Source organism: Mauremys reevesii, linkage group 26 (genome assembly GCF_016161935.1).
Source record: "Mauremys reevesii isolate NIE-2019 linkage group 26, ASM1616193v1, whole genome shotgun sequence".
Lineage (NCBI taxonomy): Eukaryota > Metazoa > Chordata > Testudines > Geoemydidae > Mauremys > Mauremys reevesii.
Genome location: NC_052648.1, coordinates 12,987,679 through 13,121,090, shown reverse-complemented (window position 1 = coordinate 13,121,090; position 133,412 = coordinate 12,987,679). Strand labels below are relative to the sequence as shown.

Genomic DNA, 133,412 nt, shown 5'->3' with positions numbered 1-133,412 from the left:
TCCTGGAGCTCCCACTGAGTACTGCAGCGCCCCACTGTCCCGGCGCCAGGAAGGTGGAGCAGTTTCAGACCGCCGTTCCCTAGACCGACCGCAGGGGAATCTACAAGGGGTGTTTCCACCCCCGGATGGAATCAGGTAATGCCCCTTGCCTCACCCTTGCCCACTCATGTTAGTCATTTCCCTGAGCTGGCGCTGCTTCTCCGCCGGGCGGGGCGTGCTAGGTGCTGCACAGCCACTGACAGTCCAGAGCCTGCTCCGTCCCTCGGGGCAGAAGTGGCAGTTGTGCACGTCTGACTGGCCCTGGGCTGTGCGGGGAGTAGATAGAATCATAGAATATCAGGGTTGGAAGAGCAGGTATCTAGTCCAACCCGCTGCTCAAAGCAGGACCAACCCCCAACTAAATCAAGATGCACAAGCTGGAGCCGGTGTGGAGTGGGGAAAACTCTGTCAGTCGTTGCCAGCCGGTGGGGTTTCCCATCGTGCTCCTGGACCCGGGAAGAGGAGAGGAGAAGGGATGAGAAGGGCGGGGGGAGGAGAAGGAAAAACAAAAACGAAAAAGATCCTGTTAAAAACGAAACCCCCACCCCAAGGGCTGTTTGCCTTCAGGGCCGCAGGGGGCAGCTGGTAGAGTGACCTCGGGCGGCCTGTGTCTTGGCAAGGCTCTGGAGCGGCACCGGCACAGGGAAATGCCTGGCAGCATCGATCCTGAGAGGAGGAGCTCAGGAGATGCCATGAGCCCTGGCGGAAGAGCGACTGCCATCCGCTTACCCTGACACTGATCGGACACGGCCAGGCCCAGGCTACCAGCGCAGGGATCTAAGCCTCAGGGGCTTCCCAAGCCCAATCAGCGACCCCAAGGCTTGGAAGGGTCTCCCCAATCAACCCAGGCCCCCCTCCCAGGGGCTGGGGAAACAAGCTCTGCTCAAGCAGGTCTGGCCTGTGGGGTCGGGGTCAGGCCCTAATGGCCCAGGGGACAACGGGGCTGGAATGGGACTTGCCCCAATGAAACCGTCTTCCCTTCCTCTTGTTCCTGACCCGTTGGGAGCTCCTGATGCTGGACCACTTCGTTAATAACAATTAAACCTTTAACGACCAATTAAATGAATAATGGACTCTCTCCTGGCGTCTTGGCCCGGCTAATGGGACTGGGCTTAGATTAACAGGCCCCAGCGAGAGGCGCACTTCCAAGCAGAGATAATGAAGCAATGGCCGCGGAACTAATGGGGTTTGATCTCGGGGAAGGGACACGCTGAATGGGGGCTGATTTTTTCACATGACATAATTGGAGCAGCCGATCCTGGCTGGCGCCAGCTCCGCCGCCCTCTTAGGGTGGCCAGTGGAACCAGGGACCCCCTCTGCCGGCCTGGTCTGCCTCAGCCTTTCAAGTCCCAACAAAGGATGGCTGGCTGTGGAGAAGTGGAAGCGGGGGAGGGGGTAATATCTCCCCCTTTCCGCCCATCCAGCCGGCTCCTCCCCGCTTCCCGGGTTAATTGTAGTTGAATTGGGTCAGGGTTCCCTTGACCAAAATCACTAGCTCAGACAAGCCAATTCATCACTCGCTCCTGCAAAGGACTGTGGGAAGAGGATATGCAAATTCTCCCCTCCTTGCTCAATCCCATTGGTGGGGGAGAGGCTGAGTGGTAAGCCAGGGCTGGGACACGCCCACTCAGTAGCTTTGGGACTGCAATGACCAGCCAGTCTACGGCCAGCGGTGGGTGCGCCAGACAATGGGTGCAGGTGGCTGCATGTTGGTGTCCTTAGGTGCAGCTCCATCTGTGCCCCGCATTTGAATACCAATTATTTAAATTAGCTAATTTGCATTCAAGCAGTATAAAAGCAAAATGGCGTGTGGATTTAGTGCTGTTGAAAGGGGCTGCTCTGTTTGACTTTTTTTGGCAGGGTGGACCCCTGAAAGGCTCTGCCCACAAGGACCACACTTGCCACCCCCAAAAAGGGGTGCTGGGCTCGCTTATCGAAAAAGTGGGGCTCAAAGTTGCAATCAAAGGGGGACACAGAGGAGAGATGCCCCCCTCCCCCCCGACAGCTCCCACTGCTCCAAGGATCTAGGTGGGAGTTGTCCAGTGGAACTCTGCCTGCGTATGGCACCTGGGATATGGAGAACGGCCCCTCGGCTTCAGTGTCCCCATGCCCAGGGCTGAATTGCCACCTCTGGGATTTATAAAGGGCGATCTTGGCCCATGCCTGGAGCAGGTTCATGACAAGGTCTCTGGACTTGGTCAGGCCAGGGATGGTGGGACCAAAACTAAGCAGCAGAGGGGCAACGCGCAGCCAAAACCAGAGCTGGTTGAAACTGGGAATTTCCAGTCCACGAGAAATGCCAACGTTTGGACATTTGTTTTTGTTCCAAACTGGACCAAAAACATCCCAAAGTGCCGGTGAAATGACACTTTTTTGGAAAAGTCTGGCTTGACTAGCGTCTTTCAGCTCAAAATGCTTTGTTCTGATTTTGACTTTAAAAAAAAAATGAATAATTTAAAAAACATTTCTAAGTTTAAAAAGGCACCATTTCGTGCCGATAACGCCGGAATGGGACAGACGTCACCAAAATGCTCCGTTTTGGGGGGTTTCCTAGATGACATGTTGTGGACACCAACTCACTGCCACCAGCTGTTTCGCTGCTGATGAGAGTGAGGCAGCATTTTCCTGTGGAGTCTGTGGCAAGGCTTCTGACCAGCTGCAAACCAACCTAACGGCCCAGCTTGGTGCTCCAGAGATAGGCACGTGCTTCGGGCTCCAGCATGCTGCAGGAGGGGCCAGTGTCACAGGGGGTTTGAATGGCACCAGCAACATGTCCTTGTGCTGTGCGCCGTGGAGGAGCTGCCACAGAGGGGACCGGGGCTCAGTCAGGGCACGGGGTGGAGAGTGCTCAGCAAAGGGGCTGTTCCGTATTTGCAAACTGCAAATGGTGATTTTCCTCTTCTTATAACTTGGCCAAATCTAAACAGATTTTCCCAGAGGCCATAGTGACACTTCCCAGCCTCCAGCACGAACCCCCCTGCCCAATGTCTGAGTCCTGGCAACCAGCAAATGCCAGAAGTAGGACAATCTACCTGGCCACCCTTAATTCTGACCCCTTTGCTAGTGGGGGTCACAGCTATTTGTGAGCCAGCTGTGGGGCGTTGGGTAATGGGGTTCCTGGGCTCTGCTGCTGGCTCTGGGCAGGGTGTTGGCCCCCTGGTTACAGATAGTCTAGCCAAGCCTACGGATTCACCGGACACATTTTGAAAGGCTGTGTGGCAAAGCGGCCGAGGCACGGGTTCTGTTCCCAGTGCTGCCAGAAGTGACCTCATATATCTTCTCTGTTGCATTGGGTGAATTTTAGCTGTGTGCCCTGGAGGAGGTGTCTGGGGCCTTGGTACATATTGAGGGTTGTAAACTTCACAGAAATGCAACCACCAGTCGGCAGCCTGGCTCCCAGTCCAAAAGCCCTAAACATTTTTCCTTTGGTCAACATTTTTCATAAAATATTTTCATTTTTTCACTAATATAAGACCATAAGAACGGCCGGACTGGGTCAAACCAAAGGTCCATCCAGCCCAGTGTCCTGTCTTCCAACAGTGGCCAGTGCCAGTTGCCCCAGAGGGAATGAACAGAACAGGGAATCATCAAGTGATCCATCCCCTGTCGCCCAGTCCCAGCTTTTGGCAAACAGAGACTAGAGACACCATCCCTGCCCATCCTGGCTAAGAGCCATTGATGGATCTATCCTCCATGAATTTATCTAGTTATTTTTTGAACCCTGTTATGGTCTTGGCCTTCACAACCTCCTCCGGCAAAGAGTTCCACAGGTTGACTGTGCGTTGTGTGAAGAAGAACTTCCTTTTATTTGTTTTAAGCCTGCTGCCTATTAATTTCATTTGGTGACCCCTAGTTCTTGTGTTATGAGAAGTAGTAAACAACACGTCCTTATCTACTTTCCCCACATCAGTCATGATTTTATAGACCTCGATCATATCCCCCTTAGTCATCTCTTTTCCAAGCTTTTCATTTTGTTGGGAAAATTCCACTTTCTCTCTTTTTTTTTTTTAATTTTCCCCCCTTTTTCTCCACTTGAAAAAGGTGGAAGGACAGTAAAAAAAGTGAAAGAGGAGAAATCTTTTCCAGTGGAAAAAAAGGCAGGTGAGTGGGAAAAGAATGTGGGAATTCCCCCTCCCCCCACAATTTCAGAATGAAAATTTTTGAAAAATTAAAAAATATTTTTGACAAAATTTTTGTTTACAAATTTCTTTGAAAAATTAAAATTTTCCACCAGAGGAAATTTTTCTGTGAAAGCAATTGTTCTCTTCACACACCCATTATTTTTGAGAAAGACAAAAAAGAATGCAACCAGCTTTAGTATTTTGTGGGGGAATCTGTGTCTCCCCTCGCTGTGGGCAGGCCTGGGTGACTTGCCAGCATGTGCATTGTACTTGTGTGTTTACTGGAGCAGGGAAGTGGTGGTGGCTTCTAACTAATATTAGTACCTGCCTAATCTGACAATATCTGAACACCTCGAAGCCTTAATGTAGTTATCCCCCCAACTCCCTAGGAGGTAGGGCAGGGGTGTTGTCCGGGGGGAACAGTGACCCAGAGAAAGTACGGTTACAATTTCAAAAATTCCAGTGACTTTGAAGCCTAAATTCCACTTTCAGAAATGACTTAGGTGCCTAAGTCCCATTGGCTTTCAATGAGGTTTAGGCTCCTAAGGGCAGAGCACATTTTTTTAATTTTGGTTGAAATTTTTCTATTTTTGATGAAAAATTCTGAAACTATTTAGGAAAAAACCAAAACAAAAAGCAGCAAGATTTTGTTCTGATGGAACACCCCCCCCCCGCCACACCCACCCACACTTTTTCCTCAGTGTTTTACTTTCTCCCAGTTGGAGAAAAAAATAACTAAACCATTTCAGGTAATCAGGTAATGCCCCTTGCCTCACCCTTGCCCACTCATGTTAGTCATTTCCCTGAGCTGGCGCTGCTTCTCCGCCGGGCGGGGCGTGCTAGGTGCTGCACAGCCACTGACAGTCCGGAACCTGCTCCGTCCCTCGGGGCAGAAGTGGCAGTTGTGCACGTCTGACTGGCCCTTTCTCCTAAATTTTTGGTGCAACACATTTCCGTGTTCCTGGCCATTTCTACTATTAACATTAAACCCAACAGCGACTAGACGCGAGGTAGTGGGCGGGACAGTCCCCACCCCCAAGAACCAGGGATTCCCACTGAACAGCTGTAATCTGCTTGGGCAGTGCAGGGGCAGAACATATTTTCCAGTTCTGCACGCTCCCCTCTCCCCACCCATTCAGGATGCCTAAGGGCGAGGGGAAAGCGTTCAGCGTGACATGAAGTTACAGCTCTGCCAGACCTGGCCTCTCCTTTGCTAGGGCCACAGCTCTGGATAATGCAGGAGCACTGGCTGTGGGGGCGCTCCCAACTACTCCTGTCTCAGCAGGGGGTGCTGCGGGGTACGGAGCAGGAGCGCTGTCTGGGGGGAGCACCCAGCTCCCCCAGTCCCAGCCGCTGTCAGCAGGGGGTGCTGCGGGGTACGGAGCAGGAGCGCTGTCTGGGGGGAGCACCCAGCTCCCCCAGTCCCAGCCGCTCTCAGCAGGGGGTGCTGCGGGGTTCGGAGCAGGAGCGCTGTCGGGGGGGCACCCAGCTCCCCCAGTCCCAGCCGCTCTCAGCAGGGGGTGCTGCGGGGTTCGGAGCAGGAGCGCTGTCGGGGGGGCACCCAGCTCCCCCAGTCCCAGCCGCTGTCAGCAGGGGGCGCTGTGGGGTATGGAGCAGGAGCGCTGTCGGGGGGGGAGCACCCAGCTCCCCCAGTCCCAGCCGCTCTCAGCAGGGGGTGCTGCGGGGTACGGAGCAGGAGCGCTGTCGGGGGAGCACCCAGCTCCCCCAGTCCCAGCCGCTGTCAGCAGCGGGTGCTGCGGGGTACGGAGCAGGAGCGCTGTCCAGGGGGAGCACCCAGCTCCCCCAGTCCCAGCCGCTCTCAGCAGGGGGCGCTGTGGGGTATGGAGCAGGAGCGCTGTCCGGGGGGAGCACCCAGCTCCCCCAGTCCCAGCCGCTGTCAGCAGGGGGCGCTGTGGGGTATGGAGCAGGAGCGCTGTCTTGAGGGGGGAGCACCCAGCTCCCCCAGTCCCAGCCGCTGTTAGCAGGGGGCGCTGTGGAGAATGGGGCAGGTGTGCTGGGGACACAGTTCCCAGTTACTCTTGTCTCTGTGGAGCTGAGGGCTAAGCCAGCCCATTAGCTGGGGGGTGCAAGGGGGGGCGCTCTGCTGCTCTGAGCCCAACCCCCCCAGGAGGCGAGAAAACGCTGGGGTAGCGCTGCTGGCTCCAGGAGAGCGTGTGGCTATGGAGGGTGGTGCTGCAGGAGAGCCCGGGGCAGGAAGCTCTGGTGTTCGCTCCAGGCTTTGAAAAGCAAACACAAGTGACTCCATCCAGCCCCAAGAGCAGCCTCCTGTCTTCCCCAATCCCTCTAATCCACTCCCCTTGGGCGCCCTGTAATCTGTTTATTTCTCTCTATTTCTCCTGCGCCTGAACTAACCCGATTGCAACAAATGCGGCACCTTGTGAGTGGCCTGATCTCTGGGACAGACAGACCCACAGACACGCCTGCCGGGGGCCCGGGGGCTGCTTCATGCCATATCCACTGGCTGCTGGGAAGAAAGAGACGCTGCAGGGCCCTGCGGCCTCACAGGGATTTACAGGATGCCCTCGGCCCGTTGTAATGGCTGGGCAAGGGGGCAGGGCCCCTTGCATGGATGCCCTGGGGTGGAGGTTGCATAGCACTAGCTGGGCTGCAGACACTGGAGCTGGACAGTTTCTGTGTGCTGCCTGGCTGGCAGCGTGCCATGCGGGCAGGAGGGGAGAGGGCTGGACACAGCGGGCAGTGCCGAGCGGAGGTGGGGCTGGCTGGCAGTGGGCAGAGCTGGCAGGAGGGGAGAGGGCAGTGCCCAGCGGAGGTGCCGAGCGGAGGTGGGGCTGGCTGGCAGTGTGCCGTGCGGGCAGGAGGGGAGAGGGCTGGACACAGCGGGCAGTGCCAAGCGGAGGTGGGGCTGGCTGGCAGTGGGCAGAGCTGGCAGGAGGGGAGAGAGCTGGACACAGCGGGAAGTGCCCAGCGGAGGTGGGGCTGGCTGGCAGGGGACAGAGCTGGCAGGAGGGGAGAGGGCTGGACACAGCGGGCAGTGCCCAGTGGAGGTGGGGCTGGCTGGCAGTGGGCAGAGCTGGCCGGAGGGGAGAGGGCTGGACACAGCGGGCAGGTCTGAGCGGAGGTGGGGCTGGCTGGCAGTGGGCAGAGCTGGCAGGAGGGGAGAGAGCTGGACACAGCGGGCAGTGCCCAGCGGAGGTGGGGCTGGCTGGCAGTGGGCAGAGCTGGCAGGAGGGGAGAGAGCTGGACACAGCGGGCAGTGCCCAGCGGAGGTGGGGCTGGCTGGCAGTGGGCAGAGCTGGCAGGAGGGGAGAGGGCAGGGCCGAGCAGAGGTGGGGCTGGCTGGCAGGGGCAGAGCTGGCAGGAGGGGAGAGGGCAGTGCCCAGCGGAGGGGGGGCTGGCTGGCAGTGGGCAGAGCTGGCAGGAGGGGAGAGGGCAGGGCCGAGCAGAGGTGGGGCTGGCTGGCAGTGGGCAGAGCTGGCAGGAGGGGAGAGGGCAGGGCTGAGCAGAGGTGGGGCTGGCTGGCAGGGGCAGAGCTGGCAGGAGGGGAGAGGGCTGGACACAGCGGAGGTGGGGTTGGCTGGCAGTGGGCAGAGCTGGCAGGAGGGGAGAGGGCTGGACACAGCGGGCAGTGCCCAGCGGAGGTGGGGCTGGCTGGCAGTGGGCAGAGCTGGCAGGAGGGGAGACCCGCTGGCCGCCCGGAGCCCAGTGCAATTCACCCTGCAGGGGAGGTGGAGCCTTAAGAGGTGCTGCTTTGTCCCCGGGCTCCCTCCGAGGATTTGGTGCAGGCCCTGATTTTTGTGACTGTAACTGACTCAGATTGTACCCAGCTCCCCCTGCCCAGCTGCTGAGGACACTGCAGCCTCCTTAATGCTCCTTCCTAAGCCCCGTCTGTCTGGCAGTAGATTTACGTCCTTAGCTGCAGTGACGGCTCTGACACCAGCCCCAGCCTGTGGCTGTCAGGGCATCCCAGGATATGGCAGGCCCCAGGCCCCTATTAAACCCGTCGCTCTGCACGGAGCTTCTCCCTCCGCCGGCTCCAGCAGGCCCCGTCGTGTGGGGAAAGCAGGGCCCTGGCCCGGCACGGCCACGACGGGCCATTGTGCAGACGGGCAGGCTGGGGTGGCTCTTACAGACACAGTGGTGTCTCGTTCCCTTTGGAGGCAGGGGCCCAGAGGGCAGCAACTTTCTGTACCCAGAGAGGGCACAGAATGGGCCACCCGCCCCGTCCCAGCCCTCGCAGGAAGGGCTCCTACCTCCTGCTGAATGGAGAGGCCAGGCCTCAGCCCGGACAGGAGAGTCCCTGGGCTCTCACTGCAGCGGTTCTCAAAGCTGTGACCCCTTTCACATAACGAGCTTCTGAGTGCGACCCCCTTATCAATTCAAAACACTTTTTATCTCTTTAACGCCATTCTAAATGCTGGAGGCAAAGCGCGGTCAGGGGTGGAGGCTGGCAGCTCGTGACCCCCCCATGTAATAACCTCACGGCCCCCTGAGGGGTCCCGACCCCCAGTTTGAGAACCCCTGCTCTGCTGAGTCTGCCAGTGAGAGATGGGGACTCCCCATCACGAACGGGGGGTTGCACTGGCTGAGCAGCCACCAGCCGGGCCATCGTAGTGGTCACTACCCTGGCTGCGGGGATCTGAGCTGAAGCTTCAAGAGCAAGTGATTCCTCTCCTACCCCCAACCCCCCCACCAGCCATGCCCCCCATCAGTGCAGGGTCTCGTCTTTTACATTAAGGTCGATGTTTATTTTCTCAGTACAACTCCCCAGCAGCTGCCCGGGTTTCCCTGCGATCCTGTGCAGAGGGGCCAGCTGGGGCTGGCTGGGAGGCCGATGGACCCTGGGCCGGTGCAGCCCCTGCTGGGTGAGGTGTGCGCTGCAGAAGCCTGGACTAGGTGCGCCCAGAGGGCCCTTCTGCCTTGGGATCTGGGACTCTCGTTCCTGTCACTAGCTCTGTGTTATCTGGTGCTCAGTGATCCATTTGCAGACTGGTTCCCAGTCTCTGCTAACTGTGTGTCGGGCGGAGGCCAGGGCAGAATCTGACCCTAGCGGTTTCCCTCAGTCCGCGCTGGGAAGAGAAGTGGATGGAGACGTTTATGCCGGACCCCGGGCGCTACATGGAGCGAGAGCCTGGGAACTCAGGGCTCAGGTTCTCCTCGGGGGTGTTTGCCCACTGGCCATCCTCAGCACCCCAGCTGCCAAGGTGCGAGTCACAAGGCAGACTCCGGTAGGCCTCTGAGGCAGCGGGGGACTCAGAGGTCTCCATGCTCCCGGTGCTTTGGAATGAGCCGGCCAAGGCGTCTGCACACGAGTCTGCATGGGCCAGTGGGGTGTTTGCCCCGGGCCCGTCGCTGACACACAGGTTGAGCTTTGCAATCAGTGGTTTCCCGATATTTACTGACTGGCTCTCCTCAATGAAGTCGTCGAGTCCTTTGTATTGGTACTGAAGGCAGATGGTGAAGGCCAGTTCCTTCTGCAATAACACCACGAGCCGGGGTTACCATAGGTGGGCATGTGCCAAGACATCTACATCACGCTCCCCACTGCCCTCTCCTTAACCACCAGCCACAAGGTCAATGCTGGTCCTGTGACTCCTGACGGTGCCAACTCCTCGCAGCTGGGACTCAGCACCATTCAGGAGTCCTTGTGGGGAAGGCACTGGCCTGGGCCCCCAGAGACCTGGCTCAAATTAGCTCTGCCACAGACTCCGTGTGCAGCCCTTGGCAAATCACTTCACCTCTCTCCCCCTTGGTTCCCCAGCTGTGCAATGTGGATGCTACTGCCTTTGTCTGGCTCCTGTTAGCGTGTGTCTGTGAGCAGGGACTGTCCCTGCAGTGCCCAGGAAATGGGGCCCTGCTGCCAGCTGGCGACTCTAGGTGCCACTAGATAATAGCTTGGACGTTACCCGAGGGATGCATTGGATCCATTCACTATAACAGGCATAATAACATGGGGAGCTCCTGCCCGCTGAGGCTGCTATTCATTATGTGCCTTGCCAGGGTGCCTAGGCGCCCGACCGGGACCCAGCTGCGCTAGGTGCTGTACAAACAGTCTCTGCCCCAAAGGTTAGTCACTCATTCCAGCAAAGCCCAGCAATCCTCCCCCTGGGGGCCCAGCACTGGAGTGCCCTGGTGAGGAGGATCCGAATCCCGGTGTCAGGGCCCCTGAAGGCAGCGGCGTGAGCCAGTGCATGTACACTAGGGCTTCACCTGGCCTCCTTCTGCATGATCACAGTCATTGCTTTTCCCTGCCCTGGGCCCTGCGGGAGCTGGAGTCCATTCCACCTTGGCTGTGGTTACACTGCCAGCAGTCTCACCAGGCACAGCGCCGACGGGGCGGGGCAGCACTTACCCTCAGCTTCTGCAGGCCACAGAGGCGGCTGTAGAGGCAGCAGCCGGGGAAACTGAGGCTCCAGGCCAGGGAGAGGCTGCTCCCCATTTCCTCTGGGCTCTCCTTGTTGGTGAATTTCAAATCCACATCCAGCTCCTGCCAGGGACAGCACTGTCATCAAAGGCAGCCAAGGCATGAGGGCACCAGGCTGCAGTGCCACCCACCCCATGCGGTCTGAAATCATGAATCGGCGCCCTCCAAAATCATGAGATTGGATTGAAAATCATGAGATTTTAAAAATAATAATGGTGGGGGGTTAGTTCTTTACTTTCCAGGCTCAAAGCCTTTAGGTGTCACGTTTTCACTGCGGCCAGGAGGGACAGACACGTCCTCGCTTGCCAAATGAAAGGTGAGCTTCCTGCATCTTCACGTGACTCCAGGAGCTGGGGCTCAAGGAATACACCCAATGCCACCGACTTGCAATGAAATCATGAGAGTTGGCAACACTGGCACCAATGTCATGCCTGTAACAGGCAGCTGCCTCGAAGGGAGGCTGCGAGCACAGCGCAGCCTCTTTCGGAGTTCAGTCCAGAAGCGAGGCTCAGCAAGGACTGCTGGGAAAGGTGAGACTATATAAGGCAAGCTTCTCGTTCCCTCTGGGGAGACCAGGGCGGGGGGGTAATGAGCTGAGGGCTGTCAGCCGTCCTCGGCCCTCTCTCCTAGTAAGGCGTCAGGAGCAAAGGCAGAATCCAAAGGCCAATTAGCCGCTAAGTGGGAGCCGGGCCAGGGACTGCAAACTGTGGCTGGTTCCTGCCATAGGGGCAGTTTCTTTGTACTGTCCCCTTGTTTGCCATCCCTGCATGATCGTCTGGCATCTCACCAGTGTCCTGTAGAGAGGGAGCAGGAGCCGGGACCTCTCGAACTGGCCTGAACTCAGCCTGGGATTTTGCTGCTTGAGCCGCTCTCTGCTCTCACGCCCCAGTGGGAACGGGCCTGGCCTAGCGCTTGCTCTCCCTTGGGGCCTGGGCATCCCCGTTGTTCACAGCGCCGAGCCCCCAACCCCACGGTTAACCCGAGCCAGGGCTCTGGCCTCTCACCTCCGGGACATCCGTGAGTTTTGCTTCACACCGTGTGATCTCCTGCGGCATCTCGACGATGCGGGTGTAAATGATCAAGATGTTGGAGAACTCGGCAGCGAAGCCCAGCTGTACCCGAGCGCCGCAGTCGAACTGGAGGTATCGGCTCTCAGGAAGCACTGCAACCAAAGAAATGGGCCATGAGACGCGTGTGTGTCTCACTGCCACCTACTGGTCAGAATGAGAACTGCTCAGCCAGGTGTCCTAGGCCCTATTCATGGAGATTCTCCTTCAGCTCACATGGCAGGGGCCTGCGCTTTGGGAGCGGAGGAGGCTCTGGGTCCTGTCCCCGGGGTCAGTGTGGAGCTCCCCGATGGCAGCTGCTTTGTGACACTAACTCACCATCCCAGCAGTGCTTGTCCTGATCAGAGCTGGTCCAATAGCAGCAAAGCCATTTGCAGAAGTTGGACAAGCTCTAGGCTTCCTGCTGGGCCCAGCTGTGCGCCCCTCACGCTCTGGCTCTCCATGGTTGTCTGCACTGGCGGCACTCTGCCCACTCCCGTGCTCTCCGGGTAACTGCATTGCAATGCTTGCTCCGTGGGCTGAGACCTCCCCGAGTCACTGCAATCCCTGGGGGCTCCCTGAGTAACCCCCTTCCCCCCGACTCCAGGACAGGCCTCTCACCACTGCTCTCTCAGCAGGGATAACGGGGCCCCGGTGCTCACCATGGGCCTTGGCCCATTGCAGGTTCCTGACAGAGAACTCCTCTGGGCCCTCGGACGGTTTAATTGGATCAGTGAGGGCTCGTCGCTCGGACAGGTTACTCCGCAGCTCCAGCGCCTGCCTGCCCTTGGTGATCTCCAGGGTTCCCATGTCTGGAAGACACAACCAGGGCTGAGCAGATGACTTCAGCGCAGCGCTGAGTCGACGGCTCGCAGACAGTCCTGAGCTGTAACGGGCTGGCCTGGAAGAGCCATTCTAGTCCCACCCCAGGACAACCCACCTTCCGCCACCTTGTCCAGCAGCACCGTGATCTTCTCCTCCTCCAGCAGCCATCGCTTCAGGAAGCTGACGAAGATGCCGTTGAACAGCTCCCCTTGGCTCAGCTCATAGGCCTCTGCGTCCGCACATCTGAGAGGGGCACGGAAGAGACCTAAGGCCTGGAACTCCTTCATAGGAGGGGCAAAGACTCTTCTACGGCCAACTGCTCCCTTTCTCCCGCTCAGCACAGAATGTCCTGGGACTTTGCTCCCGGGAATCAGCTGGCTTGATTCGGACTCCTGAGGAAGCTTCGGGTTCAGGCAGGACGGCTCACCAGAGATGGGCTGGAACCAAGACCCTGGCTCCAGACCCCCTTACAACCTGGGGAAGTTCAGGTTTGGGTCTGGGCCTAGGGCAGGGGTGGGCAAACTCCGGCCTGCGGGATCGTCCTGCCCGGCCCTTGAACTCCTGGCCGGGGAGGCTCGCCCCAGCCCCTCCCGCGCTGTCCCCACCTCCCCCGCAGCCTCAGCTCACTGAGCCGCCAGCGTGGGAGGGGGCTGCACTGGGGGGCAGGGGAGAGCAGGGAGGGAAGCTCACCTGCAGCCTCAGGGGAGCAGGTGGGCGGTGCGGGTGGCGGGAGCGCGGCAAACGACTCAGGAGGAGCACAGGGCGGCCGAGCAGCCGGCCGGAGAGATGCGGCGCTTTGAAGGGGAAACCGCCACTTCTCTCCAGCTGCGCGGCTGCTCCTGCGCCTCCTGAGCCCTCCGCCAAGGTTCACAGGGCTGCATTCTGAAAGGGGCTGGGATGAGAGGGGGTTCCAGGGGGGCCTGTCAGGGGGTGGGGGTGTGGATAGGGGTTGGGGCAGTCGGGGAGCAGGGGGGGTTGGATCGGGGTGGGGTCCGGGGGCAGGGGGTCCCGGGAGGGGGTGGTCAGGGGACAAGAAGCAGGGGGGGTGGATGGGTCGGGGGCTCTGAGGGGGGCAGTCAGGGGGCAGAAAGTGGGAGGGGGCGGTTAGGGTTTGGGGAGGCACAGCCTTCCCTACCCGACCCTCCATACACTTTCAGAACCCCGACGTGGCCCGCAGGCCAAAAAGTTTGCGCACCCCTGGCCTAGGGCCTATCAAGGCAGCCCAATAGCCACGGTAAGGGGGGAAGAGAGGCTGGATCCTCTTGTGTTCTAACGCTGGGTTTTTCACAGGGCCGCAGGGACTTTGCTGCCCTTGTGTTTCAACGGGAACTGGAGCCTCGCTTCTCATGGAGCCCCCGGCCCCGGAGCTGTGCCCCTGGCTTCGCTCTCCAAGGCCAGTCAGAGGGGGGGATCCCCCTGCTCTCCACTCCTGCAGAGCCTGCTCATGACGCAGCTCCCCACCACCCTGAGAGGCAGACGTACCTACCCACCAAAGCACCGGGGTCTCAGCAGCGCCACTGCCTGGGAGAGACGCAGGCACCAGCCCCAGAAAGTCGCCCCCTCCCCTCAGGTTACATAGGGGAGAAGTTCTGGCTTGGGACAGAGACATGGAGCTGTACAAAATACACAGCACATGCAGCGGGGGGGAAGTGCTGTCTGGAGAACAAAGCCCAGGACTGGGAGGCAGGACCAGCTCGGCACGGATCAGCCATGTGGGTGGTGGAATGGCTTGCCGTGCCTCAGTTTCCCCACCTCTAAATGGGGGCTGATAACTCTACCTTCTTCCAGGAGGACTGTGATGTGTAATGAATTAAAAGGGCTCTGCCACAGTCCCTTGCAGTTACACAGCACCTTCCAGCCAAGGAGCTCACAGCAGTGGCCAAGAATTGTTACGGCACATTACGGACAGGGGAAGGAGCCTGAGGCACAGAGCAGGGACCTGACATGCCCAAGGTACTGCAGAATGGGGTACCGCACCCAGCTCTTTTGACACTGACTCCCTGTGCACTAACCTCTAGACCAGGCTGCCTCTCGGAGAGCTTGGGGTGAGAGGCAATATGGAGGTGTGCTGCATTATTGCCCTTTCTCCTAAGGATTGTCACCCCAGGAGGCCCAAGCAGAACACATCCCTGCTAGCAGCTCTCCAAATACTGACTGACTGGTGGGTTCAGTCCCCTGAAATGGACCCCGCGCCCGTCCCCCCACTCAAGCCCCAGGAGGACACAAGTGAGGAGTGACTGTCGCCAGCGGGAGGCGCCAGGGAGCACCTACGTGGCGTAGCCGAAGACGATGTTGGCTGTGACCTGCAGCGCCCCCACCTGCGGGATGATGTCATCGTTCAGGTTCCTGAAAAGAAATGGAAGCACCTCATGAGGGGCATGAACCCTACGCAGCCCGTGGTCGCTCGGGAACCTCCGGGCTGGGGCCAGACCAATGGGCTCTGAGCAGACGAGCAGAGGAAAGGTTTCATGCTATTCACTTGCCTATCGGTGAGCTCTGGAAGGTAGCGGACTAGTCCCCGCAGAACATGCTGTAAGGAACAACCTGGACTGGGCTGGAAACAGTGCAAGCCCAATGGATTGTTTAGCATGAGGCCAGTGCGCCAACACAATGAGACACCAGCTGGCAGCCCAGCGTCGTCGGCACTGCGGGACTCCTATCCGGGGAAGACCTGTTAGATCGGCCAACGAGCCGGATACTAACAGCGGGCGCCTAGATCACAATATGTCTGCACCTGGAGGCTACTGTGTCTTTACTTGGTGGAACGGCGTCATTTGCCAGCGACGGCACAACATGGCACTTGCCAGCTTAGCAGCAGTCAGGCTGCGCTGCTGGTTCAATGGCCAAGAGTATGTAGCTGCTCGATGCCCTACAGCAGGCGCCTGGCGTGCCCTCGCAGAACACGTGTGTGGGTTGGGAACCCAGGCAACCGCCAACAGGACACTGAGCTAGACGAGAGAGTCTCTGGAGAAGAGCTCCGGCCCCTGGCTGTGGATTTATTGCTGTTCTCCTTTCCACAGGGGTTACCCCGGGGATAGCTGCTCTCCGGGGAAGCACTGGAGTTAATTCTGACAAGGGACCTCTCTCTCTCTGTCAGGTGTCCCGTTCCATGAGTAATCATGGCTGGTTTTACTGGGCAGTGGGGCGATGCGCCTGTGGGTGGGACTGCACGGTGGCTGCCTCTGCGTGCGTGTTCTTGCGTGCGTCTGGGTAGGAATCGCTGGGTATACGCATGCCCACAGGCAGCTATATGTGCACATGGACACACATGGTGTGCATGAGCTCAGTGTGTGTGGGGCTATAATATTTCACACCTGATAGCATGCTCACACGTGCGCTTGCACCAGCGTCTGTACATGTGTTTCGGAAAGTGAAAGGACCTGCTTTCACACACCCTTGCACTGACATAGCACCTTCCAGCCAAGCCCTCTGCCCCCATCTCCGTCCGCGGTACAGCTGTGCCGAGGGACGCTCCTGGCCCTGCCGCGCCCGGGCGGCTGGCTCTGGTGTGCTCACCTCTTCCGGCACATGTCCAGCAGGAAGATGTTGAGGCCGGTTTGCCGCTGCTGCATGCTCTGCAGCACGCTCTGCACGCACAGGCAGTGCTCCGAGGTGTAGGATCTCGGCGCGTCAATAGGAACCATAAAGCTGTTTCCGAAGTTCTCGTAGCCGTGGCCAGCGTAGTAGAGCAGGCCTGGGGGAGGGAGAGCAGGAGCAGAGTGCATCAGACTGCACCGGCCTGTGCTGCTCTCACACCTTCTCCATCTCTGCCTCCCTCCTAATTCTGGCCTAGCAGCCCACTGCGTCCAGGGCTGCAAAGTCCATTCCGGGGGGGCTCAGAAATCCAGTTTGGGTTCTCCTCCTGCTTCCCACTCATGTCTCCGTCTGACCTATACACAACCCTCCTCTGCTTGCCCCGTTCCCCCCTCCCGTCCCTGGGGTCATACTGCCTGGAGTGCCCTTTCCTGCTTGCGGCAGTGGATCGTGGGATCCTCTATTGGCCAGGCTGTCGGAGGAGAAGCCCAGTAATGTCCTGCGTTAGGCCTTCAGCAGGATCGTGGGTCTGGCTTCAGGCTCTGGCGGTGCCACCCCGCTGACGCCTGCTAATCCAAACCCTGTCCTGAAGGACAGAGCCTTCCACAGCTCGGGCGCTGGGCTGATCTCAGGTCAGCTCCCACTGAGCTGCTAACGCTCCATCCTCCAGGGCCCCATGCTTGGCTTCTCTCACAAGCATCTGTGAGCTCTCTCCTGTCCCGAGTGGGAGGCTCCCAGACAGAATCCTCCAGCCACCCCCTGGTGCCTCCAAGTCCCTCCTGCCCCCGGGTCTGCTGGGGCACGCTCCTGTGGGCATCTCCTAGGTGGCTGCTAGCCGGCCTGTGGCCACTGTACCTGCCGAGCGAGGGCATACACAGCTCCTGTTGTGTTTGTCCGCCTGTCGCCCCATCCCTCCCCCCCCCGCTCACTCATTTCTCCTTATGGCCCCATTACCTTCCTGTCATTCAGACGGTAAGCGCCTCACCCTCTGTACCTCTGTACAGCACCCAGCACAACAGGGCCCGACCTGGCTGGCCCAGCCGCTCCCTCCATTGCCATGTTTAATAATAACACTGAGTTATCGTGACTCCGGTCCCCGGGCTGGGTGGCGCAGTGTCCCAGGTGGTGCTGAGCAGTAGTGAGAGCAAGGAAGGGCCCCTTGCCAGCCCACGGCACGTCTGTGACCCCCACGGGCTGCTACCGATCCCACACCTCCCAGAGCGTCTCAAGTTGGTGACAGTCACTCAGTGCCAGCTCCCTTCTGGCACTTGGGCAAGCGAATGAGGGCGATGAGGAGAAATGATAGAGCTTCTAATTACACATGCTCCATCCTCTGCTTTTACTGCCTGCAGGGCCGATGAGGGGGGGGAAGCCGGTACAAATTACCGGGGCCCGGTGATCCGGAAGGGGGCCCGGTGATCCGGAAGGGGGCCCGGGGCCTGGCTTTGTCAGCCCTATTTAGCCAGTCCGCCCTTGCTGGGGGGGGGCTGAAAAAAAAATTTCACCAGGGCCCGAACCCGCTCTCGGTGGCCCTGAGTGCCTGAGCCCCTGAGATGCTGCCCGACCTCCCAGCCACAGGAGGGGCAGGAAACGGGCGCCTCCACCAAGGGGGCAACATTTTTTAAGTTTAAAATGTGACTCCATTTAAAACTTGGCACTTGAAGGAAAAAAACTGGGGAAAAGCTTTGAAATGTTCATGAAAATCTTCCCGTGTATTTACTGGTGAAGAAGCCCCTCCGCCCCCCGGGGCCCCAGCAGGAAATGGCCATTCCAGCGTAGACCAGTGTACACCATGTAGCCAGCCCCTCGGCTCTCCCAGCGCTGCCTCTGTACCGTACACTCCTTTGTCCAAGAGGAGGAGGAATTCGTTGACGGCCATCTGCATCTCGTCCTTGCTCAGGTCCAGCAGGGAGACCACCTTGAAATCCAGCTGGCGCAGCAGGTTGGTCAGCTCGTGTACGTCCACCATGGGGGCTTTCAGGTGCTTGTGGTGCAGGTAGTTCATGTTGCCCATCAGCAGGGCCACTTTGTCTGTGGCTGCCCCAGGAGAGGGACCAGAGGAACACGTCAGGGGGATGGGGAGGGAGCGAGGGGAACCCTCCTGGGCCGTCTTCTATCTCCCCTTTACGCTCAGCGCCACCCCAGACAGCCTCTTGCCCCACCTGCAGGGGACGGGTTCTCTACAGCAGGGATGGGACTAGTCGGCCCCCGGTTCTAGCCCTGGGCCCAGACCTCTCTTCCAACCCAAGGCCGAGTCCTCCCTCCAGCTGGCTCATCCCTCCAGCCAAGACTTTGGCTCTTCCTTGAAGGCCACGCTTTAGCCAGCACGCTGCCCTCGCTGCCTGCCAGTGGGTGCCAGGTCTGCGGCGGGGCTGGTGCCTCTTTGGGGCAGGAGGGCATGTGGCAAAGGCTTTTCCATCTCTCACGTCCACAGGCAGGGCTGGATCCACCCAATCCACGGGGAGGAGCCCACGTGAGGATGGATCAGCTGACCTGGCTGTGGGAGACATGTTTCTCCCCGGGCCAGCTGAGACGGGCTGGCTGGGAGAACAGTCTGGAGTGGGTCCCTGCATTGGCACCAGGGAGGAGGATGCATGTATAGAGGGGGGAAGGCCGAGAGCTGTATCTCTCGATCCATTTCTAAGTGGAGGCCTGGCCTGGGGACTTGGATGCAGCCTCTTACCGTACAGCTGGTGGGGGCCGTTGTGCTCTGGGGCACTCCCTGGAAAGAAAGAGACACCTGATCATCTCTCTGAACGCCACACAGGCACCGTGGCTGGTGGACCCTGCCCCCGCGGTGGGGAGGGAACCTCGGCAACACAACACAAGTCCCAGGAGCTCCCTTGCCCATGGAGAGAGCAGCACCCCCTGGGCCGCAGGGCAGGCACTCGGCCCCCAGCAGCCAGCTAAGAAGTCCAGGCCACTAACTAACACATGTAAAGGCCACGGCTGCCGTGACAACGCCTGACCTGCCCCATGGCGGGCACAGCCAGAGCCTCCAGCCCAGGGGAGTTGTGTTCAGATAGGAGCTCCTAGGTCCGGATGGGACCCACCTGGGCCTCACCTACCTGCGTCCTCCTCCCGCCAAGAGCCTCCGGAGGCAAACAGCTGTGGGCCTGGAACAAAACAAAGGGTGAAGCCGTGAGGCTGGCGACATGAGCAGGGCTGCCTGGGAGCGCCAGCTCCGGCTATTGATTGGGGCCACAGATCATTCGTGCCACAGTCCCTGCCCAAAACCCCGTCCTCCCTGCAGGGCTTGCAGACAGGCACGGGAGGCACCGTAAGGAGGCGCTGGGGTCTCTTCCCCCACCCCCAGGCCTCGGCGAGGCTGGGTGGGACCGCTCCCCGCACAACGCCTCTGGAAAGGTATTACAGAGGCAGGAATGCCCAGGGTGGGCAGGGGGTATGTACCCTCTGTCCCTGGCCGTGCCCGGGTGGGAACTCCAGGCCTACATGAGAGAGGATTATTTTAATACGGGCCCTCAACTCCTCCCCACACCTTGCAGTCTAGCCGGACACAGCTGGGGCCCCATCCATTTAACATTATGAGCAAGCCAGGGTGGCCGTGACCCCCAATACCTGTTCATGAGACCCGCTGAGACCCCTGGGTTTAAAAGGCAGCCCTAGGCCCCTCGCCAGGATATCAAGCACCTTCCCCCACTGCACCAAGCCACGTGACTAGCATGTGTCCCACATGATTATCCGGTTTTCACATAGGACTGACCACATCACTTCACAGCCTGCCCGGCAGCCTCAGAGCCCTCCCGCAGGGACTGCTGAGGCCTTGTTGAATGGGCAGCAAACCTGGAGTGCAAAGGGCAGGGCTGGTGGGGTGGGGGCTGCCTGCGGGCTTGGTGAGCCAAGGTCCAACACACGAGCAAAATGTGGCTTCTGTTCTCTAGTGGCTGGTCAACAGAGGGTAACAGTCTACTACTGCTACCCGTGCACAGAGTTGCTCCTTTAGCTCGAGTGATGGAGGATGGAGCTTTGGTTCTGAAGGCCCCATTCCAAGCCTGCCAATGGCCTGTGGTGGGGGTGGCTACAGATCCCGAGTCCCGACACCAGATCCCGAGTCCTCACCAATCTCCACCACCGTGTCCTGGCTCCACAGCTCCTGGAAGAGGTTAAACACCTTGCAGGCATAGCGGCCTCTCTCCGCAGTCGTCACCAGCTTCACCTGCAGCGAGGGGAAAGGAAGAGGCGAGCTCCAGCGGGCGGACCTGGCACTCTGGGCACCATACGCTGTGACTGGAGCCCCCAGGAAGCTGCCTTTGGGGAGCCGGGGGCTGCGGGCACTGAATGCAGCAGAACGTGCCCGGGTGGGCTCGGCTTGGCGCGCTGAACCGGGGATTACCCCTCGCTCGCTGTCCTGCACTGCAGATCCCCCCACCTTGGGCTGCTGAGCCCACAGCGCCTTACCGAGAGTCTGCACCCCATTACGGCCCCCTGCCCAGCCAGCAGCCCTTGCCCAGACCCCAAGGGAGGGTACCTGGAGGTGGGAGTTCCGCGCCCCCTCAATCGGACTCCCGTTTCGGAACCACTGGTACTGGGGTGGTGGGTTCCCGATGGCCACGCACCGCAGCTGGAGGGAGTCCCCTTCGTCCAAGGTGCAGGGCTGGGGCTGACAGAGGATCTGCAGTCCCACCATTGTCGGGCAATAGCCGCTCGCTGGAGGGGGGTGGAGAACAGAGTGCTAGCCTGGGGCAGGACACCGCAGGCACAGGAGTCCTCATGTGGGACCAGGCCCCAGGGCAGGCTCATGCAAGGGCAGCCAAGGGTGCAGTCCTGCAGCAGGTGGGCAATACGGAGGCACAGCCAGTGGAGACTACATATCCCAGCAGGCACTGCTCCATCTCAGTCTGAGCAGCAGGGCACTGTGTCACCCCAGAGCCCAGATCACCCTCTGCTCATAGCACCACTTGGGGCATTGACCAGACTGGCCAGGCCCCTTTGGTTAATCATCATAACAGCAATCCTGAGCCCTTATCTAGCACTTTATATCCACAGAGCTCACGGCGCTTTACGAAGGAGGGCAGGAGCCTTGTCTCCATTTTACAGATGGGGACACTGAGGCACAGGGGCAAAGTCATCCAGCAGGCCACTGGTAGAGCCAGGAATAGCATCCAGGACTCCTAAGTCCCAGTCCAGTGCACTACCCACTAGACCACACTGCCTTCCCCAGCTGTAAGACACTCGCAGGAAGGCCCTGGTGACCCCAGCCTGTTAGGCAGGCTGTTTAAGGGCTGGGATCAATGGGAGTCCGGCATGCAAAAGGACGGCAGGACAGGACACAGCTGGTACCACTGGGCAGCAGGCCCATCCCAGGCACAAGCATGAAACCCACATCGATGGTACACGGCCCTCCCGGTTCGGCCAGGCCCAGGGGGCAGAATCTGCAAGTCAACACGGTGCCAAGACTGGAGCTGCCCCCAGACAGCTCAACTGCCTGGCTGGCCCTGCCGGCTGCTTTCCCTGCCGCTGCTGCAAACAGGCCTGTGACTTGCCCTCCTACCTGAGACAGGGCTGCTGCTTTGCTTGACCTGGAGCCGGGCCCACCTGGAGAACGCGAAGCTGGCCCTGTAGTTAACGCGGCAGATGTACCAGTCCGGGGTCTGCAGAGTAGCTGGGTCAATCACCAGCTCTGGGGAGGTGGCACCAGGCACCTAACAGGCACGAAATAAAACATGCCAGGTCTAAGGGGGCAGAAACCATGCAGCCTCTTGGCACTGCGCCCTCCATCCAGCCCCAAGTGTTCCCCCCACCCCCAGGGGGCTGTGCCGGGAGGCTGCATGGTCTAATGATACCTCCTAGCATTGACACAGAGCTCTGAGCATTGCCTGCGCTGTCCAGGCACGAATGACTCCATTGGCTTCAGCTGGAGCTGGGGGTGCTTTGCTCGGCCCGTCATGTCTCAAGCTGGGTCCCCCAAATTTGACTCGCCCAAGGCCACTCAGTGTGTCAGTGGCACAGCTGTTCTCCTCCCACTAGACCCTGCTGCTGCTGTGGATGTATTGATTGATTAATTTATTAAGCCTGGAGATTTTCCCTTTTCCCTCCTCCCTCCCCCAGCCTCACCTCCTGCTTCCCACAGAACCACTGGTAGCTGAGTCCCGGGGGCCCCGTCGCCCAGCAGGTGAAAGAGGCTCGGGTCCCTTCTGTAACCACCTGAGATTCGGGCTGCACCACGATCCTGATGGACTCTTGGACTGCAAGAGAGGAAAGAACAAACCCCTGGGCTCCCTGGGAAATCAGGCCCCTCCAGGAACATGTCACGGGCCCGGTCTACACTCAAACGTTAACCCAGCTCCGTTACTCAGGGGTGTGACAAATCCACACCCTGAGCAACGCAGTGAAGCCGGCAAACCCCCAGCACAGTCAGCGCTAAGCCAAGGGAAGAATTCTGCCAGCGACGCAGCCACTGCCGCTGGGGGAGGGGGCTTAGGCACCCCATGGGAGATCCCCACCCGCTGCGGTGAGGGTGTCTATGCTGAAGCGCTAGAGGCGCTCAGCTGCAGCGTTTCCAGTGTAGACGTAGCCTCGGGCAAGAATCCGGCTTGTGTGTCAGTTGCCGTAGTTTTAGATCGTTCCCATTACACTCCCCTCGCAGAATTTCCCTTCACCGGTAAATTCCTGGGGCCCCCACTCCAACCACCATCAGGAAGCCTGGTTCCCAACTCCAGCCATCAGCTCACACCCTGGAATCCCGACATTCTGCCTTGCTGCTCCCTGCTCCAACAGAGCCCTCTCCCAGCTTCCCACCGCGGGCCTTAGAACCCAGGAGTCCTGACCCCCAGACCCAGCCGCCAGGTGCCACTCCCACCCCAGAGCGGGGAGCAGAACCCAGGAGTCCTGACCCCCGTCCCAGCCACCAGGCCCCACTCCCACCCTAGAGCGGGGAGCAGAACCCCGGCGTCCTGACCCCCCGTCCCAGCCGCCAGGCCCCACTCCCACCCTAGAGCGGGGAGCAGAACCCCGGCGTCCTGACCCCCAGACCCAGCCGCCAGGCCCCACTCCCACCCTAGAGCGGGGAGCAGAACCCCGGTGTCCTGACCCCCCGTCCCAGCCGCCAGGCCCCACTCCCACCCTAGAGCAGGAGCAGAACCCCGGCGTCCTGACCCCCAGACCCAGCCGCCAGGCCCCACTCCCACCCTAGAGTGGGGAGCAGAACCCCGGCGTCCTGACCCCCAGACCCAGCCGCCAGGCCCCACTCCCACCCTAGAGCGGGGAGCAGAACCCCGGCGTCCTGACCCCCAGACCCAGCCGCCAGGCCCCACTCCCACCCTAGAGCGGGGAGCAGAACCCCGGTGTCCTGACCCCCTGTCCCAGCAGCCAGGCCCCACTCCCACCCTAGAGCGGGGAGCAGAACCCCGGCGTCCTGACCCCCAGACCCAGCCGCCAGGCCCCACTCCCACCCTAGAGCAGGGAGCAGAACCCAGGTGCCCTGACCCCCAGACCCAGCCACCAGGCCCCACTCCCACCCCAGAGCGGGGAGCAGAACCCAGGTGCCCTGACCCCCAGACCCAGCCGCCAGGCCCCACTCCCACCCCAGAGCGGGGAGCAGAACCCCGGCGTCCTGACCCCCTGTCCCAGCAGCCAGGCCCCACTCCCACCTTAGAGCGGGGAGCAGAACCCCGGCGTCCTGACCCCCCGTCCCAGCAGCCAGGCCCCACTCCCACCCTGGAGCAGGGAGCAGAACCCTGGCGTCCTGACCCCCAGACCCTGCTCCGACCACCAGCCCTACCGACACTGGAGAGAAACTGGAAGGCCTCGGTGTGTCCCATCTTATCCAAGCAGCAGAGCAGGTACTTGAGGGTGCAGTCCCGCTCCGACAGCAGCTGCAGGAGGCACTGGCTGGGGCTCCCGCAGGGCTCCAGGACCTTCAGGGAGCACATCTCCAGCTCCTCCTCGCTGGGAACCCACAGCAAACACAGAACAACATTAACCCTTTCAATCCTGTGACAGCCTCAGCTTCTGGGGGCGAGGCCGCGTGGTCTGGTGGAGAGGGCGGGAAACGGGGACACAGGAGACCCAGCTGCTCATCTCAGCCCGGCTCTGCCCTGCGGGACAGCCTGTGTCTCAGGGATAATGATCCTAACCCGCCTTGAGATCTACGCAGGAGCCGTGCTACAGCCGGGGTAACGTTCCTGGGTAGGGGATCCAGGCTGAGACACCCACCGTCCTTAGAGCACCCGGGGGCCCCACACTTACATTCACTGGCACAACCATCACCCATCAGATCCTGCCCTTCCCCCTGCCCAGGCTGCTCTTCACAGCCCGCACTTGGTGAGCTGTGTACAGACGGGACTTTTCATGGGTTAGGAGCAGGGACGGGACTGGAACGAAAACCCAGCATCTGAGCATCACTGGGCGTTGGGGGCTTGGTGGTGTGGGTTCTGGAGCACCGAGGACTGTGCCCTCCAGGGCTGAGCTTCCCGGAGAGAGCTGCTGGGCAGGACGCTGTGAACGCTTGTCACGGCCCCTCTGTCACTCAGCCAGAGCCAGGGGCAGCTCTAGCAATTTGGCCGCCCCAAGCAGTCATGCGTGCGGGAGGTGCACCGGAGCCGGGGGACCAGCGGACCTCCCGCAGGCATGACTGCGGAGGATCCGCTGGTCCCGCGGCTCCAGTGGACCTCCCGCAGCTGCGGAGGGTTCGCTGCTCCGGCGGCTCCGGTGGAGTATCCGCAGGCATGTCTGCGGGAGGTCCACCCGAGCCGCGGGACCAGCGCACCCTCCGCAGGCATGACTGCGGAAGGTCCGCCGGACCCGCCTGCCGCCCTCCAGGGAAAATGCCGCCCCACGCGCGTGCTTGGCGCGCTGGGGTCTGGAGCCGGCCCTGGCCAGAGCTGTGATCTCCGGGCCAGCCTGTTATTAAAGCCCAAACACAAAGGGAGGGGTTTGCTGGCCTGAGCGTGCCTGGCACTTCTTTGGCAGGATCTCAATGAATCCCGAGCCTTGACGCTATCCGGTGAAACCCACCTATGGGACAAAGAATGGCAATCACAGACAGAAAGGAGGGTTCAAGCATCGTTTCGAAGCGGATGAGAGGGGAGGGCTAGCTCAGTGGTTTGAGCATTGGCCTGCCAAACCCAGGGTTGGAGTTCAATGCTTGAGGGGGCCACTTAGAGATCTGGAGCAAAAAATGTTGGGGGATTGGTCCTGCTTGGAGCAGGGGGTTGGACTAGATCCCTCCTGAGGTCCCTTCCAACCCTGAGATTCTGTGATTCTATGAGATGGGGCTGAGATCTGTCCTCCAAGAGCCTGCTAGTGCTGGGCACAGCAGCCTGCCTGGGAGCAACACGACTTCGCCCCGTGTGTGCCCAAGGGCACAGAATGCAGCCAGCTTGATGCTGAATGTGGGAAGGCAGCTCACAGAGACTACAGGTCCCATCATTCTCTGCAGCACCAGGAGCCAGAGCATCGAGTGGGGTCTTGGAGACAGTACCCATAGCTCAGGGGAAAGGAGCCAAGCACCACAGAGAACCTCACCTCAAAGGGCTCCCAGGAGCCCGGACCCAGCGCAGGTGAGTTGGTGCAGTCAACCCAGATACAGACACAGCCTGCACTGGGTCAGCACACCCCCTACACCCCCCCACAGCCTGCACTGGGTCAGCACACCCCCTACACCCCTGCTACAGCCTGCACTGGGACAGCACACCCCCTACACCCCCCACAGCCTGCACTGGGTCAGCACACCCCCTACACCCCCCCACAGCCTGCATTGGGTCAGCACCCCCCCTACACCCCCCACATCCTGCAATTGGTCATCAAACACCCTACACCCCCCACCACACCGTGCACTGTGTCAGCACACCCCCTATACACCCCCACAGCCTGCACTGGGTCAGCACACCCCCTACACCCCCCCACAGCCTGCATTGGGTCAGCACCCCCCCTACACCCCTACAGCCTGCACTGGGACAGCACACCCACTACACCCCCACAGCCTGCACTGGGTCAGCAAACACCCTACAGCCTGCACTGGGACAGCACACCCACTACACCCCTACTACAGCCTGCACTGGGACAGCAAACACCCTACACCCCCCACAGCCTGCACTGGGTCAGCAAACACCCTACACCCCCCACAGCCTGCACTGGGTCAGCAAACACCCTACTCCCTCTACAGCCTGCACTAGGTCAGCACACCCCCTATACCTCCTAGGCTACAGCCTGTCCTGTAACATCTACACACATGCAAACACACAGGGCCTACACTGGACAGCTCTTGCTATCACACACACACACACATACACACACTGAGGTAGGTAGGTACCAAAGGCCTACACTGCCATGACACCCTCACCCCTAGCACACACAGAGTGTGACCCACTCATATCCAGGAGCATCACCTGCATCACCCCCCTGCATGTGCACATACACACACACACACTGGGGCGGGCAGGCTGGCGAGGCCGCTGCACTGACGTGTTGCCCATGGCCGCGCTGCCCATATCGGTGCCCGAAGCCCGTTGTGGCCCCGCGCTCCCTCCACCTGCATTTGAAGCGTTTCTCGGCGCCGGCGATTTCAGCCAGTTTCCTCCAGCCCCGGCTGCAGTTGTCCAGGAGCTCGCAGAGCCTGGCCAAAGCAGCTTCTCCCAGGGTGCTGATGGGCACGTTCCCGTCAGCCATTGGCCCGTCTGGCCCCTTCCTTCCGCCTCAAGCCCTAGGAGGTGTCAGGTGGCCTGTTCCCCGCCGATCCCGAACCAGCATCCACCTGGGCACAGAAAGCACAGCCAGCGTCGATGGAGCGTCATTTTGAGGAGGGCAACACAGCTCCTGTTTGAACTGAGAGCCAGGGGCAAAATAGCCAGGCCTCTCCCATGGGCAGCCGCCCTCCCTGGCCCCACACCCGCCCCTCTCCCACAAATCGCCCATCGGGAGGGCAGGCTGTTTGGAGCAGCAGCTCCCTATCCCAGGGCCCAGGGGCCAGCAACGGGGGGAGAGTCAGGGAAGCTTACACCCAGGGGAAGTGCCAGGGGAAGGAGGCTAAACCCACAGCCCCTTCTGCTGGGGTGCAGACCCCCACTCCTTTGTCCCCCACCCCCAAAGGAAAGATCAAAAGGCAACACGATAAGCCGAAGCCCAAGGAGTTTCAAGCCCTCTGGTGGGGCCGTCAGGCGCAGGCCGGCAGGCAGAGTACGTCCACACGGCAACGAGCGCAGAGCCTGGGTCTGCAGACTTGGGCACGTGGGGCTCACCCTATGGTACCAGACAGAGACCACCCGTAGGGTTGGAGGGGTGTGTGACTGCTCCAAGTGTCGCATCTGGTCCCTTTCCCACTCTCCCTGGGCCCCCCAGACCCCTCCAAGCTGGCACCGCCTTGTCGTCCCCCCCCCCAGCTCCTTCCCCACTTACTTGTCCCGGGCTGGAGCAGGCTCCGGACACCTACTGCCGAGCCGGTAACTGCGGCTGCGGGCGAGGGAGGGATGGGACTCAGCGGGGTTCCCCACGCCCCTGCTTCGGGGCCTCGTAGTGGGGCTGGGTGCCGGTGCCTTTCCCAGACACGTCCGCCTCAGTCGTGCTCAGTCCGACTCCCACCCTCGCCAAAATCTCATCCCCCCTATGCCCCCCCCATTCAGGCTCCAGCTGGAGCTCAGCCCAAGGCCAAACAGCTGATCTGAGCGCCACAGAAAAGGCAGTGTAGATGTTCCCTTGGGCTGGTGCTCTGCTCCCTACTGGGGGAAGGGGAACAGCCCTCTCTAGTTAGCCTCCTGGACACATCTTGCTTACCCATAATTCCCTACTGCCCTTGGACTCTGGCTTCTGTTCTGTGTCAATGACAATAGGTTAGTATTGAATCCCCCAAAGTGCCGATGATTTGGCCAGACTATGCCCGGGGGGGGGTCACCCGGCCCGAGGGGCGAGGGGACCGTGGTTTGGAATGAAATCCTCCTCAGAGTAGAGGGCAGCGAGCTCTGGGCTCCCCACTCGGCGGTTTGGCGCTGTGTGGAGTGAATCTGTGGGGCTGGAGCAGTGGAGGAGGTAATCGTGCAGAGCTGGCGTTGTTGCCATTAGCAGCAGTGGAACGTGGCTGAGATCTCCGTCGGCACATGGCACCGTTAGTCATGCCAGCCAGAGCTGACTTCCCAGCGTCCTGGGCCAGCAGGACCGGAGCGGATATTGCAGAGCTGGGCCAGGTAGGTGCACGGTTCTCTTTGGGCGGGAGGAGAACGACAAGAGGGCTTTAGAGGGGTGGGGCTTGTGGACAGCCTGGGATCTGTCTTCACTGCACAGTTAACTCGAGTTATCTGCACTCAAGTTAGCCTTGCTGGCGTGAGAGCGGCTACATTGCAGAATCCCACCTGCTGTGTCCACACTGGGCGCAGCCCTCCCTCGTGTGTGGCACCAGGCCTTGGCTCTGCAGTAAGTGGAAACTCGTTTGTCCTTTCTGGACATGGGGGGCGCGGGGGAGAATTGTGGAAAGGCGTTGGAGGATGAGCAGCAGTCCAGTGGCGCAAGCCTGCCACCACACTGCTCAGCTCGTCAGCCTGTGCTCTGCGGGGGCGGGGCAGTCAGCTGGTGTAAAAAGCACCATCACAGGAGTGAAGGGTTTTGTGGGACTCCAGTGAGGGGTGATGCTGGAAGTGTAACTCGAGTTAACTCTGCTGGAAGACAAGCCTGTGGAGTCCTGGATCTCTGCTCAGGTCGCCTGCCCGTGAGGCCATCCAAACTCCTGACACACAGTTTTAGGTGGCTCAGGTTCTTACAGGTAAATCTGTACCTGGGCTGTCATGCTTCGTTTGACTCTTTTCCCCCAGATAAAAAGCTCTTCATGTTCCAAGGGGACCCAGGAGCAGTTATTTTAATTTCCTAGAGCCAGAAGTAGGAGCCCAGACCTGGGTGAAGGCTTGAGCGAGAGTCTGATTTGTTTTAGGCCAGGGCAGAGTGATCCTGCCCCTGGGACCTGGTACATGGGTTTCAGGGGGATTTAGGGCAGGGGGATACAGTAATGTCCTAATAGCCTCTCAGGCCCTGGGTGGGAGAGCACGTGGGGAAGACACACGGGCACTGGCCTTAGTGTTGGCATCAGGATTAGAATTCGGCTCCGTGACAGAATGACGTGCCCCTGTACTCACACCTGACACGCTATTGTAATAAACTTTGTACAAAGTACACCTTGTGAGATATCATTTGAAAACTCATAATTTGCTGATCAGTAACGTCCTGATAAAACCTGTGTGGTAACCTTGTAGGTGAAGTTATAAGAGTCCACTGCGTGGCGTTATTAAAACATATTCCAAACTGAGGGTGGCAAACAGGCTTGTCCTAAACAAAGGAATGTGTCCTCTGCTTAATTTGCATTTAATCAGTAAACAGAGTCATCAAGATGGAAGGGAAACAAAGGAAGCTTAAATAGATGAGGGAAAAGAAGCAGGGAACATCCTTCCACACAGACTCTTTGACTTCTAGTGCCCACCTGGAAATGTTTTTCAAGAGGAGTACTGAAACTATAAAAAGGAAGGACAAAAACCCCACAGGTCCCCTCTTTCTCTCTCCCTGCCCATCACATTCACTGCACCTGAAGCAACAAAAGAAGCCTTCATTGGATTCTGGGAGAAGGGTCCTAACCTCCAGGGTTTGGTCGGTAAGGCTGCTGAAAGTATATGGTAAGAAACTTTGCTTGAATCTGATAGAGTTTGTTAAGTTCGGCATTAGGAAATGTCTTAATTTTATTTTTCTTGTAACCATTTCTGATTTTTATGTCTCATTACTTGTACTCATTGAAAATGGCTCTCTTTGTAATTAATCAACTTGTTTGACTCTTTTATCTAACCCACTGTGTTTAAATTAAAGTGTCTGACAAACTCCATTTGGGGTGGCAAGTTGTGTGCATATTATTTCTATTAAAGAAATAGACTTAATGTAGCTTGTATTGTCCAGGAGAGGACAGACATTACTGAGGGACCGTCTAAGACTGGGGGTGTTTTGGTGTCACCCTGCAATATAACCCAGGCTGGTGAGAGCAGAGCGTGTAACCCCAGTGCGGCTGGCAGGCTGCAGTTACACACAGACACGCAGGGTGTGGCACATGCTGGAAGCTGTTTGTGAGTGGCCCAGGTGGAAGCCACTTCAGCAAGGCATCATAAGGCACCCAAGGTTGCAGGGCCAGGATGACTGAGCTGCTCATTAGTCTGGATTGTACCCTGGTATGTCACAGGCTCCCTGTCCCGTGCTCTGACCCCTAGGCTGCACAGCCTCAGCCTCTGAGTCTCTTGTTATGACTGAATAGGGAGGGGCTGGGATTTTTCAGACTCCTCCTAGAGGTGTTGTATGCCTGGCTGACCCCTAAGGGCCAGAGAGTTATTGCCAGGAACCCGCCCCCCCTTTCCAGTTTTCCTCCAGCCCTGGAGCTCCTCTCTGTTATTTTCCTCCATTCCAATGTTACTGTAGCGCCCCCAGGGGGGGAGCTGCCCTGCCTTGGTCCTGTTTGGGGGCAGCTGAGCAATCTCGTATTGGCTCCATCTCATGCAGCTCCAGCAGCAGCAGGACCCGCAGTGCCTGAGACCCTTGGCATCAGGAGCGCGGCAGACGGAGGCCACAATTCAGACACTTCCCCAGGGCTTAAGAGTGACTCGCCCAAGGTCACACAGGAACTCTCTGGCAGGGCTGGGAATAGACCCCAGGAGTCCTGCCCCCCCCCATTGCCTTAAGCACAAGCATGTCCTTTCTCTCCTGCGACCAGCCTGCTGGCACTGCCAGGGAGGCTGCGCCCCTCCCTGTCGGATTTACCAGCCTAGGGCCTGATCCTCAAAGAGGCTGATGGCAATAGAGCTGAGGGTGCTGGATGCTTGGCAGGGTGCAATTCAGGCTTTGCAGGCATGGCCTGCTCAGGGTGGGCACAGGGGAGATCGCTGGGGCCGAGCGGTGAATGGGAGGAGGCACACAGGGAGGGGAGCATGGGAGGAAGTGGAGGGGAGGGCAGAAGTCTGGGCAGCAAGGAGTTAGCAACAGTGAACTCAGCCCCGGCCGAGCGGACTCACCTTTGGAGACAGCCTGGGTGCTGGGGAAGCCCACCTGCTCCTGCCAGCGCTGCTCCGAGCCTGGGGACGGCAGCCCTCCGCACGCCCGTCCAAGGAGCCTGCCTGTGCCCCAGCTGTGCAGAGCCGTGTCACCGAGCTCTGAAGCCCACGCACAGGAAATGAGGGTTAAAAACAAAAGTCCCCCCCCCCACACAGCAGTACACGGCACTTCTGCTTTTGTGAGCAGCTTCCTGAGCCCTGACTGCAGCAGCACCGGGGCCCAGCAGAACCCCCTCTGCTCCCACGGCGCTGCCCCCGACTCCGAGGTGGGGCTGGCCTGCATGGCCATCGCTCAGCCCAGCGCACACAGCTGAGCCCTGGGAACAAGACACTGGCCTTCAAATGGAACCAGCTAAAACAGGAACCTGACACCCAGGCAGCTCCATCATGCATGTGCGCACACACAGCCCTCCACATGCCAGCGGGAAGGGGGGGTCGCTCTTGGCCTACACCAGCGTCTCTGAGAATCCATGGCCGGGCAGTGCCAGCTTTGGTTGGTTAGGTGAATTCCAGCTTTGGAGATGGAGCTCTCTGTTGAGCCCCAGGTGCAACGTGAGCAGCACCAGGACAAAATCCCTCTGTCCCGCACCGGGAGCGCTGCTCTGGGGGAACCTGCTCAGTCTCCATGGCCCAGTTCAAACCTTAGCTTCTCCCGAGTCCCGTCCGTGCCATGGGGCTGCCCTGCGACTCACCGACACAGCCAGGAGATGCCAAGGCCCAGACAGGAGTTAGGTACAGAAATACCCGTGGGGATCCAGCCCCAGGAGCTTCTGGTGACTCCCAGCCTGAATGGGAACCTGGGACTTAGCAGTGAACAGTTCCCTCTGCTCCCAGATTTGCCCATTACTTGGGGTGTGCTCATTTGTGAGGGTTACTCTTCAGGGGGTGGGGGGTTCTGTAATTCTATCAATCTACTGCTTGTGTCACTTCTGTTCTCATACAGAGCTCTGCTTCTCCCTGCGGCAAGTTCCCTCCCAGTGGAGCTCTCCTGCAGGACCTGGGTTCCCCAGGGCTGGGTTCTTCCAGCCCCAGAATCAGACGCACACACACACATTAACAGAGTGCGTCTGAGCGGACCGGGTTAATCAGAACTCCCAAGCTGACCCCTTATATGTCCCTGGACTCAGCAGGCTGGGTCGAGCAGCACCTCCAGGCTGCCACCCTCATATGCCATGGGCACCGCACCGGAACAGAGTACGCCTGAGCAGGCTGGGTCGAGCAGCATTTTCAATCTGCCACTCTCATATGTCCCAGGTTCAGCACGTCTCTGGCCCCACTTTCTCCTTGCAATTGTTCTGGTAGAACCCACTTGATGAGCAAACCCCACAGGATCTTTGGGCGCTGCCGGGATCTTTAGTTTAGGTACCAGGAGCGTTGCTGAAGAGCAAATAGGGAAGCCAAAAAGTAACCACCCACGAGGGGTGGAGGAAGAGAGAGAGAGAAGCAACCAGCTTAGCCATGAAAGTTATTTATTGCTGGGTAATAACCATAGGGGAGCCAAACAAACAGAACAGTGATAATAGTCAATCAAACTTAAATTTGATTATAAAAGTCAGGTTTAGAAAATTCACTGATCACACAAGTCAGGGTCAGAAGGCTACACCTAGAGAGGGAGAGAGCTGGGTTCTCCCCACTCCGTGAAGCCTGAATCCTTCGGGGGTCCCAGGTGGTGGTAGCTGGGGGGCCGGAGTGCTGGAGTCAGGCAGAGCCCCCAACACAATCAGGCAGGAGAAGATGAAGTCCCAATGGAACTGATGCAGATTTTGGATCCAGGCATCAGAGCACTTACTTGAGCGTGGGTCGGGGGGGTTTGTAGGGAAACAACAATGGTTCAAGGAGAACACTAGATTTGTTTGTGTGTCGGGGGGAATGCATCTGAAGAAGTGGGGTTTTTTACCCACGAAAGCTTATGCCCAAATAAATCTGTTAGTCTTGAAGGTGCCACCGGACTCCTTGTTGTTTTTGTAGATTTGTTTATGTGTAAACTGATGGCTCAAGGGAGTAAACCAAAGGTGTTTTGTTCAGGCTAGACAACAGGAACTGCTCAGTCCTGGCTACGAGCAGCGTTCCTTGGAGGGAGCTCACAATGCAGTTAGGGAGCTTCACTGTTTTGGATCCCAATAAAGGATTTATTACTAGAATTGGTCTGATAACTGCTGAGCTGGGTGTGGGCAGGCGGGTTCATTAACATCTGGAGCAGAGAGCCCCATGATGCACTGTTTCCCTGCTTTTCTGGACCCAGAGTTCTGTGCGGTTCTTGCCTTGGAATCTCTGGTCTCCATTCTGTCGCTAATGGAGATGCCTCCCTGTCCCATCTTCGATGCAAATGAGGCTACGGGAGTTTCTTTAATCCTGTCACCCTTATCCCAGGGCTTTAGGTGTCTCCGGGCGTGTCTACACTACGAAATTAGGTCAATTTTATAGAAGTCGATCTTTAGAAAGCGATTTATACAGTCGATCGTGTATGTCCCCACGAAGCACAGTAGGTCGGCGGAGTGCGTCCTCACTACCGTGGCTAGCATCGACTCACAGAGCGGTGCACTGTGGGTAGCTATCCCACAGTCATAGAATCATAGAATCTCAGGGTTGGAAGGGACCTCAGGAGGTATCTAGTCCAACCCCCTGCTCAAAGCAGAACCAAACCCAACTAAATCATCCCAGCCAGAGCTTTGTCAAGCCTGACCTTAAAAACCTCTAAGGAAGGAGATTCCACCACCTCCCCAGGGAACCCATTCCAGTTCTTCACCACCCTACTAGTGAAAAAGTTTTTCCTAATGTCCAACCTAAACCTCCCCCTCTGCAACTTGAGACCATTACTCCTTGTTCTGTCATCTTCTACCACTGAGAACAGTCTAGATCCATCCTCTTTGGAACCCCCTTTCAGGTAGTTGAAAGCAGCTATCAAATCCCCCCTCATTCTTCTCTTCTGCAGACTAAACAATCCCAGTTCCCTCAGCCTCTCCTCATAAGTCATGTGCTCCAGCCCCCTAATCATTTTTGTTGCCCTCCGCTGGACTCTCTCCAATTTATCCACATCCTTCTTGTAGTGTGGGGCCCAAAACTGGCAGTCCCCGCCACCCATTGGAATTCTGGGTTAAGCTCCCAATGCCTGATGGGGCAAAAACATTGTCGCAGGTGGTTTTGGGTACATGTCGTCAGTCTCCCCTCCCCTCCCTCCTTGAAAGCAACAGCAAACAATCGTTTCGCGCCTTTTTTCCTGGGTTATCCGTGCACACGCCATAGCACGGCAAGCATGGAGCCCGCTCAGCTGCGCACGGCTGTTGTGAGCATTGTAAACACCAAGCGCATTATCAAGCAGTCTGTGCAGAGGCTAGCTGGGAGCTGCCAGCATGAGGAAGATTGTGAGGAGGACATGGACACAGACGTTCCTGAAAGCACGAGATGTAGCAATTGGGACATCATGGCGGCTGTGGGGCTGGTTGATCCAGTGGAACGCTGATTCTGGGCCCAGCAAACAAGCCCAGACTGGTGGGACCGCATAGTGTTGCAGGTCTGGGATGATTCCCAGTGGCTGTGAAACTTTCGCATGCGTAAGGCCACTTTCCTGGAACTTTGTGAGTTCCTCTCCCCCGCCCTGAAGCGCAGGAATACCAAGATGAGACCTGCCCTGACAGTTGAGAAGCGAGAGGTGACAGCCCTGTGGAAGCTTGCAATGCCTGACTGCTACTGGTCAGTCAGGAATCAATTCAGAGTGGGCAAATCTACCCTGGGGGCTGCTGTGATCCAAGTAGCCAAGGCAATCAATAACCTTCTGCTAACAAGGGTAGTGACTCTGGGAAATGTGCAGGTCATAGTGGATGGCTTTACTGCAATGGGGTTCCCTAACTGTGGTGGGGTGACAGACGGAACGCATATCCCTATCTTGGCACTGGAGCACCTTGCCAAACTGTACATACACCGCAAGGGGTACTTTTCATAGACTCTCAGACTCAAGGTCAGAAGGGACCATTATGATCATTTAGTCTGACCTCCTGCACAATGCAGGCCACAGAATCTCACCCACCCACTCCTGTAACAAACCCCTAACCTATGTCTGAGTTATTGAAGTCCTCAAATCGTGGTTTAAAGACCTCAAGATGCAGAGAATCCTCCAGCAAGTGACCCGTGCCCCATGCTGCAGAGGAAGGCGAAAAACCTCCAGGGCCTCTGCCAATCTGCCCTGGAGGAAAATTCCTTCCCGACCCCAAATATGGCGATCAGTTAAACCCTGAGCATGTGGGCAAGACTAACCAGCCAGCACCCAGGAAAGAATTCTCTGTAGTAACTCAGATCCCACCCCATCTAACATCCCATCACAGACCACTGGGCATATTTACCTGCTAATAATCAAAGATCAATTAATTGCCAAAATTAGGCTATCCCATCATACCACCCCCTCCATAAACTTATCAAGCTTAGTCTTAAAGCCAGATATGTCTTTTGCCACCACTACTCCCCTTGGAAGGCTGTTCCAGAACTTCACTCCTCTAATGGTTAGAAACCTTCGTCTAATTTCAAGTCTAAACTTACTAGTGTCCAGTTTATATCCATTTGTTTTTGTGCTTCTCAATGGTGCTGCAAGCACTGGTGGATCACAAGGGACATTTTACCGACATCAACGTGGGATGGTCAAGAAAGGTGCATGACGCTTGCATCTGTGGTGGGAAGAACATCTCAACTGCCCAACACTGTGGCCTTTAATTTCAAAAGGGGGAACTATACAAAAATGAGGGGGTTAGTTAGACAAAAGTTAAAAGGTACAGTGACTAAAGTGAAATCCCTGCAAGTTGCGTGGGCCCTTTTTAAAGACACCATCATAGAGGCCCAACTTCAATGTATACCCCAAATTAAGAAAAACAGTAAAAGAACTAAAAAAGAGCCACCGTGGCTTAACAACCATGTAAAAGAAGCAGTGAGAGATAAAAAGACTTCCTTTAAAAGGTGGAAATCAAATCCCAGTGAGGCAAATAGAAAGGAGCACAAACACTGCCAACTTAAGTGCAAGAGTGTAATAAGAAAAGCCAAAGAGGAGTTTGAAGAACGGCTAGCCAAAAACTCCAAAGGTAATAACAAAATGTTTTTAAGTACATCAGAAGCAGGAAGCCTGCTAAACAACCAGTGGGGCCCTTGACAAAGGAGCGCTTAAAGATGATAAAGTCATTGCGGAGAAACTAAATGGATTCTTTGCTTCAGTCTTCACGGCTGAGGATGTTAGGGAGATTCCCAAACCTGAGCTGGCTTTTGTAGGTGACAAATCTGAGGAACTGTCACAGATTGAAGTGTCACTAGAGGAGGTTTTGGAATTAATTGATAAACTCAACATTACAAGTCACTGACCAGATGGCATTCACCCAAGAGTTCTGAAAGAACTCAAATGTGAAGTTGCGGAACTATTAACTAAGGTTTGTAACCTGTCCTTTAAATCGGCTTCGGTACCCAATGACTGGAAGTTAGCTAATGTAACGCCAATATTTAAAAAGGGCTCTAGGGGTGATCCTGGCAATTACAGACCGGTAAGTCTAACGTTGGTACCGGGCAAATTAGTTGAAACAATAGTAAAGAATAAAATTGTCAGACACATAGAAAAACATAAACTCTTGAGCAATAGTCAACATGGTTTCTGTAAAGGGAAATCGTGTCTTACTAATCTATTAGAGTTCTCTGAAGGGGTCAACAAACATGTGGACAAGGGGGATCCGGTGGACATAGTGTACTTAGATTTCCAGAAAGCCTTTGACAAGGTCCCTCACCAAAGGCTCTTATGTAAATTAAGCTGTCATGGGATAAAAGGAAAGGTCCTTTCATGGATTGAGAACTGGTTAAAGGACAGGGAACAAAGGGTAGGAATTAATGGTAAATTCTCCGAATGGAGAGGGGTAACTAGTGGTGTTCCCCAAGGGTCAGTCCTAGGACCAATCCTATTCAATTTATTCATAAATGATCTGGAGAAAGGGGTAAACAGTGAGGTGGCAAAGTTTGCAGATGATACTAAACTACTCAAGATAGCTAAGACCAAAGCAGATTGTGAAGAACTTCAAAAAGATCTCACAAAACTAAGTGATTGGGCAACAAAATGGCAAATGAAATTTAATGTGGATAAATGTAAAGTAATGCACATTGGAAAAAATAACCCCAACTATACATACAACATGATGGGGCTAATTTAGCTACAACGAGTCAGGAAAAGATCTTGGAGTCATTGTGGATAGTTCTCTGAAGATGTCACGCAGTGTGCAGAGGCGGTCAAAAGCAAACAGGATGTTAGGAATCATTAAAAAGGGGATAGAGAATAAGACTGAGAATATATTATTTCCTTATATAAAGCCATGGTACGCCCACATCTCGAATACTGTGTACAGATGTGGTCTCCTCACCTCAAAAAAGATATTCTAGCACTAGAAAAGGTTCAGAAAAGAGCAACTAAAATGATTAGGGGTTTAGAGAGGGTCCCATACGAGGAAAGATTAAAGAGGCTAGGACTCTTCAGTTTGGAAAAGAGGAGACTAAGGGGGGACATGATAGAGGTATATAAAATCATGAGTGATGTTGAGAAAGCGGATAAGGAAAAGTTATTTACTTATTCCCATAATACAAGAACTAGGGGTCACCAAATGAAATTAATAGGCAGCAGGTTTAAAACAAATAAAAGGAAGTTCTTCTTCACGCAGCGCACAGTCAACTTGTGGAACTCCTTACCTGAGGAGGTTGTGAAGGCTAGGACTATAACAATGTTTAAAAGGTGACTGGATAAATTCATGGTGGCTAAGTCCATAAATGGCTATTAGCCAGGATGGGTAAGAATGGTGTCCCTAGCCTCTGTTCGTCAGAGGATGGAGATGGATGGCAGGAGAGAGATCACTTGATCATTGCCTGTTAGGTTCACTCCCTCAGGGGCACCTGGCATTGGCCACTGTCGGTAGACAGATACTGGGCTAGATGGACCTTTGGTCTGACCCGGTACGGCCTTTCTTATGTTCTTATCTTTTGGAACTCTGGGCTGTTCGAAAATTTGCAAGGGACTTTCTTCCCAGACCAGAAAATTACCATTGGGGATGTTGAAATGCCAATAGTTATCCTGGGGGACCCAGCCTACCCCTTGCTCCCATGGCTCATGAAGGAGTACACAGGCAGCCTGGACAATAGCAAGGAGCAGTTCAACTATAGGCTGAGCAAGTGCAGAATGGTGGTAGAATGTGCCTTTGGATGTTTAAAAGCACGCTGGCGCTGTTTGCTGAATAGATTAGACCTCAGCGCAACCAATATTCCCATTGTTATTGCTGCTTGCTGTGTGCTCCATAATATCTGTGAGAGTAAGGGGAGATGTTTATGGCGGGGTGGGAGGTTGAGGCAAATTGCCTAGCGGCCAATTTTGATCAGCCAGACACCAGGGCAATTAGAAGAGTGCACCGAGGCGCGCGGCACATCAGAGAGGCTTTAAAAACAGTTTAATGACTCACCAGGCTACAGTGTGACAGCTGTGTGTGTTTCTCCTTGATGCAAAACCGCCCCCTTTGGTGAATGTACTTGGGCGTCTGGGTGAGGAGGCTATGGAACCTGGCGAGGAGGTTCAGATGGTTATACAGTGGATGCAGCGCGGGTCTGTGCTCTAGCTGCCTTTCCTGCAACTCCACCAGACGCCTGATCATGTCCGTTTGCTCCCCCATTAGCCTCAGCATCTTCTCCTGCGTGCTTTGATCATGCTCACTATATGCTTTCCTGGCCTCTGCCACCGAATGCCTCCATGCATTCAGCTGTGCCCTATCAGTGCGGGAGGACGGCATGAGCTCGGAAAACATGTCATCGCGAGTGCGTTTTTTTCCGCCTTCTAATCTGCGATAACTTCAGGGATGGAGATGATAGGGGGGGCATAGAAACATTTGCACCTGCGGGGGGATGAAAAGGGAGAGTACAATTTAAGAAGATACATTTCTGAGAACAAAAGGGAGATTCTTTCAGAGTGAATCAAGCAATTCACAGCAGACAGCACATGTGCTTTAGGTACAAGGTCGCATTTTGCCTTTTATATTGAGCGCCCGCTGCCGGTACGGTGACACATCACACACAGCTGGGCAACAGAATTCGGTTTCCAGGCAGCCATGGTAAGCCAAAGGGTAGGCGGGGGTGGCTTCTTCCGCCTTCATAACATGTGGGAATGGTTTCAAACTGCAGCACCCTCCTTTCCCATAGCAACCAATGCCAGCTGGGCTTGCCGTTTAAAAGGAGGGGCTGCGAGTTTGGGGTGGATGTGCAGCACGCCCCTCCCCCCACCGCATGGCTGTTCTCCGGGATGATCCCTTTTAGCCAAGCACAAACAGCCCAGCATGAATGGAGTCCTTTTTTTCTGTTCCCTTACAAAACTTCCCCTATTTCAACCAGGTGACCATGAACGATATCACTCTCCTGAGGCTGACACAGAAAGATAGAGACCGAATGTTGCATGAATGCGACCAAAACCCAGGATCATTTGCTGCCATGCTTTGTGCTGCAATGATTCCAGACTACTTGCTACTGGCTTGGCGTGGTAAAGTGTCCTACCGTGGCAGATGAAATAAGGCAGCCCTCCCCAGAAACCTTCTGCAAAGGCTTTCAGAGTACCTCCAGGAGAGCTTCATGGAGATGTCCCTGGAGGATTTCCACTCCATCCCCAGACACGTTAACAGACTTTTCCAGTAGCTGTACTGGCCGCGAATGCATCCTGATTCTTCAGTGCAAATCAAACATTAAACACAATTGCTTTTAACCCCTGTAGTGTAGTTACAAATGTGCATTCACCAGAGGTGCCTTCTCTGCGTTCAGGGTCCAGGAACCCGCTTTGGGAGGGTATTGGCTCCAGGGTGATGAAAAGGTCCTGGCTGCCAGGGAGAACAGATTCACTGCTTGCCTGCTGCACATTCTCCTCCTTCTCCTCCTCTTCCTCATCCACAAAATCCTCCTCTGTGCTGCGTGAGACTCCCCCCTTGCAGGTGTCCACAGACAGTGGTGGGGTAGTGGTAGGATACCCCCTACAATGCCATGCAGCTGATCATAGAAGCGGCATGTATGGGGCTCTGACCCAGAGCAACCATTTGCCTCCTTTGTCTTTTGATAGGCTTGTCTGAGCTCCTTAATTCTTATGCAGCACTGCTGTGTCCCCCTGGTGTAGCCTCTCTCCACCGTGTGCGATTTTTGCAAATATATCAGCATTTCTTCTGCTGGTTCGGAGTTCTGCCTGCACAGATTCTTCTCCCCATACAGCAATCAGATCCAGTGTCTCCCGTTTGCTCCATGCTGGAGCTCGTTTGCGATTCTGGGACTGCATGGTCACCTGCTTTGCTGAGCTTGCTATGCTGACCTACAGGAAATGAAATTCAAAAGTTCCCGGGGCTTTTCCTGGGTACCTGGCTAGTGCATTGGAGTTGAAAGTGCTGTCCAGAGCGGTCACATTGGAGCACTCTGGGATAGCTCCCGGAGGCCAATACCATTGAATTGCTGCCTCTGCACTACCCCAAATTCAACCCAGGAAGGCTGATTTTAGCGCTACTCCCCTCGTCAGGGAGGAGTACAGCAGTCGATTTTAAGAGCCCTTTAGGTCGGTGGAACAGGGTTGGTTGTGTAGCCACATTACTTATAAAATCAACCTAACGTGGCTAAATTCGACCTAACCTTGCCGTGTAGACCAGACCACCCACTGCCTTTTCATTGCTTTTTGTACGTCTTTCTTCTGATCGGTTTTGGTTCAAGCAGAGGCTGGGCGGGGGGAGGTCTTTCGTGAGTCAGACAGGCTGGGTACTGTGTCCTGGTTCCCCAAGAACACAGAGCTGCTAGGTAACATCTCCACCTGTGCAGGTACCAGCTGGCTCTTTGCCCTTCTACGCCCCGGGAATCTTGCATGATCCATTGCGGCTGCAGCTTGCCCCAAACCCCAGGGCAACCCCCCCCTAAACTTCTGGAGCAGTTTCTAGCGTAACAGCTGATGAAGGGAGGAAGAGCTGCTGCGGGGGGTTAGCTCAGTGGTTTGAGCATTGGCCTGCTAAACCCAGGGTTGTGCATTCAATCCTTCAGGGGGACATTTAGGGATCTGGGGCAAAAATCTGTCTGGGGACTGGTCCTGCTTTGAGCAGGGGGTTGGACTAGATACCTCCTGAGGTCCCTTCCAACCCTGATAGTCTATGACTCTCTGAGATAGGACTTTTCTGTGCAGAGCTGAAGGCAGGGGTACGAGGGGACCCTGGGCTGGAAGTGCAGGGCTGGGAAGGATCAAGGTGCCTTGGCAGAGCAGGGAGGGAGGCCCAGGATGGGCACAGCCAGGTGGACTCTGCTCCATGATTCAGGCACGTGGGTCTGGATCTTGAGCTCCTTGCACCAGGCTTTTGAGAGAAGCATGAACAGGTCTTGCCTAGTATCCCGCAGCAGATCCTGGCACGGAACCGTGGCCAGCCTATGGCTCCAGAGCTGCATGCGGCTCTTCACAGGTTAACAGGGCTGGAACTATAGATGCTAACTTTCCCGTGTGATGTGGGGTGCTCCCTGCTCTGCCCCCAATCCATCCCTTCCCCTGAGCCTGCCATGCCCTCGCTCCTCCCCACCACGGCCTCCTACGCACATGAAACAGCTGATTGCTGTGGGAGAGGGAAGTAGGCACTGAGCAGGGCCGCCCAGAGGATTCAGGGGGCCTGGGGTCTTCGGCAGTGGGGGGCCCCTGCTTCGGTGGTAATTCGGCAGTGGGGGACCCCCACTTTGGCGGTAATTCAGCAGCGGGGGGTCCTTCCACTCCAGGACCCGCCACCAAAGTGCCCCGAAGACCTGCGGCGGGGCCGCCCCGCCGCCGAATTATCACAGAAGACCTGACACTTCCTGTCGCTGAAGACCCGGAGCGGAAGAAGCTCTGGGGGCCCGGGACCCACGACAGTTTTCCGGGGCCCCCGCAGCGAGTGAAGGACCCCACTCCAGGGGCCCCAAAAAACCCTCATCGGGGCCCTGCGCAAATTGCCCCACTTGCGGCCCCCCCCCCTCTGGGCAGCCCTGCCACTGTGTCATGGGGCTGCCAGCAGGCGGGAGGCACTGGGGAGCTGATGGGGGGCTGCTGACATATTACTGTGGCTCTCTGGCAATGTACATTGGTAAATTCTGGCTCCTGCTCAGGCTGGCCACCCCTGACCTAGGCATCCTGGCTGCCACTCCCACCCCCAATCACTAGCCCAGGGGCAGGCAACCTATGGCGCGGGTGCCAAAGGCAGCGCACGAGCTGCTTTTCAGGGGCACTCACAGTGCCCGGGGCCTGGCCACCGCTCCGGGGGGGCTCTGCATTTTAATTTAGTTTTAAATGAAGCTTCTTAAACATTTTAAAAACCTTATTTACTTTACAGACAACAATAGTTTAGTTATTTATGATACTTATAGAAAGAGACCTTCTAAAAACGTTAAAATCAAATTAAATGAATGGAGATATACCTATCTCCTAAACTGGAAGGGACCCCAAAGGGTCATCGAGTCCAGCCCCTGCCTTCACTAGCAGGACCAAGCACTGATTTTGCCCCAGATCCCTAAGTGGCCCCCTCAAGGATTGAACTCACAACCTTGGGTTTAGCAGGCCAATGCGCAAAATGTCTGACTGGCGCGCAAAACCTTGAATTAGCGTGAATAAATGGAGACTCGGCCCAGCACTTCTGAAAGGCTGCTGGCCCCTGCACTTCTCCCTTTTAGAAAACCTAAAGGCAGAATGGGTGAAGACACTTCTCCCCCCCCGGGGTCAGGTGAGTGGAAGAGCCTCCTCTGACTGCACAGCCTGAGAACCGGGGGGGCAAAGGGGAAGTGAGAGCGTGTGGAGGCTGAGGGTGCTTTGTAAATCCCCGAGGGAGGGGCAAACGTTACCTTGCAGAGCGCGGTGGGGCACATCCCCCTCCCTCCTCCCATTTCTAACCTCTGTGGCATCCTTGAGACAAGTAAGCCCCAGCCAGGGGGAGGCTGCAGCTTAGGACCGTCCCTCACGCTCCCAGCAAGGTGGGCTCAGAGCACAGGGGAATTCACACTAAATCCAATTCTTTTACATTTAAATTAAGTGCATCAATAGCGTAAAGGCTATTTTAATGGCAAGCCAACCTGTTTTAATGGTTACCAACCAATGAGAATCAACCTTGCTTTAGGAAAATAACTAAAAAGTGCAAATGCAAAACAAGACTCAATTTGATTATTTAAAATCAAGGTTTCCTGTTTGCTGATTTAAATTCCAATTCAAATCTGCGACTGAAATCAATCCTCCATGACAGGGCATGGGCTGCCCTAGGGCCTGGACACGGAGCCATTCCCCTTGGCCCACACTGGCACCTGCTGACGATACTAACAAATTTCATCCACTGCTCCTTGCAGGCTCTTTCAGAAAAGTTCCAAACCATCACCTAGGCGCACGGCTTGTTGTCAAAAAGGGTAAGGGACTGGTAGGGAAGGGATAACATAAGACAGGAAATATCATAATGCCACAATATAAACCATTGGGCACCCGCCCCTGGAATACTGACCAGCTCTGGTTGCCCCCATCTCAAAGGACAGAGTGGAACTAGAAAAGGTCCCGAGAAGGGCAATGAAGACGATCGAGGGATGGAACGGCTTCCATACGAGGGGAGACTAAGATGAGGGCTGTTCATCTTAGAAAAGAGACGAACAAGGGTCGAATGATATGAAGTCCATAAAGTCATGACTGGCGTGGACAAAGGGTTAGCTCCCCATTCCCAAAATAAACACCCGATTCAATTAATCGCCAGCAGGCTTAATACAAGGAAGAGCAAGTACTTTTCGCATAATGCACAACTCATGTGTGGAACTCATTGCCATGGGATGCTGTGATGGGCCAAAAGTATAACTGGGTTCAAAACAAAGCTGGGTAAATTCATGGAAGATGAAGTCCATCAGTGGCTGTTAGCCAAGACAGTCAGGGATGCAACCCCACACATGGAGTACCCTAAACCTCGGACTACTGGGGGGGGGGGGGAATCACTCCATAGTTGCGCTGTTCTAAATGCTCCCCCAAAGCTTTGGGACAGGCCACTGTCAGAGCCAGGCTACTGGGGAAGATGGACCATTGGTCTGACGCAGGGCAGCAGATCGTCTAACAGCGACGGGGTGCACCGATGCTGGCTCACAGCGGATCAGCAAAGCAGAGCCCTTTCTGGACACTGAGCCCCAAATTCTAAGCTTTCATTAGGGGGGAAATAATTTAAAAAATGAAGCCTCGAGCCTCACGGCTGTGAAATAAAATTTAAAAATCTCAGAGCCACGTGTAACTGCTGCCTGCCCGAGGTGATGTCTGCACTTACAGCAGTGTGCTGAGTCCAGGCACTGCACACACAGCGACACGCCGCAGTGAAAGGCTCTGGCCAGGGGGAGGCAGAGGGACACTACTCTGCTAAAAGAAGCAGTGGGGGGCACTGCTTGGGCTTGTATACAGCCATGGAGAGGACAAACCTGGGGGTTCAGGCGGGTCTGGCACTCACTCTACTGGACTCTACTCACCTAAACCACGTCGCACCCTCTTCGTACCCGGCTCGCTGGGCATGCAGCACCTGCTACTCCACAGCCTGAGTCGGCCGGCCGCATGCCACTGTCTTTAACAGCTCTGCAAAACCCCGGGCCATTTTTTTCATAGATCTATAGATTCTAAGGCCAGAAGGGACCGTTGTGATCATCTAGCCTGGCCTCCTGCACAGCACAGGCCAGAGACGTGCCCCAGAATAATTCCTAGAGCAGAGCTTTTAGAGAAACGTCCTATCTTGGTTTAAAAATTGGCAGGGATGGAAAACCCACCCCGACCCTTGCTAAATTGTTCCCATGGTTAATTACCCTAAATGTATGCCTTACTGCCCATCTGAATTTGTCTAGCTTCAACTTCCAGCCATTGGATCATGTTAGACCTTCTCTGCTAAATGGAAGAGCCCATTATTAAATATTTGTTGCCATGTAGATACTTACAGACTGCAATCAAGTCACCCCTTAACCTCTGTTAAGCTAATGGGCTGTTCACTAAATCATTGAAGACTAATGACAAACAATTTATCAAAGCAAGAAAGAGGAGGACCCACTATATTATGAAGATCCACCATGGGTGGACTCACACTGGTGTCAAATGGCTGGAGCTCGGTTTGTGGGCGGAGCTTGGGAGGGTACCACTACTTACATCCCCTCCCCAACCCTGATTCAGCCCTCAAAGGGAGCCACCGGCCCGGCGATGCCCCAGATGCCATGGAGAGAGGGAGGCATGAAGATTTGAGCCTTGGGTTTGCAAGTGCTCCGGTCCCACACCCCAGGCAACGCACAGCATAGATAACAGGACAGACACACCAACGCTGTCCAGTCATGGCCAGTGATTTATTGTCGTCAGTATTCAAAGTAAAAATAAGAGACCCTGTCCGGGCGGAGGTGCCAGCTGATCCCAGCTCAGGGGACCTGCCCAGCTGCATCTGTTTCCCGTCTCACAGGACATGTCCAAACCCCACCTCGAGCCCCAGTGCAGCATCCTTCCCCGGCCCAGGGGCACAGGAGGTGCAGGGGTGTCGCCATAGGACCTCATCCTAAAACTTCTTGCCCTTGCTCAGTTTGTTGCGGCGCCAGGTGTTGTGTTTCCGCAGGAGCCTCCAGTACTGGGGCGTCTCGGGGTCCAGCTCCTCCAGTGTCTTGGGGGGGCCGAGGTGCATCTGGAAAAGCCTGAGGACCAATGCACAGGAGAGTGAGTTCCCAGGCGAGGCGGAATCCCTGAAACCTGACCCAGGCAATGGGACGCAGCAGCCCCTCAGGTTCCGGCTGGCTCCTGGCTCGTGCAGTCACTTGCCAGCTAGCACGTCTCGTCATTTAAAGTGCCCCAAGGCTAGCCAGGGTCACCAGAGCTGGGCCAGATTTTTTGCACAAAGCTTTTTTTTTTTTCAAGTGAAAAATGCAGATTCAGCTACACTGAAAAGTTTCACAAATTCACACCAAATTGCTTTGGTTGGGAAAAATGATCCCATTTCATTTCCACCTTTTGATTTTTTTGGTTCAAAGCGAGGTGGCATTCCAGCTTTCCTTTCATTAAATAATAAAAAGTGTTGAGAAACAGACAAGATCAAATCAAATTGTTTTGTTCCATCTGAAATGAATATTTTTCCTGCTTTTCAGAATTACCAGCAAACCAGAAACTCCCCTTACTTGCCCAGCCCTGCTGATCACCTCCCCAGCAGATGGGGGAGGAAGGACCCTGCTCAGGGCCTAATCCCTCAAACACATGGAACTAAGCATGGGCAGGGTTGGGCCCTCTGAGGACACAGGGGGGACGCTGCCCGGTTCTGCAGGGAGCCGGGATATAGCACTAGCATTGCAGGTAGCTACAGTCAGACACGGACTCAAGTGCAGGGGTGCCAGCATGGGGGTGACAGCTCTGCGTGTTTAGTATTTCTATTCTGGTAGCGCTTAGGAGCCGCCGTCGCGACCCAGGACCCACAGTGCTAGGGCTGTACATTATCTATTAGGTGTATTACGGTAGCGCTGAGGCACCCCAGACATGGCCCGAGCCCCCACTGTGCTAGGGCTGCACAAACACACAACAAAGCCCCTGCCCCAGGGAGCTCACAGCGTGAGTTACTCAGCTCCTTGCTCTCCCCGTGGCACCTTTCAGCTTGGGGGGACAATATATCGCATCAGCCTGATTTAAACCCATGATAGGGGCTGGGACAGTCAGGTCCAAGGTCTCGCAGGGAGTCAGTGATGGAGCCAGAAATGGAACCCAGCAGTCCTGGCTCCCGGGACCCTGCTCTAACCACTAGTCCCATGTGCCTTGCGTGGCTGGGAGAGGGCAGATCAGGCATCACCCACCAATCAGGATACTCAGAGTCGTCCTTCAGAGCCACCTCCGGGCCCTGTCTGTGGAAGTTCACTCCCATGGCGTGTGTGGTGAGCAGCACGGGGTCCTTGCACACCTCTGGGCCTTTCATCTCCTCCTTACTGAAGCCTTTCCCTTTGGCCTTCACCACTGCAGAGACAAGCACAGACGTCAGCACGGAGTCCCGGACTATTGCGGGGAGCTGCCAAATTCCTCGGCCTGCGTTTTCCGCTTCCCGGGGGGGGGCAGAGACCAAACACTCTCGCTACACAAGGGATCAGCTTTGGCGGCACATCCACTGACTGGGAAAACCCCAAATGCTCCACAACTGCCCCACTGGACTCTCGCTTTGACTCCCCAGAAGCCCAGCCTGCAGCAACGCAAGGAGCTGAATCCTATGAATTTCTGACGTGCCCGTCACCGTGATATTTGGGGATTGGTCCTGCTTTGAGCAGGGGGTTGGACTAGATGCCTCCTGAGGTCCCTTCCAACCCTGAGATTCTATGATTCTAGGATATCAAGGCAGCTCTCAGTCCAGTTCGGGTCACATTCTCTCCCTGAGATTCCAGGCCAAACCAATGAGCCTCTCTTGTGGGGGCAGTTGGGGTGGGCATATTAACCCCCCCCCACCACCATGCTGATGCCCAAACACGCTTGGGAAGAGCTCAGCGCAGAGCAAAACGGGCATCAATCTACGTGCCCATAGGACGCCATCAGTACAGTACGTGACCCCTGACACTCTGCAGTGTATTTATCGCCCCAATGCCCCGTGAGTAGGACAGGCCTATGCCCCCCCCTTTTCCAGGTGAGGCCCTGGGGCTGGCCGACTGGCCCAGGGTCACACAGGAGGCCTCTGGCGCCCAGGTCTCCTGACTCCATGGAGAGCCCCCCCCCAGCCGCTGGGCCAATCCTACCTCCCCGCCCAATGAGGTTGGGATTATGGATCTGCAACATGGGGAAACTGAGGCAGAGAAAGGAAAAGAGAAACAGGCCCGCGAGGCTGCAGGGGCCGCCAGCAGGACCGGAACCCAGGAGTCCTGCCCCCCGGCCGGCACCCAGGGCAGACGTCCCGTCCCCCCCGCACGGGCACGGGACTGCCAGGGAATAAAATCCGGCCCAGGCTGCGCCCGGGGGCCAGGACACCGGCACACCCTGGGAACGCTGCCAGCGCCGGGGGCTCCGGGGGCTGCCGGGAGCCGGCCCCCCCCCGAGCCCGGGATCCCGGGAAGGGCAGCGGCCCGCGCCCCCCAGCAGCACGGGGGGGGGCTCAGCCCCGCGCTCACCCGCTTTCTTGGCGTAGCCGTGAGCCCGCAGCCTGCAGAGCGGGGCGGGGCGGCGCCCAGCCCGCGCCCAGCCCCGAGAGCCCGCGCCAGCGCCCGGGCGGCCATGGGCGCCGCTCGCAGCTGCACACGCGGGGCCCGCTGCAGCCTCCTGCCCCGCTCGCTGCCGGGCAGGCCCGGGGCAGGCCGGGATCTGTAGTCCGGGAGTGAGCAGAGAGCATGCTGGGAGGTGTAGTTTATTTACCCCCCTCCCCTCTGCTGCGCAGCCTGGAGCTGGGGGGAGTATCTGTCATGGACCAAACTTTATCTCGTGTAAATCTGCTCCTGTGGATTAATTGCAGCTTGAATTCTGATCCCGCCCAGTGTCACTGCACTAATACTGGGGGAGGGGCAGAGCATTACTGCTACAATTACATTATCCTCATTAAAAGCAGCAAAGAATCCTGTGGCACCTTATAGACTAACAGATGTTTTGCAGCATGAGCTTTTGTGGGTGAATACCCACTTCGTCGGATGCAAGGGACTAATTATCCTCATTAGTCATCGCTAATACTTCATATTGTCACTGCGCTCAGGGGTGATTTTCTAAAAGATCAGCTCTAGGAATTATTTCAGGGCAGTTTTCTGGGCTGTGTGATACAGGTCAGATGAAGATGATCACAATGGTCCCTTCTGGCCTTGGAATCTGTAACAATGTGTTGACACCATCAGCTCAGGCTTAAACAAAGACTGTGAATGGCTCACCAACTACACAAGCAGTTTCTCCTCCCTTGGTTTTCACACCTCAACTGCTAGAAGAGGGCCTCATCCTCCCTGATTGAACTAACCTCGTTATCTCTAGCCTGACTCACTCCTGCTTTCATATTTATACCTGCCTCTGGAAATTTCCACTACATGCATCCCACGAAGTGGGTACGCACCCACGAAAGCTCATGCTCCAATATGTCTTAGTCTATAAGGTGCCACAGGACTCTTTAATGTGTTACAGTGATTATTAAAACAATTAAAGGATTTTAGTTCTGCTTCAACTGCAAAATGCAATGCAACTATGGAGTGGCATGAACACCTTCATTTGTCATTATTATTTATGCTATTTATTATCATTATTATACTCAAGTGGAATGTCATAATAGTAGCTTGCACTCATTAATCATTATTATGATCCATGCATGTGAAGAAGTAGATTTTTTACCCATGAAAGCTTATGCCCAAATAAATGTTAGTCTTTAAGGTGCTACCCGACTCCTCATTGTTTTTGCGGATACAACTAACATGGCTACCACCTGATACTTGACATTATTATTGAATTTATTGCATCTAGTGCTGCAAACTCTCAGTGCAGGGGACTGGACTAAGTGACTTATTGAGGTCCCTTCTAGTCCTACACTTCTACGATTTTATCAGGAGTTTTATGATATTTGGGGGTTTTCTTAAAGCCCCAGCTCCCAGAGTCATGTGATTACATGAGACGCTCAACTTATGTTAACTGAAAAAAAAGGATGTTTCTGGCCCTCGTGGTCGCAGAGGAGAGCTTGAAAATGGACCCTAAAGGTGCAAAAACCAGAAAGCAAATACAGAGAAGCTACAATTTATTATTTTTGAAAATCTCATTATTTTTAAGCCACCCGCACCATTTGTCATTGCTCAGCAATACAAGCACCCAAAGCCTGATCCTGCAAACACTGGCACTTGTGCGTGATTTTACTGGTAAGAATATAGTCCTGTTGGATCAATGGGCCTACTCACGCATCCAAGCACTTGCACAATTAGAACAAGAGTGCAGATCAGATTCTAGTTAGCAATAATCCTGGCCCCTTGCCCGCTCCAAGTACTTATGCAAGTAAATTCACGCTCCTGAGCAGACCTCTGGAGTAGCATTTCAGTCCTGTAGCGACTAAACTGTAGCATGCTGCAGGCAGAAAACAGGAGAGACCATGTTGCCACCAAAGCCCAAGGTCCATGTGATGGCAGGAAATTGTTTAGGTGAGACGCGCACAGATGATTCCAGCAGGCGAACATGCCCCATGCTGCAGAGGAAAGTGAAAAACCACAAGGTCCCTCCCAGTCTCAGCTGGGAGAAAATGCCTAAATGGTGCTATGGGAGTAATATAAATAACCATTCATAATAAATCCATTCACAGAGTCAGAGTCTCCAAGGCCAGAAGGGACCATTGTGATCATCTAGTCTGATCCCCTTATAACACAGGCCAGAGAATGTCCCCAGATGAATTCTTAGAGCAGAGCTTTCAGGAAAACATCCAGTCTTGATCTGGCCTCCTAGGCAAAACTCTGCACCCATAAGGAACCCCACTGAGGTCAACGCCGCACAGACACAAGGACCCATCTGCACTGATCAGGTTGCAGGACTTTACTAGTGCAATTAACTCAGTCCTGCTATTTGACCCTATAAAGCAAGATACTAACTGAAGAGCCAAACCTGCAATGAGTCTTCATGAGATTTAGGCCCCCAGTGGCAACATTTCAGATTCGGGTTGCGGGGAGGGGGAGGCAACTTTAACAGTAATTCCAGGAGTTACTTAGGCACCTATAAACTCTAGCTTTTTTGCAAATAACTTAGAAATTATCTGACAGAAACACTGCATCTAATTCCTATATAAAGAAAGAAAAAAATAATTACAAACACCAGTTAAAGTCATATTGTAAGTTTATATGTAAAATTAGAACAATAAGGAGATAATACACCAAGATATTCCCAATTTCAAAACTTGAGGTATCATAAGAACATAAGATCAGCCATACTGGGTCAGACCAATGGTCCATCTAGCCCAGTATCCTGTCTCCTGACAGTGGCCAATGCCAGGTGCTTCAGAGAGAATGAACAGGTCAGGGAATCACCTAGTGATCCATTCCCTGTCATCCACCCCCAGGCTTCTGGCTAACAGAGGCTAGGGACAGTGTCACACTCAGAGCATGGGGCTGCATCCCTGCCCATCCTGGCTAATAGCCATTGATGGACCTGTCCTCCAGGAACTTATCTAGTTCTTTTTTTAACCCTGTTATAATTTTGGCCTTCACAACATCCCCTGGCAATGAGTTCCACAAGTTGACTGTGCGCTGTGTGAAGAAATACTTCCTTCTGTTTTAAATCTGCTGCGTTATGAATTGGGTGACCCCTAGTTCTTGTGTTATGAGAAGGGTTAAATAACACTTCTCTATTCACTTTCTTCACATCAGTCAAGTTTTTATAGCTCTCTATCATATCCCGCCTTAGTCATCTCTTTTCCAGGCTGAGAAGTCCCAGACTTTTAAATCTCGCCTCATACAGAAGCTGTTCTAGAACTCTAATCCAGCAGTTCTCACACTGTGGGTCAGGACCCCAATGTGAGTCACGACCCCCTTTTAATGGGGTTACCAGGGCTGGCGTTAGACTTGCTAGGGCCTGGGGCCGAAGCCGGAGCCCAACAGCTTCAGCCCTGGGTGTCAAGGCTCAGGTTACAGGCCCCCTGCCTTGGGCTGAAGCCCTTGGGATTCAGCCTTCCCGCCTGGGGCAGTGGGACTCAGATTTTGCCCCCCTCCTGGGGTTGTATAGTAATTTTTGTTGTCAGAAGGGGGGGGTCATGATGCAATGAAATTTGAGAACCCTGGTGAATCATTTTTGTTGCTCTTTTCTGAACCTTTTCCCATATACCTTTTTTGAGATGGGGCAACCACATCTGCACACAGTATTCAAGTTGTGAGCGTATCATGGATTTATATAGAGCCAAGACGATATGTTCTGTCTTATCTATTCCTTTCCTAATGGTTCCTAACACTGTTAGCTTTTTTAACTGCAGCTGCACATTGAGCAGTTGTTTTCAGAGAATTATCCATGATGACTCCAAGATTTTTTTCTTGAGTGGTAACAGCTAATTTAGATCCCATCATTTGTACAGCTGGGATTTTGTTTTCCAATGTGCATTACTTTGCATTTGCTTTCCTGTGTCAGTTTTGGAACCTTAGTACAAGAATTCATAACTTTAATTGGTAAATACTGTGACAAAGTTCCTCCTCTACTTTGGTGGGTCCTGTGCTTATTGGCAGATTCACTCACCTCAGTGATCTTCCCCTCTGGTGGAACCCACAGTCTGGGTCAACTCCTCCTGCATCTGATCAGGAGTTGGGAGATTTGGGGGGAACCCAGGCCCTCCCTCTACTCCGGGTTCCAGCCCAGGGCCCTGTGGATTGCAGCTGTCTATAGTACCTCCTGTAACAGCTGCATGACAGCTACAACTCCCATGGCCTCCTCCAAACACCTTTATCCTCACTACAGAACCTTCCTCCTGGTGTCTGATAATGCTTGTACTCCTTAGTCCACCAGCAGCACAGCCTCTTGCACCTCTCACTCTCAGCTCCTCACATGCACACCACAAACTGAAGTGAGCTCCTTTTTAAACCCAGGTGCTCTGATTAGCCTGCCTTGATTGGCTGCAGGGGATCTAATCAGCCTGTCGGCCTTAAACGGTTCTAGCAGGTTCCTGATTACTCTAGTGCAGCCCCTGCTCTGGTCACTCAGGGAACTGAAAACTACTCATCCAGTGACCAGTAGATTTGCCCTCTACCCAGGGCCAGCTCTAGGTTTTTTGCCGCCCCAAGCAAAATAAAATTTGGCTGCCCCCCACCCCAGCCCTGGGCTGGGCTCCCCTGCACACACACCTCATGCTGCACCAGCTCTGGGCTCCCCCATTCCCCTCCACCAGTGCCCCCCACACACCCTGCTGCCCCAGCCCGGGGATCTCCCCCCCCCCCCACCTGCACCCTCCTTCCGCCGCAGCCCTGGGTCACTGGTAACTCGCTCCCAGGGCGGGTCATTCAGCAGGAATTTTGGATGTGCACAGAACACAAACAGGATTGGTTCCCATATGGTTATAGAACTGCAGTAAAACGGAACAATTTTCAGCTTGTGTGATTGGAGGATATCTGGATGCATATTATAAGACTGTCCTACATAAATGAGGAAAAGTTGAGGTGCCTTTATTATTCTTTTGTTCCACTCTTTCTTTCTATGGGGAATTTGCCAGTGCAATATCACTGTCTTCCTTTTAAACAAACAAACAAACAAGGCAATGGCTGTTGAAAATAGCAGTTCCAGTCCTAAAAACCACTGGGAAGCATTTCTTGCTCAATTTTATCCTACTTTTTCTACAGCAAATTATAGTGGATCAGTATATTTGATTTGGGAGAAATGAAGTAACAGCTGCCCAAACTGAGCTTGAGCACTCCTGAATTGTGAGGTGCTCAAATCTGGAAGGCAGGTGCTAGATTCCCTTTCTGAATATTAGCTATATCTGGAATGGAAGTCAATTTCTGCTTCCATGGCTCAGAAGTGGAAATCCTCCTACGTGCCTGGTACTGTATCTAAAGCTGCCCAGCTCCAGTAGAGCCTCCCCTCCCTTACTTTTCATTTTAAATTCTAGTGGGCTCCACATACCACCCTTGCTAGGCTTCAGGTAGAGAGGGGCATTTAGTCCACCCAATTCCTTCTTTGGGGGCTGCAAGGTGAGGTCACACCAGGATCCCTAATCCAGTCTGGGGAAGTCTTCTGCAGGGGATATCTGGGCCAAAGCCTTCTACCCCTTGGGCACACTTGTTCCCCATTCACAGCGCCACCCTGCTCTAGCAGTGAGCTCAAGCTGCAGCATGAGGTTTAAGCTACCATACTCCCTCCCCCCCAGTGCTGTTGGTAGTGGCCAAGGGAATGCTGGGAAATGTAGTTCTTTCCCTGCTCCAGGGCTGGCTCTATTGGCAGGGAGCTAACCAATGAACTACAGCTCCCAGGGCCCCCTGTTGGTTCTCAGCTCCCAGGCTGGATCCCTGCCAGCTGCCGCCCCTGCAAATGGGCTGCCCCAAGCAGCTGCTTGCTTTGCTGGTGCCTAGAGCCGCCCCTGCCTCTACCAGACTCCTGTACCCCACTGGTCTGGGTCTGTCACAATACAGAATATTTACTAAACGTAATTGTTCTTACAACCTCACACCAATCATCCTCAAACACCCACATACTTTTTATTTTCACGTATATTATTGTCTGGAAAAATATAAGCAAGCACATACATGTACTCTTAATTTGTATACTCAAGGGGGGAGAGGAGAGATAGCTCAGTGGTTTGAGCATTGGCCTGCTAAACCCAGGGTTGTAAGTTCAATCCTTATGGGGCCCATCTAGGGAACTGGGGTAAAAATCTGTCTAGGGATTGGTCCCCTCTTGAGCAGGGGGTTGGACTAGATGACCTCCTGAAGTCCCTTCCAAACCTAATATTCTATTTCTCACTAAAAAGTTATGAAGTCTAAAGTAGTTGAGTTTCCTCTCAAACATTCTTCTAAAACATGGAATAACTAACAAATTAGAAAACAAATTTGTTTTGGCACTAGCTTAAAAAAAGAAAGACAAAAAGGTTTTTAAGTGATAATTGGAAAGAAAATATTACAATAGATTTGACAACATGGATTTCCTATCAACTCTGACACACCTGAAGGTATATTTCCAGTAGATAAAAGTTAGCACCTTTTTCCAGTGGCCAGGTGTTTTCTTTTCCTAGTAAGTCAGTAATTAGAAATAAAGTCTTAACCATTGTAATCAGTTTATCCAATGCATTTTATTATTTCTCCAGCACAAACAAAAACACACTTCAGTTCAAGGTGTATTGATTAAAAACATAAAAAATTAATTTAAAAATTGAACTTGCATTTACAAATTACTGATCTAAAAGCCTGTTTTAGCTTCTGGAAACTGTTCAGTTCCATACAGTGACCCAGCTGGATGATTCTTAACCATGTCTTAAAATATAATGTGATACTATAGGTCTTAAATTTGAGTTAGAAAATTTGCCCTCTAAACAACATCATTTTCAAGGGCTTACTCAAATATTAAGGAAGTTAATAAAGAGACCTGTTCCAAGGCTATAGCCAGGATGGGCAGGGATGGTGTCTCTAGCCTCTGTTTGTCAGAAGCTGGGAATGGGCGACAGGATGGATCACTTGAGGATTCCCTGTTCTGTTCATTCCCTCGGGGGCACCTGGCATTGGCCACTGTCAAAAGACAGGATAGATGGACCTTTGGTCTGACCCAGTATGGCCATTCTTATGTTCCAAGGATGTAACAACCTTGTAGGATTAAGAGCCCTCCAGGAATTGTAAAAAGTCTCAAGAGTCCACAGAATCATAGGACTGGAAGGGACCTCGAGAGGTCATCTAGTCCAGTCCCCTGCACTCCTGGCAGGACTAACTATCTAGACCATTCCTGACAAGTGTTTTTCTAACCTGCTCTTAAAAATGTCCAATGATGGAGATTCCACAACCTCCCTAGGCAATTTATTCCAGTGCTTAACCATTCTGACAGGAAGTTTTTCCTAATGTCCAACCTAAACCGCCCTCAATGCAATTTAATGCAATGCAATTGCTTCTTGTCCTATCCTCAGAGGTTAAGAAAAACAAATTTTCTTCTTCCTCCTTGTAACAACCTTTTACATACTTGAAAACTGTTATGTCTCCTCTCAGTTTTCTCTTTTCCAGTCTAAACAAACCCAATTTTTCCAATCTCCCCTCACAGGTCATGTTTTCTAGACCTTTCATCATTTTTGTTGCTCTTCTCTGGACTCCCTCCAATTTGTCCACATCCTTCCTGAAATGTGGCGCCCAGAACTGGACACAATACTCCAGTTGAGGCCTAACCAGCGCAGAGTAGAGCAGAAGAATGACTTCTCATGTCTTGCTTACAACACTCCTGCTAATACATCCCAGAATGATGTTCACTTTTTTTGCAACAGCGTAACACTGTTGACTCTCATTTAGCTTGTGGTCCACTCTGATCCCCAGATCCCTTTCTGCAGTGCTCCTTCCTAGGCAGTCATTTAGGGTGACCAGACAGCAAGTGTGAAAAGTCGGGACGGGGGGGGGGGGGGAGTGTAATAGGAGCCTATATAAGAAAAAGACCCAAAAATCGAGACTGTCCCTATAAAATTGGGACATCTGGTCACCCTACAATCATTGCCCATAGACTAAATCACGACAGAAAACATGTTTTATTTTCTGGTTGAGAAGCAGAGCCATGTACAATAACTGCCTTTGATTTCCATCAGGAGCAACTGAAATCTCTAAAGGCGGCACTGATTGTAGGGTGACCAGATCACATGAACAAAATATCGGGACACATGGGGGGCAGGTCCAGAGCGCCACCAAAGAAAAAAAAAAAAGCCCCAAGCCAGAATATCGGGACAAATGGCGTCCTGACCATACATCCGTCGGGATGCGGGACAAACGACTGATGAATATCGGGACAGTCCCGGTTTTATGGGGACGTCTGGTCACCCTAACTGACTGTAACACTGAAAATAAAACGGATCAGCTTTGTGGGAGAGACTTAAGGAGCTCAGCACTCGTTGGGTCTCTTCTCCCAGCCAAGGCTAGGCGGAAACTGCTCCCTCCTGGCTCTCAGCCCATCAGCTGGGTGATGGGGAGCAATTTACCCACACGGAGGGCTTCGAGTGCAGGGGCTGCTAGCGCTGCTGCTGGCTGTGGGCTGGCAGGTGCTCGCTAATGGGTGTCAGGCTCTCAGCTGCCCAGCCGGAGGGAGCATTGGGCACCTCATTGGACCAGCTCTGGGCAGGGTGGGGGTGGACAGGACCATGCAGACAGCACAGCTCCCCAGGGCACGGAGCCGGCAGCCCACCCAGCCGGGAAATGTCCATTTCCCATCACCCAGTGCCGGGGGTCCAGCCAACAGCGCTTCTCGGCCCCCAGCTCAGGGCTGTGGGCTCCTCTGCAGGGCACGAAACAGCAGCTCGCTTGCCTGGTTGCATCCTGCTGCGGTAGGAACCTGGGGGGCGGGGGACATCCCCCCCCCCCGGCTCCCCGCCTTAGCCACATGGGCACAGGGAGGCCCCGGCTCTCAGCGTTGCAGGGCTGGGGTCTATGGGCGAATATCTCCCCTCGCTGAGCTCCCTGGTTCCCCCGCCCGGACTGACACCGCTGCGGAAGGACGTGAGCCCGGCCCCGGACCCTGCGGCGCGGCGCCTCCAAACTACATCCCCCAGCAGCGCCCCACGGGCTCGGAGCGCCGCTGCGCAGCCCAAAACTACATCCCCCAGCAGCCTCCGGGGCCTGCGCATGCTCGGGGGGGGGGCAGAGCAACAGGAAAATGGAAGGGGGGACAGAGGCTCAGGAGTAAGTGAAATTTAACTCAGCAGCCACATCAAGGGCAGCTGCCTGCAAGGAGAGCGCCGCGGCCTGCGGAGATTCCAGCACACAAAGGGTTAACTAACCCCAGTTTCCTGCATTGCTGCTTCTGTAGGAGTTGGTGAAACTTTCTTGGAAGTAAGTTTTCTGCGCAAGGCAGATGTGTGCAGAGGCAGGGAGGTTTGCGACTAAAACACCTCTTGCTCCTGGGTCATTTCCTATCCTGAAAGGTGCAAGGAGCTGGGGGGGTTCCCTTCCTGGCTTTCCGCCCTGTCTGATGCAGCGAGGAAAGAGGGGTTCAAAGCAAGTGTTTTGGAAATAAGTTTGATGCCTAAGTTGGGGCTGGGGAGAAGGACTGAAGGGCTTGGCCCGAACGAGGGGATCCGGTCTGTTTGTTAAGTGGTGACTCCTGTGAGATGTGGGGCACTAGTCATGGTGCTCCAGGCATCTTCAAAAAAGTGGGCAGTGTTGCTTGTAACACTTACTAGCCCAGGCACAAGAGTTAGTTGCCCACCTTTTATCACCTTTGTGACTCCGATCCTGCAATCGGCCCCCCTTGTCCCAGTGGAGCTGCACTGAAGTCAGTGCCCGGCAGCCCCTGGGGGTGGAAGCCTGGAGGGGTATTATTGCAAAATCAGGGCCTAGCTAATTGGTTTTACTCACCAGTCTAATGAAACCACCTTGTTTTGGGGCAGTATAATTCGGTAAGGCTAAATTGTGGTTATGGGGCCAGATTCTGCTCTCAGTGATGCAGGTGTAAATCAGGAGTCGCTCCACGGACTTCAGTGGATTCGCTCTTGATGTACACCGGTGAACGCAGAACGAGGCCTCCCTGTTTGCATGTCGGATGTTAACGTGCAATGTAAGCAGTGTGAGGGGGCGTGTGGGGTGCCAGGGGGCTGCCTGTGACATTTCTACCAGCTGCTGGGAGAGACACCTGAAGCAGCCACTGATCTGTGCGTGGTGACCTCCAGCCTTGTCCTGCTGGGATCTGAGGGCGCTTCTCAGCATCTCAGTGTACGTCTGTGGATCCTGCCCTCCAGGGCAAAGCAGCTGATTCTGGATAATCCAGCAGAGGTGGACACAATAACTCCTCAGAAGAGTTTTTTATGAGTCTCTCCTAGTGTCAGTGGCCATCAGCAGCGCATCAGAGAGACCGATGTGGGTTTGCAGACTTGCCCAGCGTAGTCTGGGCGCTGGCCAGCACCTTACTCCCACTGATTTCAATTCCTCTCTGCCGCGGAGGACCTGGGCCTGAGGTCCGTGGCATGCGAGACTCCACACAGCTGCTTCTTACGTGTTTCAATGGCAGGAACAGCTTAGCAGCTGCCTTTGGTAATTCAGCCCTGCCCAGCCTCTGCTGCTTATTTCCATCCAGAAGATCTGGGGCTGGATCCTCCACAGGCCTGACTCAGGGCAGCTCTGCTGAGGATCTGGTCTGCCCATTTCTAACCTGGAATACCTCTCTCCTTCTGTTCTCAGTGTAGGGGGAGTTTCTTCTTCCCCACCTGGGCAGGAGCGACCGTGATGGACAACGGCATGGAATTCCAAACCGACGCGCGCCCGGAGCCTGGCTTTGGCAGCCACCGCCTTCCCGAGGAGCTCCTGGAGCCTCCAGCCATGGACCTGGAGGAAGGGGCCTCACCAAGACTGGCCATGCCAACAGCCTGTGAGCAAAGCCTGCCCGGCCTGCAGCAGCCTGGATCCCCCTTCCGTGCCCTGCGCTCCGACCTTAACCTCTCTGCTGCTGAGGCTGAACTGTCTCTCGGTGCAGCCATCGCAGAGCCGACTGTCCCCAAAAGCGCCCTGGGGGGCCTGCAGACCCCCAGCTCCCCAGCTGCTCTGGACTCAGCCCTCCGAGCCGCCGGGGAAGCATGTGCTGAAGCTTGCAGGGACCTGGGAGGGGGGATGGAAGGCTGTGAGGACGCTGCAGTACCTGGGAGCGATGCTGACTGGAAAGGGAACCCAGAGGGAGCCCACCGGGGGGTGGGTTGTCCCAGAGTCCCGGCTAGCACGGAGCAGAGTGACCTGGTTTGCATGGACCTGGATGAGGAGCCTGAGGCCCACCTGAGAGGGGAGGAGTGGGCCGAGAGCTTGGAGGAGGACGACCAGTCGGAGATCCAGGGCCTCCTCGCCCAGCTCCAGACCCTTAGCCCCAGCTTCCGCGACGACTCGCCTGCCTCGGAGGACGACCCGCTGCTGGCGTCGGACTGTGGCGCAGGCCCTTTTGGGGGAGACGCGGCGCTTCCCCACAAACGGGCCTTTGGCTGCTGCCGGGGCCTGCCGGGCGAGTGCCCTCCCTGCCTGCTGCACGTCGCCATGGGGAGAGGCCTGGCAATGCCGTCCTGCCACGCTCAGCCCTCTGCCTGCTCCCAGAGGAGCCGGGAGAGCCACGGCCTGCTCTTTGCGGAGGCTGACCGGGAGGACTTGCTAAGCCTCCTGCACCACGAGGGGGGGCTCCCAGCGGAGGCCAGTGAGGAGACCCCCCTCGCCAGGTCAGATGTCCTGGCCGGGAGCGATGGGGACATCCTGCAGAGCCAGGAGAGCCTGGCGGCCCAGCGGGCGGAGGAGGCCGCTTCGCAGCCAGGCACCTCGCAGGCAGGAGGCTCTGGCCGGTGGTATCGGAGAGGGGGAGCCCAGGAGGGAGACTCTGCCTGCATGTCCCCGGGCAGTCGGGACAGCTCCCCAGAGCCCGTGTGGGTGGCCAGGTCCCCTCCCCGCAGCCAGGGTCTGGAGCAGCCCACCCCCAGGAGCACGGCTGTGAGTGCTTTGCATGCTGGCCCTGGGCACCCTGGGTGGGGTTGGGCTCTGGGCCAGCTTGCCATGGGGGGCCCTGAGCTACCTCTGGATGCCAGGCCTGGAGCTGCGGCTCTGACAGATCCCATGACAACGGCTACGCGGGGCGGTTGGGGGTCAGCCCTTGGCACAAGTCGTGCTGCCGGCTGCCCCCAGGCTGGCGGGGGCAGGAAGTGGAGAGCGGCTGCCCCTGGCTTCCTGCCATGCGTGGGGTATGGGGGAGGCATTCCAGAGGGCAGCCGGCAGGTCGAGGGGCTGCTGACACCCGCTGTTACCCTGCAGCCAAGCGAGGGGCCCAGCATCATGTGGTGACCGCAGAAGCCCAGAGCCCTGGTAGGGGCAGGTCTGGACCCCCTCCCCCCCGCCGGGGCTCACATGGCTATGGCCCATCCCCAGGCCGCTGAGCTAACCCAGGGGCCTCCACCCCGGCAGTAGCTGCCCACCGACCTCAGCATCCCTGGCCTGCTCCGTTGCCCCCTCGCGCAGCCCGCCCAGAGCACTGAGCCCTCTGGCGTTGTCCTGCTGCTGCTCTCGGTTCCCCTTTGGCGGCTGCCAGGGGGTTAGTTCGCTCTTGTGCCCATGGAGGTGGCCGGCAGGTATCCCGGCTTCTGCGTCCCCTCTGGCTGCTGACACTCGCTGATCTCGTGGTTGCTTTGTAGGTTAAAGAATCCCGGGCGGCCTATCCGGCCTTCAAAGAGGGTGAGTGACTCGTCCACTTGTAACAGGGCTAGAACCCAGGCGTCCTGCCTCCCCATCACCCGCTCTGAGCACCAGCTTGTGGGCCTTGGTGTGGGTGGCAGCCTCTCCTGGGTGCTGTGTGGTTAGTGCCTGAGCCGGCCCAGCCCGGCAGGGGAGGGGATTTATGAAGCGGGGGGGGGGCTGTCTTTCGCTGCCCTGGCTCATGGGAGGAAGGCTTTCTGGCTGCCAAGTCCTGGGCGAGGGGCCAGCATGAGGACCCTGGTTCGAATCCTGCTCTAGTCACAAGTGGCCTGTGTGAAACGAGTTTGGGGGGTCTCAGTCGGGCCCCCACGCTGCGTAAACCTTCTCGTGGGTGTCTGTGATGGGTGCCCCAGGGCAGCCGCAGCAGGGAGGTCGAGGAGGCTGCACTCCCTTTTTGCACAAGGAAAGGGTCACTCCAGCTCAGGGCTCGGGGTGGGGGGGGGAAGGGGGGCCGCTTGCCCAGCCACCGTCGGTGCCCTCAGCCTCCGGGGCTGCCAACGTGGCGCCTCCCAACAGCACATGTAGGACAAGGAGATGCCATGGGGGCTTGGCATTCCCAGCCCTAAGGAGGAGGCAGCAGTTGATGCAGGATACCCAGCTGGGGACGCATCCATCTCCCCTGCAGCTACCCCAAGAGATCTGGGCCCCTCGGAATGGGGCAGTGCCTGCAGGCGGCTCAAAGGTGGGGGGTAATGGAGAGCTGCCTTGGGAGGGGGGTGGAAACCGGGATTGAAACGCCAGCTCTGGTGGTGCCTGCTGCTGCTCAGGCCCAGCCACCCGCCAGGCCTGGCCAGGTGCCGTGCCTGGCTGGATGCACGTCTCTGTGTGACGGGGGGGGAGCTTCTCCCTGCTCCGCAGAGGCTGCCGCCCAAGCAGAGGGGCACGCCTTGGGCTTTTTCCCACGGGGGGGGTCAGGTCCGTGAAGCAGGGGGCTCCGTGCCTGGGCTGATCTCACTCACGCTGAGGGGCATTGCAGGAACGCTGGGGCTCCAGGGGGGGCTCCGGTTTTAAACGGGGAATCACGCCCTGCTGAGGCATGGGGTAACCTGGCCCCCAGGATAAAGGGCTGCTAAGAGAGGCTGTGCCCCCACCTCCCCCCCAACCAGCAGTCAGCAGCAGCTGGGCCTGGCTCCAGCCCAGTGTCTCAGGCCATGGGCATTGCAGGGAGGGGAGGAGTGGGGGGGCCCTGCCTGTGCTGACACCTTCCCCTGGCTTCTCAGTGGCAGGCCCCTGTGAGCCGGAGGATCTCCTGGACGGAGTGATCTTCGGAGCAAAGTATCTGGGCTCCACACAGCTGGTCTCCGAGAGGAACCCCCCCACCAGCGTCCGCATGGCGCAGGCCCAGGAGGCCGTGGACAGGATAAAGGTGGGTGAGGGCACCGGGGGAGCTGGGCGGTCACTAGTCGGTGTGAGCCGCTCCCGTCGAGATGAGCTCCTGGCACTAGTTGATTTTCACTGGCCAGGAGCCAAAGCCCAGTTGTCTGGGACTGCCCAGCCAATGTGCCCCCATGAGTGCAGCCGAGGAGGTGCCCTCTCCTGCCCAGAGCACAGAGCGCATCTTCCTCTGCCCTCCTCGCCTGCGCCTGTCGCAGGCCGCTCCTGGGCTCACTGGGCCGACCTGGCATGGCAACAGGTTGAGGGAAGTGTGGGCCCTGAGGTCAGGATCCTTGTCCGTTCCCTCGGCTGCTCTGGACCGGGCGCAGCGGGACAAAGCTGAGCTTGTCACGAGTGGATGCCTGCGTATGCATCAGGTTCTCACCCATTCCTGCCATTGCAGCCAGCAGTTGGGCTTTGACCAGGGGGTGAAAGAGTAGGATGCCCCCCATTCCCGGGGCCCCACTCCAGGAGTGGGTGCTGCTGACTTCCCCAAGGTGTGTAGCTCTGTTTATTCTCGGACCTGTAGGCTGCAGGGAGCAGGTGTGAAGAGCAGCGAAAGCAGGTCACTCCTGGGTCCGGCTGCAGCAGGAAGCTGAGCTCCCGCTCACTAGGCTGGGTGGAAGGGTGTGGGGGGAGGGTTCATTCGAACAGGGTTCCAGCAGTGGGATGCACAGACGAGAGGGAGGAAGCCATGGTCAAAGCACAGGCCAGGGAGTCAGGAGACCTGAGTTCCAGTCCCACCCCTTCCACTGGGTGACACTAGGCCAGGCATGGCTTCTCTGTGCCTCAGTTTCTCCACCTGTAAAAAGAGGCTGATCCACTCCTCCTGCGTGGGCTGTCTGTAAAGTGCTCACTGCGGGTTGCTCTGGACGGTAGTTGCTCAGAGATCAGGTAGAGGAAGGCAGGGCAAACTCAATCCGTTGAGTTAGCTGCTGCTAGCCAGCTCTGGCATTCCAATGGGCTGTGAACTAGTAACCATCGCCCATCCCAGCACCCCAGACTGTATGTTCATGGGGACCCATTGCTCCTTGAGGGGAAACAGAGGCACAGAGAGGGGCGGTGACTCACCCCTGGTCACAGAGAAAATCAGGGCAGAGCCGAGACTAGAACCCAGGAGTCCTGGCTCCAAGTCCCTCTGTTTGCCAGAGGGTGGAGATAGATGGATGGCAGGAGAGAGATCACTTATGTTGATCTCTATGATGTTGGGGAGGGAGGGATAGCTCAGTGGTTTGAGCATTGACCTGCTAAACCCAGGGTTGTGAGTTCAATCCTTGAGGGGGCCATTTAGGGAACTGGGGTAAAAATCTGTCTGGGGATTGGTCCTGCTTTGAGCAGGGGGTTGGACTAGATACTGCCTGAGGTCCCTTCCAACCCTGATATTCTATGATTCTTCTATGTTGGACCCTCTGCCCTGGGGCTACCGGTGACCACACACGGGTGCTTTGTCCTTACCATGCTACAGGCACCGGACGGGGAGTCCCAGCCCATGACCGAGGTGGATCTGTTTGTCTCCACGCAGAGGATCAAGGTCCTGACGGCCGACTCGCAGGTATGTCGGAAATGGGATGTCATTACGGGGGGTGGGTCACCTGTGCTAGGAGAACCAGGCTTGTTGCTGTTAGAATTCTCCCCCGCCCTTGGGACGTCGCCTTCTCTGCACCCCGCCCTCTCCAACACAGATCAGGGCACTTGGCCTGTGCAGGAAACAGGCCTTAGGCTGCATGTGAATCCCTGTTGATTGCACGTGGTGCAGGTGTCCTGGGGTTGTGACCCTATGCGGATAAAGAGGGCTTTCCTCCTGGAGGATCCACTGGCATCAGTGGGGATCACACAGCTGCTGCCAAAATGCAGCCACCTCTGGGGTGGACCCAGCAGCAATTAAAAGTTTACACGTAAAGGGAAAACCAATTGGTTTTGTGTCCCCCTTAGGCCAGAGGTGCCAACTTTCTAATGTGCCAGGGGGTGCCTGACCCCCAGCTCTGCCCCAGGCCCCTCCCCCACTGCACCCCTTCCCCCAAGCCCCTGCCTCTTCCCCAACGCCTCCTGCACGTGGTGGAACAGCTGATTGCGGCAGGCGGGAGGTGCTGGGAGGGAGGGGGAGGCGCTGGGTGTGGGGAGCACCCACAGGGTTGGTGCCTATGCCTTAGGCCTCCTCTAGGTTCAGAGCTGTGCTGGGACACAGCCGAGCCCTGCGTGCACACTCCTAAATTAATCTAAACCTGGTTTCTATTGATTGATTACCGAGCTAAACGACGTCAATATACGCCAGGTGTCAATCTCAGCCCGAGTGTCCAGGCAGAGTTCTGCAGCAGTTTCACTGAAAGCCGAGATGGATTCGTGTTCTCCTTCATAACCATCGGGCCTGTGCAGTCAGGTCTCCGCTGGCTTTGCTGGAGGTCTCCTTGCAGGACCCACAGGAGTGGCTCAGGAGTCCTTGGTTGAAGGCATGGCCAACCTGTAACTCAGAGGGGTCTTCTCCCAGCCGTGTGGCTGGCGTTTGAGTGAAATAGTCACCAGGGCCCCAGCGTTTTAAACAGGCCGCTAAGAACCCTTCCCTCCTCTCGGTTAACAGGCTCCCCTGGCTTGGAGCCTGTGCTCCCGTAGTCCCGCTGGCACTCCAGCTGTCCACCGAGGCCACCAGGGCCAGCGGGGTAGATGACCCCTGAATTTCTCGTGCCCCTCCCCCCAGGAGGCCATGATGGACCATCCGCTCCAGACCATCTCCTACATTGCGGACATCGGCAGCATCGTTGTGCTGATGGCGCGCAGGAAGCTGCCGCGGCGGGCAGATGCCTCAGGGGAGAAGCGGCTCTACAAGATGATCTGCCACGTCTTCCATTCTGCCGATGTGAGTCTGAGCCCGGCCGGCGGGGCAGGGGGTGGAGCACCACACGGGGGCTTTACACAGACTTCAAGCCTGGAGCTCCAGATCCCAGCCCTACCCGAAGCCCAGTAGACGTCACAAGCTGGGGGGTCTCAGCTTGGCTTCCAGGTGGTGCTGTTCCTTGAGGTGGTTCAGCTGCACCTCTCCCTGCCGCTGTGCTGGGCCTTGAGCCTATGGGGCTGGGAGCTCACTCACCCCCATCTCCAGCCGCCCCGAGTCCAGCTCGGAGACAGTAGAGTGCCGGGGGGGAGGGGGTCCTCTGTACTGTAGGGAACGCCAGGGCTGGGGGGAGGGGAGAGGCCTGGGGGTGTCAGTGCTGTAGAGGGGGCCCCACCTGGGCGGGGGAGAGGAGAAGTGTGGGGGTATCTCTCCATGGAGGGGGTTGGAAGTGTCTGTGTCCTCCCCCCCCCCGCAATACATCCCAGGTTCTCTGCAGCTGCCGTTGCAGGGTTTGGCCGTGCCCCTCACAGGCTGGCGGGATGGCAGCTGGGTTGGCTTTGACCCCTGGCACTGCCCAGGCTCCTGGGCGCGTTGGAGGGTGGAGCCCTGTACCCACAGGTGCCCCCCTGCCAGGGTAACCTCAGGGCACTTCCTCCTGCAGGCTCAGCTGATTGCCCAGGCCATCGGGCAGGCCTTCAGCGTGGCTTACCAGCAGTTGCTGCAGGCCAGCGGCATCGACCCGAGCCAGCTCTCCCCCGGCCAGGACAGCCACGCCCTGGAGAGCCAGGAGCTGCACAACGGGGACCTGGCCCACTTCTCCAAGCAGGAGAACTGCAAGGAAGTAAGAGCTGCCCGCAGGGGCTGGGGGTGGGACGGGGTCCCTGGCACCCAGCGCTCCAGCTTGGCTCCCTGCAGCGCCTCCTGCTGGGGTCTGCAGCAGCTGGGAGCCTCCTGTGTTGCGACCTGCCAGTGCCGTGCTGGGGGAGCTGAGCCTGGAGTAGCCGGGGGCTCCTGCGTAGCCTACAGCCTCTCCGGGGTCCCCCTCCCGCCCCGTGCCAGCCCAAGACTGCCCCCGCCGGGACCCGGGTCACCCAGTCCTGTTGGTGCCTGTGCTGCAGCCTGAGCTCCCGGCCGCACGGTGTCACCAGCCCCGAGGTCCCCCTAGGCCTGCTCCATAGCTCAGTGGGCCCCGCGCTCTGCCCGGCCTGCAGGTCTGCATCCGCAAGCAGAAGGGGGAGATCCTGGGCGTCGCTGTGGTGGAGTCGGGCTGGGGCTCCATCCTGCCCACCGTGGTCGTCGCCAACCTCATGCATGGGGGCCCCGCGGAGAAGTGCGGGGAGCTGAGCATCGGGGACCGGCTCATGTCTGTCAACGGGACGAGCCTGGTGGGGCTGCCCCTCAGCACCTGCCAGAGCATCATCCGGGTGAGGAGCGGGAGCGGAGATGGGGGGGGGGAACAGTGGGCTGGGTGACTGGGGAGGGGACAGTGGGGCAGGAGTGACTGTGGAAGGGGTGATGGGGATTGGGGGACAGTGGAAAGTGGGAGAGGGGAGGTGGGAGGAGAGAGGCAGGGTGGCTGGGGAGGAGGTGATGGGGATGGTGGGGCAGTGGGGAATGGTGGGACATGATGGTGAAGGGGTTCTGGGGGTTGGGGGGCCAGGGATGGTGGGAATGGGGAGGGAGTGTAGGGGGGCCGGGGGGACCTGTGCCCAGTTCCTGGGCCCCTCAGTCCGTGATAGCCGCCCCCTTCCATCAGAGGCGCTCAGCCCTTGGCGCCCAGTGTTGAGGGACGTGTGAGCTGGGGCTGGTGCCGCAGCCAGGCGGGGGTGGAGCTGGGGCTGGAGCCTGCACGGCTGGGATGCGGGCTGGGCCCAGGAGCCCCCGTGGGTGCAGTGAGACCTTCCAGACTTAAACCTGCAAGAGTCTGCCAGCAGGGAACCCAGGAGTCCTGGCTCCCTGTGTCCTGCTCAGATCTCTCTGCAGGAGGGACTCAAGCCGGGCCCTGGCCGGGGGAGGAGCAGCTCCAGGCTCAGGTGTTGGGCGGCATCCTGAGCCGCTTCCTCCGGGGGGTGTCCGAGCGGAACACGGGCAAGCCCAGCCCTGCGCCAGAGGGTCGAGCAGGGCAAGCTGGACTTGGATTCCTGGCTTCTTTTCCCTGACCCGCAATGTAACCTTGGGCAAGACTGTGCCTCGGTTTCCCCCCCGTAAAAGGGGGCGGTAATTAGACCCCTGCCCATGTAAGGCATGCTGAGCACAGTGGCCGTGTTCAAATCTGTCCTCCCTCCCAAGGGCGTCATGGGCCCAGTGGGCATAAACCTGCCCCGCGTCTTCCCCCCCCTGCGTCCGGGCTGATCCTGATAGTCCCTGTGGCGCTAATGAGTCCCCCCCCGCCCCTGGCAGGACCTGAAATCGCAGACCGAGGTGACGCTGAGCATCGTGCACTGCCCGCCCGTCACCACGGCGATCGTCCGCCGGCCCGACTCCAAGTACCCGCTGGGCTTCTGCGTGGAGGACGGCATTGTGAGTGGCGGGAGTCCTGAGGGGGGCAGGGGGAGGGCCAGGGGCCCTCTGGCCAGCACAGACGCTGCACTTGGGGTGAGAATTTGGGCCCTTGTGCTCCAGAGTCGCCGGCCGGCACCGCTCGAGCTAGGGGAGAACCTCCAGCTGCCCGAGGAGCGACAGGCGCGTGGCCCCAGTGGGCGTCGAGTCCCGGGAGAGTGAGAGAATCTCTGGTCCCAGCCCCATGGGCAGCGATGGGGCTGGTCCCGTGTGGGGCATCGTCAGCGCCGAGTGTAGGGAGTGGGGGTGAGCAGTGAGGCCTGGGCGCGTTACCCCAGCGCCCGCAGACTGTCTCCTTTCGCCGTCCCCCAACAGCACCAGTGACCACGGCCTGTCCTGGGTCCCAGCTCCCTGGTACTCTCCTGCTCGGCACCATGGCTCTGGGGATCTAGCCCTGCTGCCTCCGGGGCCAGTCCTGCCGGGGGCTGAGCCCCAGCTGCCAGGGCGCAGGAGGGTGCGGGAACGTGGTGCTGAGTGAGCAGTAGGGGGCGCTGTGGCTGGGGCGATGGCTGGCGAGCACATTGTGCAGGGAGGGGCAGGCCCAGGGGTGGGTTTCACGGGCTCTCCAGGCAGGCGAGATTTGCTCAGCTTGTGAAGGCTGCGGAGGATGGCGCGCTGGGGGTGGGGGCTGGCCTGCTCTCACCGGCGCCCCCTGCCATTCAGATCTGCAGCCTGATGCGAGGGGGGATAGCGGAGAGAGGTGGCATCCGCGTGGGCCATCGCATCATCGAGATCAACGGGCGGAGCGTGGTGGCCACGCCGCACGAGAAGATCATCCAGATCCTCTCACAGGCTGTCAGCGAGGTGAGCCGGGCCGAGGCCAGGGAGTGCAGCAGGGCCCTCTGCCCCATTGGGGGGGCTGGCATGGGGCAGACCCCACCCTGATCCCCCTGCCCTGGCTGGGGGGGGGGGGGCGGAGGGGCAGGTACGGGGCAGACTCCTGCCCTGTTTGGGGGAGGAGGGCTGGCTCCCACCCTGAGACCTCTGCCCTATGTTTAGTGGGGTCTGACATGGGCCAACTCCCCCCAGCCTCCCAATTTCCTGGGTGCTCATCTCAACTCCCAGTCCTGCTCTGCAAGCTGCACCCTCTGCTGGGGAGGGGATCCCTCCTTGCACTGCTGAGCCGCACGCCCCTTCCGCCTGCTGCGCTGCAGGGGCTGGACGCTGGGAGCGAAGCCTTTCCTCCTGCGGCGCCCTGCTCCCCCTGCCCCTTCTGTTCCTCCTCTGCCTGCACCTGGAGCCTCAAGCAGGGGCCGATCTTTGATGCCCTGGGCTGCAAACTCTTTCTTAGGGAGGAACCAGCTGCCCTCTTCTCCCCCCACGGTGCAGGGCAGCGCAGCCCCCTCTGGAACTGCAGGAAATGGTGACTCGGATTCGCCGTCCCTCCACACCGGCACTGAACTAGCGCCCCAGGTGGTGCACAGCCGGGTCTCGGTGGAGCTCGCTCGCTCTCCAAAGTGACAGGCTACCGGGGGGCTTTGGAGGCTGCAATAGGGGTGGCTATTTACCCTAGCCCGGCCCTGAGCCCTGGGGCAGCTGCCAGGGTTAATGCAGGTTAGCGTGGGAATCCCAGCCAGCTGGCCTGAGCTCCCTTGCAGGCCTGAGCAGGTTCAGGGTTCTGCTAAGAACTGTGGGTCTTTTCTGTCAGTCCTTCAAGTTCGCCCTTAACCTGGGCAAGAAACTCCACATCCTGCCCTAACCTGCATTATTTAACCCTGTTAAAACCAGTGGCTCAGCTCTGCCCCAGAGGCAGCTGCATTTCAGCAGTGGGGGGAGAAGTAACTCTCTTGCAGCCAGTACCTGGACATATAAAGTGCCTTAGTGTCTCTAGACCATGCTTTATCACAAAACGTTTTCCCTGGGCCCTTCTCCCAGGGCGGCTGGGGCAGATGAGTGAAGTCTGCAGGGCTCTGAGCCCAAGTGGGAGTGGAGTTCTCCCAGGTGATCATTCCCTGTCCCTCTAGGTCCATATCAAGACCATGCCGGCCTCCACCTACCGGTTACTGACAGGCCAGGAGCAGCCCATCTTCCTCTGAAGGGCGGAGTTGGCATTTACCCGTCGGTGGCTCTGCACATGCTCCAGCTGCCTGGCTTCAGGGCCCTGGCCTGGGACAGCAGCTGCGTCTCCAGTTCCCCCGGGGCCTGCTGGGGGCCAGATCCTGCCGCTTTTCTTGTTCCATGCAGGGACCCACAAGGCAACCCCCCATTTGGCCTTTTCTGGCCGTGCTGTGCCTGGCCTCACCACACGAGGGGACTTAGAGCCAGGGACCCAAACGCTTTGGCTCCTCTCCTGGGCCTCAGCTCACTCACCTGTTCCACTGCCGGAGTCGCCGGGTTGCGCCGCGCAGTGCGGATCAGGGGCCTTGTTGATGGGATGGCCCCTGGAGATCAAAGGGAGCCCTGTGCCCCTCCTCGCTGCCTGCCGGTGGAAGATCCCGCCCTGTGTCTGCTGAATCCCGCCACACTGAGCAGGGGCGGCTGGCCTAGCACGGCGGCTCCCTCCCTCTTGTCCTGCCATCGGCCGGAGAGGGCCCATCAAACCGCCCCCGAGTCCAAGTGTAACACCAGCTCCGGCTGAGGGGAGGGTGCTGCCCAGATGGACAAGGCCCCTCTTGGACCTGCTGGGATGTGAGGGGAAACTCCCTCTGCTTCCCACTTCTGCCTTGTTAATGCTGTTTGTAACACCCCCTCCCGCAGCGCCTGGGCCCATGGCTGGACCTGCAGCCCCGGGCATGAGAGCCAGATTCGTGCTTGCAAACTGGCCTCTGGACAGTGTCTGCCAGCTGGCCCCAGGGCTGGGGAGGGGTTAGCTGCACCCTCGTTCTGCAGAAAGTAGAGCCCTGGCTTGGGCCTAGCGCTGGGCGTGGGGGAACGTCGGGCTGGAGCAGGCAGCAGAGGCCTGGCCAGCCACGGTGCGTTGGGTAGGGGAGCACAGGAGAAAGGGGCTCTCTGTGATCCTGCCTGGCTGCTGGAGCCTCTCTCCTGGGCCGTTCCTGTGGGCAGGGCTGGCGTGTCGGGCTAGCCCTGCGGAAGGCTGCTTGGACGAAGTTAATGGCAGTGGTGGTCCCAGCATGAGAGACAAAGTGGGGGAGGTTGGACCGAGAAGTTGTCCAGTAACAGGTCTTCTCCCCCGCCTTGTGTCTCCTGGACTAAGTCAGAGCCCCTGGCGCTCCCTGGGCTGCAGGACGCCCTGGGGCTGTGATTTGTAACCGGTGCTGCTGGCTGATGTAAGAATAAAGGCTGTTTGGTGTGTCTAGGACTGACTGGCTAAGTGAAATGCCAGGCAACCGACTTCCTGCATGGGAAGGACGTCACTGCAGGCAGCCGGGGTCCTGGGACCGGCCCCTGGGAGCGGGGCTGAGTCCCTCACTTCCTGTGGGAGGTGGTACAGGGACCAGCACAGGGCAGGGGAGGGGGCCACGGCTGGACCCTGCTGTTTCCTCCATGGCTAAACTAGAAGCCTTGTGGGGGGCATCTGGCTCTGTGACAGACACTGTGTTTAGTGGGCACTGCTCCCTGGCATGCACCATCTCAGGCTGGGCTTTTAGGACCAGCTGTCTGGCCTGTATGTGCACAATTGTGCAAGAACAGGGTGGAGATGGCGCCCCCCCCCCTCTCAGCTGGGAAGGCTGATGAGGAAAGCCAGCTGCCACACTCAGTGGGCGGAGCTGGAGGGGGCAGTTGGCCCAGCTGAGATGTGCCAGCTGCCTGGGCCTCGGCTCCATGCGGTTCCTGTGCAGCCAGGCGGGAGCACAGGGATGCTGCTGCCCCCTCTGCAGAGCACACGCAGCCAGGCAGCAGCAGCAGCGCATGCGTCCTCACGGCTGTCCTGCATTTCATTCCCCAGCCCCCTGCACTGGGGCTCGGCCCAGAGACAAGTCCACCCCCTCTTCCCCCCCTCCGGCATAACACAGAGACAGCAGGGGCTAGAGAAAAAGGATTCCTTTATTACAAAGAAAGGCAGGGCTATTTACAGCACCACCCAGGGCATCCTGCCCGATGAATCACACTGGGCAGAGCTGCACGTGCCCCAGACGCTGGCACCTTGGCCTCACTGCAGGCAGTTATGACAGGCCTGAGCCCTGGGCTCGGAGGAGAGTTAGTCTAGGACGTGTGCAGAGGGTGTGAGCCCAGAACAGCTCACGCCAGCTGCTCGCTGCAGGGAGCAGCGTTTAGGAAGATGAAAAGCGAACAGCCCTGCTCTGGAGGGAGCCGACCCCACGTGAGAAGGGATGGGGGGGAGCCCATGCTGGCCCAGGGCGGGAAGGGGACGATGCAGCATGGCAGGCACTTCCCAGAAGGCAGCTCGGCAGTGTAGAACGAGGAATCCTGGAAGCCGTTGTGGCTACAGGTCTGTAGCTGGGCCCCAGTCGTAGCCTTCATCCTCATCAGAGTCGTAGACCTGGGCCTGGGTGAACTTCTTTTTCAGAGCGTTGTGCTCGTACTCCCTGCAGGGCAGCAAGAGGCCACGTTAGGCCCTGGCCGGGGGGAGGGACGCCAGCTGCAGAACCCCCCGCCCAGGCTACTCGGGCCCAGTGAGGATTTCTCCCAGCACCTGGTTCACCCTGTGCCTGCCTCAGCCTGCTGTCCCAGGGCCCTGCGGGCCAATCTGCAGAGCCAGGCACCGCTGCCCCAGGGTGTGCCATCCCCTCAGGCCCAGGGCAGGAGGAGCCAGCCCCCCCCCCCCCAGGGCAGGGGGGCACTTTGCTTCGGCTGAACCTGACTGCAGCTCAGACCCAGGGTCGGCCTGGCACCAAGGGGGGTGGGGGTGGTGAAACCAGAGGGGCAGCGTGCGCAGCCAGTCTCTGGGCTGAAGTGCTCGCGGTGGCCCACAGGCCGTGGCTGGTTTGGGTTCAAAGGGGCTAAGGCAGGCTCCCTGCCTGCTGTGTCTCCTGGCAGCGCCTGGAAGCAGCGGCATGTCCCCCCTCCAGCTCCTACGCATGGGGCAACCAGGGGGCTCTGCACGCTGCCCCTGCCCCAAGCCCTGGAGCTGCAGCTCCCCATTGGCAGGGAATCGTGACCAATGGGAGCTGCGGGGGTGGTGCTTGCGGATAGGGTAGCGCACAGAACCACCTGGCCGCACCTCCACATAGGAGCCGGAGGGGGGACAGGCCGCTGCTTCCAGGAGCTGCTTGAGCTAAGTGCCATCCACAGCCTGCCCCCCCTGACCCCCTCCCGTGCCCCAACCCCCTTCCCTGATCTCCCTCTGAACCCCAGTCCCAGAGCCTGCACCCCCAAGTCCTCAACCCCTCCCACCCTCCAAACCCCTCAGTCCCAGCCCAGAGCACCCTCCTGCATCCCTGGCCCCACACCAGAGCCTGCCCCCCCAGCTGGAGCTGCCCCCGACTTGTAGAAAGTTGGCGACCCTAGTCCTGGCAGGAAGGATCCTCCGAGCAGGTGATTCACCCCCCACCCTGCCCATGTCACGCCCACTGGGCTGCTGGTACCTGATGCTGCTGTAAGCCTGTCTCCACTGGCCCTGCGGCTGCTGGTCTCCATCCTATTGGAATCAGAAGGAAGGCGTTAGAGGCTGCAGAGCCAAGTGCTCCAGATGGGGGCGCTGCAGCCCCAGGCACTGCCCTGGAAGGGGGGCAGCACCAGCCCTCAAGCCCCCCGGCCGGGCTGGCCTGCCCCAGGGAGAGCACCCCCCCCCCCATCTACCCTGGAACGGGCCCCTCCCGGCCAGAGCTGGGCCAGGCGCCTCTGCCCACGTGCAGCTGAGGCCGCTCACAACAGGAGCCCTTGGTGCCCATTCTGATGGGGGCTAGCGATGCCCTCTGCGACCAGGGCAAAGACCTCCCCCGGAAGCCACCAGCCAGATCTGACCCCTGCCCTGCTCACCCGCTGGGGGGCGTAGGCCAGAGAGACCCCCACACGCTCGTCCGGGTTCTGGGGCTCGCCCGGGTCCACTGGCTCCGAGGACCGGGCCAGGGCAGGCTGGGCATAGTCGTCCTCCAGCTCGTTGTCCGTGTAGGCCTCCCCCTCGCCGTCCGTGTCCTCATAGTCGCTGTTGGCGCGGCTGTCGCAGGTGAGGTCCCCCATGCTGGCAGCTCGCTGCTGGTTGAGCAGGTCCAGGCCCTCCTCTGGGGAGGCGTCCACCTGCAAGGAGAGGAGACGGGGGTCACCTGGCAACAGGCCCAACGGGGCCCATGGTGACTCGAGGTGCTGCCCGAGGCGGGCGTCTCCCCCCGGCCCTGTATCTCCGCTGCCTTGCAGAGGAACAGGGTGCTATGGGCAGGGCCGGCTCCAGACCCCAGCGCGGCAAGCATGCGCGTGGGGCGGCCCTTTCCCGGGGGGGTGGCAGGCTGGGCCGGCGGACCTGCCGCAGTCATGCCTGCGGGAGGTCCACCGGAGCCCCGGGACGACCGGACCTGCCGCAGGCATGACTGCGGACGGTTCGCTGGTCCCGCGGCTCGGCTGGACCTCCCGCAGGCATGACTGCGGCAGCTCAAGCGGAGCCGCCGGACCTGCGAACCGTCCGCAGCTGCGGAAGGTCCAGCCGAGCCGCGCGACCAGCGGACCCTCTGCAGTCATGCCCGCGGGAGGTCCGCGGCTCCGGGGCGCCTCCCGCGCATGACTGCTTGGGGCGGCCAAAAAGGTAGAGCCGCCCCTGGCTATGGGAGCCCCTCCATGTCGCTCTGGAGCACTGCCCCCGCAATCCCCCCGTGCCCAGGAGCCTGCCCGGGGGAGTTGGGGTCAGAGCCGTGTCTGACACAGCACAGGGAATTAGCCAGGCCTGGCAGGCAGCTCTGTGGCAGCGGGCCTGGGGCCACGCCCAGGGGATGCCCCGTTCAGTCAGGGCAGGCAGGAGGGACCTGAGACAGGTGGGGGGCCTGGAGGAGCGAGAAGGCCTCTGCGGGTACCTGCTCCTCTGCTGTCCAGATAGGCCGGGCCTGCTGGGTGCGGATGATCTGCTGGAGGCTCTGGTACCAGGCGTTGGTGCTGCCGCTGAGGCTGATGGTGGCCGTGAAGAGGTAGCCGTAGTTCTTCTTCATCTTGAGGGCCTGCGCGTAGAGGCGGCGGGAGCTCTTCTTGGAGTTGGGGGCCAGCCACTGGCGCATGGCCTTGATGCCCTGCCGGCTGTCGGGCTCGCAGAACACCACCACCGGGTAGTACTGCACGTAGTTGAGCCGCTCCACGGCGGACGGCGTGATGTCCAGCAGCGCGTGCTTGTCCTGCGGGGCAGGAGAGGGGCTGGGTGGGACGCCGGGGGCGGATCCTGGGGGTGGGAAGGGAAATCTACGGCGGGATTCCCCCGCCCCGGAACACCAGCTGGGAGGGGCTGGGCCATCCACTGCCACCAGCACTAGACTACAGCTCTCTGGGCTCCCCGCCCCCTTAGCAGGGGGATCCCCACTGCCTGGCCTCGTCCCCCCACTTCCTGAGCAGCGGGCAGACCCGGCAGGCCCCGCTGGTGCAGAAGCGGCCCATGCAGTGCCCGACACAGGATTCCTAGGCCTGCACTCAGCTCAGGCAAGACACCCAACCTCTCGCCCCATGGACGCCCCAGGAGGCAGCCAGCGTGGGCAGTCTCGGAGGCCCTGGCTGGAAGAGGCTCAGGGTGGGAGGAGCATCCCTGGCCCTGCAGGGGCCTCACCTTCTCAGCGATCTGCCGCACCGAGTCCAGTTTGATGACCTTGGCCGACCCCCCGTCGCGGGCCACGGTCTCTGGGGAACAAGCACAACACAGCACGGGAGACGGTGAGTCTCTCTCTAAGCCGGACCTGCTGATTGTGGGAAATGGCATGAGGGGCCCCAGGGCATTGCAGGGGGTGTGCACGGACCGGGGAGGGGACACACACACACCCCAACTGGGATCAGGGCCACATCCGTGAAAGGGCCCCTGGACTGCAGGAGGCTCTCAGCATTAGCCACAGCTGGGTGCCCGGGGGAACACTTCAGCAGGGCATGTGGGTCCCACCCGCTCCGTAAGCTGCCCGCACACGGGAGCCCTGCAATCCCCATGGAATATCCCAGGACAAGGCCCGTCGGACGCTCCCAGCTGCACTTACGGGCGATTTCAAACTCGTCAGGCAGCTCCGCACTCAGCTTCTCCATGGCGATGTCAGAGATGGGCCCCAGGATCACGACTGGCCTCCTGAAACTGGCTGCGGGGAGGGGAGAGGAGAGGGGTTCAGCGAGCCGGGCACCACGTGGAACACGAGATTTGACCCCATCCCTGCCACTGAAACGCTGCAAGCCTCGGGCAGCCCCCCGCCCCGTGCCACCGGGACCTGTAACTCGTGGGGACGGGCCCCATGCCTCCCAGGCTGGGCGTAGATGGGCCCAGGGGATGGCTGCGAGCGGCAGGACAGAGACGCCAGACGCCTCAGGCTGTCGGAGTGTCCAGCTTCTCAGCATTAGCCACGGCTGCAGCATCCTAGCCAGCCTGCAGGCTCAGGGCCACAGCCCAGCTACCACCTGCACGGAGCTTGTGCGCCACTGCTGCTTCCACGTGACCCCTGCCTGGGCTCCCAGGTCTCTCGGCCTGTGGGAGGGGCCTGGCTCCGGCGGGCTGCGGGGCCGACTGGAGCGCCCGAGGGGCGAGCGACCGGCCCTCGGTTAGCCGGGGGAGGACGAATCGGCAGCCTCATCCCTAGGCCCGGAGTCAGGCAGCTCAGCTTGGCTTTTGAGGAAGCTTCCCAGCCTCGTTTGTCTGGCCGCTCCCACGAAGATACCAACCCTGCCCCCCCGCCATTGCAAAGGGCAGGGCACGGCGAGGAGCAGGCCCCCAGTGCACTCCAGGCAGGGGACCCCCCCATCTCAGCAGAGAGCAGGCGTGCAAAGCAGCTGCCCGTGCCCAGGGGACAGCCCAGCCCAGTGGGCCACCAGGGAGTGCAGGGCCCCCCTCCCATGGACAGGCCAGCTGCAGCCAGCCTCCTGGGCCAGGGCACAGGCCAATCGCTCCCTCCCCCAGGCGTAAAGGATCATGCAGCCCCCAGCACCGCTCCCCTGGGCCTCGCCCACCTTCCCGCAGCACCACCCTCTCGTAGGGCGGATAGTGGCCCTGCTTGGTGAGAGCCGACAGGTCCTCGCGGCTCTTCCGCAGGTTCTTCTTGGCCCCCCGCAGGCCCCGCAGCTTCCAGAACTCGGCCCGGGCCCCGGAGGAGCTGGTGACCGCGGTGGCCTTCAGGACGGACTCCAAGCTGGCGAACTGCTCAGCCCTGCACCAGAGGGGGAGGCAGCGTCAGCATCAAGAGCCCCAAAGCATCTCGGGGCGCCCCCGAACCAGCCGCCTCACTGTCTCTGCCCCGGCACAGCCAGCGTGCCCCCCGGTCCAGTGCTGGCGAGCGTTTCCAGCACCGCTGGGATCCCCTCCAGGGGCCAGTACCAACTCACCTCCTCCCTGGTGCCCCGCTTTGCCGGTGGGAGGGGCTGGCAAGCAGCAGGCACTGCGAGCGCTCAGTATCATTATCCCAGGAGCCGTGTGCGGGGGCAGAGAGAAGCTCTAAGTGGCAGAGCCCTGTGCAGCGAGACCCAGGGTGCGTTTCCATGCAGGGCACATGGCCTGGGTCACTGGATTTCCGCCTCGGCACGACAGGAGCAATGGCCCAGCAGGAAGATGCTGTGCCACAGCCCCGTCAATCCTAGGACATCAGGCTGCCCTGCAAACAACCCCCACTGCCTCCCAGGAAGAAACCATTGTCCCCATTTCACAGATGGGGAAACTGAGGCAGAGAGCTGGAATGTGACTTGGGCTCCGGACACATGGCCACTTTGTGGCAGAGCCAAGATTCTCAGGGCTACCACTGGACCATGCTCCCTCCAAGGAGGGCATGCAGGCCCAGAGCTTCCTCTCTCTGCCCCAGAGGAGCACGGGCCTCCCTCCGCGGTAGGATGGGTCTGAGGCAGAGCAGCTCAGGACAGCATATGGGGGGCTGGCGGGTTCTTGGTCCCATAGCAGCCACCTGCCCAGAACCTGCCTGCTGGACCCACCGCTCTGTTGCTGCCCAGGGCAGAAAGCCGTCATGGGCCCTGAGTAAACACCCTCAGGGCTCCCTCAATGGGCTCTCAGCTGCAGGTGCCTGGGGGAGGGGAGGTTATTGCATCCACCCTGGAGGACGTCCCCCCCCCAGCTCCCTTAGTGTCTCGCTGCCCTTTGCTCAGCCCCAGCTCCCAGGGCTCAGGGCCCCGCTCTGAGACTCGTGCCAAGGGCCCTGTCCCTCCGGCCTGCCCTACCTGCTCCTGTTGGGGATGATTCCCTTGTCCAGTTCCTGCAGGTCCCTGCCCAGGCGCACGGCCAGCCAGCTGCCCAGCTTGCCGTGGTACATGGTGTCCAGCACGTGGAAGACCTCGCCCCGCGTGAAGCTCAGCCCGGAGGGCGTGTCCTTCTCGAAGTCGAAGTGCGTGCGGATGTGGAACGAGTCCCCCACGTTGGACTGGAGCATCTTCCTGTAGACTGGGCAAGGCCAAGGCAGGGCCCGTCAGGGCGAGGCGGCCAGGGAGGAGGGGGCACTTGGGGGCCAGCACGCAGGGAAGATGGAGGAGAGACGGGCCGGCTGCATTCGTGCAGCACCTTTTACTGCCCAGGTCTCCAAACCCCTGCGGAGAACACGGGACCGTCTGCGGAGAGGGAACAGAGTCCCCCAGCGCGGCCCATGAAAAACGGGAGCAATCGGCCACACAACCGAGCTGGAAGGAAGATGGACCCCTCGCAACCACGGAAACTCTGGGAGCGGGAGCTCAGCATCCAGGGAGATTGGCAGAGCCCAGGCCAGAGCAGTGGGCGGGACGGATGCCCCCCCACCATGAAGGCAGGTCGGGGAGCAGGAGCGCGCAGGGCAGCAACCCCAACACAGGTCACGTTGGAAAGCAAAGCGAGTGGCTGGACGAAGCAGGAGGCAGCTCTGGTTGGGAGGTACAGGCTAGATGGGGGAGTGGGACCCCCTAGAGCGATCAGGCACCAAGCGCCTGGATTCAACCCAAGCGATCTGCCATAGGGACATGCGGCTTCCCTTTGGGTCTCCCGACAGGCGTGAGTGTAGCTACGCCAGCCTGCCCCTCGGCCCAGGTAGCTGGCCTGGCGTCACACGCGTGCCATTTAGCCTCACTGGTGCCAGCCCTGGCGGACGCTGGGGCAGCCCATCTGCACTGCAGGCTGGCACTGTTGTAGCGTCCCCGGCATGGTGGCTCGCGGTGTAGAGTTTGGAGCGGGTGCTGAGGGTTTCTCTGGGATGCGGTCGAGGGCTGGGTTAACTCTCCCACCCCCTGCGCTCAGTCCAACAGGGGATGTGCCTGGGCCCGTGCAGAGCAGCTGGGAGCATGGGCAGTCCAGGGGAGGCCCAGGCTGGTCTTGTCTCTTGCCCAACTTCCCAGGGGAAAGGGGAGGAAACCCGTGTGGGCAGAGTAACGATGGGCTCTCAAGGGACAGACGCAGGTGCACATTGGCAGCTCACAGGCAAGGACCAGCCAGAGCCTGGAGTGGGACCTTAACACACGAGCCCCAGCAACCCTGCAGCCGCAGACTGGAGGCCAGCTGGTCACTTACTGTCCTGCTTGCCCTGGGTCAGCAGAACAACCTCCTCGCCCGGCGGCAGGGACAGCAGGTACTGCACGGCGTCCTCCCGGGTCAGGCTCTGGAAGCTGGTATCGTTCACCTGCCAGAGAGGAAAGGGCCTTAGCGCCGGCGTCCGCCGTCCATTCCTGGGCGGGAGCAGCACACGCCGGGGCAGGGCTCAGGCACCGCAGGGCTACTGGCCGGAGCCAAGGCCCAGCTCCGTGACCTGGGTGCTTACGTTTCCCTGTCGGTCACACGGACCGCACAAGGGGGTTCAGAGGGGCGTGGCTGGAGAGCCCTGCCGGGAAGGTGCTAGAGGGAGACGGTGGAGCTATGTAGTCCGTGTATACAGCCCACAGGTGACGGTGTTCTGGTCCCCCGCTAGGCCAACCCACAGAGGATGAGCCATTACAGGGCCAAGGCTCCATCGCTCCACTTGTAGGGGCTTGTGTCTTTAGCTCTGGGAGCTCCCCGGTTCAAGCCCCAGGCTGCCAGCTGAGATGGCGGCCGCTGCACATTAACCTGGGGACGCTTCACGGAGAGCGGGGGCCCGGATCCCTCGGGGAAGAGCACGGACGTGCTCCGGGTATTCTAGACATGCAATGCATGACCGCCAGAGGGGGTGACCGCTCCTGGGCGAGCCCCTGGAAGTGCTCACAGCCAGGAGACGTACGCTCCTGGCCGGGGCAGGGCTGGACTAGAGGTTGGGAGAAGCATGTCCAATGTCGTCTCCCAGGATTAGCTGCCAGCAGGGTGGCTCCTGGCTCCATTTGTGGGTGACTCTCCACACAGGACGAGGCCCCTTCGCGGGGGTGCAGGGCTGCTGGGAGCGAGGGGGTGTGAGAGGCTAGAGACGGTCACTTCGGGTAGCAAGCGAGAGCTCGGGACGTCCCAGCCCATAGGGAGCTGAGCCAGGAAACAATCCCGGGATTTTGGGCTCCCCTGCCCTTCCCGGGCTCAGCTACTTCCCAAGAGCCACACTGGCCGAGGACCCCCCCTTGCGCAGAGAGGTTCGGGGACGCAGCAGCACTTTCATTCCAGACACTCTCCCTCCCCTGCCCCCTCGTTTGCAGTGGTACCTGCAGAACCTGGTCCCCCTCTTTGATCCCCTGGCCGGCCGCGGGGCTCCCCTCCTGCACGCCTGCCACAAAGATGCCCACGTCATTGCCGCCAGCCAGCCGCAGCCCGATGCTCTTGGCCTTCACAAAGCGCACGATCTTGGCGTCCGGGCTGTACCTGCACCACGAAGAACCGGAGCGAGAGCTTGGAGCAGCGGAGTCAGCGCTGCCGTCGGAGCAGTCGGGTTCCAGCAGCTCATCATCCCCAGCCAGCACGGGAGGGCTCAAGGGGACTTCCCCACCACACACGCGAGCTTCGCCCCCAGCTCCTCCTACCTGCTCTGCTCCGCGCTGGCTCCATTGCAGCCCCATGAGCTCACCCCCTGCCGAGAGCCCTCTCCTTTGGCTTCAGAGCTCTTCTTAAACCCACCTATTTCCAATCACCCCCCCTGTGGCTTCTCCCCAGGCTCTCGCTCAGGACTGCGCAGCACCGCGTCTGGGCAGGGCTCCCTTCCCCAGCTAGCCAGGAGGTCTCCGAGCCCAGGGAGCACACGGCAGCAGCTTACCCATCCTCCTCGCTGGCTCTGGCTGCAGGGTGGCCATGGGAGATGCTGGAGCCACTCTCCTCAGCGGGCTCCTGGGGATCTGAAGTGGGAGAGGGTGGGGTAAGGTGGAGCAGCCCTGGACATTCAAGCTGCTTTGAGGGCTGCAGGAGGGACTTTGCTGGGGCAGGGGGGTTGGAAACAGGGAGTTTCTCAAGAGCAAAGAGCCCATGACTGCCTGGGGGTGGTGTGTGGCACAGTGCTCCAGAGAGGGCTTATGAAGATGGGGACGTCCATGCTGCTGACTTCAGAGCTGCAGGCAGCACCGCCAGAGAGCGGCCCTTGTGCAGGGGCTCGAGAGCAAAGGACGCCGCAGGGGGAGACGCACACGGGCCATCGGAGCGCCTGAGACTACACAAGGCTGCTGCCAGAACACAGCCGCTTGCCCTGCCCTGCCTGGCCCGGCCGGGAGCTCTGCCCAGTGTCTGTTCAGAGCCTGGCCTCACGGATGGGACGTCAGCGCTGGTGAGCGGCCCCTACCCACAGCCTGGGAGACTGACGGCCTCTGCTCCGCCACAGAACCGGGGCAGCACAGAGAGCGGCTGGGTAGGCTCCCCCTCCCCCCAGCTGCCATTCACCCCCTGGACCCCCAACGGATCTTCAGCCGTGCCCTGGAGAGGCCTCCTCTCCAGACAAGTGAGGAGATCGGTTTCCAGGGCCACACCTCAGTCCTGGCCCTTCCACTTAGCTGGACAGCCGGACTCCAGCGACTCCACACGCTGGTGGTTCCTGCCATGAAGACACCTGAGTGCCAGGAACCAGAGGGACACAGCAGCCCATTCCCAACACGCAATGGGGCACTACCCTGCTGGGCGGGGCGTGAAGCAGCAGCCCGCGGGGGAGAGGCTGCCCAGCCCGTCTCCACAGCAGGACAGGCTGGACTCAGCCTCGAGGCTCCCTGCCTAGCCCGGAGGAGACCCAATAGCCAGGACTCACCTGGGACAGGAGCATCGTTCTCCTGTACAGTCACTGCCGGCTCCCTGCGGAGCTGTCTCCCCTCTCTAGAGCAAACAGAGGATGAGAGTTAAGCAGGACTGGGCACTTCACCACCCCAATCGGGAGCTTTGTCTGAAGGAGCCAGGGTCGGCCTCAGCTCCTCCTACCCGCCCTGCTCCACGCTGGCTCCATCGCGGCCCCGTGAGCTCAGGGAAGGGAGCCCTGGTCCCATTCAGAGAGTCCTTTCCCGCAGCCCCCAAAAGCAGCAGCCCCTTGCCTGAGAGAGCTCGGCTGGAGGCACGGGGACATCCCGGGACTCGCACTCATTGGGCTGCCTGCTTTGGCCCTGCTCCTGGAGCTCCCCTTCCCGCGGCAGCAAGCGCATGGGAGGCGGGGGGAACAGAGCTGAGGGGACTGGAGCCGCTCAGTGGAGCTGCCAGCCGGAGGAGTGCGCTGCAGCTGGGTGCCGGCAGTGCTTGTGGGGTCAGGGCCCCATTGTACCGGGCACTGCGCACTGCGCGCACACATACTCCCTGCTCTGAGAAACATGCAGTCTATGCCGTAGGGCCTGGCCATTCACCAGCAGGCAGCCCACTCTGCCAGGCTGCTGTTCTCTGGGGCGCAGGCCCCGCTCGGCTCACAGCCCCCAGACTCCTCTCTGACAAGCCACAGACCAGCTGGATCAGGCAGGGAGATGCCCAGGCTGCCCCTGCCGTCTCCTCCCACGGGTCATCACCTGCCTCACTCTGAGCCCACACAGAGCCGGCTCCAGCAGGCACCTGCTCCAGCCCCTCCCTCATCCACCAAGGAGCCCTTCGAGAGGCGCCAGCCGCAGGGGCTGTCCTGGCCGGGGACAGAACAGCGACTGCCCAGCAGTGCAACGCCCCGTGGTGCAGCTGGCCCCGCGCTGCCGGTCTCTGGCCCCGTGAAGTCAGAGGCTCCTGACGGTTACACTACGGGCCCCAACTAACAGACTCCCTGGGAACTCCGCGTAGGCTGCTCCAGCTGGAGCGGGAACATTACCTTGAAAACTGGACGAGGTTTGCGGTGCAGGTCAAAGATGGGGAGGTCGCCTTTAAACTAGACTCAGGGCCCAGCTCCACATGACCTTACTAATGGCGCCACTCGGCACTGGCTCCTGGGCGCAGCGAGGACTCGTCCACACGCGTTATCCAGGTTACAGAGGGGAGAGGGGGACAGGCAGAGAGCAGCCCCCGAGCCAATCAGCGTCAGAGCCGTGTGGATCCACAACCCCAACCCGGGGCCGTCTCTCAGGGGTCTGACGGGGTCTCAGGACAAGGCGGCTGCTGGGGAACAGAGCCGGGGCAGAAGGGGGGCGGCCCTCTGCCCGGGGGGGCACAGCGAGGGTCTGATGACTCGAAGAGGGACGGGGGAGGGGAAGAGGAAGAGAAGTGGCTTACGATAGCGAGTTCGTCCTGGAGGCCTCTGGGGCCCGCTGGGGGCTCTGTGCTGGGGGCGGGTGGGACAGTTCGGAGCCGATGTCGGAGATGTCTAGAGCACAAAGGGAGGAGAGAAGAGCGCAGTAGAGCCAGGCACGCCAGGGCACAGGTTCATTTCCCTCCTCAGCTCTATGGCAGTGGCAGGGCGCGTGACCTGCTGAGCGAGCGGGGGCTGGGGAAGGACTGGAGGACTCTTGCTGTCTGATGCACTGAGACAACAGTGGCTTGGAGGCAACAGACCAAGTACTCAGAGCCCATGGCCCTGCCGTTTGCTCGAGAACACCGGCGAGTCTGCCGCGTGCCGCTCCACTGCTGACCTCCCTAAACGCCCAGTGGCAGCGCCTGGCTTCTCCCGCCAGCTGCCCAGCACGGAGCAGATCTGTCACCGGGACCTCTGAATTCAGAACTCGCTGCTGCCCTGGCGTGTTCTCCCCCTCCCCAGCACTGAACACGGCACTGCCACGGCGCCTGTACCCAAGTCAGCCACAGAACACGGGTTTCCCGGCTCCTTCCACCTGGAGGCTCCCCGGGCCCTCGTGACTCCGCTCACCGTCCAGCCGCGAGCTGTCGCTGTCGCTGTCCCTCACTTGGGGGATGTTGACCAGGAACTGCCGGTTGTCCCGGAACACGAGCAGCCTCAGCGTCCCCTCTGACCTTTCAATCAGCCTGCGGGTGTCAGCCAGAGACATGTTCTCGCTGGTGACACCATTAATCTAGCCAGAGGGGCAGAGAGAGGGGGCGGAGGGTTACAGAGCTGCCAAGCACCATGCTCAGGGGGAGGCTGCAGCCTTTCCTGGGGCTGGGCACAGCCGAGAGCAGGGGGGTAGCGAAAACGGAGTAAGTCCAGATCCGCCATCCCCCTGCCCCAGCTAATCGAGAAATCACGCTGGGGAGAGCAGCACTGAGTCAGTCACACTCCCACAGGCCTGCCAGGGTGCCTCATATCCGAGCGCCCAACGGGAGGGGTGGGACTGTTGATTTAACGGGCAGGGCCAAGGCTGGCTCTGGTCCCCATAGCTACCCTGCTGCAATCAGGGAAAGAGACATTCCTTTGGACAATGCAGGCAGGGGTGAAACCCCAGCAAGTCCCCGCGGATATTGGAACAAGGAGTTTAATCATGCTGTGCACACCTACAGGCCCAGCACAGTGAGGAACAGCAGGCACGGTAACAACAATACTCCCCACTACTACAGAGAGGGGTTTTCAGCCAGAGATTTCAAAGCACTTCCCGACCGCGGTGGGTAATATCATAAGCTCTTAGATAGATGGGAAGCCGAGCTGGGAAGGAGGTATATGGCTGGAGTGTGAGCGCGCGTGCGCACACACACACACACACACACACACACTCTCTCCTCTCCCCCCCAAACCACCTGCTGATGGGCGGGTGGAAGGATCTCTCGCCACAGAAAGACCTCTGACTATGTACATAAGAACGGCCATACTGGGTCAGACCAAAGGTCCATCTAGCCCAGAGTCTGCCAAGAGTGGTCAAGGCCAGGTGCCCCAGAGGGAATGAACAGAACAGACAGTCATCAAGTGATCCATCCCATCCCCCATTCCCAGCTTCTGAACAAAAGTGAGAACAGAAAACTCGCACCCTGGTTAGAAAGTTCCCCAGACAAGCAGCACCTCCTGATGTGCCCAGCCTGTGAAACACACTTGCAAATCAAGTTTAATTATAGTTGTCTGTTCTGACCCTCTTGAACAAATCCACTTCGGCTTCTGTATTTTTATGCATTAAAAAAATAAAATCACCGCCCCCACTCCACACACACACACACACACACAAAAAGCATCAGTGGTGTCCTCGTTTGCAGAGATCAGGTTATGTACAAGTCTGGCTGGGAGGGGGCAGGGACCATTAAATGAACTGGTTAGTAAAATGTTCACCTCGACTAGCTCTGCTGAGATAAAACCCGTCTGTGCCTTTTCGCCACTCAGCCAGCTAGCTAAGTAACTCCATGTTAAACACAAACCTTGTCTGCATAGGTGCTGACTCTGTGGGCGCTCCAGCCCTGGAGCACCCGTGGAAAAGAATTAGTGGGTGCTTAGCACCCTCCAGCTCCCTGCCAGTGCCTCCCATTCACCAATTGCCCGACCGATCAACTCCTCCCCCTCCTGCCCACCCGCCCCTCCTGCCCACCCGCCATGATCAGCTGTTCCGCGGTTTGCGGGAGGCACTTGGGGGACAGAGGGAGGAGTGGGGATGGGGCACACGCAGGGGAGGGGGTGGAAATGGGCAGGAAGAGGTGGGGTGGGGGCAGGGAAGGGGGTGGGGGTTTGAGCATCCATGGGCCCCAGAGGAAGCCAGCACCTGTGCTTGTCTGCACAGACAAGGCCAGAGGGTTGCTTTGGCCAGGAGAAAGGACCTTAGATTGGGTTCTTCGCGTGCACTTGTCTTTCACTGTAACCGATGAGCACTCACCTCTGCTCGGGTTTTCAGGGGCCAAACTCCACCCTGGGGCAGGCCGGCCACCGCATTCCCCGTTTGTGTGAGGACTCAGTTCGTCCAGACAGGACGATGCAGGCGCTGATGGCAGCTCTGTGGCTAACGCTGCCCCAGGCCCTTCCTTTCAGCTATCTCCTTCCGATCCCTCTGGAATGCTTTTTGGAATGATTTGAAATGATAAATTTGGCACGTTTGGAATTTTCTATGGTGATTTGGGGTTTAAACGAGGTAGTTGTTAAATGGCAGTTTTCCAGCTGGCACGTACGCACACAGCACCATGTCGCTACAGTGGGTTAGAGATACCCAGCGATGCTGGTACAAGCCCCCAGTGCGGGTGCAGTTATTCTGGCACTGAGGTGCACATGGCAATAAACAACACAAGTTGCTGTGTCCACACTAGGGGCTGTGCCATTAACTACCTCCCAACCCTACCAAAACACTTCTGTCGGTAAAAGACGATCTAGTCCCCAAAACAAAGAAACCCTCCCAAAACACCCAAGCCCACAACGCCTGCTCCAGCTGTTCAGACAGGGGATGTGTCTTTTCTGGAGCTCTGTGTGTTCCAAGCCATGGTGCAGACCCCTCAGAATGCACCACACAGCAAGAGACATTTCAATCACAGACACGCAGGCCTGGAAGGGCCCTCGAGAGGTCTCTCTACTCCAGTCCCCTGCACCAAGGCAGGGCCAAGTATTATCTAGACCACCCCTGACAGGGGTTTGTCCAACCTGCTCTTAAAAAGCTCCAGAGATGGAGATTCCACAACCTCCTCAGGTAATTTTTTCCAGTGCTTAGCCACCCTCACAGTTTTTCCTAATGTCCAACCAAAACCTCCCTTGCTGCAATTTAAGCCCAGTGCTTCTTGTCCTGTCCTCAGTGGATGAGGAGAACAATTTATACTTCTCCTCTTCAGAGCAACCCTTTACGTACTTGAAGACTGCTATGTCCCTCCTCAGTCTTCTCTTCTCCAGATTACACAAACCCAACCTTTTCCAATCTTTCCTCCTAGCTTGTGTTTTCTAGACCTTTCACCATTTCTGTTGCTCTCTTCTGGACTTTCTCCAGCGTCCCCCCCTCCCCACCTTCCTAAGGTGTGGGGTCCGGAGCTGGACCCAGTGCTCCAGCTGAGGTCTTAGATGGAAAAAACATCTAACATCAGTGAGCAAAATTACGGCTGCCCAGAGCAAAGGGGTGAAAAGAGCAGAGGTGTCTGTGCAGAGCAATTACCACGACAGAGTTTTGAGCGCAGCATTATAACAGGAGGTTTTGAGCATGAAACGCTCACAGGAGCAAGTGTCAGTCACAACAAAGGAGAGACAGAAGGTTTAAGAGGCTCCTCTGAAGTCCTCTTTGGAGATCCAACAACACGCAGGCTTTGTCTGGGCGAAGATAGATCACGTTAGCTAGCCCGACCTAACGAACACGACCCAATAACCCCGTAAAGTCCCAGGCTAGACAAAGCCATAATGGCCGAACCAGCAACCAGAGAGGTGAGAAAAGGGCCTGGGAGAGAAGGATCAGGAGAAGCCACAAGAGCAGACGCAATAGCCCAGCTCCCTGCTGGCCCCGACAGGCTCCATCCTTGCGCCCCAGAATGGCAGGTCTGAGCCCACGGCCCCGCGGTTACAATGGGGTGGAGTGGAGAGTAGCTGCCTCCCTTTGTTCTGGGGGGAGCGCTGAGGAGGAGAGTCTCAGAGACCAGAGGATACCTGGGAGCAGGGACCAACTGGGGAGAGGCTGGCAAGGGGCAGATCAATGCAGGGATAGGTTAGAACAGCCCAAGCATGGCCCTAAATTCTGCCTCCTCCTCCGCTCCCACCTTCCCTGGCCTCCCAGACCTGAAGAAGAGCCGAGCCCTGTGTGAGCTCCCAAGCTGCTTTCTTCCACCGACAGAAGTTGGCCCAACAGACGAGATTCCCTCCCCCTCCTTGTGTCTCTAATAGCCCCCAAGGGCATTCCCCCAGCAGAGAATGGCTGGGGGTGAAGTGCCATCCCAGCAATAGCTGCTGCTCCCCCCCCTCCCGACTGCCCCCGGGGGGGGGGCCTGGCTCCACCCATTTTGGGTGTGGGAGGTGAACTGGATAATCTTATGGAACAAGAAATTACTTAGAAACTTTCAGAGCGAGAAGAGACAGGGAGCAAACACTGTAATTTAAACATTAAAATACAGAAACTCAAACCTCAAAACACCCACCCACCACACCCTGCTGTCCTGCGCAGTGTGACCTGTTTCTCACACAAAACTGGGAAATTCAGCGTGAAGCCGTTTATCAGCACCCGCTCACACACCCACAGCTACTCACAAAGACACACATTGTCCACTCCTCTGCAATGCAACCATGGTCACACCCAGGCAGCCTGAATTCTCCCAAGGCGGGAGGAGGAACACACACATCTCCTGGCCAGGAAAGAGCCCAGAGTAATCTACATGCCAGAGAGCCCCACCCCACACCACTGCGTCACATGACCTCGACCAGCTAAACCTAGTCATCAGCCAAAAAAAGTATGTAACCGTTGGAGCCGATGAGCAAACCATGGATTACCTGTTAATATCAAGTAAAAAGGCACAGGACATTGTGGGATATTTGCATGTAATAACTTCCTGGAAGTGGAGGTCTCAGTAATAAAAAGTCAGAAATTAAGTTCTCCTCCCATAATATGCTACAAAATCAAACCAACTGATCAGCTGACAAGTATCGGTTCATATCTACAGCTCAATGCTTTCAGGTAAGTGACATCACTCATCATTATACACCGATTGCTCATCTTCAGCTCTCACAGAATATGAACTACACAGCTCCAAGCGCCACATGCCGTCAGAAACAAATCCCAGTAACGTTACTCCAATTGTCAGCTCTTTGGGGCAGGATCTGCGTCTCTGTTCTGGGTTTGTCCAGCACCTAGCGCCTGGGCCACGACTAGGCTCCTTGGTGCTATGGCAAGACACACAATCAGCAGGCTAGACTCCGAACTGCAAATGGGAGAGTGGCCAAGTAGAATTGATTTGCTTGGGGAACAGAGTGTGAGTTTGAGCATTCTTGCTGATAGAACCATCAAAATGTTGGGTTGGAAGGGACCTTCAGAGGCCATCAAATCCAGATCCCTGCGCTGAGGCAGGACCAGTAAATCTAGGCCACCCCTGACAGGGTTTGTCCAGCCTGGTCTTACAATCCTCCAGTGACGGCAACAAAGAATCCTGTGGCACCTTATAGACTAACAGACGTTTTGCAGCATGAGCTTTCGTGGGTGAATACCCACTTCTTTGGATGCAAGCCAGTGACGGGGATTCCACAGCCCCCCAGGAAGCCTGTTCCAGAGCTTCGCTACCCTGAGAGTTAGAGACTTTTCCCTAACATCTAACCTAAATCTTCCTTGCTGCAGATTAAGCCCATTACTTCTTGCCCTCCCTTCAATGGACATGGAAGCCAGTTGATCACCTCCCTCTCTGTAACAGCCCTTAACGTATTTGGAGACTGATCAGGTCCCCGCTCCGTCTTCTGTTCTCAAGCTGTGGGGTTGTGTGTCCATGTTTCCTAAGGCTGGGGGGGCCTGATTAACTTTTACTGGTTCTCCCCCACTGTTTTTTAATATTGCTCCATTGAACCAGGTGGCAGCAACGCTCAAGTCACGAGCGGATTGGAGAGGAGTTTCTGCTGTTGCATCTGCACCGGGGAAAGGAACCTCTTGTGCTGGTGGGGGTGAAAACAGCCCCCTTCAAGTGATACCCCGTCTACACTGGCAGGGCAGACATTTCAAAGCCATTCTGGGGCTGGCAGAAGTAGTTTAACATCTGTTATTAAAACAGCCTCATCTTCCTAGTGCAGAGAGCTCCCGAGAATCTCAAGACCACATGGCCCAGGGACAGCATCACACCCTACACTGACACCCAGCATCAGGAACAAGCTGCTGAGTGCACCAATCCTTTCAGACCTCTGCCTACCTTTAAAATGAGGTCCCCCTCGTGCAGCGAGCTGTCCTTGGCAGCCAAGCCTGTCTCCGTTATGTGTTTGATAAAGATCTGGCTTCCCAGCTTCAAGCCGTATTCTGCGCCCCAGGAAAGAGAGAGACACAAGTCAGGTTCAGGGAATGGAACTAGAGAAATACCAGATCTGGGGTATCAGGGAGACAGGTCCTCGCTAGGAGCCCACAGTACCCAGTGGGACCCCTTGCCCTCCCCTCCGGCTCCAGCTGTCGTGTTAGCCAGGTCATAAACGCCAGTCGCTCAGGCCTGGTGCGCATACACAAACTGCACCCAGTTAACTGGTTCGGTTTCTAAACTGATTTTGTTAACTCAGTGCAATGTGGCCACAGACCCAGTGTGTGTCGAAGTGAAGCTATTCCTTCCTGTTCCACCCCCCAAGGCATCCCCTCTGGGGCAAAGCAGTGAAGACAACAGCCAGTGAAACGCATGCACCACTGCTCAGCCTCGCTGGTGGTAAAGGCCCTTCATCTCTGAGCCCCCAAAGTCATCCTGTTCTGTCCCACCCGCCTCCAGGCAGCCTCCACCAGACTGCAGTGAAGAAGGATGGTTCATTCATGCTGGAGGGGGTTGGTGGGGAGAGAATGGGGAAGCTGCCCCTTACCGTCGCCTTGTTTCTGCTTCACCAGAACCGAGCGGATGGGTTTCATTGGAACCTCCTGGCGCGGCAGCCTCTTGAACCCAGACACGAGCGCAAGCCCATTGGCGTCCTCTTCGTGGCCAAAGCCGTTGGTGGAGTGTTGTCTATGGTAACTCTGCCTTTCAGAGCCGCTGTCTTGGCTCCGCCTTCTGCTTCTGGACACCTGCCTTCGATTGTCACTTTTCTCCCGAGAGTGGCCGGAGCTCCTCTCACTGGAGGAGTCTCCGTCGTAGCCTCTACTGTAATCCGCGTCATCCTGAGGCCGGCTCCTGTTGTAACTGTCGTACCGGTATCCTTTCCCGGTGCTCCGCGGCGATGGCTCATCTCCCTGGTACCCGTACTCCTCATCAGAATCGTATCGGACGGTGTGGGGAGAGTGCAAGGAGTCGCTGGATAGTGGCTGGCTGGTTTTGGTTACAGGAAGCTGAATTTTCTTTGGTCTCTTCACTGTCTGCAGGTGGGAAGGAAGAAGAATGACACATACTCTGCTAGACACAAACAGCACTCCCAGAAGAGCCACCACTGATCTCAGAGCACGTCACAGAGGGAGAAGAGTGGCATTATCAGATGGGGAAAGCCACGGCATAGAGACATGATGTTATTTGCCCAAGGCCCCATAGCAAACCAGAGGAGCCCCCTGGTTTCTGTAGTTAAAGGGCTACAACTATCTAGTAGGCTGGCACAGGCAAACCGGGTCAGCGCCCCTCACGAGGACGCAGTTATGCTGTTAGAAAGGTGCTTTGTACCAGTCCAGCAAAGGGAAATAACTACCAGGACGAGACACCTTTATATTAATTTATATTAAATTTCCACTACATGCGTCCGACGAAGTGGCTGTTCACCCCCGAAAGCTCATGCTCCAAAACGTCTGTTAGTCTATAAGGTGCCACAGGACTCTCTGTCGCTTCTTATACTGATGTAACTGCAGCCTCACTGGGGCTTAGCCTGGTGTAACTGTTTCAGTGATCACACCCCGAGCCAAAATAGTTTTACCAGTAAAACTGAAGGGAAGATCAGCCCCACGAGTCCCTTCCTCAAACTCCTAAGTGTGTGTGTTGGAGGCGACTGATTATGCCAACTAATGGGATCCAGACTGTTCCATGGTTCAACAGGCACAGAAAAAAGGAGATGAGCAAAGGAGAAGCTGTGTTGTCTCAGATTAAACACAGAGGGGAGAGGACATAGAGTAGCAGGGTTGGAAGGGACCTCAGGAGGTATCTAGTCCAACCCCCTGCTCAAAGCAGGGCCACTCCCCAGACAGATCTTTACCCCAGTTCCCTAAATGGCCCCCTCAAGGATTGAACTCACAACCCTGGGTTTAGCAGGCCAATGCTCAAACCACTGAGCTACCCCTCCCCCGATACTTGTTTGTTTCTCTGGGCACATAGGGGGACTTGTGGGTTGGCACTGGAGGCCCAGCGGCTCTCGAGTGGAGCAAGCCTGCGTCTACACTGCAGAGCGGTGGGGTTAGCAGCTGACAGGTTGTACGAACTCGAGCATTAGCCTGCAGTGACTTAGGCTTTAGCTTATACCCTGTCATGGGCCAGACAACTGGAGTTAGTAGCATCATCACAGTCGAGTTAAGGACAGAGTGTGGGGACGGGACTCGAGCCCAGGCACATCCAATGTTCTCCCTGGAATTAACTGTGCTGGGCAGTTGCTGCGTTTAACCCAAGGACAGACAAGTGGAACATCCGGGCAGGAAAACTTGCCCCACATCAAGGCTTTACGTTGGACCCTTGTTACCTCTCCTCCCACCCAAGCCAAGTCAGCCCCTCCCAGGCAGGACGCTTACGATGTTGGCTAACTTGCCACAGGTTTTGAGCGTCTGGATGGCAAAGGAGGAGGACACGTTCTCCATGGAAAGGCCGTTCACCATCACAATGTGATCTCTCATCCTGGAAAGGAAAGACTCAGGTCAGCAGATCCCTTGCCAGGGCACCGGGGAGAGTGCGATAAGGCTCCCGAGTGGCTAGGAGCAGCCTCTCAGCCGAGGCAAACGGCTCTGCCGGGACAGTCTAACCCGCACTTCCCCTCCAGGGAGCATGTTCATTTGCAGTTCCCACCCCAGAAATGGCAGGAGACCCTCCCAGGTTCAAAGTCCCCATGTCCTCCAATCTGCACCCCCACTGGCCTCTTCCTTCCCGAGTCTGCCTCCTGACACCAGGTCAGGAGCCAGCAGCTGGGAAGGCAGGTCCCCTCAGGAAGCTAGTCTAGCAGCTGCTAACTCTCCCCTTCCTCCCACACTAGTGACCCCAGCAGACGCTCCTCCCAACCCCCACGAGGCATGTTCTGAGCATATGACTGGAGCCAGGACCTCCCGGGTTCTAACTGACTCCCTCTCCGACCTTCAGCCAATCATGCCCCCCTCTGTGCCTCAGTTTCCCCAAGCGTTTGAAGTGTTGCTTCCTCTCCTGGGTAGAGGGGGGCCCGGATCCAAGACACCCCCGAACTTGGGGAAGTTTGGATCCTCTCTTTGCTCACAACGCTTTCCTCAGTGAATCCTTCCGGCCCCGTCTGCCACTCACTGGAGCCTGCCATCTGCTGGTCCGCCGGGTACCACATCTGAGACAACGACAGAGGGGTCCCCAGCCAAGCCGCTGGGACGGTCCCTGCCTCCTGAGATGGCGATGCCAAAGCCCCTTCGAGGGTCCTAGTGCGACAGATACATACGCGGTCAGGCTCTGCACAGAGAGTGCCGGCTGCAGATGGAAGGGGGGGCGGGCACAGGGGGCAGGCAGGCATTGCCGAGTGGCTGCTAAGCATCGCTAATGGCACTGCTATAAGCCGCTTCCCTGGCAGGCCAGTCGCGTCGCTGCCATGAACGGCGGGCTCCAGCTGGCACAATACCACAAGGAAGCTCACGCTGCTGGGGGGCTGCTTGGCCCTGCCCAGAGACTTCTAGGGTCACCCCAGCTGGTTTGCGCTGCCAGGCTCGGCTGGCGTCAGCAGGACCCTGCTGGGAACAGCTCATGCTGCCAGGAGCCCAGTCACATCAGAAGGCAGAGGGCCCCATTCAGGAGGCCTGGCTGAACCGCAGTGTCACCCCCACGATTAAAGGCCCCACGCCCACCCTGCCGGACGGAGACTGCACAGTGCACAAGCTCACCTTGCTCAGCGTCACTGTGTGCTGCTCCCAGATGACCATCTCCTCCATGGCTGTAACCTGGGAGCCCGGGGAAAAGGACGGTCAATTAACAAAATCAGAGTGTTGCCCCAGTCTCCAGAGAAGGGGGAGGGGTGGCCAATTTGCTCCTGTCACTTCTCTAGACCCCAGAGATCTGGGCATACTAGAAATCACTCTTAGCTGCAAAGAAACAAGCTGCCTTTTTCCTAACGAGGTAACATCCTCCTCCCGCCTAAACCCACCCTTTAAATAACAGACTTGCCTCTGCAGCTGCAGAGAGAGCATCTCCCATTAAGGGTGTGTCCCAGCACTGGGGCTAAATGCGCTGCAAACAGACAGCAGCTCTCAGTATAGAGGTCACCAGCAGGCTTGTCTGAATGCAATGAGATCGAATGAAGCCAGGGAGGCAGCGTGAGTAACAGTTACAGCAAGGGACTGAAACACTGTAAATCACGTCATTAACCCGCGCCTCAGTTTCCCCAAACTGAACAGGGATGATACCAGTCTACATCAACAGGGGATTAGGGAGATGTTTTTCGAGCGTTTAGGGAGAAAGCTTTGTCATTAATTTCTGGAACCTGATACCCATAATGGTTCTGTTTAAAAGGGCCCGGTTTAGTCTGTGTTGTGGATTACACCAGCTGAGACAGACTCAGGGTTAGAGTCCTGCAAATCTAGATTTTCCATCAGAAGGGAACAGTGGGAGCGGAGAAAGAAAGCTGAAGGAGGGAAGAGACCAGCAAATTCCACCAGGACTGTGTCTACTTATTGTGAAAATCAGCCTTGCCTCCCCAGAGCCAGCAGCTGCACAAGATACTCAGTTATCTTACACGCGGGTCCATGATGTGAACATATTGATTCAAATTAGGAAGAAGAACCTAGTTTCTACAAGTCAGCCAACCTGCCTGGCCCTCTGGCTGTTCCTACTGGATGGTTGCCTATCAAAAGGCAACAATAAGTGCTAATACCTACAGAGCTCACTACTGCTAGTGATATCACCAGTCACAGCTGGGGAAGCGGACGTGCAGAGCAGAGATGTGACTAACACCAGAGCACATGGAGTGACGGAGCCCGGCCCAGAACCTAGCCCCATACCCTGGCCCCACTGAACAGCGCTCCAGCATGGTATTAAGCAGCGGGAGGAGGCCAGTGATTCAAGAACAGGTAAGAGCAGAAGCTGCATGGTTACTTATTGCTAAACAATCCATGCGGGCACTTGAGAATGAAGCTGTGCCACTCCGAGGAGGCAATGCGAGCGACTAGCTAGCAGAGCACACGGTGGGTGCCGCTCCTCGCTATCCCTGCTCACGCCTCCCCTTCGTGTTCCTACAGAGGGTCTGAAACACTCCAGCCCAGCACGCTGAGTCCCTGGAGGAGGCAAGTGGGGCTGGCATGGCGCGGAGAGCAGGGCACACCCTGACCACCTCCACGGCCTGCCCTCTGGGGAGCCGGAGAACCAGGCAGGAGCTTGTTCTGAGTCAGTCGGCTGCCAAACGCTGGAGAAGACGCAGTACAGCCCGCAACTGCCCCAATTAGGAACCCAGCTCAAGTGGATGCAGCAGCATCAGAGCCCAAGGCGGGCGGCACGTGAGTCACCTCACCAGCCTTTCCTCTCTGGGGATTCGAGTGCAATCGTCTGCAGTACACGTCCACGTGGAAGCAGAGGGGCTTCTAGCCAAAATTAAACACCTGCCTTCCAGGGAGAGAGGGATTAGGAGTCAAAGACCCACAAATGCTGTGCTTGCAGTTACGGTAGCCCATGGAGTTTAGAAACGCTCTCTGTTATGAGCCTCACCAATTGGGTTACTGCAGACCTCCTCCTTGGCCTGCCCAGGGGTCAGACCGCCCTAGAGACAGTCCACCAGCTTACACACACGTCCAGGACTTTAAAGTATCTATTCAAATTAAGGAGAGGAATCAAGTTTATCTACAGGTCAGCCAATCTGCAAGGACAGACGACAGTTCCTACTGTATGTCGGTCTATCAAAGAACATCATATGATGAGCACTGGTACAGCATTTAATAACCTATAATTTACCATTTCACAACATATAGTAAGCGCTTATATAGCAGTTTCCAATCAGAGACTTCAATAAATAAAATAATATCATCACCCGTTTACAGATGGGGAAACTGAGGCACAGAGCACCGAAGCGACTGATCCCAGAGCACATGGAGTGACAGAGCCAGGAACAGAACTCAGGTCCCATACCCTAGCCCCTGCTCCCCAGCGCGCTGATGCACAATTAAGCAGGGTGAGGTCTGTGACCCAAGAAAGGGAAAAGCAGAAGCCTGCATGTTCTCAGCCTGGTTTCAAGTACTGAGCAGACTGTGGATTCTGAGTGAGCAGGCCATGTGCCAGGGTCATCAGGCACCTGCAGTCTCAAAACTGCGCAGGTCCGATCTTGATGGGCAGCCTGGTGTCTGAGAGGTAGGGAAGGATCAGCGATCGACCAAGTAACCCAGACCATACCCCCTCTGAGGGTAGGCCCGTCCGTCGGGAGGCCGGAGACCGGACAAGCAGGGGGCGCTGCAGGTCAAGACGGAGGTGGGGTACATTGGCAGAGCTGTGTGGAAAATGCTCTCCCATTGTGCCAGCTCCAGCCGCCACCAACCCCACCAGCCCCACCAATCCAGAAAGGGGTGAAGTCTAGAGACCTCCCAGTCCCTGCTCCCCTCAGCAGCAGTTTTTTGAACAGCAGGCACCACCCTCCCAGCACCTTTGTCCCCTCAGTGAAAAAAACCACCAGCAGCATCACCTGGGACTGGTCACACTCCAGTGACCACCGAGGCCCTGACTCTGCCCCTGGTAGGGTTGCCAGCCCTCCAGGATTGGCATGGCGTCTCCGGGAATTAAAGATGATGTCATGTGATGACATCTCCAGGAATACATCCAACCAAAATTGGCAACCCCAGCCCCAGGACTGCGTCAGTGGAATTACACCAACACCGAACCATAGTAAGGCTTTGGCTACACTTGCATTTCAAAGCGCTGCCGCGGCAGCGCTTTGAAGTGCTAAGTGTAGTCAAAGCGCCAGCGCTGGGAGAGTTTTCTCCCAGCGCTGTCCGTACTCCACCTCCCTGTGGGGAATAACGGACAGCGCTGGGAGCACGGCTCCCAGCGCTGGGGCTTTGACCACACTGGCGCTTTGTAGCGCCGCAATTTGCAGCGCTGCAGAGGGTGTGTTTTCACACCCTGCTGCAGCGCTGCAAATTTGTAAGTGTAGCCAAGCCCTAAGAGTGGAGGCTCAGGCCTGAACGCCCTTATCAGTGTCGAGAAAACTACTCACAAACAACCCCCCAACCCAAGCAGATCAGCTGGGCTGAACCGTCCCTCAGCTGAAAGTGTATCTGTTGGCAGGACAAGAGGCATTCCACAACCCAAGGGAAGGAATCCTGAGCAGGAAAGACATCCAGATGCCTAAAGAAGGGAACAGCCAAACCATGGTGTAAACCAAAAGGACAGGTGGACAAAAGACTCCAGGAACTGGAGAGAGGGTTTGAAATCCACAAGCTGCAGAGACTGATCAGGCCAGTGATTCCCAGGCCTGGATCATCTTGCTTCCTTCTGCAGAGCTAGTCAGGCCCTGCAGTTGCTGCACTGAAGGGAACAAGCCATATTTAAAAATACCCCGAAAGTTTGAGGGAGCTCTGAGTCAGGCAAATTACGCATCAGGTGGAATCCCTAGGTTCAGCAGACAGAGCATTTCCCCCAGCACAGGATTTCTCAGAACAGCTGGTGTATCAAAGTAGTAAACACAATGTGACAAGAAAGCAAAATACATCACCACCCAAGTCTGGTTATGCCTGAAAAATCAATGTGTGCTGGTTACAGCACGAGAAGCGATAGGATGGTGCAGCTCCATGCAGAGCATGTCTGAACCGTTCACAAAGCCAGTCCTGGTCCAGTAAGGTCAACGGGGGGTTTTGCCATTGACTTTAACAGGAGCAGGACAGGCTGTGTGCAGACTCCCCTCAGAATCATCCTGACGTTTGCCTCTCCTTCCCTCTTGAACTACGGTGCTGGTTCAGATCTCAGCCAGGCTGGGAGTGAGCAGAAGCTGCTGCCATTGGCTTGGAGAGGATTGTTTTCTTTGCCTAGAATCACTGTCCTTTGAACAGGCTGCTGCGGAACTGGAGCCAGATAAACCCCATTTCTCCCTGCAGATTGTTCCCCGGCCCCACGACGGCTGTTACCGCGCACAGCACTCGCAAAGCTACTGGCCCAGGAGCTCCTTCACCGAACGCGCACACCTGCTGGGGAAAGAGACTTGCCTGAAATCTTACAGCCATATTCCACAGAGCCCCAGGCTGCTGGCTGCTCCCATGGGCAGGGCTGGCCCTGGGGATGAAAGGGTGCAGGAGCTCCCAGTAGCAAGGGAGACGATCTATGCAGAGCAGGTGTGCAAAGGCCGAGAGATTCTGTGATCAGCTGCAAGGTTCAGGCACTTTACAATCAGCTCTTCCTTCTCCCAGGGAGATGGGGGCTTACGCCTGCTGCTCCGCCTCCTCTCCTGTTCCTCAGCCCGCCTCCTGCTGACACAGCCAGGTGTGGGACACACCTGCGCCAAGAGACCAGGCTGAGGTGCGCTCAGGTGCTCTGCAAGTAGCCAGCTGACCTGTGTCCCAGCCAGTCTCCTGCCTGCACTTCGATCTCTCTCGTCTGGCACAAGACTCCAGGCCAGGATTTCCAGGCAGCTGGCCCAGGAACAGGAACAGAGCCGCAGGAGGTTAGGTGCAGGCATGACACAGGTAAGAGGCATGACACAGGTTCCAGCTGCCCTGGCCAGGGAGCCTCTCTGCACTCCTGGGAGGAAGGAGAACGACGAGCAGAGTGGTTTTGCCACCCCACCACCACATTAATGATAAAAGACCAGGAGTACGTGTGGCACCTTAGAGACTAACAAATTTATTTCAGCATGAGCTTACGTGGGCTACAGCCCAGTTCTTCGGATGCATAGAAGTGAACACACAGACAGGAGATATCCACAAGAGAATGATTCCCCGTCACTATAACATGGCTTTGCGCTAGATGAGATTTAATGGCACCAGGACTCCTGGGTTCCGAGAGTAATGGGAGCTCGTGGTAAAGCCAGAGGGTCTGTCTGCACAGCGAAATGTGGGCCTGGGCTCATCTGCTGCAGCTGGCTTGACTCCAGCTAACTCCAGGAGCAGTAGTGAAGACGGCACAGCCTGGGCACCAGAGCGGGCAGTACAAGCCCAGCACGGGCTCTGGCTCCGTACTGGGCTCACTAGCCCGCTCTGAAGCCTTCCTGCTTTGTTACTGGAGCTGGCTGAATTCCAGCTCGCTCAGGTAGGTGAGCCTGTGCCCAGCTTTCACTGCGTAAGCAGCCCCAGAGTCAGGACTCCTGGGTTCCTTCTCCAGCCACTGACTCCGCACTGCTTTGGGCAAGTCAGCTCAGTTTCCCCATTTGTAAAATGGGGCCCCTAATGCTCATGCTTTGTCAGGCCTGCACAACTCGTAAGAGGGCGAGGGCCATATTACTCCAAAGAAAACAGCTGAGGGCCGACCCCCCCCCTCCCAGCGCCGCCAAGCCCCCGAAATACTTCCTCCCCCGCACCCCCCGCCCCCCGGAAACAAACCCGCCGTCCCCCGCGCCGTCCCACTGAAACAGCCCTATTGAACCTTGGAAATATGTTATAGCAGGCCCCTGAGGTAGTATAATTAGGGTGTAAGAAAAATGTCTTTTTGCTAGAAGTAGAATAAGATCTTCCCCCCACTTTGTAATCAGTTGCCCTGTTGAATGAATGAGGTGGGACTGAGGAAGGCAGCACCTCCAGACAGCTGCAACCCTTGGAGAGGGGATGGGAGCCAGACCAGATCAGCAGAACAGGTCAGCCACTGACTCCTCGCTCGCCTCCTCAGCTTCCCACCCCCCAGCTCGCCTCCTCAGTCCCCCCTCCCCCAGCTCGCCTCCCCAGCCCCCGCCACTGCCCACCCGCCCGCCTCCTCAGCCCCCCACGCCCCCAGCTCACCTCCTCACCCCCTGCCACTGCCCGCTCGCCTCCTCACCCCCTGCCACTGCCCGCCCACTCGCCTCCTCAGCCCCCCACCCCCCAGCTCGCCTCCTCACCCCCTGCCACTGCCCACCTGCCTCGCCTCGCCACCCCCTGCCACTGCCCGCCCGCCTCCTCAGTCCCCCCTCCCCCAGCTCGCCTCCCCAGCCCCCGCCACTGCCCGCCCGCCTCCACACCCCCTGCCACGGCCCGCCAGCCTCTTCAGCCCCCCACCCGCACCCGCCACTTGCCTACTCACCCCCCACGGGCCGCACAGTGAGCCCACCCACTATACACAGTACTGCGGTGTCCCCCAGAGGCATGGCCAGGATCACATTAATGCTCTAACATGAGTAAGCTACTGTGACGTCCCAGCTGAAGGGAGCTATCCAAGCACAAAGCATCCGTATCCTTCTGGCGAGGAGGGCCCGGTGGCTCAACCCAGGCTGCGTCCTCACACGTTTCACAGCATGGACCACACCTTGGCAGATGGCCACCTCCCCTCCTATTCATGATCACGAGCCACCTGTCTTGCCATTCAGGCGCATGTGGCCTCACTTCCCCGTGGCAAGTGACAGCGATTTGCAAAGTATCCCAGATATTTTAGGGTTTGTTGATGCATTTTAGCAGCTGGAAACATGGAGAAGCTGGTTCCATGGGACCTGTCTACAGACTGCAGTTTGGGAGCGGCAAGATTAGCTCACCTCCCCTGTAGCCTCCCAGGATGTTCCTTTATCTCTGGCTTTAGCTGGCCAAAAGATGGCGAGGTGCATAAGGAACGGAGCTGGTGGTGATTTTGTGTGTCAGGCAGAGCGCTGCAGGATTCCTCTCTCATGTGCAGCATCGTTTGACATCCTACACTCAGCGCCTTGTTTGCCGCACGCGGAGAGCAGCGCAGGGATTCGGGTTTTTGCCTCCATTCGCAGTAACTCTGCTCTTTGCTTTGCATCTTTTTGAAACTTTGCCACAAACATTTACATTTGGAAAAGGCAACAGGAGAATCCTGGCGTTGGGCACAGGACGGCGAACAGCCCCAAGGCCAGCCCAGTTTAAAGGGAACCAGCCTAACACGTTCTCCTCTATTTAGGTTCTTATACCACGCTCATCCCCACAGGATCTGGGCACCTTCGAGTCATGCATTAAGCAACGTGACTAACATCTGTCATGTGTTTGTTCTCTCCTCCTCTCCCCAGGGGCAGAAGTGTGTGCCGTGGAGTGTTTTGTTGTGGGTAATCTCCACACACACACACACACACACACACACACACAGAGTGCAGAAGGTAGGGAGGTTTGTCATGGTCATTAGCTCCGTAAGCCCAGGGGGAGTGGGACTCGAGTCAACTCGCCTGTGTCAGGGAACCCTGGGCTTGAGTGTCCACACTGCATTTTAATCCTAGGCTAAGGATTGTCTAATCTGTGGTCAGACCAAGTGCTCTGGCATCCACACTGCGGTGCACAGGCCCAAGTCAAAGAAAACATGGGCCTAGTGCCCCCACCCCTACCAGTGTGGACACTGTAGCCCAGGGGTGGGCAAACTGCAGGCCGGATCCTGCCCGCCAGCTATTTTAAGCCGCCCCTCGAGCTCCCATTGGGGAGCGGAGTCTAGGGCTTGCCCCGCTCTGATGCTCCAGCTGGGGGAGCAGGGTCGGGGGCCGCTCCACATGGCTCCCGGAAGCACCGGCATGGCCCTACTCCAGCTCCTACACGTAGGGACAGCCAGGGGACTCCACTCTGCATGCTGCCCCTGCCCCAAGCACTGCCCCCATAGCTCCCATAGGCCAGGAACCGCAGCCAATGGGAGCTGCAGGGCGGTGCCTGCAGACAGGGCAGCATGCAGAGCTGCCTGGACGCGCCTCCGCATAGGAGCCGGAGAAAGGATATGCTGCTGCTTCCGAGAGCCACTTGAGGTAAGCACCGCCCAGAGCCTGCAATCCTGAGCCGCCTCCTGCGCCCCACTCCTGCCCTCTGAACCTCTCGATCCCAGCCCAGAGCTATCCCCAACCCCACCCCAGAGCCTGCATCCCCAGCCTGATCCCTCAAACCCCCTCCCCCCCGTGCCCCACTCCCCTGGCCAGAGCCCTCTCCCACACCCTGAATTCCTCATTTCTGGCCCCACCCTGGAGCCTCACCCTCTCCCACACCCCAACCCCAATTTTGTGAGCATTCATGGCCCGCCATACAATTTCCATTCCCAGATGTGGCCCTCGGGCCAAAAGGTTTGCCCACCCCTGCTCTAGCCTTAGGACACGGTGCACTGGGGGAAATGCTCCTGCCCCCCTGTTTCCTAACTGTGCCGATGCATGGATGGAACCCAGGCTCCCATGAGACGCGTTAGTTCCCAAACCACACAATGACTCTTTGGTGGCTGTCTCCGTAGAACGACAGCAGCTTGAGAAGACTTATACTGAACTGCCATCTCATCTCATCGGCGACCTGGGCCCTCCAGCTCGAGGCAGGGAATGCCCACGTGGGCCTGGTCTGAGAAGAATTCGGACAGCAGGTTCCAGGACCATCAAACTATTACAGTGAAACTCTGCAATTCTTCACTTGTAACCTGGGCTGTTCAATGAAGGGGGTTGGTTGGGTTTATTATTTATTTTTGTCTGTTTGAAGTTTGGCATAAAATGTAGTTTTCAGAGGAAACACCCCCCCCCCCCCATTCCAGGGCTTGGTGTGTGGTGTGCACTGTGCTCCAGCACCCCCCCCTTATCCCTGCTCCCACCGCACTCCAGGAGGCAGAGATAAGGGAGCGCTGGGAGGCTGTACAGAAGTTTTGGGGCTGGCTCCCACTCGCCGCCCTGACAGTACACGCTGCCTGGGCGCCTCCGCACACGCAGCCATTGGGAGAGCAGTGTGGGGCTGGGAATAAGGGTCAGAATGGAGCAGGGACCAAGCGCTGCCCTGCAGGGTGGGGGAGCAGCATGGCCAGAGGAGGGATGACCCCCAACATCTGGGAGCCACCTTCCACTTCTCAGCTTTGCTCCCTGCCCCGGCAAGCTCTGTGCAGCAGCGAGGAGGAGCCGGAGCAGCAGCTGCTGCCTCCGCTGCAAGAGGAGCAGGAACAGGGAGCGTGCTTGGCCAGGCAGTAATGGCACTTGTGGCTGCTGCGCTGGCTGCCTGCAGCGCTGCTTCTCTGGGAGCTGAGTCAAGGTGGGGCTGCGTGCACACAGGAAAGCAATAGGGCTCAGACCCTAAGACCCAGCTTAACACAGGCATGGGCCCTCCAGCCCTGCAGGTTCCTGGGACCCTGGCTCCGAGCCTTAGGTTAGGGCATTTGCAGTGCGGACTCAAGGTGGGTTTGGCTTGAGCCCGGGCTCACACTGCTGTGTACAATTACCCTAAGCTCCATCTCTTAGACGTGGCCAATTCCTCTGCTTGTCTAGCGTCCTGTCTCTGAAAGCGGTCAGAGCCGGATGCTCCAGAGGAAGGTGCAAGGGGAAGTTCATCCCTAACACCCTGTGAAGGATCACTGATCTTGCATCCATGCCCACGGGTACTCGGGCCATGACCACCACCCGACAGCTCACCGGAGTAACCAGAAAAGGGAACCAGCAAGGTGCTAGCTAGCAGAGGGTCCCGCCCCCAAAGCTCCCGATTGGGGGAACATCCAGTGCCCCTGATTGGCTGAGGAGCTCTATATAAACCAGGAAATAACAGCGACCGAACAACTAGAGCAGTTAAAGTTTGGGAACCACATTCTGTGAACCCCTTTCACTAAAATGTCAAGTCTTGCAAGCCCCCTCCTAAAAATGAATATTTCCAGGGATTTTCTCGTTTACCTGAGTATAAATTATAAAAGCAGTGATCTGGGAAATATAACATTTGTTTTTATGACATGCTTATTACACACTAATTATTATTAGGTGTCCCTGGCCTCTGGTTGCCAGAAGCTGGGAATGAGTGAAAGGGGATAGATCACTTAATATATGGAGATATACCTATTTCATAGAACTGGAAGGGACCCTGCAGGGTCATTGAGTCCAGCCCCCTGCCTTCACTAGCAGGACCAAATACTGATTTTGCCCCAGATCCCTAAATGGCCCCCTTGAGGATTGAACTCACAAGCCTGGGTTTAGCAGGCCAATGCTCAAACCACTGAGCTATCCCACCCCCCTTGATAATTACCTGCTCTGTTCATTCCCTCTAGGGCACCTGGCACTGGCCACTGTCAGAAGACAGGACACTGGGCTATATGGACCCTTGGCTTGACCCAGTAGGGCCATTCTTATGTTCTTATTTATCATTACAGTATTTTTATTACATTATGAAAATGGCAACAGTCTTCCAAGATCTCACTTTTGTAGCTTTGTCATAAACAGATAGTTAAGGGTTAATGTCTCTCTTACCTGTAAAGGGTTAAGAAGCTCAGGTAACCTGGCTGACACCTGACCAGAGGACCAATAAGGGGACAAGATACTTTCAAATCTTGGAGGGGGGCGGCTTTTGTTTGTGCTCTTTGTTTGGGGGTTGTTCGCTCTCGAGACTGAGAGGGACGGGACATCAATCCAGGCTCTCCAAATCTTTCTGAACCAGTCTCTCATGTTTCAAACTAGTAAGTAACTAGCCAGGCAAGGCGGGTTAGTCTTATTTTTGTTTTCTCAACCGTAAATGCTTCTTTTGCTGAGAGGATTTTACCTCTGTTTGCTGTAACTTTGAACCTGAGGCTAGAGGGGGTTTCCTCTGGGCTATATGAATCTAAGAACCCTGTAAAGCATTTTCCATCCTGATTTTACAGAGATAATTTTTACCTTTTCTTCCTTTAATTAAAAGCTTTATTTTAAGAACCTGATTGATTTCTCCTTGTTTTAAGATCCAAGGGGTTTGGGTCTGAACTCACCAGGGATTGGTGAGAGGGAATGGTTAATTTCTCCTTGTTTTAAGATCCAAGGGGTTTGGGTCTGAACTCACCAGGGATTGGTGAGAGGGAATGGTTAATTTCTCCTTGTTTTAAGATCCAAGGGGTTTGGGTCTGAACTCACCAGGGATTGGTGAGAGGGAATGGTTAATTTCTCCTTGTTTTAAGATCCAAGGGGTTTGGGTCTGAACTCACCAGGGATTGGTGAGAGGGAATGGTTAATTTCTCCTTGTTTTAAGATCCAAGGGGTTTGGATCTGTGTTCCCCAGGGAAGGTTTTGGGGGGACAGGGAGTGTGACAGACACTGATTTCTGGCTGGTGGCAGCGTTACCAGATCTAAGCCAGGAATTAAGCTTAGAAGTGTTCATGCAGGTCCTCACATTTGTACTCTAAAGTTCAAAGTGGGGGAAGAAACCTTGACAAGCTTGTATCACTTTGAATAAGCTTGCTACAAGACAAGGCTCCTATGTTTCATCCAAGAGTATCAGATGTGAAACAGCAGGAAGGGATTTTAGAAGCCAACTCAGAGAGTTCCTCCTACACAAGCATTCAGGTCTTGAGCAGTCCAGGCAAACAACGCACGTAACAACAAATCTTCAACTTGTTCATCATCATAATTTTAAAAACAAGACTAGCTGCCTATTTAATTTTAAAAACAGCAAAAAATATCCACCTCCCTTTCAATTTCTTATAAGGAGTCTTGAAGTTTAAATCTCCTCAGTGTGATAGATACGCTTGCTTTGAGCTACTTAGCTCTTGGAAGTCCAGGAGCTCCAGGCTGCTGGCCCCATGCTGCCCGGGGTTCCTAGGGACAGCTCTGTCCGCCATTAGGGAATTCCCCCCCGAGAACCCCCCTGTAACATTTCGTGAACCCCCAGTAGTTCTCAAACCCCAGTTTGGGAACCACTGAACTAGAGGAATCCTTGGCTGGCTGCTACTATGACCCCCTCCTGCTCCCCCAGCTCCCGAACCCTCCATTCCTGCCTGCTCTGGGTTCCTGCCTTCCATCTGCTGCCAGCCCCTGCTCCTACACCTGACCCCTGGCATGGCACCTAACACTGTCCTTTGTTGTGATCCTTGGCTCTGAGCGCTAAGCCTGACTCTTGATCAGTAGGCCTGGCCACCATGCCTGGGTCATTGCACCCCTATCAGTTAGAGGCTGGTTCACACCCTGAAGCTGGAGGTTTACATCCCTTACACATTTTTTATCTTAAGTGTGAGTGTTCTTATTATCTAGCTGAAAATGTCTGAGCCTCTCTTCGAATCTTGCTAAGCTCTTGGCCTAGGATTGTGGAAGGAGTCCCCCAGGACTGGGAGGAGGGGTTTTTGCCAAGTACTGGTTTGGGTGCGTATGAGAGGAAGGCAGAGCACACACACAAAAACATGCCTGAAGGGAGTCAAGCAGGATCCTGTAAGCACAATGTGACCCTGGGAGACGTTTTGAGACAGCTTTGGCCGCTGATGTCAGCTAAAGAGGCCTGGGGCAGTAAGCTAAGAAACTGCTCCTTTGTGCCTTTGCTTCCTCCTGCAGTCGGAGAAGCAGGACTTTGTACATTCCTTGTAAATAAACAAGGTACCAGGCAATCAATGTCATAGATTTTAAGGCCCCAAGGGACCACTGTGATCCTGTCGGCTGACCTCTTGCAGAACACAGGCCAGAGAACTGCCCCCAAAATAATTCCCAGAGCAGGTTTTTTAGACCAACATCTAATCTTGATTTAAAAATAATCAGTGATGACGACTCCACAACGACCCTTGGTACATTCTTCCAATGGCTAATTATCCTCACTGTTAATTGTCTGGTCCCAGCTGGAACATCCCACGGGCCCCACATTTTGTCTAGTCACTCGAGTCAGAAAGGGATAACCACATTTAAGGAGCCTGGGGAAACATAGGGGAAGATTTCGCCCCTGCTAGATCCACAAATGCAACCATTTGCAGGCTTTGCGTGGCAGCTAGCAGGTTGGCAGTTAAAAGATCGATACTGCTTTTATTGCTATATGGTAACAACACTTGGCATTTACATAGTGTCCTTCACAAACTGCACATATACAGGAAATGGGGACACACACACACACACACACACACAAAAGTGGCTTAGATACCAACATGATAGGCCACGCTGGAATTACTAAAATGCAGCCAGCTCCTGGGTGGAACGTGGCAGCTGTTTTACATCACAAAAGAATATTACAAAGCAGGGAGCGAAGCAGGATGCTGTATTACACCCAAACATCTATGGTAAGAACATTAAAGTTGCAAAGCCAAGCACACAAGAACTCAGAAGTGCCAGAACCAAGGTTACCCATTCAACCTTAACATTACGGCCGGTGTTGGTGTGCAATATGACAGGCTTGCCCTGCGTCACACAGAATCATAGAAATGTAGGACTGCAAGGGACCTCAAGAGGCCATCAAGTCCAGTCCCCTGCACCAAGGCAAGACCACGTAAACCTAGACCACCCATGATGGGAGTTTGTTCAACCTTTTCTTAAAAGCCACCTGTCATGGGGATTCCACAATCTCCCTTGGACGTCTGTTTCAGTACTTAACTATCCTTAGACTTAGAAAGTTATTTCCTAAGATCCAACCTAGATCTCCATTGCTGCAGATTAGGCCCATTACTTCTTGTTCTACCGTCAGTGGACATGGAGAACAATTGATCACTGTCCTCTTTCTAACAGCCCTTAACATATCTGAAGACTCATCAGGGTCCCCTCCTCAATCTTCTTTACTCAAGACTAAAGATCTCCAGTTTTTTAATTTTTCCTCAGAGCTCAGGTTTTCTAAACCTTTTATCCTTTTTGGTTGCTCTTCTCTAGACTCTCCCCAATTTGTCCACATCTTTCCTAACATGAGGTGCCCAGAACAGGACACAATACTCCAGCTGAGGCCTCACCAGTGCCAAGTAGAGCGGGACAGTTACTTCTCATGTCTTACCTATGACATTCCTGTTAATACACCCCAAAATGATATAAAAACAGTTATTAACCCTTCTGTAACTTTGCTCTTTGGAGTGTGGGGGGAGACTAGGCCTGGCACCCCTGGATTCCTGCGATTCACCATGACTCTCAGCCAGCCAGTAACAGAGAGGTTTATTTAGACGACAGGAACACAGTCCAAAACAGGTCTTGCCGGTACAGACAACAGGACCCCCTTTAGTTAGGTACATCTGGGGCCCCCAGGGAGGCCACAGCCCTGTTGGGAAGCCCAAGCCCCCTCGGGGCCCCTCTCCATTTCCCAGCCAGCTCCAAACTGAAACTCCCTCCAGCCTCTCACTCAGCCTCCCCCCGGCTCCTCCCCCAGTCTTTGTGTCCTTTGTCCAGTTTCCTGGGCAGAGGTGTCACCTGGACTCCAACCCCCCTCCTGGGTTCTCAGGTATCCTCCCTTCCCCAATGCAGGCCGTCCCAGCAAAACTCCCCTGCAACCTCTCCAGGTTAATAACTCCCCACTCAGCATTTACATAACACATTAAGAACAGTCCCACTTTGTCACAGATGTGTTTTGCACATGTCTGTTCCACTCCTGAGTGTGTGCGCAACCCCATGCACAGTGATTGGAAATTTTCCCCTCAGTGGTACCTGCCAGAGTGGCTCAATCATAGAATATCAGGGTTGGGAGGGAGATCATCTAGTCCAACCCCCTGCTCAGAGCAGGACCAATCCCCAAACAGATTTTTACCCCAGTTCCCTAAATGGTCCCCTCAAGGACTGAACGCACAACCCTGGGTTTAGCAGGCCAATGCTCAAACCACTGAGCTATCCCTCCCCCCGATCAGGCACCCTCTGCCATCCCATGTCACAGTGCACCAGTATAAAGGGCCCAGCCGACCCAGAGCCCCCCTCAGCTACCACCTCCTCCTCTCAGCGCACACGCGTCCCTGCTCCTCCGCCTACCTCCCAGCGCTTCCCACCTTGCTGCTGCCAAACAGCTGTTTGGTGGTGTGCTGGGAGGGATAGGGAGGAGTGGGAACACGGCGCGCTCAGGGGAGGAGGTGGGGCCGGGGTGGGGATTTGGGGAAGGAGTCAGAATAGGGGCAGGGCAGGGGTGGAGGTGGGGCAGGGCTGGGGGTGGGGGGGGTGGGGTCAAGCACTCACCGGCGGGAGCTGAAGTCGGCGCCTATGAGTGGGAGGGCAAAGGGCTGAGGAGAGACCTGACCAGCCAGGTCCAGCCAGAGGGAACAGAGGACAGAGGGCCCCAGCGACCGGTTTACCTGGGACAGAAGCAAAGGACGGGGGAGGAGCTGGTGGGGGCGCTGAGGTCGGATGCCCAGCTGGGAAGCGCAGGGTCTCGGGGCTGGAGACGGGGAGCAGGCAGAGCCCACTGGATGCAGGGGAGACTGGGATGTGCTGGGCTGAGGGAGGCCAGGCCTGAGGGCCCTGAGAGTTTCCTGGGCTGGGTTCAGACGCTCACTAAACCCTCCTGTTTTATGCTGGCTGAAAGTCACTCCAGTCTAGAGTTCAGGGTTGCATCATTCCCTCTGGGAGTGGAGGCCCCGGGTGTCCAGAGCGCGTGGACTCCCTGAGCGGCCCACGGCGAGAGACAGGCGTGCTAAGGCTCAGAGAGGTGCTGTTCCAGGAAGCGGAGGGGCTTGACCCCCCGAGAAGGGCTGTCACACTGAAGGGGGTTCGCCCAGGGACCACACAGGGCTGAGAGTGGGTGCGACCTGTAAGGCCGTGACAACAGCACATCTCAAAGAACAGCTATGGAAGGTCAGTAATCACACTGGGGTTTTGAGCGATTGCACATGTGCATTCCACTCTCCGTGACTCACAAGTGCAGGGTAGGAAGAGGGATGGAGTTTATGTACACACAGACTGGAGTACAACTTGCCCAAATTTACCATTGTCTCTACAGTGCGGAGTGATGGCATAATGGGACATGAAGGTGTGGATTGAAGACCAGGCTGGTGCTCTACAAATATCCTGGTTAGGGATTTGCACAAGAAATGCTGCTGAGGCCGCTTGTGATCGCATCGAATGTGCAGTTTCTTTGCTCAGCAGGGAAATGGCACCCAGATCATAACATATATAACTATAGGAGATTATCCACTATGAAATTATCTGCAAAGATACTAGGAGACCCTTCATCCTGCCAGGGACGGCCACGAGTACTTGGGCTCACAAATGGAACTATTTAGTCCTGTCTCCATTCATAGAACGCCGAAGCCCTTCTAACATCTAGGCTGGGCAGGTGTTGCTCCTCTCTATTGGTGTGTGGTTTGGGGCAGAATGTACCTAAGTAAATCGACTGGTTAATATGAAAGGTAGAGAACCACTTTACAGCAAAATCTTGGATGTGGGGCACAGATACACAGTTTCTTTAAGGACAAAGTATAAGGAGGTTCAGACATCAGAGCATGCAGCATAGCCACTCGTCTGGCCAAAGCGAGGGCTACTAAAATGCCACCTTCAATGATAGGTGTAGTAAGGAGCACATTGCTAAAGGCTCAAACAGAGACCTCATAAGCCTTGAAAAATCTAAGTTCAAGTCCCAGGGAGGAACAGGTTCTTGTATTTGCAGGTACCTTTCCAGGCCTTTGTGATAAATTGGGGGTGGGGGTAAAGCTCCCTTTTATGGACACCCAGCAGCTATAAAATCCCTCTTAGTAGCTGTTCTCTAATTGCTCTACCTGTAAAGGGTTAAAAAGTCTCACTGCTCTGCACAGGTAAAAGGAAGGGAGTGGGCACCTGGCCAAAAGAGCCAATGAGAAGGCTAGAACTTTTTTAAATGGAGAAAAGACTCCCCTTTTGTCTGTCTGTGGTTGTTCTCGCGGGGAGAGGCGGACAGGGCAGAGCTCTGCTGTAAGAAGCTTGGGCCAGGTAGGAAAAATCATCAGTATCATACCTAGAAACGACTCATCTAAAACCCCAGCTATGTAAGTAGCCCAGGAAATGTCTAGGAAGACGCAATTAGGTTTGTCCCTTTTATTTCGTTATGGCTTGTGGATTCCTCTGTGCTACCCCCAGGTGCTTTTGTTCTGCTTGTAACCTTTCAGCTGGACCTCAAGAAAGTGATTCTTGGTGCTTAATTCGGATTTCCCTTTCCCCCACCTCCCTTTCTCAGCTCTTCCCGGGGGGTGGGGGTGAAAGGGTTTGAGGGTACCCCACAGGAAGGAATTCCCAAGTGCGCCTTCCTGGGTTCTCAAAGGGTTTCTGCACTTGGGTGGTGGCAGCATCTACCATTCCAAGGTCAGGGAGAAGTTGTAACCTTGGGAGTTTAATACAAGCCTGGAGTGGCCAGTATTAATTTTTAGAGCCCTTGCAGGCCCCACCTTCTGCACTCAAAGTGCCAGAGTAGGGAATCAGCCTTGACATGGTGGCAGTGGTGGGATCATTTTGAACCAGAAGCACAGACATCAGGATTTCAAAAGGACACATTTTTCCTTTTGGCAGCCGGCAAAGCCAGAGAGGTTTTTCTTCTTCTTTCCTTTGCTGGAAGACGGGGACCAGGTATGCAAAGGGTTCAGCCTGCAAAGCCAGGGAGTCCAACAAGCAGTTAATTTTTTTTCTAGCTTTATGGCAACAAAATAGCTGGGCTAGAGTAGGGCAGCCCTGTGCACGAGGTTGAGGTCGGGCACGAAAACCCTAGAGCAACCAGTCTTCCCAAAGCAGCATGTGTGACGAAGTGGGACTGTTCTTAATGTTTCCTCTGAATACTGTGTGGGTGCCTCAGTTTCCCCTGTGCATTTCTTAAGTCCCTAGGTGGTGGGATAAAGGCCAGTGAGCATAAATCACTGACACTCTGTCTCCTGGCAACAAATGGCCAGGGCCCTTCCCCCGTGCAAGGAAATAGCTAAAGGTGAACAAAGAGGTCAGGTGACCTTCTGGCCCGGGAAAGAGACAAAGCCCAGAGAGGAGGGGCTGGAGGGGTTTCAGTTTGGGGCTGGCTGGGGACAAGGAGTGAAGGGCAGACGTGGGGGTCTGGCTCACTGCCCCCCAGAATGGACCCAGCTGCGGGGTCCCATTCTCTGTACCTACAAGCTCTGTTTTAGACTGTGTTCCTGTCATCAAATAAACCTCTTTTACTGGCTGGCTGAGAGTCACGTCTGACTGCGAAGTGGGGGGGCAGGACCCTCAGACTCGCTGTGGGAAGTGCACGGAGGGGCAGAGGATGCTGAATGCTCCAAGGAGAGACCCAGGAGGTGAAGCCAGGTGAGCTTCTTGCCCTGCAGACAGTCTGCTCTGAGGGAGAGGAGGCTCCCCAAAGTCCTGACTGGCTTTGAGGGGAGCAATTCCAGAGCAGCGCCTGGGGACTCCGTGACAGCATGCCATGGAGAAGACAGACCCAGATCAGGCCCAGACATCCAGCTCCATGACAGAAATGCAGGGAGGGGATGGGGGACTGGAGATTTTTCTAAAGTTGATCAGCAGACCCAGGGTTTTAAAAGTTGACTGAGTGAGAGAAAGATTGGACAGTACCTGAGGCCTGGATCAGTCTTTGACTAGCCAGTCACCCAGGTAAGGGTAGATTTGTACTCAGAGCCTCCGCAGGAAAGCAGCTACCACTGTCGTACCTTTTGTGAAAGCCCAATAAGCTGCTGCCAGGCCAAAAGGCAGTGCAGTGACCAGGTGACAAGAGTGCTTCTCTACAAATCTGAGATACTTGCTGTGACCTTGATAAATCACCACATGACAGTAGGTGGCTTGAGTTGAGGATCCAGGGAGGGGTAATGGCAGCCAGGGTGGTCATGTAGAACTGTATCTTTTGGAGATAGCTGCTGAGCTGGTGCAGATCTAAAATTGGTCTGAGACCTCCCTTTGCTGCGGTTAGGATACAAGGGGAATAGAGCCCCTTCCCTCTGAGACACAGCATTACCTCCTCTATGGCTCCTACCTAAAGGAGAGAATGAACCCCTTGGAAGAGGAACTCCTCGTGAGAGTGGTCCCTGGGCAGGCACCGATGAAGAAGAAGGAGGAGATGGTGGTTTGCGTTTCTAGCCCCTATCTGACAAGGAGCAGGAGCAGAGTAATGGTGGGTCTGCTGCCCTGGGGCAGGGCAGGAGTATACAACCCCAAAGACTAGAAAATCGCCCTAGAATCCTTCAACCCCTGGAGCTTAGAGTCTATTTGCTTTCCAGAAAAACAAGGACCTTTCGGGGGGGGGGTGCAAGTCTTGAATGTTTGTTGGTCCACGTGTGGAAGCTCTGAGGATGGCAGCCAAGACCTCCTGTACCTAGAAGCCACAGTCTTGGCAGCCGAGTCCGCCACATCTGGTCCAGGCCGCAGTGGCGTGTGAAGGCAGGGGCCGCTCAAGCCGCTCTGATGGGTACCATTGAGGGGGAAATTTCCAGTGACTGTGTGCAGCGACGTACATGTGCAATCACTCAGTCTTGTTTTGCAACTGCATTACATATTGATCCACTGTAACCCCTAGCTCCTTTCCAGCAGTACGACCACCTAGCCAGTTACTCCCCAGTGTGAAGCCGGGCATTTGATTTTTTCCCCTCCTAAGTGAAGTACTTTGCACTTGTCTTTACTGAATTTCAGATGAATTCTCCAATTTGTCAAGGTCATTTGAATTCTAACTCCAAAGTGCTAGCAACCCCCTAGCTTGGTGTCACCCACACATTTTATAAGCATATTCTCCACTCCATTATCCAAGTCATTAATAAAAATACTCAGTAGTACAGTAGTAGTACAGGCTCTGGGAGGGAGTTAGGGTGTGGGAGGGTGTTCCAACCTGGGGCAGGGAGCTGAGGTGCGGACTCTGGCTGGGCAGCGCTTACCTCAGGCAGCTCCCAGAAGAAACCGGCACATCCAGTTCCTAGGCCAAGTGGCACAGGGGCTCCTATAGACACCGCCCCCCAGCTCCGACTGGCTGCACTTCCTGGCCAATGGGAGCTGCGGAGCTGGCACTCAGGGCACAAGCAGCGTGCGGAGCCCCCTATGGCCGCCCCTGCGCCTAGGAGCTGGACATACTGGCCGCTTGCAGGAGCCACATGGAGCCAGGGCAGGCAGGGTGCCTGCCTTAGCTCCGCTGCACCACCGACTGGACTTTTGGCTACCCAGTCAGCGGTGCTGACCGGAGCCGCCAGGGTCTTTTTGACCAGGCATTCTGGTAAAAAACCAGACACCTGGCAACCCGATTAGTGACCCCAAGGGCTTGTTGCACACAGCAGCTAGGCCAGGATAAGATCTGGTGGTATAGTGCTACCAAAGCAAAACAAAACATGTTTCAGAGGAGTGCCTTCACACTGTGCTGCTTAGCAGGGGCGGCTCTAGGCATTTTGCCACCCCAAGCACGGCAGGCAGGCTGCCTTCGGCGGCTTGCCTGCGGACCCTCCGCAGGCAAGCTGCTGAAGGCAGCCTGCCTGCCACCCTCGCGGCGACCGGCAGAGCACCCCCCACGGCTTGCCGCCCCAAGCACGCGCTTGGCGTGCTGGTGCCTGGAGCCGCCCCTGCTGCTTGTGCTGATGCATGTCACAATGCTGTGTCCACACAGCAGCAGGCTGTATTGCTAGAAGCAGGTGCACTGAGGGAAGGCGTCCCAGTGTTCTCCACACTGCCTGAAGGGAAATTTTCATTGTGCATTGTAGGGATATGCTCTGGTGTCATAGGGGACTATGGGATCAAAGGCCCAGAATTCCCTTTGATCTGTCCCATGGGTCACCTCTCTGCTACCCCATGCTGCAAAGATGGATAAGGGACAGTGGAATGCCGCGCTCCAGTCGGATGTCTGGATCCTGTTGTACTGGGAAGGACACAGCAGGCAATGGCCTCAGCAGAGGATGCACTCGGTTGCCGAGGTCTAACAAATGAGGAGTTTCACCATGTGCCCTGAAGGTGGCAGGACGTGGCTTGAGGCAGATCTCTGTCGGGAATTGATTCCACAGCCAAAGCCCTCCAGAAAGTGTCCGCCAGGCAGCGTGCTGACTGAATGCAGCTGCTGCAGTAGAGTGCAGAGTCAGCTAGAGACTGTTTCAGAGACAGCGAGGTGTGGACCACTGAGGGCAGGGGCGGCTCTAGACACCAGCGCGCCAAGCAGGCGGCGGGCGGCGCTTCCGGGGGCGGCATTTGGCCGGTGGGAGCTCGCCGCCGGCATGCCGGCGTCAGGTCCGAGCGGGCCGGACGACCTGCGGACGCATGCATGGCATGACGGCGGGTCCCCGCCCGCTCCCCGCTCCTGAGCCGCAGGTGCGCACTGTCGGCGTGGCCCGTCCGGTCTCCCGGGCTCAGGTGCAGGGGGCAGGCAGCAGCCGCGCAGAGCCGCGAAAAGAGGACCGCGAAGAGAGGACCCGCGCGCGCGCGCGCGGCGCGCGCCGCAGCGCCCCGCCGGCCCCGCCTGACGATTGAGGCCAGATCCTTGAAATGTGCCTGGAATTGGCTGCCAATCATTGTAGAGTGCAGCACATTGGTATGATGGATACCCTGCCTGACTCGCAGCTTCTGGATTAGCTCTGTTCATCTGATTCTGGATGCACTCATTAGTATAGGGGAGAACTGGGTATGAACTACATTCCCAGTACTACAATTCCAGTGCTTGGGGATCGGTGGAACTGGACAGGCCTCTGAACACAATTCCTCACAGAAGGGCCAGATCAAAAAGCATTGTCAGAGATCAGAAAAGCAACTGCCAAGAAATGGTCCATTCATGTAGATGGTTCTCACTGGACACCAGAGGGAGATGTAACCTAGGCAGATGCAGGTTGCTTGGGCTCTGAAGCAGCCCACATGGAATCCCTAAACATTGTCCCCTAAAACCAAATCATCCAACCCCCCGAAATACTGTGCTTGACTACTGAAACCCCCAAGATCCCCTCTAGCTCTGCATTTTCCTCTCCGAATCTGAAAGCACAAAAAACCACCACCCCACGGGAGATCTGCCTGATCAGCTTCTTCAAACAAAATGGCGCCCGAGCCTGATGGAAAGCAGCTGATGGCTGTACTCCAGCAGATGGCCGCAGACACAGCTGAAATTAACTCTATAGCTTCCACCCTGCGACCAGCAAGGCAGATTCAGAGAGCACGCCGAGCTCTTTCCAGATGAAGGGCTGATGGACAACACAGAATTTCTGAAGTGGAAGATGATTTCAAGGAGAACAAGTTACAGGTTATGAAGAATTTTAATGATATCAAGACTATTAAGACCAAGCTAGTAGATCTAGAAAGCCACTCAAAACGACGTAGCAGCAAGACTGTGGGTCTCCCTGAGGGAACAGAGAAAGGTAAAACCTCTGAATTTGTCCTTAAACTGCTAACTAAGTTGTTGGTTCTGGCAGTAGAGTTTTGGTTTGATGCAGAACAGGCACACTAGGCTCTTGCCTTCAAGCCTGTTCCAGAACGTCAGCCTAGAGCATTGATTGTGAAGTTCCTGATGTTTAGCAACAACAAGGAGCTTATATTGCAGAAATCCAGAGGGGAAAAAAGGAGCTGTTATGGGGAGAAACAGCAATTAAAATACTGCTCTTTCATGATTATGCCTGTGATGAGGGCAGCTTTTAACCAGGCAAAACTATTAGCCAGGAAGATGGAGTTGAAATATTTTATTCAATTCCCAGCAGTGCTCCATATTAAGAATGGCAAGAAGATAGTATCATTCAGTTCCCTGCAGAAGGCAGGAAAATACCTCAAAAATCTGCAAACTTCTCCCTTGCAAGAGGAGAAGACATCTATGGAATGATTAGACAATATGGAATGTATGTATTGCTCGCTTAGAACTAATATGCGCTAAATACGTTGATGGGTGCTAGTTGATATTGATATGTTAGTTCCTTCCCCCCCCCCCCCCCATTGGGGTTGAAGGGTTATCATCAATTTACTTCCTATTGCCTTAACTCATAGGAAAGGAGCGTCAATGTAAAATCCACCATTTGATTAATTATATATCGTTGTTTTATTAGATGGTGCTTCCTTATGCACTAAGTGTACCAAGGTTCTGTTGGTAATAGGTAAGGCTACGATTTAATCATGGGTATTTTTAGTAAAAGTCACAGACAGGTCACGGGCAATAACCAAAAAAAATTCACAGCCCGTGACCTGTCCATGATTTGTACTATAAATACCCCTGACTAAATCTTGGCTGGGAGCCCACTGCTTTGGGAGGCTCCCAAGGGGTTTGGGGGTTGCTCCTCTGGGGGGGAACGCCAGCGGCACCTGCTGCCGGGGGGCCAGCCACCTGCCGCTTCTCTGCCTGCCTCTGGGACCACTGCCAGGGGCCACCATGCTGCAGCTGCTCCCACCACCCTCAGGACCACTGCTCAGGTAGTCTCTGGGGCCAGCTGCCTGGGGCCACCCGAGCAGCAGCAGGTGTGGCTGGCTGCAGGGCTATCAAAGGCTTGGGTGGCCCTGGGGTCAGCCACACCAGAAGTCATGGAGGCTGCAGAAAGTAATGGAATCCATGACTTCTGCGACCTCCGTGACAGACACGGAGCCCTAGTAAGAGGCGATTACTGTAGTTGTAACGTTTGGGCTGTGAGGATCTCCAAGTTTCACCTGCTCTGGACACCACTCTGGCTGCCAAGTGTATAGTTCTGGCCTGTTTAAAAGGATTCTTCTTTTTGACTGTATAATACTCCCTCCACTCGCTTTTCTGCTTTGTTTTTTCACTTATTTAATTCCTCTTTCAGCCCCCCTCTGGTTACCCTCCCATGCTGGGAATTTCCTTCTCACTCCTGTAGAATATGTCCTATGAAGCGACGCCCGACCCCTGGATTAGATCACTTTGGCTGCTTAGCTATGCAAGAGCTGTGTGATGGTCAGGAAAATTTGTAATTTCATATTTATTCACAAAGCCACACAGTTTTATCTGGTATATTTTAGAAATGAAGCTCTGGTCATTAAATGTGTCTCCTGGAATATAAAACAGTTTAGAAAAAGAAAGAAAAAGAAACCACATACTCAATGATAAAAAAAAGGAGAGAGAGAGAGAGAAAGAATGTGGACATGGCATGTTCCAGGAGACATCTGACAGAACTTGCGTAGGCCTCTCAGTTTCTAGTTGTTTTAATTCTAAAGCCAGGCGTGTTGCTATACTCATACATAAAAAGTTGAATGTTAATATTCTGAGCACAAGGTCTGAAATTGCGGCAGATTTACTGTCCACAAGGCTGAAATTAGCAATTCTATCATCATCCCTGGCAGTCTCTATAGGCCAAACCAGAATTATCCCAAATTTTTGATGAGTATAAATGAAAAGGGCCATCGTCCTATTAATTAGTATCCAGCTATAATAAACTCTAGACCCAGCCCTTGAGAAATCTTCTCCGTCTCCGTAATAAATGCTAAGACTCACCAGGTACTTCATACATATCTGACTTAGGTTTCCAAGATGCGTGGAAATTGGGTGATCCCATAGTCAGAGTTTTTTTAAATAGTTTTTTCTCCTGCTGCTCATTCAATATATTCAAACTGGATTATTTTAGTGTCACAGGACTTGATCAATTCTGTCTCTGATTGTGGCATTGGTACCATTGTTATATCTGACCATGCTGCTATACATGCATCTTTGAGGCCTCCCGGGTAGGCACACCCAACGAAAATGTGGAGACTAAAGACCTCTCTGCTGTGTGATCCATCACTTGTTAACTCTCTCTAGCAGGAGTTGAGCGGTTCATCAGCTGCACTTTGGGAAGCTTTTAAAGTCTTCATCAGAGGTTGTATCATCTCTTATGCCACCATTAAAAAGAAACTGAGAACACACAAAATTGATACCCTGGAGGATGAAATTGAGGCCTTGGATAAAGACAGTACTTCTCCCTCTGGAGAGGAGCTCAGAACCCTCAATCTAAGACATGGGTGGGCAAACTACGGCCTGCGGACAACATCCAGCCCGCCAGCTGATTTAATCCGGCCCTTGAGCTCCCGCTGGGGAGCGGGGTCGAGGGCTTGCCCTGCTCCAGCCGGGGAGCAGGGTTGGGGGCCACTCTGCATGGCTCTCAGGAAGCATAGGCATGCCCCACAAGCACCTTCCCCTCAGCTCCCATTGGCTGAGTGCTGTGGCTAATGGGAACTGCAGAGGTGGTGCCTGCAGATGGGGCAGCGCGCAGAGCCGCGCCTCCGCATAGGAGCTGGAGGAGGGACATGCTGCTGCTTCTGGGAGCTGCTTGAGGCAAGTGCCAACTGGAGACTGCACCCCTGAGCCCCTTGTGCGCCCCCACCCAGTCCCAATCCCTCTCCTACCCTCTGAACCCCTCAATCCCAGCCTAGAGCACCCTCCCGAACCCCAAACTTCTCATCCTCAGCCCCACCCCAGAGCCCACACCCCCAGCCAGAATCCTCACTGCCTCCTGCACCCCAACCCCAATTTCATGAGCTTTCATGGCCTGCCATACAATTTCCATACCCAGATGGAAAAAGCTTGCCCACCCCTAATCTAAAACATGAAATCAACAAACATCTGTCCCAAAAGACTGAGTTTGCTGTAATCTGTTTGAAGCAAAACTTCTGGGAATTTGGCAAGCTGTTGGCATATAGACTTAAGCAAAAAGCTAACCAAAAGAAGATTGTTGCTATTTGTGCTAGTAGCAATAAATTATACACACAACAGTCAGATATTAAAAGAATTTCAACAGTTTTACGTAGCTGATGAGGGCATCAGTAAAGATAACCTCGATAACTTTTTAGTGGGCTGTCTCTGCCACAGATCTCTGACTCTCAGAAGGAACTTTTAGATGCTTCTCTAGAAATCACAGAACTGACTCAGGCTAGAACAGAAATAAAGAGTTGAAAGAGTCCCGGTGCAGATGGGTTCCCAACTGAATTTTACAAAATGTTATCTGAAATGTTAACACCTAGATTGTTGAATATGTTCAGCGAGACCAAGGATGAGCTAACCCTCCCACCTACTCTTAAAGAAGCTGTAATTTCTGTTATTCCTAACCTGGGAAAGACCTTGAACTATATAGTAATTACAGGCCAATTTCTTTAATCAATTGTGATGCTAAAAAAAATGTAAAAAAGTTCTTGCTGTCTTGTTGTGATGAGAGATTTGTCCATATACATACATATTATAAGGTTAATCAGGTAGGTTTACTTATAATAGACTTAGCTGATTTAATTTGATTGATATGATTTTGAGAGAGAGTCTAAAAAGAGAGAGTGTAAAAAAAAATAAAATAAAAAAGAACAAACTTGACTGAAGTCTGAGACTATCTTTTTCCTGCGTTAGCAAAATTTGGATTTGGTGACCCATGTATGTCTTGGATTAATCTTTTATACTCTAACCTGACTGCCAGGGTTGTTACCAATGGTTTTATTTCCACCCCATTTCCATTACAGAGTGATCCGAGGCCTGGCTACCCCCTTCTTCCTCTTCTGTTTGATTTAGCTCTAAAACCTTTAGCCATTGCCATCCGAGCAAATCACCATATTCACGGGATCAAGGTGGGCCGAAAAAAGAGCACAAAATTAGGCTCTATGTTGTGGATGATGCTCTTGTATTCGTGTCTAAGCCTGAGGTTACCATTCCTAACCTTCTAACCACTATTAATAATTTTGGATTCCTCAGGATATAAAATTAATTGGGGGAAATCAGAAATCTTAGGCATTAACAAATATGCCCACAGAGGCCTTTCCTCAAATTGGGAATTTCAAGGGCAATCATCTTCTATGAGAGATTTACGAATACCAATTCTCAAAGTTATTCCAGACATCCCCAAGATAAATATAGATCCAATTAATGCCCAAGTGGCTGATCATTTAGGGAGATTGAGGGTTAACCCTCAGTTTGTTTGTTGGATAAAATTAATATACTGACAATCAACATCCTTCCCAGAATTTTATCTCCTATTCCTCAAACTCATTTTAAGAAAATTCAATAATATTTTCAGAATGTTCCTTTGGGGTGCAGGTAAGAAACCTAGATTGGCTCTGAACAAATTACAGCTCCCCCTTTCTCTGCGAGGATTTCATTTCCCCAACTTGGAAAATGATCATCTCTCCTTTTTGTTAAGCCTGGCATCTTTGTGGCTGTTGGATATGACCACACAGACCCTACCCCAGGTTCAGACTCAACAAGAATTGGTATCCTCTCCCCCACTTTCAAGCATTGTAGGATCAAGTTATTATAGATTTGATGGCTCCAGAGCTCCCAAAATAGCATTTGTGAGGCAAGCTTGGTCAAACTTAGCTAAAACATTCCACTTCCCCCCCCTGTTTTTCCATGTAGATGTAGTAATCCTTAAAATCAGCAGCAAAACTCTGCTGTGGAGGGATTGGATGGCCACAGGAATTATGACTGTGTCACAGCTAACAGACAATGATAAATTTAAACCATTTGTAGATCTTCAGCAACAATTTGGCATGCTCTGCGCCGTAGCATGGAAATCTCTTCAGTTAAAGCATTAACTTGTACATATATTTGCACTGGATGCATTGAGAGATCCAGAACATTTTGAAGGAAACGCCTTGGATTTTCTCAGCCAGTGGTATCCTTCTATGATTGTCTGGTCCAAAGAACTCTGCCAAAGATTGCTAATTTGAGAGTTGCTTGGGACAGAAATTTGGATACAGAGCTAGCTCTGGCCCAGTGGAACACAACTTTATCTAATGTTTAAAATGCAACTATAGACCTGAGACTACAGTTTATTCACCAAAAGACACTGTTTTGAATATAGTTGTCCTCACATAGGCTCATGGTAATGGATCTCATAAATGCTGACCACTGTTGGAAATGTAACTCCCTTGGGGTTACATTAGCTCATATGTTTTGGGAGTGCCTCGTATCAAGAATTTCTGGTATGAGGTGGGTCAAAGAACCAATTTGATATTGGATGCTAAATTGGAGCCTTCCACCTTAAGTTTCATTCTTGTATATATTCTTGATACACGGAGATTACCTGGTAACAGGGCTGCATGGTTCCTGATTGCTAAAAAGTTAATCCTGCAAAAATGGTCAGTCCCCACCAAATATTGATGCCTGGCTCAGTGATACAGCTGACCTTACAGCTAATGAGCAGGCACTGCAGAAAGGGGTTGCCCGAAAAATTCAAAGCAATTTGGAATGACTCTTTAAGAGGTCTATGATTAATGTCAACTCTGACCATAGATATGTTACTTCCCCGCTTTTATCCTAACTGGCTTTACTTTTGTATTATGATGGATCTGGTATATTTATTGTATTTGGAAAACTGAATACAAAATTCTAAATAAAACCAACCAACAAGATGGTTCTCATTGCCTGCATGAAAATCCAGAGGCAGGTTCCTGGGAGAAGAGCCATGGATGAGACGTGCATGCAATCAGTCACAGGTGGTGCCAGGGTGAGAAACACGATCAGACAGGTCAATGAAAAGGACTCCAGTTATTCCGACAGGAGTCAGTCCTGTCTGTATCAGTTATGGATCGTTTAATAATTATCTGGAGTCCCTGCATCTGTTCTGAGCTCACGGGCACTGCACAGGCCTTATCAACTGTCATGATCTGATCACCACATGGCGCAGTGAGGAGAATCTCAGAGACACTTCATTTCTAGGGAGCCCTGGGGATTTTCTGCCCAGACCCTACACAAGTTTTTCATTTCTATTCTAGTCTCTGCTATCATGGCATGACACCCTGTTTGCTTCAAGGACTTTTCATAGAATCCATGGCCAGAATGGACCATTGTGATCATCTAGTCGGATCTCCTGTATAACACAGGCCAGAGAATTGCTCCAAAATAATTCCTAGCAAGAAAAATATCCAGTCTTGATTCTCAGTAATGGAGAATCCACCATGCGTCTTGGTAAATTGTACCAATGGTTAATCACCATCTAACTGTTTATGCCTTATTTCCAGTCTGAATAGGTCTAGCTTCAATTTCCAGCCGCTGAAATGCTCTGTCCCCAGGTCGGGTATGCACACAAGATACAAAAACACAGTTGCTGCAATACATACAATGAAAAGACTATTCCACTAAGGTGACAGACCCATACCTAAGCCAGACATCATCAGGATGTTCTTTGGGGAGAGACCTCAACATCTTTTCTTTTCAGACCCCACTTACAGTCCCACAGAGTCTCTCCACCCAAACCATTGTAATGTATTAGTTTACCCTCCTAGGGACCTGGTTCTGTTTGTAGCTCTGCTGCTGACTGGCTGCATGACCTGGGTCAAGCTGTTCTCTCTCTCTGCTCGTTTTCCCATCCATACAATAGGGATAAGGACCGGCAGTGATGTAGCCTCGCTGTTATTAGTGAATTCCATCCCACAGCTCTCACAGCACTTTACAAACATGACTACATTATGTCTCATTAAATCCTTGTGAAGTAAGCCATTGTTTTATCCCCATTTTACAGACAGGGAAATTGAGGCACAGAGCAGGTTTCACATGTTTATGGCAGAGCCAAAGCTAGAACCTGACCACCCAGTCTGGCACATTAGCCACAAAGCCAGTTTTCTCCCTGACTTTGTCAGTGGGCACATTCCCTAGTGTTGGATATTCTGTGGGGCCACATTGCTTAGGGCAACCGGCAGGGGGCATTTTTGTTTTGGTTGCTACTCTTCAGCAGACCTTTTATTTCCACACGGCTAGCGCAGCAGGGCTCTTGCAATCACCGGGTGCGCAATGGCACGTCTACCTGGGGAGAGACGTACAGGGAAGCAGCCAGCTTGGGTACCAATTTATACAGAAGCCCGACTTCAAAAGAAACACGCCCCAGAACGTTCGGACTAAAAGCTCTAGATCCCAGGTGTGCAGCTCTGTCCATCACAAAGCCACAAGCCTTCTCAGTGGGGCGCCAACCGCTTGGAAAGCCAAGTGTGCAAAAAGGAGAGGGACAGATTAAGGGAGGGGGCAGCTGCACTCTAGACAGAATGATCTTTTCACAGACAGACAGTCACAAAGGCAGCATTGTCTGGTGGTTAGAGCAGGAGCCTGGGGGGCCAGGACTCCTGCACTAGTTCCGTCTCTGCCCGTGACCTGGGGCGAGTATCTCCCGCCCTGTAAAATGGGGCGGGGAGGCTTTGTAAAGCACTGGATCATCAGAGAGAGGAGCCATAGAAGCAGACTGTGGTGTTTAAAACCAAAAAGGCAGGCGCAGGCAAGGCCAGATCCTAGGAGGCTGGGCCCTGCATGCCTCTGTTGTAACCCCAGCATAGGGCCATAGAGAGGACTGCAGAGCACGCTCCTGGGCTAGGAGTGCAGGAATTCCCCAGAATCCCCTCGCCTTATGGGGAACTGGGCCCTCCCTGGCTGTGGCTGGAACCAGAAAGCAGCGCGGTGGGGAGTGGCACAGAGAAGGATTTGCCTAGTGACTGAGCCCAGCTGCTTAGACACCTGCTGAAGCAGATGCAATCAGCAGGCTCCTAGCCTAGCTCTGAACTGGCTGCAGTCTTTGACCCGAAACTCCTCTGCAGGGCGGGACAGTGGGAGTTAAAACAGGCTAGTTTCAGTGGCAGCAGGGAGGCAATCTGAGCCATCCAGAATTCTCCAACCTGCTACATTGCTCCTGACCTTGGGCAGTTTCTATTGCCCCTAGCCCCAGTCTCTCCTTTCCTGGCGGCCAAGCACAGGGAGCGCTGAGAGGCCTGGTGCAGAGAGAAACCCAGTGGGTTTGAGGAAGGAGGCCCAGAGGGGACCGTGCATGCAATCCCCAGGAAAGGACTCTCTGCTATCACTGCACATGGGAGTGTCCAAGGGAGGGACTCCGAGGAGGCTACACTCGGATTGCTAGCTCTAGTAAGAGCAAGTTCACCTCAAAGCACTCCCACCACCCCTAAGTAATGACCTGCAGCCCCCCTCCGCTAGTCCAGCCTTGGCCTCCCCATCCCCGCTTGGGAACGGATCTGCAGCCCCTCCCCTGCAATTCCCCTTGATCCCCCACCCCGCACTCTGATGAGCAAGATCACAGGAGCAATTCAAGTGCCTGCACAGGTTTGCCTCGGCCTGGTGGATGGAGTTTTGCTCCACCCTTGGGGCACTGAAGCACTAACCGAGCGGTGGCACACGTGCTAAGGGAGAAAAGACACCCAAGCAAACAGCCAGAGAAGCTGGTTTGGCAGGTTTCATTGCAGAAACCACCCCCACCCTCTCAGCCTGCTAAATCAAGCAGCATCTCGAGAGCACTGACCACAGCCTGGCCTGGCTCGGGTGCTGGAGCAGTTTGTGCGGGGGGCGGAGGGCTGAGAGCCATTGAACCGACCTGTAAACCCCATCTGTGATGGAACCACTTCAAGCCAGGGGGGTCAGCAGCCGCCTCCCCCGCAGCACCCCTATGGGCCGGACTCCCACTGCAGCCCAGGGCACAGGGCTCCTAGAGACGGGAGGGGCCAGCACCACCCAGTATTGTCACTGGGCTTTACACCCTGACTGAGCCCAGCCCCAGTCTCACCCTGACAGCTCACAGTGCAAACAAACAGTGGTGGGGAAACGAGAGGCCGGGAGGATCTGGTCTCCGAGTTAGGCCCCAACAGGCCGTGAGGGCTCCACACTGAGCAGGGAGCTTGCCCCTTGCTTTGTATACAGAGCACGGGGTGCACTACAAACCCCTGTCTGTCCTGTCCTACTGCCCAGCAGAGATGTGGCTGAACAAACATGCACTTTTCCCCAGGGCTTCAATTCAGCTCAGGTCTCATCTACGCTACCCATGAGAACCGTGGTAGAATCAGATCCTCTGACTTAGTTTTATCTGCAGCACAGATTTGGCCCTGCGAGCGTATCCTGTCACATACGCAGATTTGGCTCTAAATTACGCCTGTGTAAATCCAGAGTAACTCCTGGATCATTCTCTGCACAAAGCTGCCTATAATTTCTTAAAATTTGTTTTTCGCCCAAGCGCCTTTGTTGTCTGCAGCTCACCTACTAATGCCTCCCTCTGCTCAGCAACATGCTTCAGGGTCATCAGCGAGACTGTTTACATCCAAGCAAGCTGTTTTGTGGCTACAGCAAAGAGCTGTTTGCTTCACTGCCCAGGGCAGGGGAGGCCCCCTGAGACACACCAATGTGGTGGAGGTTAGAGGAGGAACCTGTGAAGTCAGACTTTGGGGAAGTCAGCCTAACGCTTCAGAGCTCAGATCTGAAATAAAATCAATTAACCCCCAGCATTTCAAGTCTCAGCCTCCAGGCTCTGGGCTCAGCCCTTGTTAATCATTAGCCATGGCCAGTGACTTAGTGCTGACAGGAGTGAAAGGTGAGTTTCCTTTACAAAATTGCCATTAGAGATGGGTTCCAATTGCAAAATTCAGTTCCAGAGCTGCCCTCCCTCAGGTTAGCACCTGAAGTCTGATTCTTTAGGCAGCACCTATAAAAGTCAATAGGAATTTTTTTAACATTGCTCCCCCTATTCCAGGGGAGCGCTGGGTACTTTCAGACACACCCACCACAGCAGGGTCTGAAAGGCACTTCTAGTGCCTCTCCTGGCTTCCAGGGAGGTGGGCTGACAAAATGGGGAAGCCTGTACTTTTTGAGTTGAAAAAGTAGGTTGTTTTTCAGCTCTGTGCCAGCCTGGAGGAATTCCCTCTCCCTCCACCACAGCCCAGTTAAATCAGAGCCACGGGTCCCACCACATTAAACACTCACCTTGGGGGCCTGCAAGGTGTTTGCTCCTCAACAACAGAGAAATTCACTAGGATTCAGCCACACATAGAGACGACTCCCTGGTGCTCCCCTACCAGGAAGAAGACAACTCTCCACTCCCCAGGTAGAGCCTGCTTTAAATATGCAGCAGCAGATTTCATTTCAGGGCGGCTCGCTTAACCCTTTGTGGGCCAGAAACTGGAAGGCAGAGGGCAAAAGAAAAGGTAACCTTTGGGAAACGGGATTTGGGCAGCTATGCTGCATGTAAACACACAGGAAGACAGAGCAGGCCAGAAAATACTCTTATAGCTGGGGGAACCCTAAAAAATTACTGGGGAGGAGGAGAGACAAAGGACCTGGGGATTACAGTGGACGAGAAGCTGGATATGAGTCAGCAGTGTGCCCTTGTTGCCAAGAAGGCTAACGGCATATTGGGCTGTATAAGTAGGGGCATTGCCAGCAGATCGAGGGATGTGATTATTCACCTCTATTCAGCACTGGTGAGGCCACACCTGGAGTATTGCGTCCAGTTTTGGGCCCCCCACTACAGAAGGGATGTGGACAAATTGGAGCGAGTCCAGTGGAGGTCAATGAAAATGATCAGGGGGCTGGGGCACATGATTTACAAGGAGAGGCTGAGGGAACTGGGGTTATTTATTCTGCAGAAGAGAAGAGTGAGGGGGGATTTGATAGCAGCCTTCAGCTACCTGAAGGGGGTTCCAAAGAGGATGGAGCTCGGCTGTTCTCAGTGGTGGCAGATGACAGAACAAGGAGCAATGGTCTCAAGTTGCAGTGGGGGAGGTCTAGGTTGGATATTAGGAAACACTATTTCACTAGGAGGGTGGTGAAGCACTGGGATGGGTTCCCTAGGGAGGTGGTGGAATCTCCTTCCTTAGAGGTTTTTAAGGTCTGGCTTGACAAAGCCCTGGCTGGGATGATTTAGTTGGGGATGGGTCCTGTTTTGAGCAGGGAGTGGGTCTAGATGACCTCCTGAGGTCTCTTCCAACCCTGAGATTCTATGATTCTAAGCCTCTGTATTGCAAGGCGATGGGGCTGATCTAAAAGAGTCTTGCACATTTCTTTCTCACGCTCCCCCGCTCACCTGGGAGGTGAGCTCCTTCCTTAGCATCTCCCTAGCAAGGACAGGTGAGGGGCTGGGTGCTTGGGATGGGAAACTGGCATGGCACTTTTGCAAGGGGGAATCAAACAGCTCTTTCCTCCCTAGCCTGCTACGACTCTGGGGTTTTGAGGGCACCTTCCCACCTGCATTAGTACCACAAGCCTCTGGCCAAGGTGGGCAAGATGGATCTCCATCAGCCAGAGGGGTTGCTATTGAGCAGTGAGCGTCTTCCCCCCCCCCCCCGGGCCTCTCTCTTCTGCAGCACCCGCAGCACCAGGGAGCAAAGGAGTGGGGCATTCTCTCCCCTGTGCTGACTGGCTGCTAGCTCCAATCCCCACCTGCCCTGCATGCTCCATCCCTCGTCTCCCCGACCTTCTTCTATGGCCCCGCTCCCTCCCTTGTCTCATCTAGCAAATCCCCCTGCACCCGCGAGAGTCCATCTGAAGGATTAAACAAAACACGCAGCACTAAGTGACATTTACACCTGTCACTCGGCTTGTCTGTTATCCCCCTTCCTTCCTTGGGGCTGGTCTGTTTCAGGTGGAAACTCTCCAGGGCAGGGACTCTCGTACTCTGGCTGGCCAGTGCCTGGCCCAATGGAGCCCCATCCTCAACTGGCCCTTAGCTGCATAGGTGCTACCATAATACAAACAAGAAGAAGAAGAATTGCCCTACTCCACTCTCCCGGGGGCCAATGCAGAACAGTAGCACTAAGCCACAGTGCTGGGCTGCTGGGTTTTCCTCACTGAACTCCATAGAGCAGTGCCTGCCTGCACCAGTGCGGAATTTGGCCCATTTGCTATCCCCAACCAGGCCAACAGTCCATGTCCTGCTGTGTGACCCTAGCGCTGTGGCCAGTGTTTGATGTTATTGAGGAGGCGCAAAAGTCACCTTAGACAGCAGCCTGATTGCGCAATACTGAACAAGGAGAAAAAATTCTTCCCCACCGTCGGCAGCGATCGGCTTCGTTCCATCCCGGCGCGTGAGACAGGATTACGCTATAATCTTAGCCTGCGGGGCCACCCATTTCATCCCTGCTCATGGAACTGTCCAGCACTTTGTTTGAAATCAAGCATGGCCTAGTGGTGTGATCACAAGACGAGGAGGGAGGAACGTCTCAGCTCTAATCATCTCTCTGACCCGGATTCTCTCTGGGGACCTCTATAGCTCAGCTTCCTGGGCTGTGAAATGGAGATCGTCATATTTTTGTCTGATGGAGGGTGTGAGGATTCATTGGTCAATGTCTGCACAGCACTTTGAAGATGTCAGATGATACAGAAGGCTAAATAATCTCACTAGCTACAGTGTTTGACTCCACCTGATGCAGCTGAATAGGTGTTGTCTTGGGAAATCAGGTTTCCATTGCTTTGAGAATAATGCTGAACTAACACTGTCACTCAGGTGCTGTTTCCTTAAAGCACCAATCCTTCCAAATTACAGACCAACCACCAATGGGCTTTTTCTCTCCCTCCTCAACCCACAGACCAGATCCTTTCTGAGCTGTAGAAATCTCACCTAGCCCCTTACTAATATCAGATGGGTTATTTTTAAACAAGCAGATGATTGCCTAGCGAGTGCAGATCTCCTCCCTGGAGATACAGATAAAACTGAACAGTGGCAGAGGCAGTTCAACACTGCAGGCACCTGGCTCTCCCAGTGAGGAATCTTTTGACAGTCCCTGGGTAACAGGTAACTTCCACATGCCTTCCCAAATTAAACAGACACAGCTGAACACTGATCTAATACGTTATGCATATCATGGTGACTGATATTAGACAGCACTTTCTATCAGAGGGTCTCACAGCTCTTTATAAAAGTGATTATAATTCCCATTTGACAGATGGAGAAACTGATGAAAATATAGGTTAAGTGACCTGGCTATGGTCAAACAGCAAGTCAGTAGCAGAGTCAGGTTTCCTGATTCCCTTCATTTCCCAGACCATGTCTCCCGATTCCCAGTGCGTGAATCACTAAATTCCCTCCCTCCCTTAATCAAATCTGTATAATCAAAGAATAACTGAAGGCACAAGACCATAGGGGAGCTTTTCTGACCCAGGTGCCACATTAGCATGCCAGGTAATAGTTACTAAAAAAAGCTGGGGTGTTCCTATTGTGGATTCTACCCAGGGCCCTGATTCTGCAAACACTCACATGCTTAACTTCACTACCACAAGTCCTCCCATTGACACCTGTGGAACTACTAACAGCAATGAAATCAAGCATGTGTGTAAGTCAGTGTTTCTCAAACTATTATACTGGTGACCCCTTTCACAACCCTCCATGTAATAACCTTACAACCCCGGAGGGGTCCTGACCCCCAGTTTGAGAACCCCTGGTGTAAGTGTTTGTAGGATGGGGGCCTTGAGCTCTAGAGAATAAGGCTGCACTACACCTTACTCTTCCCGGCCCCCAGTTGTACGAAGGGTTTACAGAACCCCCATCAAGGAATACAGGAGCTAATTGGGAAGCACTTAAAAGTTTTATGCTGCTTAGAAACTGACCAAGTGATGCAGTGCTCACGCCACACTAGCCAAGCAAAAACAATGAGGAGTCCTTGTGGCACCTTAGAAACTAACACATTTATTTGGACATAAGCTTTTATTGACTAGAACCCACTTCATCAGATCCAAGCCGGGGCTAATGAGACTGAAGAAGGGGCCAATTAACTGGCTAGGCCACAGCTGAAGGGAATTTGGTAACATTGAACTGATGTTGGAGCCCAGCTGAGAAGGAACAGGCAGGGCTGGTACAAAGTCAGGAAGCTGGGAGCAGAAGAGGCTGCAGAGGGAGCCTATAGCTGCTTTCTGGAGATTTGGTTGCATTTGGCTGAATGAGTGATGACAACATTGGCCATTCAGGCGGCGTGTGTGGGGGGTGAGGCCTACACTGAAGAGAAAAGGGGTATTTTTAATGTTAATATCCTGGTAAAGAAAAGGCAGTTGTTGTTTTAACATGGCCTAGCTGGCAAGATAAACCTGTACCCGCTGTTACGTTCACAGCATACACACAGAGCTACAAACAAAACAGAAGTGCTCTTGCTGGAAGGTTGCAACATAACTTTATTTCCTCAAATCCAGAAACCTAATACTCACCAAGCAAACCGAGTTCGTCAAAGCAGGCTGCTCCCTAAGGCAGAGAAGCACAACTCACCCCACCTTGCACCAGACTGGCTCCTGCAGACTCACCGCTGAGGAGCAGAATTGCACATTTTCCTCGGAGCCCCCTCATCTGCAAGCAGGAAACCCCTTTGAATTAAAGTGACAACTTATTTTAACAAGTTTTCAATCCACCACACCAGCTAACACGTTAAAACCACAACTGCCTTCCTAGTCTTCTCTAGGCTGTTACCATCGGTTAACATGTGTTAAAAACACATCTTCCCCCCTCCCATAATGAAGGCAAGACCGAGAGAAAATAAAATCAGAGGCCCCGGGCAGATCTCTACACTAGATGGTGCCGTTGTAAGGGGAAAGGAGATGACCTGCCAGCAGCCTGCCATGAGTTATTGTGAAGTCCTGGGCTCATGAGAGCTGAAAACAGGACATAATGGGTTGGGGAGGCCAGCACTTTCTCAGCCCAGTATCCTGATAGGACAATATTGGAGAAATGGGTTACCACCAGGCAGAAGGGGATTGTTATTACCAGGCAGCTGATAGGATGTTGCATTTATAATGAGCTGCTTTGGGATCATCCTTCCTGCTAACAAGCAGAGTGCCCATCAATTAGATCGGCCAACGATGCCTGGCCCTGGCATCCTCATGACTTCCTCACCCGTGGAGGGTACGTCATGTTGCCACCACAGAGAACAAGCACTGGCAGCAGCATGGCCAGCCGGCAGCCTCCCAGCAATGGCAAGTATTGTAAAGAGAGAAAAGGAAGGGAACGTGGAGGGAAAGAGACACACTCTCAATGGACCAACAGCCCCGGTGTAAGGGGGGGACAGTTCTGACTTCAGTGGAGCTGGGTGCACTTACAGCTGGGCTGAATGGGACCCAATATTAGGGAGCAGTGGAGAGATGGAAAAGGCTGTTGGAACAGAAGGACCCATGGCTGATTCACACTTAAAGGGACCAGAGTCTATTTCCAATCTAGTTGCAGGTTCGGACGGCTCCCCCTCCTGCCCCCTTTACAATCACATCGGCCTGGTTTAGAATGTTTCTCTTCCCTCAACTGCTGTATGGAAAAGCTCCCAATAACAAGAGGAAGTGACGGACTCTCGAGGGGCGGGGGCAGCAACACTGATGAGACACAAAGTACCATCAAATGTACAAAGTATCAGTGTGGAACTGAGTCGAGTCACACAAACCCCGTGTGGTCCTGCCATGTCCCCCCACTAGAGGGGGTGCTCCTGCACTGGGAGCAGAGAGATTCCATGCAGTGTCCAGCCACGTCCCAGCACTTACGGGGTGGGGGAGTGTAAACATGCGGGACTCACCCCTGCAGCACCTCCTGCTGGTCATCTCAGGGAATTAGCATTTCCAGCTCTGGACGCCTTCTGCAGGCCAGTGTCCTGCTGCCGCTTGGCCCCCATGTCCCTCCCAGGACCCGGTGCCCCTTGTCTCTGGGGTGCTGCCCCCTGGCAATACCCCCCAGTCTCAGGGTCTCCCCACCCAGGGGAACCCCCAACCCTCTAGCCCCACTTTGCCTCAGTCGTGGGCTACTGCCAGTCCCCATCTAGCCCCCGCTCACTGGGGCGGACTGCAGTGTAAAAGCCACTCCTCATAGGCAAGGGGGGGTTGGACCTGCTGCCTCTGCCTACCCACGGGCTTCCCCCTGCAGCCCCAATACCTAATGGGCCTTCCACGAGGCCGCAGCCTGGGGGGTTTCCCAACCAGAGCTCCCCAGCTCCCTTGGCCTTCCCCCAGCCCTGCTCCACTCCGGGTACCTTCTCTCAGCTCCCAGCAGCCAGGTCCCTCCCTCTCAAAGCTAGAGAGAGTCTCTCTCTGGCTTCTGGTGCCAGCCCTCAGCTGGCCCTCATTACACCAGCCTCAGCTGGGGGCCATGCCCCAATCAGGCTGAGGCTGCTTCCCCCATCAACCCAGCTTTTCTCTGCCCCAGCCCTCTCCGGGGCTGCTTTCAGCCCTTCCAGGCAGGAGCGGGTGACCACTCCACTACGGGGAGCGTGGTGCATGCAGGTGCCTTTGCAAGGTCAGCACATCCCCTATGCAGGGGGAGAACCCACCATGTTCTGCCCTGCCATGCCCAGGCACCTGTGTGTGTGCCACCATCTTCCTGATGCCCTGTGCCATCCTGCCACACACTGTGAAATGCGGGTGGGACAGTCATCCCACAGGGTGACAGTTCTGTTGCTCTGAAGCTAGGCCATGTCAGAGTGGTGCTTGGGGAGAAGTGGGCACACAGCTTTGCAGAAGCAGAGCCCCCCTCATGGGGCCCTTACGGGGGAGGGCAGGGGCTCACACTGCCCTTCTTCCTTTTGAGTCAAAATCACCAGAACAATGTAATAGAAAGCTATAGATCTACCTACACCATCTTCTACTATACACCCCCATGCAATCAACCAGAGTCACCAAGGGCATAGCCAGACAACCCGAACCCTGCCCTCTGCAAAATACCATGAAAATCAGGACGCACCCATCTCCTGGATAAAGAACAATGCCACGCTGCCATACTGGAGGCTCCAGTTCAGTGGGCTGGTCCAGGGATCAAGCAGGGACTGGGTGTGATGCACGAGAGGTATTCTCCTTGAGAGGAGAAGGGGTGATGTATTTCATAATGTTCAACAGCAACTGCTTTGGCATCCAAGGTGAGACTCATACCTTGTACTTGGTTGAATCAATGATGGTAACAACACAGGACTACTAGATGTGCCTGTGTGTCAGGGCAAAGAGGAGGAGAACTCGACCACTAGGTGGTGCTGTTACATGAGAGAAAAAGAAGATGCTGGTACAACTGGTACCAGACCGTAAAGCCTGGGCCCCTGTGGGTTAAGAATAGGAGGGAGAGCGGGGAAGAGGATTGTTTTGGCTCAGTTCCCTAGGAGGGCAGGGTGTAGCCCGAAGGCCACTTTGGGTTTGCCTAGAACAGTGGTCCCCAACCTTTCTCGTCTGGCACCCGCCAGACGATGAGCCGCAGAGGACCGCGGCAGCGGACATGCATCCGCCGAAATGCCGCCAACAAGCGGCAACGTCAAGAGGTGTCGCCGCCGAAATGCCGCTGACAAGCAGCGTTATCCAGAGGCGTCGGTGGTGACGCCGCTGGATGATGCCGCTTGTTGGTGCCATTTCAGCGGATGCTTGTCCGCCAGCCAGTACGTGGGTGCACTTAGACGCCCCGGCGGGTGCCATGGTGCCCATGGGCACTGCGTTGGGGACCCTGGTCTAGAATCTAGACTAGGATTTAAAGGTGCATTGTTAAAATGTGCCTAACCTGTTCTAGCTAACATATTAGAAGTGTAGTATAGGCAAGGTGGTTCTCAACCAGGGGTATCTGTAACCATGGGGATACGCAGAGGTCTGCCAGGGGCAGTCATCTAGAGATTTGCCCAGTTTTACAACAGGCTACATGAAAAGCACTAGTGAAGTCAGTACCAACTAAAATTTCACATAGACACTGACATGTTCATAGTGCTCATTATGCTATTCAGCGGCTCTCAAGCTGCAGATCAGTTCATAGATTTGCTGGGGCCCAGGCAGAAATCCACACGGGGCTGAAGCCAAAGCCCGAGTTTTTAAGAGAGGTGAAACTTG

At 55.9% G+C, this 133,412-nt stretch overlaps 4 protein-coding genes across 8 annotated transcripts; 1 reads left to right on the top strand and 3 right to left on the bottom strand.

The window, feature by feature from the left end:
• Window positions 1–8,882: 8,882 nt before the first annotated feature.
• LOC120391798 (mucosa-associated lymphoid tissue lymphoma translocation protein 1-like) lies at window positions 8,883–31,071 on the bottom strand. Of its 2 annotated transcripts, XM_039515906.1 has the most exons (18): window positions 30,950–31,071; window positions 27,324–27,377; window positions 26,461–26,682; window positions 23,710–23,876; window positions 22,044–22,174; window positions 21,481–21,631; window positions 20,458–20,636; window positions 20,049–20,145; window positions 19,037–19,084; window positions 18,652–18,690; window positions 17,802–18,005; window positions 15,951–16,128; window positions 14,706–14,780; window positions 12,550–12,677; window positions 12,272–12,421; window positions 11,568–11,725; window positions 10,492–10,626; window positions 8,883–9,613 (listed from the first exon to the last, which is right to left on the bottom strand). In XM_039515906.1, exons 3-18 carry the CDS (start codon window positions 26,595–26,597, stop codon window positions 9,254–9,256), a joined length of 2,337 nt encoding a protein of 778 aa, XP_039371840.1. In that variant the 5' UTR covers window positions 26,598–26,682; window positions 27,324–27,377; window positions 30,950–31,071; the 3' UTR covers window positions 8,883–9,253. The 2 variants fall into 2 exon arrangements, with proteins under 2 accessions (XP_039371840.1, XP_039371839.1); XM_039515905.1 differs by lacking the exon at window positions 27,324–27,377.
• A 14,235-nt stretch (window positions 31,072–45,306) lies between these two features.
• Window positions 45,307–48,295, bottom strand: MRPL54 (mitochondrial ribosomal protein L54). Its single transcript, XM_039515818.1, is given in 4 exon segments — window positions 45,307–45,661; window positions 46,802–46,958; window positions 48,092–48,128; window positions 48,131–48,295. Coding segments are annotated over 4 exon segments (393 nt in total). The 5' UTR covers window positions 48,197–48,295; the 3' UTR covers window positions 45,307–45,528.
• Window positions 48,296–57,088: 8,793 nt separating this feature from the next.
• On the top strand, window positions 57,089–70,788 carry APBA3 (amyloid beta precursor protein binding family A member 3). Its single transcript, XM_039515729.1, has 11 exons — window positions 57,089–57,394; window positions 58,739–60,016; window positions 60,712–60,751; window positions 61,993–62,138; window positions 63,612–63,698; window positions 64,839–64,997; window positions 65,635–65,814; window positions 66,185–66,397; window positions 67,374–67,493; window positions 68,196–68,336; window positions 69,497–70,788. Exons 2-11 carry the CDS (start codon window positions 58,784–58,786, stop codon window positions 69,566–69,568), a joined length of 2,391 nt encoding a protein of 796 aa, XP_039371663.1. The 5' UTR covers window positions 57,089–57,394; window positions 58,739–58,783; the 3' UTR covers window positions 69,569–70,788.
• A 671-nt stretch (window positions 70,789–71,459) lies between these two features.
• On the bottom strand, window positions 71,460–125,702 carry TJP3 (tight junction protein 3). Of its 4 annotated transcripts, none has more exons than XM_039515726.1 (20): window positions 125,589–125,702; window positions 93,264–93,320; window positions 92,683–92,807; window positions 91,950–92,052; window positions 90,119–90,605; window positions 89,476–89,579; window positions 83,636–83,798; window positions 83,047–83,137; window positions 81,626–81,690; window positions 80,654–80,732; window positions 80,109–80,265; window positions 79,021–79,129; window positions 77,712–77,931; window positions 76,500–76,696; window positions 75,545–75,640; window positions 75,130–75,200; window positions 74,396–74,707; window positions 73,374–73,631; window positions 72,980–73,032; window positions 71,460–71,980 (listed from the first exon to the last, which is right to left on the bottom strand). In XM_039515726.1, the coding sequence occupies exons 2-20, from the start codon at window positions 93,309–93,311 to the stop codon at window positions 71,878–71,880; spliced, it is 2,841 nt and encodes a 946-aa protein (XP_039371660.1). In that variant the 5' UTR covers window positions 93,312–93,320; window positions 125,589–125,702; the 3' UTR covers window positions 71,460–71,877. The 4 variants fall into 4 exon arrangements, with proteins under 4 accessions (XP_039371660.1, XP_039371662.1, XP_039371659.1 ...); XM_039515728.1 differs by lacking the exon at window positions 125,589–125,702 and adding an exon at window positions 124,869–125,032; XM_039515725.1 differs by lacking the exon at window positions 125,589–125,702 and adding an exon at window positions 97,557–97,720.
• Window positions 125,703–133,412: the final 7,710 nt, after the last annotated feature.

Bases quoted from the DNA above. Each gene is read 5' to 3' on its own strand.
- APBA3 (XM_039515729.1), top strand. From the start codon at position 58,784: ATGGACAACGGCATGGAATTCCAAACCGACGCGCGCCCGGAGCCTGGC. The intron at 67,494-68,195 runs GTGAGTGGCGGG...CCTGCCATTCAG, and splicing joins TCTGCGTGGAGGACGGCATT to ATCTGCAGCCTGATGCGAGG. The intron at 68,337-69,496 runs GTGAGCCGGGCC...CTGTCCCTCTAG, and splicing joins TCTCACAGGCTGTCAGCGAG to GTCCATATCAAGACCATGCC.
- LOC120391798 (XM_039515906.1), bottom strand. From the start codon at position 26,597: ATGGCTGACGGGAACGTGCCCATCAGCACCCTGGGAGAAGCTGCTTTG. The intron at 22,175-23,709 runs GTAGGGCTGGTG...CCTCTCTTGCAG, and splicing joins CCAGTTTCTCTCCAGTGTCG to TCCAAGAGTCCATCAGGATC. The intron at 11,726-12,271 runs GTGAGCACCGGG...CTTTGGTTGCAG, and splicing joins GCAATGGGCCAAGGCCCATG to TGCTTCCTGAGAGCCGATAC.
- TJP3 (XM_039515725.1), bottom strand. The intron at 89,580-90,118 runs GTAAGGGGCAGC...CCTGGGGCGCAG, and splicing joins GAAGCAGAAACAAGGCGACG to AATACGGCTTGAAGCTGGGA. The intron at 71,981-72,979 runs GTACCAGCAGCC...GCTGCCCTGCAG, and splicing joins CAGGCTTACAGCAGCATCAG to GGAGTACGAGCACAACGCTC.